Source organism: Hyperolius riggenbachi, chromosome 9, assembly GCF_040937935.1.
Source record: "Hyperolius riggenbachi isolate aHypRig1 chromosome 9, aHypRig1.pri, whole genome shotgun sequence".
NCBI classification, from domain to species: domain Eukaryota; kingdom Metazoa; phylum Chordata; class Amphibia; order Anura; family Hyperoliidae; genus Hyperolius; species Hyperolius riggenbachi.
Window position 1 is genome coordinate 11,528,759 of NC_090654.1, and position 144,179 is coordinate 11,672,937.

At 46.6% G+C, this 144,179-nt stretch overlaps 2 protein-coding genes across 2 annotated transcripts; both read left to right on the forward strand.

The window, feature by feature from the left end:
• The first annotated feature begins 1,298 nt into the window (after positions 1-1,298).
• On the forward strand, positions 1,299-14,403 carry LOC137532426 (E3 ubiquitin/ISG15 ligase TRIM25-like). The gene is made up of 2 exons (XM_068252906.1): positions 1,299-2,621; positions 14,368-14,403. The coding sequence occupies exons 1-2, from the start codon at positions 1,299-1,301 to the stop codon at positions 14,401-14,403; spliced, it is 1,359 nt and encodes a 452-aa protein (XP_068109007.1).
• A 12,478-nt stretch (positions 14,404-26,881) lies between these two features.
• On the forward strand, positions 26,882-120,503 carry LOC137532430 (E3 ubiquitin/ISG15 ligase TRIM25-like). Its single transcript, XM_068252912.1, has 4 exons — positions 26,882-27,653; positions 97,550-98,407; positions 98,648-99,078; positions 120,273-120,503. The coding sequence occupies exons 1-4, from the start codon at positions 26,882-26,884 to the stop codon at positions 120,501-120,503; spliced, it is 2,292 nt and encodes a 763-aa protein (XP_068109013.1).
• Positions 120,504-144,179: the final 23,676 nt, after the last annotated feature.

A 144,179-nucleotide genomic window follows, 5' to 3' on the forward strand; every position in this document is an offset into this window, starting at 1 on the left:
ATAAAATCACACACTAACAGTAGAAAAGAATTAACTGAACGGGTAGTAGTAGTACGCAGGTAACTAATAAATCCCTAGTGTACTACAATAACTAAGTCGTGCGGCAGACAGTTGGTGACAATTAAAGTCGGTCACACACGGTCAGACGCAATCAATCAATAGGGTCGGGCTGATGACTGTCACAAATCACAACAGATGTTTGCTGGCCTGTACACAGTCAGTAACTAACTGACCCAGTACTGAAGCTAATAAACTAACAGACTACAGCAGTACTAAATAATTAACTAAACTAGTACTAGTACACAACTAACTAGAATCCCTAACCTACTTAAGCTAGTAGTAGGCTAAGGCTGCCCTAGGCTAGCAGGCCTAGCCTGCACACAGACTAACACTAGCCTAGCACAGTATACACTATACACTAGCTGACTACAAACAATCAAATTACTAGCTATCTAATAAAGAATACAATCAATGTGTTTAGGAGGTGTTTAGGAAGCAAAACGATAGGTTTGGCAATGAGAATGCACTTGCTCAGACGCAGCACAGCACTGGAGAATCTCTCAGTACCAGCACAGTCACACAAGTACGTGGCTCCGCAACATGGCCGCCGCCTTATATAGAGGAGGGGAGGACCAGGCTCCCCTCCTCTGATTGGTTGCTAGCGTTGCCAGGTCCTCGGCTGTAAGGACTTCTGATTAGCCCAATGACGTCATCCCCGAATCCCGAAGCCGAACACCGAACCTACCGTGTCATCCAGCCGAATTCGAGTGCGCACATTCGGAACCTTCAAATCCGTATTCGGCCTGATTTTAACCATTCGGGTTCGGCTTCAACTTCGGCAAACCTGAAAAAACAACCGAATTTTCGGGTAAAAGTCGCATTCGGGGGACCCGGAGAGCACCCCTGGTCATGTGACCGAGGAAGATTTTTCTGAATAAAACAGCTAGTTAAGTAAACAGAAAGAAATTGAATGGTAAAGATATTATTTGTTATTTTATTTTATTTTTTCCTTATTTAATATGAAGTTATACTTAACAGGCTACTTGTTAAGTTGGTAATGCATGTAGGTCTTTCTGCAATGTTATTGTGATGATGACATTGAAGTTAATATTATCATTATCTGCACTCTGCACCTGCTGCTGATAACTCCTGAAACTGCATTGCTGGTATATCAACTTACATGTCTTTTTCATACAGTGTGAAAGTTAATCATTGAAAACCATGTAGCAGGCAGCACCTTGCTTGTCCTATGACCAGGAAATTACTGTATCATTATTCTTATAATTCAAGGTGTGACAATGGCGTCTGCTGATGTGACTGCTGAGCTCCGCTGCTCCATCTGTATGGAGATCTATAGAGATCCTGTGACCTTGCCGTGTGGCCACAACTTCTGCCGGGGCTGCATCACACAAGCCTGGGACCATCAGAAGCATCTACAGGAATATAAATGTCCTGAATGTCAGAAGATCTACAGTAAGAGGCCTGAGCTGGTGAGGAACACAACATTACATAATATCTGTGAGGCTTTTCAGGCTACAGAGACAGATCAGGAGCAGACCGGGATCTTCTGTAATTACTGTGACTTTCCTGTTCCTGCTACTAGATCCTGTCTGCAGTGTGAGACCTCCTTGTGTGATCATCACCTGAGGAAACATGACAGGTCAGGGGAACACACTTTACTGCCTCCCACCACTGACCTGGGGAAGAGGAAATGCTCCGTCCATAAGAAGATCCTGGAGTATTACTGCACTGAGGATGCTGTCTGTGTCTGTGCATCCTGTTCTGCAATTGGGGGACATGTAGGACATAAAATGTTGTCATTAGATGAGGCCTCTGAGGAGAAGAAGAAGAGCCTGAGAAATGATCTGCAGACACTGATGGCAGAGACAGAGGAGGCTGAGAAAAGAGACCAGAGTCTGAAGGAGCGCAAGAAAAAATCGCAGTTTAGTGACAAACATTCCTATGATGACAGCATCAGGCAGCTGGAGATAAAGAAGGAGGAGCTGTCCAGAAATACGCGTCACATTGAGGAGCTGTGTCACATGACTGATCCACTGACTGTCTTACAGGAATCACACAAAGGTGACTTGTGTGACACGGAGGACAGACATGATGGGGTAACTGGGGGGCTCTCTGGACAGCCTGCAGACATATTACTGGATGTAAACACAGCTAGTAATGATCTACATATATCAGATGACAGGAAAACTGCATCTGAGTCACCAGAGCAGAACCGCCCAGAAACACCAGAGAGATTTCAGTGTGCTCAGGTATTGAGCATCCAGAGTTTCTCCTCAGGGCCAAATTACTGGGAAGTGGATATTGGGCAATTTAATTTATGGATAGTCAGGATGTGTTACCCCAGTATAGCCAGGGGAGGACTGCAGTCAGGGATTGGATATAATAACAAGTCCTGGTGTTTGTGCAGGAAGAATGATCAGTACTCAGTGATGCATGACTGGGAAGAGATCTGGTTACCTGATGGGATTCCCAGTGATAGAGTCAGGATATATCTGGATTATGAGGCCGGGCAGATCTCCTTTTATGCCCTGTGTGACCCCATCAGACACCTCCACACCTTCACTGCCACCTTCACTGAGCCCCTCCATGCTTGTTTATACGTAGGGAGAGGGTGTATAAAAATATCTGGCAGGGATCAGACAAAAATGGCGCACAGGGCCAATGTATAAAAATGGCGCCGCATTGAATTGCGGTGTAAAACATTATTTAGCATTTTAAATGTTATATTATGGAGGATGGACTCATTCACCATCATTTAAAGTGCAATAATGACACACAGTGCTACAAATGCTAATTAAGTGTTTACAGTATTAATGTAAATTAACCCACATTGATTGTTTTAAGTTCCTTGCTGATCTTTTATGCTTTTGTAGACACGTAATTACAGTAATTACCACCTGTAACAACACTCCTTTGAGTCGCCGCCGGATATTAATGATTTTATTGCTGCTTACGAGAACGCTAATTTACTTTTAAAACAATACCAGCAGTTGAATTTATGGCGCATGTTCCCTAAAAAAGTTAGTGAAGTTCTCAACATTATAGTGAGCTGCTTGATGTAATTATTAGTATAATTAATCTCTGCAGAAAATCTTTACATTTAAATCATCATTTTTAATTTATCTTAAAGTATAACAAAAGAAATAACTTTGAACCTGGAACAGCATGTACCATTTATACGCACTACACTAAATTTTCATTGTCTTGAATTTGTGCTTCTAATGCATAAAGCGGTATAAAACCCTGACAAAATATTCAATAAAAACATGTTTTCCTACTTATTATATGCCATACGGTTATCGTATTTGCTTTTGTGCATAAGTATTATTATTCATTTAGAAATTATACGTTCCCAAAGTACACTTTTTTTTTTACTTTGAGAGTTTACTTTGCATTTTGATTCATAACTGCTTTATTCATCGTCTAACTTAAACATAAATGCTTTCTGATGCTTTCTGATTGTCTCACTGTCTTTAGGAGACCCGGCAGTGTCAGAGAAGGCTTTGTTTACATTCCTCACTTGATACAATTAAACACAAGATAACATTATCTACAACTTCGGATGCGCCCAGCTTTGCTGGCAGGGAAGCTTCTAAGGCCTGTGTTAACCCTTTGAATGCTGTTCTAGTAAAAAAAAAAATATGCTGGTTGTATATAATATGCTGTAAATAATCTATTAGAGCAAAGTAGAAATGCTGGGTTTTATTCCACTTTAAGTCCTCTGTAAGGCAGTAACGTTAATAGCACCATCTAGTGGTTAGAACACTTGCTCTCTATTTACTGGCTTAATATGAAGTGACAAAACGATACATAGTGTTTTGAGACAACTTGAAAGGTTTGATATGGAATAACTTAAAAACGATAAATAGCGTTTTGCATGGAATATCGGTCGCACCGTGCGCCATTTTTCACTTTTCAATAATATGATCAAATTGTACTTCTGTAGAAGGAATAAGTGCTATAGATTGATTATGAATGATCATATTATTAATTATTGGCTGAACTGTTTCAGCTACAAATTATATAAAAAAATATTAATATGAATGATTTATATAGCGCCATCATCTTCAGTGTCGCTGTACAACAGGAGAAACACACAGGGGTACATAATATTCAGACATCGGTACACATGGTAATACAGACAGTGCTACATAATATAGAAGTGGCAGACAATATAATACGTTACAGTGACAATTTAATTATCAAATCATACAGTTTTTTGCCCTTGTGAGCTCACGCAATCTATTTGATGTGACCACTGGTGTAATGAACACCTTAAAGGTCAACTGTAGTTAGAGGAATATGGACGCTGCCATATTCATTTCCTTTTAAACATTACCAGTTGCCTGGCAGCCCTGCTGATCTCTCTGGCTGCAGTAGTGTCTGAATCACACCAGAAACAAGCATGCAGCTAATCTTGTCAGATCTGGCAATAATGTCAGCGACACCTGATCTGCTGCATGCTTGTTCCGGGTCTATATAGTTACATAGTTATTTTGGCTGAAAAAAGACATACGTCCATCGAGTTCAACCAGTACAAAGTACAACACCAGCCTGCTCCCTCACATACCCCTGTTGATCCAGAGGAAGGCGAAAAAACCCTTACAAGGCATGGTCCAATTAGCCCCAAATGGGAAAAATTCCTTCCTGACTCCAGATGGCAATCAGATAAAATCCCTGGATCAACATCATTAGGCATTACCTAGTAATTGTAGCCATGGATGTCTTTCAACGCAAGGAAAGCATCTAAGCCCCCTTTAAATGCAGGTGTAGAGTTTGCCATAACGACTTCCTGTGGCAATGCATTCCACATCTTAATCACTCTTACTGTAAAGAACCCTTTCCTAAATAAATGGCTAAAACGTTTTTCCTCCATGCGCAGCTCATGTCCTCTAGTCCTTTGAGAAGGCCTAGGGACAAAAAGCTCATCCGCCAAGCTATTATATTGCCCTCTGATGTATTTATACATGTTAATTAGATCCCCTCTAAGGCGTCTTTTCTCTAGACTAAATAAACCCAGTTTATCTAACCTTTCTTGATAAGTGAGACCTTCCATCCCACGTATCAATTTTGTAGCTCGTCTCTGCACCTGCTCTAAAACTGCAATATCTTTTTTGTAATGTGGTGCCCAGAACTGAATTCCATATTCCAGATGTGGCCTTACTAGAGAGTTAAACAGGGGCAATATTATGCTAGCATCTCGAGTTTTTATTTCCCTTTTAATGCATCCCAAAATTTTGTTCGCTTTAGCTGCAGCGGCTTGGCATTGAGTACGATTATTTAACTTGTTGTCGATGAGTACTCCTAAGTCCTTCTCCAAGTTTGATGTTCCCAACTGTATCCCATTTATTTTGTATGGTGCTAGACCATTGGTACGACCAAAATGCATGACTTTACATTTGTCAACATTGAATTTCATCTGCCATGTATGTGCCCATATAGCCATCCTATCCAGATCCTGTTGCAATATGACACTATCTTCCTGAGAGTTGATGATTCTGCACAATTTTGTATCATCTGCAAAAATAGCAACATTGCTCACTACTGCATCTACTAGGTCATTAATAAATAAATTGAAGAGCACTGGACCCAGTACAGACCCCTGTGGGACCCCACTGCTAACAGTCTCCCATTTTGAGTACGATCCATTGACCACAACTCTTTGTTTTCTGTCCATTAGCCAGTTCCCTATCCATGCACACAAACTCTTCCCCAGTCCCTGCATCCTCAACTTTTGCACCAGACTTCTGTGGGGAACAGTGTCGAAGGCCTTTGCAAAGTCCAAGTATATCACATCTACAGCATTCCCAATATCCATATTAGCATTCACTACCTCATAAAAGCTGAGCATGTTAGTCAAACAGGACCTGTCTTTAGTAAACCCATGTCGATGCTGAGAAATAAGATTATTTTCTACTATGAAGTCATGTATAGTATCTCTTAGTAACCCCTCAAATAGTTTGCATACAACTGATGTTAAGCTTACAGGTCTATAATTTCCTGGATCAGATTTTTTGCCCTTCTTAAATAATGGGAAAACGTGGGCTGTACGCCAATCCACTGGGACTCTGCTAGTTGCAAGAGAGTCACAAAAGATAAGATAAAGGGGCTTAGCTATAACTGAACTTAATTCTCTTAGGACCCGAGGATGCATGCCATCCGGGCCAGGTGCCTTGTCTATTTTTAATTTATTTAGTCTTGCCTTTACTTCTTCCTGCGTTAAGTATTTAATATTACAGTTAGAAGATTGAGACTCTTCTGCCTCTGTAATTTGCAACAGTGCTGTTTCCTTTGTGAAGACAGAAGCAAAGAAAGCATTTAATAACTCTGCCTTACCTTGGTCGTCCACCATTGAGTTCCCACCCTCATCCTTTAGGATTCCTTTACAGTCAACCTTTCTTTTTTTAGAGTTGATGTACTTGTAAAACTTTTTTGGGTTAGATTTGATATCCCTAGCGATTTGATTTTCAGCTTCGATCTTTGCCAGCCTAATTTCTTTTTTACAATTTTTATTGCACTCCTTATAATTGCTTAGTGCAGCCTCAGTCCCCTCCTGTTTTAGGACCTTATAGGCATTTTTTTTCCTCTTCATTTTATCCCTAACCTTTCTATTCATCCATAGAGGCCTTTTTTTATTCCTAGACATTTTGTTTCCATATGGGATATACATACTACAATATTGATTGAGAATACGTTTAAAAGCTTGCCATTTCCCTTCAGTGTCGTCCCCTTGTAGTACATTATCCCAGTTCACCAAACTTAGTGCCTGCCTAATTTGATTGAACTTTGCTTTTCTCAAATTCATAGTTTTAGTGGTCCCGCTGCCCCGTGGCCTATCAGTCACCAGATCAAACGTTATCATGTTGTGATCACTATTTCCCAAATGTTCTTGAACCTGCACATTTGATACATTATCTGGTCTATTAGAAATGATCAGATCCAGTAACGCATTCCCCCTAGTTGGTTCCGTTACCATTTGAGTCAAGTAATTGTCCTGTAGTGCTGCCAGAAATCTGCTGCTTTTACCAGAATGGGTAGCCTCAATACCCCAGTCAATGTCTGGAAAGTTGATGTCGCCCATAATTATGACCTCGTTTTTACTTGCAGCTTTTTCAATCTGCTGTAGTAATCGCAGTTCTGCAGCTTCATTAATAAGAGGTGGTCTGTAGCATACCCCAATAAGCAATTGGCAACTTTTATTTCCACCATGAATATTTACCCAAACGGACTCCACATCTTCGCAATCTTCCTCCATCTCATCGTTGAGGACAGCTGTAAAAGAATTCTTAACAAAGAGACAAACCCCTATGGTTAAAAGTATTAGAGGCAGAGGATTAGCAGGACAGCCAGGCAACTGGTATTGCTTAAAAGGAAATAAATATGGCAGCCTCCATATCTCTTGTGCTTCAGTTGTACTTTAACCTTCTGCCGCCCGCGTCACGCCAGTAGGCGTGGCCGCGGCGGCAGCCCCAGGACCGCCTAACGCCAATTGGCGTAAAGTCCTGGGGCTCTGTTTAGCATGAGATCGCGCGCATGGTGCGCGCGCATCTCCTGCTTGGAGGGCGGAGCTCCGCCCCGCCTTCAGTCTCCGAGCGGCTATTGCCGCTCGGGAGACTGTTAGACGGCGATCACGCCATCTATTTACTTGGTGCAGCGATGCGATGAGCAGCAGCGCTGCACTGGGGACAGCCGTGTGACACGGCTGTCCCCATGGGGGACAAGAGAGCGATCGGCTCTCATAGGCAGAAGCCTACGACAGCCGATCGCTGTAATTGGCTGGCTGTGGGGAGAGAGGGAAGAAATTTAAAGAAACAGGGGTTTTTAAAGAAAAAAAAAAACAATAATATTTATTTAAAAAAAAATAAACATGGGGGAGCGATCAGACCCCACCAACAGAGAGCTCTGTTGGTGGGGAGAAAAGGAGGGGGGATCACTCGTGTGCTGAGTTGTGCGGCCCTGCAGCTTGGCCTTAAAGCTGCAGTGGCCAATTTTGCTAAAAATGGCCTGGTCACTAGGGGGGTTTAGCCCTGCAGTCCTCAAGTGGTTAAACTCCAATGAAAAAAACAGGTTGATTTACAGACATTTCAAAATGTTCTACTGTTTAGTGGGAACATTTCTGAATCTCCTCTTCCTCCTCCTTTGTATTATACAGACACTATTGAGGTTACTAAAAGGATAATAAAGGCACAAGAGTCTGATCACAGCCCCGTGCACACAGTCACTCTAAGGACTTCCATTAATATTGGCTGATTTGGACTGATTAAAAAATAAGGTCTGTCAGCAATATTACAGCAACTAGCTCACTAATCTTTCAATGGCCCCACTATGTCCTGATATATCCCAGGCAAGGGCTACAAATGTTTGTCGCTAAGTTGCAGATGAATGTTGAAAAGCTCAGGATTGCCGGATCACGTCTGTTGCCTAAGGCTGGTACACACAATGCAATTTCCCATCAGATGGATCGGTCAAATCACTAATTTCCAGCATGTCTGCTCCCGATCAAGAATAGGATCAGTTTTCAGATCAGTGCTGCACACATTCAATCCTGTTCTCGATGGAGAGCAAATCAGTCATGCCGGAAATTATCTGTCAATCTGATGGGATATTGCATTGTGTGTAGCAGCCTTTAGTGTTCCCCACTGTTTCCTGGCTTGTCATGAATACTGACGTTATTCTGCTAATGATCATATCATAGCCATTAGAAGAAAAGAGAAGAAATGCTGTACCTGTGAGATTCCCCATTCACACACAAAGCATATCATCATCATTTCTTATATAGAGGATTAAAGATAGCCAATGAGATGATAATAATTCCAACTTGCATGTAAATATAATGCAAATTGTATGCAGCTCAGAGTTAGGACAATTAAATCACATCAATTTTTATTGGCTCAATTCTTTGCTGGATCTAATTTGCATGAAAACTGGAATTCTTAGCATCTCATTGACCACCTGTATAAAAGGAGTGGGTGGAGTTATGGACAGAGCTCTCTTCACGCAAACTCATCTACAATGGAGCAACTTGGCCCAAGTGCTGACCCCATGGCTGTACCAAATGTTTGCAAATTCAACTCTTCTGAAAGTGGAACTCATTTTAAAATGTGATACCTTATAAATATCTGCTGTGTTGCTTAATACTGCTTTGCTAAATAAAAATGTTTGTTTGCTGTAATGTACCTGTGAGATGTCCGTATTTCTGTTACTGCATACTAGTGGACTGGGTAGCCATATGTTGGCAAGTTTACAGTGACATCCAGCTCTTTCCTCCTTCCTCCAGCCCCTCCCTCATCCAATCACTGTGCAATATGCATATTAGCTTGGGGGAGTGTACAGTTACAGTTACACTGATGTTACCTGTGTATGTAACGTCTGCCTGTATTTACCAGCCTATCATTTTCTGTTCTGTATTTATCGATCCTCTGCTGTCATTCCTCTGCTGTCAGCTCTATCTTCTGCTGTCATTCCTCTACTGTCATTCCACTGCTGTCAGCTCTATCTCCTGCTGCCATTCCTCTGCTGTCATTCCTCTGCTGTCAGCTCTATCTTCTGCTGTCATCTCTATCCTCTGCTGTCATTCCTCTGCTGTCAGCTCTATCTCCTGCTGTCATTCCTCTGCTGTCATTCCTCTGCTGTGAGCTCTATCTCCTGCTGTCATTCCTCTGTTGTCAGCTCAATCCTCTGCTGCCATTCCTCTGCTGTCAGCTCTACATTCTGCTGTGATACCCCTGCTGTCAGCTCTATCTTCTGCTGTCATTCCTCTGCTGTCAGCTCTATCTCCTGCTGTCATTCCTCTGCTGTCAGGTCTATCTCCTGCTGTCATTCCTCTGCTGTCAGCTCTATCTCCTGCTGTCATTCCTCTGCGGTCAGCTCTATCTCCTGCTGTCATTCCTCTGCTGTCAGCTCTATCTTCTGCTGTCATTCCTCTGCTGTCAGCTCTAACCTCTGCTGTCATTCCTCTGCTGTCAGCTCTATCTCCTGCTGTCATTCCTCTGCTGTCAGCTCTATATTCTGCTGTCATTCCTCTGCTGTCAGCTCTATCTTCTGCTGTCATTCCTCTGCTGTCAGCTCTATCTTCTACTGTCATTTCTCTGCTGTCACCTCTATTCTTATGATCTCCTATCATTATGTGCATAAAGCACGACTGTGTGCAGAATCAGTTCCTTCCACTAAAACTTCTCCATCACCATGGGCAAGAACAAAGAGCTGCTGAAGGACATATGTGACAAGGTTGTAAACCAGCACAAATGCTGGGATGGGCTTTGAAGAGAGTTTTTACAGCAAAAAGCATACCATTCTATTCATTATGTTCTCCTGGGCCCCTCTGTGCTGTTTCTGCCACTCTCTGCTGCAAACCTGGCTTGTAATTGCCAGTTTTAGGCAGTGTTTACAAACAAACTAACCAGCTTGTGATAGGCTCACATAAGCAGAGTGTGTGAGTCATACAGAGCCTGCAGGGGGCCTGGAGGGGGTGTGTATAGCTTCTACCAATCACAAGCAGCCCTGCACATTCCACACATTCCAGCCTTAGCCTGACTGAGCCGACAGAAGAAAACCGATTAGATCATATAACAGAGATAACACAGCCACTGTGCAACTAGAAAAGGCTGCAGTAAGCCAGAGCACATTAGAACAGGCAAAGGAACTTATAGGATAGAAGAACTAAGGCGGAACATTTTGTTACAGTCTCTTTAAGGTCATTAGAAAGAAGCTTAGTTAGAAAGTGATAATTGTTGGTGCAGCTATTCAGACATAGAAGAAACATAAAATGAACATCATTCGCCTTTGGTCTGGACTTCATGTAAGATTGTGCCTCATGTGGTGTGGATGATCAGGAGAAAGGTGAGGGATCAGCCCACAACTACATGGGCGGAGCTTGTTAATGATCTAAATGCAGTTGGAGTCACCAAGAACACCATTAGCAACACACTGCACTATAATGGATTGAAATCTTGCAGCACCCAGAAAGTCCCCCTACTCATGAAAGCACATGCAATGCCTGCCTTAAGTGTGCCAGTAGACTGAGAGAAAGTGCTGTGGTCACATGATACCAAAACATATCTCTTTGGCTCTGACTTAGACAGCTGTGTTTGGAGGTAGAAAAATACTGAGTATAACTCAAAGAACACCAACCCCACAGCCTAGCATGGAATTGGAAACATTTTGCTTTGTCACTATTTTTCTTGCAAGGGTGCAGGAGGACAACTGCGTGACATCGCATTGAGGGGCTAATGAACCTTAAAGTTATGGAGAAGAACCCCATTCTCCCAGGCAGAAGACTGAAGATGGATCCTGGATGGGTCTTCCAACATGACAATGACCCAAAACATACAATACCTCCAAGGGAACCAGGGGCGTTGTTAGGCCCAAACATCAGTGGCACGTGCCACCGATCTATTCTGGGGTGCCCCGGATATCCCCCAGGCAGTGGTAGGCAGCAGGCAGAGCCAGGCAGCAGGTGGCAGTACTCACCTCTGGCCACTGTAGTGCCTCAATGGGAGGCATTCTGGGTGCTGTGGTGCCTTTATCAGGACATGCAGGGAGCTGTGGTTCTTCTATGGGGGCATGCTGGGAGTTGTGGTGCCCCAATGGGATGCCCGTAGGAGCAAGGGAGGGAGACCACTAGAAGATCAAGGAATGCTATGGGGGACTTCCAGACAGCCTGGAATCAGTTTATGCTGCTTAGTTAGTATTATTGGAGAGGGGGGCTTCATCCAACATTTTGCTGGGCAGGCCGCCTTTAAGATCATGTAAATTTGGCTCCACCCATGCCCACACCCACTTTCTGGCCTGTGACCACACCCATTTATTGGCTGGAGTGCCCAAAAGAGCCCCTGATCTCTCAGGATCCTAGCAACGCCCCTGAAGGGAACTAAGGCGTGGCTAAAGAAGAAGCACATTGAGGTGCCTAGCCAGTCTCCCAATTCTCAGCTCTGTAGAAAATCTGTGGAGGGAGCTGACGCTTCACATTGCCAAACAGCAGCCAAGAAACCTGAAGGATTATTAGAGAGTTTCTGTAAAGAGGTCAGACTACCTCCTGTGCAAACCTGGTGACCAACTACATCACAGTTCCCCAACCCTGTCCTCAAGGCCCACCAACAGTGCATGTTTTGCAGAAAACCACAAACATTCACAGGTGAGGCAATTAGTGTCTCAGCAGAGCTAATTAACTACCTGTGTGGATTTCCACAAAACATGCACCATTGGTGGGCCTTGAGGACAGGGTTGGGGAACACTGAACTACATGACACATATTACAGCTGGACCGGCCAACAAAGGCTCCTTCATCAAGCAGCACTCATGGGGATCGAACTCTTATTTTACTCATCACATAAAAGTTATACATTGATTTATATTTCATTGTGTTTTTTCTGCGTTTTTTGTTGAAATTCTGTCTGTCTCCATTGCAATGAAATTACCACAAAAATTACAAATTGTTCATTTCTTCGTAAGTGAGACAACTTAAAGTGAACCTCCAGACTAAAAATTGACTCAGCAGCACTGAAAAGGCCTGGTGTTTCTTTAACAGTTTCACAGCATCATAACTTTGTTTCTCTTATACAAGCCTCATTTTTAGCTGCACAGAAAAAAACTGCCCGGGCATTTTTCCCCTGATGCTGTGCAAAGCATGATGGGATTTCTGATGTTGTCGTTCTCGTTCTGCTGTTTTGGTGCAAATTTATTTTACATTTTGAATTTGACATTTGAAGCCTAGCGTGTGCAGCTGGGAGCGGTGATCAGGACACAGGACAGTTGGAACTGTGTCTCCTGCTCCCTGTCACCTCCTTTCAACCAAAAAGATGGCTGCCCCCATGACAAAGATGGCAGCCCCCATGAATCACAAACATTTGCCTGTTCTTTTAAAACGGGGTGGGTAAGAGATTATATTACCTATCTATTCTAATTAACATAACTAATGTAACTTAAAGCGGAATATAACCCTGCATTTCAACTTTGCTCTAAAACATTATTTACAGCATATTATATGCAACCAGCATTTTTTTTTTAACTAGACCAGCATTGGAAGGGTTAAACACAGAGGTTTAAAGTTCCGTGGAGAGATATGCAGAAGTTCAGATAGATACATTTAACTAAATAGAATGTAGCAAGTGATAAATGTTACACACTCTTTGGCTGTCCTCCAGCTCCTTCTCAGTCAGAGAGAGTGAGTCCCATTCAACACCTAGATACATTTATGCAAACAAAATGTATCTATGTAAGCTTCGGATGCGTCTGCAGTTCTCTCCAGGAACTTTAAAGCTCTGTGTAACCCTTCCAATGCTGGTCTAGTAAAAAAAAAAATGCTGGTTGCATATAATATACTGTAAATACTGTTTTAGAGCAAAGTTGAAATGCAGGGTTATATTCCGCTTTAATGACAGTATGTTTATTTAGGCTGAAGTTCCCCTTTAAACATTTTGAAGAGGATCAAATCATTATTTCACCCACTGTGCAGATAGTCTGTGTCATGTGATACATCATGATTGCCACATGTTGGGTTAAAAAAAAACTTTACAAAAATAAATACATTTTGCATGTACACTCATTGCAGAGGGTGGGCAGACCATGCTGATCTGTGGGTGAGCTGGGGATGTGAACGTGCCATCAGTAAGCACTCCCACTTCAGTAGCAGCTGACAGCTGTGCTAGGAATCTATTGCAGTGACCACATGCAGAGCTCCAGAGCAGTCATGTGACTGAAACAGACATGTATGAATAATACAGCTCGTTACAAAAAATATTCTTTTTTTCAATTTTAATGTCACGATGACTCTGAAGTTAATATTATAATTTCTAGTGTTAGTCAAATAGCTCTGGGCTTGATTTGCTGGCCATTCAATCGAACAGGCCAATCTTGTTCGGGTTGCTGAATGTGAATTGCACTAAATTCAATGGATTTTGTGGGTAATAAGAATGCCCCCCCCCCCCCCCCCCCTCATGCTAGAATGAACAGATAGGGGGGCTTTCCTATTACCTACAAAATCCATTCTCTAATATTTGCAGTTTACACTCTACACTCAGCATTCTAAATGACTTTTATAGAGCAGGCCAGTGAACTTTTGAACTGTTCTCTGCAGAGGAAAAAAACAATACAGTGACTGACAGTTGAGATAACAAGCTTTATAATACAGAGCTCTCATAGACTTCGAAAGTTGTGCAGCTCAATGGCTCTTTTGCATAGATAACAACTGGAGTTTCTTAACTCTTCCTGTACTTGAATATTAGATTTAGGTCTCTGCTCCTAATGCTTTGTTTCTTAGCTGTACTACACATACAAATCCTTAAATCATATATTTTTTTTCGCTTCATTGTCTCTGTAAAGTTTTGTATGTTTCTGTTTTTCTTTTAGAGCAGAGAGGAAGTTCTGTGTTCAGGTCCGCTGTAAGGAGAACAGGTCAAAAAGTAGTTTTCAAGAAAATCAATGTTAACGTTTTGATAAGAGACAAGTTTTTTTTTTATATGCAGCTATTGGTAGTAACAATTTACATGCGTTCTTAGAAACTGCAATGGATTAATAAGGAACCCCAGATCCCCCCACCCCGGGAGAAATGAATACTCCTTACCTATTTCCACAAAAATGAAATAACCCCTGAAACTGGTTTACTGCAATATGATCTGTGTGTTTCTAAATTCTTTTCGTATTGTCAAAGTTTATCACTGAAACCTGTTCAACAGGCTACACCTTACTGATATGTGACAGGGAAATACTTCACCCATGTTTCCAGGCGTGACAATGGCGTCTGCTGATGTGACTGCTGAGCTCCGCTGCTCCATCTGTATGGAGATCTATAGAGATCCTGTGACCTTGCCGTGTGGCCACAACTTCTGCCGGGGCTGCATAACACAAGCCTGGGACCATCAGGAGGATCTACAGGAATATAAATGTCCTGAATGTCAGAAGATATACAGGAAGAGGCCTGAGCTGGTGAGGAACACAACTTTACATAATATCTGTGAGACTTTTCAGGCTACAGAGACAGATCAGGAGCAGACTGGCATCTTCTGTAATTATTGTGACTTTCCTGTTCCTGCTACTAAATCCTGTCTGCAGTGTGAGGCCTCCTTGTGTGATCATCACCTGAGGAAACATGGCAGGTCCGGGGGACACACTTTACTGCCTCCCACCACTGACCTGGGGAAGAGGAAATGCTCCGTCCATAAGAAGATCCTGGAGTATTACTGCACTGAGGATGCGGCCTGTGTCTGTGCATCTTGTTCTGCAATTGGGGGACATGTAGGACATAAGATGATGTCATTGGATTTGGCCTCTGAGGAAAAAAAGAAGAGCCTGAGAAATGATCTGCAGACACTGCTGAAAAGAGTCCAGAGTCTGGAGGAACGCAGGAGAAAAGCACAACAAAAAGCAGATGATGGAAAAAAGAGAGAAACTGCCATATTTAGAGACCTCAAGAGATGGCAGGAAAAATCCTATGATGACATCATCAGACAGCTGGAGATAAAGAAGGAGGAGCTGTCCAGGAAGATGCGTCACATTGAGGAGCTGTGTCACATGACTGATCCACTGACTGTCTTACAGGAATCAGACACAGGTGACTTGTGTGACACGGAGGACAGACATGATAAGCAGCTCCATGATGGAGGGGATCTGGATGTGGCCGGCATCTCACACACATTACACACAGGACTAGCTGATATCATGTCTGGGGTAACTGGGAGGGTCTCTGGACAGCCTGCAGACATATTACTGGATGTAAACACAGCTTATTGTTGGGCACATATATCAGATGACAGGAAAACTGTATCCTGGTCAGATATATGGCAGAACCGCCCAGATATACCAGAGAGATTTCAGGGTTATCCTCAGGTGTTGAGCAGTCAGAGTTTCTCCTCAGGGCGACATTACTGGGAAGTGGATGTTGGGGGATCAGAGGGCTGGAGAGTCGGGATGTGTTACCCCAGTATAGCCAGGGGAGGATGGGAATCATGGATTGGAGAGAATAACAAGTCCTGGGGTTTGTGCAGGTGGGGTATTCAGTACTTAGTGACACATAACAATAAAGATATCCAGTTACCTGATGGGATCCCCAGTGATAGAGTCAGGATATCTCTGGATTATGAGGCCGGGCAGATCTCCTTTTATGCCCTGTGTGACCCCATCAGACACCTCCACACCTTCACTGCCACCTTCACTGAGCCCCTCCATGCTGGGTTATATGTATATAGAGGTTCTATAATGATAACAGGGGGGAATTCCACATCTACTGTCACATTATAATAAATGTATTTTTATATCTTTAATCCTGAAAATATTCTATTTATGTTGAAGCCTGTAAATGGGAAAACAACAACATTTTTTCTATTCCACCCTTGTAACGAACGGTAAAGCACAGAGAGGATCTGATTACCGGTGATCTGCAGTATCACTGGGAATACAGATATATACCAGATTATAGATGATCTGCAGTATCACCGATAATCCGTTATATTAGCTAACCTCTGGACACCTGAGTAGAGTGTAGTGTTTGGTGTAACTGTAACACTAAGAGGCCTAGGCCTCAAGGCAGTAAGGAGAACTGCACGGATTCCTTCCGAAGGCCTGAACTCTCCTAGGAGGGAGGAGTCAGGCTAAGATAGGAAGGACTCTCCGATAGTGACACTCAGGAGGAGGTGTCACTAACAGGACTGGGAACCGCCTCTAACAGTAAGGTCGGTTCTCGAGGTCGGGCAAGCCAGGTCGTAAACACACAGACAGATAAAGTACAGATTCAGAAGACAGATGCGGAGTCTTAATAAACAGGCAGGGTTCTGCAACAGGGTATCAGAATTATCGAGGTACAGAATCAGGAGGCAGATGCAGAGTCTTAGGGCGAGCCGGGGTTCGGCAACAGAGTATCAGAAATATCGAGGTACAGGATCAGAGTTCAAGGCAAGCCAAAAGGTCATAACAGATAATCACAATCAAACTAGCTATCAACAGAATCTAGCTAAGTGTAGGATTACAGCTCCAGCTGGTCCCTGCACACTTTAGGATCTGACTAAGGTCTGAGTGCTACCACGTTGTGTTCGCAACTCCAGACAACCAGCAACTGAACAGCCGGCAGAATATATACACAGGCATCTCTCCAGCACCTCCCTAAGTGCTGGACCAATGAGAAGTGGCCTAGTCGTCAGACGACCGAGCAGGTCACCTGACCTTTTTCTGGCTGCCATATATGCTCTGCCTCTCCGCGCGCACGCGCGTCACTCTGAATCTAGAGGGACTATGAGTCCCATCCACACCAGCACCGCTCTGCGGTGTCTCAGGGCCATGTCTGCGTCAGACGCGGCGGTTTCTCCGCACTCCGCCATGCCCTTGAGGGAAGCAGCCGCCTCAGGCTGAGTAGAGGCGGCTGCTTTCCCGCGATGCCTCACAACCCTCAATTTTTCTTTATAAAAAAATATAAAGCTGAAAACAGGATTCATTGCTTATGAATGTGTTAACAGTGTTGCTTGCGAATTTTCGCCAAAGTCATTTTCGCATCGAAAATCCAGTTTTTGCTTTCGCTGAATTTTTGCAAAATTAGCTTAAAAACTTTCGCGTTTTCGCCCAATAGTGAATTTTAAAGAGAAAGTGCCATATTTTCGCCCAAATACTAATTTTAGAAAATAACTGCTATATTCAACATGTGCTTAGCATGAAAATTTTACAATTGATAGGAAGTAATGTCTTCTCTCCCCATATCAGGTCTCCCATGATTCTTAGCTGCAGAATTGACCCAGGAACCATATAACTACAACCAATCAGACAACAGACAGCCCCGAGTATAAGGCTAGCTCTCTGACACACCAGCTTCTGTTGGGAAGAGTTAGTGGATGCGATAGGAGTAGAGAGAACTTAGCTAGCTACCAGGCGCGTAGCAATAGGGGGTGCAGAGGTAGCCACCGCATCAGGGCCCCTGGGCTAGAGGGCCCACCCTCAACCACAGTATTAGCTCTTTATTGGTCCTGTGCTGATAATATTCACTTCTATAGCTGATTAGAATAGCAGTGATCATTAACACCCTGTTTCCCATCCCTATTTTGCACCTCTGACACTGTGGTTGTCCTTGATTGGTTTTGGTGCGCCGTATCAATTGTTATGTATAGAGAGCTTGGGGGGGGGGGGGAGGGGGGGGGGCAATGCAAAACTTGCACTGGGGCCCACAGGTTCACAACTAGCTACTGCTCATCTATTTGCAGTCTACTGTGTGTTTGTGGTTTGAAAATCTCCACAAATACAAGCTACAGCAGGCTGGATTGTAGTTGTATTCTAAAACAAAAGTCTATTTTAAAGGAGAACTGTAGTGAGAGGTATATGGAGGCTGCCATATATATTTCCATTTAAGCAATACCAGTTGCTTAATAAACAGTAATGTAAACAATGTTCACAGGTGTTGCGCTCCTCCTATTAGGTAAGTCCTCAAAGCTCCAAATACCGGTTCGCAACATTATAATATAATTGCTCAACAAAAGTTCAAAAAAGTGTCGGCGCTCATACGGTGTCCTGGGGAGATATCGCACACACCTCCTTCATATAAGTCAATCCAACCAGTCCTGATTGTCTCTGTGTGGGCAGCCCTCAGGGGAGATATAGAATGGAAAATAATCAAGCTTAGTGCTGTTTGTAACTGAGCAGCCACCCCATCTGGTGAGCGCAATAGTGTCCCTCAGTGTGCTACATTAGTTTGAGGGTGAGGTGCACGGGTGCTGTGTTTGCACAAAGGAGACGGTGGAGGTGTGGAAAGTTATAGAAATACTGCACTATGTTGTGTGTTTTTTTCCCATGCATATGAGGTAAAGGCCAATCCAGGATCAGAAGCTACTGCAGCCAAGGAAGAACGAGATTGTTCGTGTGACTATATCAAAACAGGCGCATATTGCTGTTTGTAATCGAGCAGCCACCCCATCTGGTGAGCGCAATATTTGTCTTTTTTAGTGAGCTGCGCTAGGTGGAGGATTCAGAAGGTCCTTTACAATATTACACTATATATATATTTTCTGTTTCTTTTCCATTCTATATCTCCCCTGAGGGCTGCTCACACAGAGACAATCAGGACTGGTTGGATTGACTTACATGAAGGAAGTGTGTGCGATATCTCCCCAGGACACCGTATGAGCGCAGACACTTTTTTGAACTTTTGAATACCAGTTGCTTGGCTGTCCTGCAGATGAATGTGGCGGCAGTAGTGTCTGAATCACACCAGAAACATGCATGCAGCTAATCTTGTCAGATCTAAAAATAATGTCAGAAACACCTGATCTGCTCCATGCTTGTTCCGGGTCTATGGCTAAAAGTGAGGCGCTTGATTTGCGATAGCCCGACTCGCTGGAATTTAACGCTCCTGATGTTTGACCACCTGCTACAACAGGAGAAAGCTGTCAGCGAGTATCTGTACAGCTACGGTGCTAGGTCAGGCTCTGGGGAGCTGGGCATTTTCTTGCCGAGGTACTGGACACTCATGTGTTATGCCTGCAGGCTCATGCGTCCATTTGAGGAGGTGGCCAACCTGGTGAGTCGCAGTGAAGGCACCATCAGTGACTTGATCCCATATGCTTTCTTCCTGGAGCGTGCCATGCGTAGAGTGGTGGATCAAGCTGTGGAGGAGCGTGAACAGGAAGAGGAGGAAGAGTTGTGTCAACCACCATCACAACCAGAACAAGATTTGTCATCAACACCTGCGGCAACAAAGAGGAGGGGGAGGAGGAGGAAGAGTCATCTGGGGAAGAGGAGTCAGGTGAGGACGTTTTTTTTCTTTGAGGAGGAGGCGGAAGAACAACCGCAGCAGGCGTCGCAGCTTGTGCTGCTAATCTTTCCCGGGGTATTGTTCGTGGCTGGGAGGAGGAGGAGAACTTACCTGGCATCACTGAGGAAGAGCAAGAGATGGATAGTAGGTTGACATCCAACTTTGTGCAAATGGGGGCTTTCATGCTGTCCAGCCTGTTGAGGGACCCCCGTATAAAAAAACTCAAGGGGAATGACCTGTACTGGGTGGAAATGCTACTAGACCCTCGGTATAGGCACAAAGTGGCGGAGATGTTACCAAATACCCAGAAGGCAGAAAGGATGCAGCACTTGCAAAACAAGCTGGCAACAATGCTTTACAGTGTGTTTAAGGGTGATGTCACAGCACAACGGTATAAAGGTGCCACTGCCAGTAATCTTCCTCCTCCTACCGTGTCCACGCAGGCAAGGACAGGACGCTCTAGCGATCTCATGGTGATGTCGGACATGCGGACATTCTTTAGTCCAACGCCTTGCCTTAGCCCTTCTGGATCCACCCTCCACCAACGCCTAGACCGGCAAGTAGCCGACTACCTGGCCTTAACTGCGGATGTAGACAACAACGATGAACACCTGGACTACTGGGTGCACAGGCTTGACCTGTGGCCAGAGCTGTCAGAATTTGCCATTCAACTTCTGTCTTGCCCTGCCTCAAGCGTCCTATCAGAAAGGACCTTCAGCGCAGCTAGAGGCATTGTTAGTTAGAGAAGGTCGCCTAGGTCAAAAAAGTGTTCAGTACCTCACCTTTATCAAAATGAATGAGGCATGGATCCTGGAGGGCTACTGCCTGCCCAAAGACTAAGCCAGTCCCCACACACAGCATCTCTGCCTGCAGGCCGCTTGACTGCCTTCTCCGCCACTACCAACAGGGTCCAGGACTCCAGGTGGATTCCTGAATTTTTAAGGCTGCTGCTAGCAGCAGCCGCTAACAAAAACAATAATAATTTTTCTGGTGCGTGTACATACCTGCCTAATATTTCTGGCTGCACTGCGGCTGCAACAACAACACAAAAGATATGTACATGTATCAATTCCCTTTCGTGATCATTACCTTGCCGCGGTGAAGGGGCTTATCACAATGAAGCAATGACCACCAACTATATGAATGTGTTGGGGGGCACACCCAAGATAATAAGGTCATTGCTTCATTGTGGACAGACCAAGTTCAATCCGCTGGACAGTCACTGTTGTTCTATCGTTGAGCTACCACAGCCCGGCGACCATATGGGCTTGAAAACCGCCACGGCCTACACTCTGGCCATGGTGCGCACCAGTCCAGCACGGCCGTCACTACGCAAACAGCTGTTTGGGGTGCGTTACACAGTTAGTTTGGTCTGTCAGTGTGAAGCAGTACACTAATTACATTACCTGATTGATGTATACACACGCAAGATATTTTAAAGCACTTTATGCCTCCAATTTAGCATTGCAATGTGATTTCTGCCCTTAAAACCCTGCTCTGCGTTAAATCCGTAATTTTCCCCGGGACTTTTGGTGTGTATCCCACATCGCCATGCCCCGCCCCCCCCCTTCCAGGTGTTAGACCCCTTGAAACATCTTTTCCATCACTTTTGTGGCCAGAATTAGTGTTTGAAGTTTTGAAAGCTCGCCTGCCCATTGAAGTCTATTGCAAAGCTTCTACATATTGCAGTTCACAAAGTTCACAGGTTCGCAAACTTTTGCAGAAGTTCGCGTTTGAGGTTCGCAAACCGAAAATCGGAGGTTCGAGCCATCACTGCTGAGGTTCAAATTCAGAAAAGGGGGTGGAGCCACAAACAGCCAATCAGATCTTTTTTTATTGATGCCAAGGATCCAAAAGCTCATAAACTTGGTCATTGAGTGAAGTGTCAAGGTTACAAAAAGTGGCCGGAGCCAAAAACATGTTTTCACTGGGAAAATATAAACTGCAGGCCACTGTTAGTGGCAGAGTTCTCAAACTCTGCCCAGATGGTCACTGGGTGACTGAGATTAATATTCAGGTAAGTAGGTGAAGCCTATAACAGCCAATCAAAAATCACCTGTTGATTTTCAAGGAGGAATATTTAAATTGTTGCAATTTTAACACTGTTAATTGCAGATGCCTAAAACCTGCTACAGTTGGTCATTGAGTGACTGGGGTTCAAATGCTGGAGAGGGGCGGAGCCACAAACAGCCTATCTGGTTTATTTAATTTCTATGGGAATATACAAATTATTGATACCAAAGACCCCAAAGCTCACCAACTTGGTCATTGAGTGTTTGTGCGTTAGGGTTAGAAAAAGTGGGGGGAGCCGACACCAGCCAAATACATACCCGGGCAACGCCGGGGGCAATCAGCTAGTTTAGCTAAAAGGATCAGCTGTCTCATAATAGTATAGCTATGCAGGATAACCTGTGTTGAGGGACCCACTGTGTTGCAATATTGTTATGGCACCAGTGTGACAGTACAGAGCGTGCCCCCTTTAAGAAAGTTCTGCATTGCTTTGCATGGTATAAGACAGGAATTCCAAACTGATGATGGAGGTATATCCTGATAATTTAGCACTTGGCAAGCAGAAGATGAGTTTCATACGGAAGCATAGCATTTTATCATCCAATAGGGAAATAAATCAGATGGATCTCACACCAGTGTATGTCTAGCATGTTTCCTCTCCTCTCCTATTGCGATGTCACGAGCTGCAGCTGATTGGAATAAGTTCCGCCAGTGGGGCCTTGCATAGAGCAGTGAATGACACCCTCTGGTTTGCACATCATGGGCGCAGTGACTCCCCACTTTTCACCCGGACACAGCCGCTGCCACGTTAGCCCGACAGTCCATGGAGGGATGGATCAGCGGGGATTACCAGGACACTGAAGCCCAGCCCACACGGCTCCACAGACATGCTGCTTAACTCCGCCCACCTACCTTTCGCTTCACCATTGGACGCTTCCTCAGGGTGTCAGGGGGAGATGCACAAACCCCTATGTATCTGACAGAATTGTGGCTACCACAGACTTATGTCATGCCCATGTGGCACACAGATTGCAGTAATCAATTACACATCCTCTTGATTTCATATCATTATGTGCATAAAGCACAACTCTGTACAGAATCAGTTCCTTCCATTAAAACTTCTCAATCACCATGGGCAAGCACATATGATGTCTCCCACAATGCATCACTGCTGTCAAGGTTAGAAATAGTGGGCGGAGCCAAAAACAACAAACTTTTTACATGGGAAAATGTAAACTGCAGCCCTTCTTACACTGTTAACGGCAGGGTTCTCAAACTTGACACAGTTGGTCACTGGGTGACTGGGATTAATATTCCAGAAAGTGGGTAGAGCCTACAACAGCCAATCAAAATTCACCTATTGATATTCAAGGGGAATATTCACATTGCTGCCATTCTTACACTGTTAATGGCAGAGGCCTCAAACCTGCTACAAGCGGTCATTAAGTGACTGGGGTTCAAATTCACTAAAGGGGAGGAGCCACAAACAGCCAGATTTCTTTGCTGGATAAACTGCTTCCATTCACACCATTTTGATGCCAGGAGGAACCTGAAAGCTCAAAACTTGGTCATTGTGTGTTAAGATTACAAAAAGTGGGTGGAGTAAAAAACAGATTTCCCTGGGAAAATGTAAACTACAGCCCTTCTTCACTGTTAATGGCAGGGTTCTCAAACTTTGCACAGTTGGTTACTGGGTGACTGGGATTAATACTCAGAAAAATGGGTGGAGCCTAAAATAGCCAATCAAAATTCACCTGTTGTTTTTCAAGGGGAATATTTAAATAGCTGCCATTCTTGCACTGTTAAGCAGGCCATACACTGGCTCGATTCACGGCGGTTTCGACAGCAGATCCGATCCTGGGATCAGATCTGCTGCCAATCGCTTGCGCTAAATGCACCCGCCGATCCGATTTCCTCCCGAAATCGGATCGGTCCGTCGATCGCGCCGTGCGGGAAATTACCCTCGATCGCCGGCGGTAGGAGCGCGTCGCTTGCGGCGTACGGTTCGGGCCCGATCCGAGCATGTATACATTACCTGAAGCTGGCTCCGGGGTCCTCTTCTCCTCGCTGCACCGCATTTCCGCATGTCCCAGTGTACGCTTATACTTCCTGTGTCACTCCGGTGACCAGGAAGTTGAAATAGAGGGCGCTCTATTTGAACTTCCTGGTCACGGAGTAACACAGGAAGTGCCGGGATGGAGCAAGAACAGCGGTGCGGTGCAGTGCGGAGAAGACGCCCGGGAGCCAGCCTCAGGTAATGTATACGGGGGGGGGGGGGGGACAGGCGGCAGGAGCAGCTGAACAGATTGTGATCGGTTTCAGGCTGAAATCGATTCACAATCGGTTTGCAGTAAAGGCAGCCATACGATCCCTATCTGATCAGATTCGATCAGATAGGGATCTGTCAGCTCGTCGATCTAATGGCACATCGACCAGTGTATGGCCACCTTAAATGGCACAAGCCTCAAACCTGGTACAGTTGGTCATTGGGTCACAGGGCTCAAATTCAGAAAAGGGGCGGAGCCACAGCCAGATTTGTTTCATTTCACAGGGAAAATACAAATTATTGATGCCAAAGACCCCAAAGCTCACACACTTGGTCATTCAGTGACTGTGTGTCAAGGTTACAAAAAAGTGGGCAGAGCCAAAAAACAAATTTTACTAGGAAAATATAAACTGCAGCCATTCTTACGCTGTTAATGGCAGGGTTCTCAAACGTTGCCCAGATGATCACTGGGTGACTGATTAATATTCAGGGAAGTGGGTGGAGCCTATAACAGCCAATCAAAATGCATTTGTTGATTTTGAAGGGAGATATTTAAATTGCTGCCATTTTTACACTGTTAATAGCAGATGACTCAAACCTGCTACAGTTGGTCAGTGGTTGACTGGGGTTCAAATGCTGGAGAGGGGCAGAGCCACAAACAGCCTCTCTGATTTGTTTGATTTCTATGGGAATAAATACATTTTAGATGGCAAAGACCCCAAAGCTCACAAACTTGGTCATTGAGTGTTTGTGTGTTAGGGTTAGAAAAAGTGGGCGGAGCCAACACCAGCCAAATACATACCCGATCAATGCTGGGTCATCAGCTAGTTCATTATATCAATTTTTTTCACTTCATGGTCTCTTTAAGGCCTTGTTCACATTATAGGCGTTTTTGTTAAATTTTATGCATGGGCGATTTTTCCATTTTCCTGAAAGCGCTTGTGCAATGATACTCTATGAAAGAGTTTCTATCAGAGCGGTTTGTTTGCGATCTACTTTGAAAAGCGGTGCTTGGGCCATTTTTGAGGTGATTTGCTTCAATGAAAGGTATAGGAAAACACAAAATGCTCACAAAATCGCTTTGGCAAGCGATTGCGTGAGCGTTTTTTTTTTAAACGTATTTATTGTTTCTGATATTTTTCCAGGACAAAAGACGGAAGTGCTCTGCAAAAGCGCTTACAAAAATGCCTACAAAAAAACGTGCAGGAAATCGCCGGGAAACGCTCTAAAAAACGCGTAAAAAAAAGCATACCACGGACGGACATGCGAGCCGAACGCAATGTGAACAAGGCCTAAAGGTTGGCATGTTTTTGCTTTTCTTTTAGAGCAGAGAGGAAGTTTTGTTTTCTGGTTCCCTTTAAGAAGAACAGGTCAAAAAGTAGTTGTCATGAAAATCAATGTTGAAAATCAATTATTTTTTTTAATGCAGTTATTGGTAGTAACAATGGTAACAATTTACATGTGTTCTTAGATACAGCAGTACATTAATAAGGGGACCCCCAGATCCCCCCAAGCCGGGAGAAATGAATACTTCTTACCTATTTCCACAAAGTGTTAAAGAGACACTGAAGCGAGACTAAATCTCGCTTCAGCTCTCATATATAAAACGCTGCTATCCCGCGGCTTAACGGGGGTCCCTTCACCCCCAACCCCCCAAAGATGGTCGCTAGGTTGGTCGTAGAATTTCCCTTCCTGGAGGCAAGGGCTAACTGCTGCAGCTCTGCCTCCAGTCGCGTCTATCAGACGCGCATCGCCGCCTCTCCCCCGCCCCTCTCAGTGAAGGAAGACTGAGAGGGGCGGGGGAGAGGCGGAGATACGCGTCTGACAGACGCGCGTGGGGCAGGGCTGAGGCGGCTAGCCCTGCCCCAATGCGGAAGCGCTCCCCCGCATTACAGAGGGGATTTGGGGGGACAGGGACCCCCGTTAAGCCGCGCGATAGCGGCGGTTTAGCAGGGGCACAAGTGCCCCTGCTATATATGAGGTCTGAAGCGAGATCTATTCTCGCTTCAGACTCTCTTTAAATATGAAATAACTCCTGAAACTGTTTTACAGCAATATGCTCTGTGCCAGAGCAGGGACAAGGTCCTCCAGCACCCAAGGCTGAGACACCAAAGTGTGCCCCTCCATCCCTCCCACTTCAGCTGTCACACACTGATTGCTATTAGACTAAGAGGTGCCACAGGGCCCACAACCTCCCCAACACCTTAATATCTAGTTATATGGCTTGCAGTCACTGCTATGTATCCCATTTTCTTATTTCTTTCTGCTTCATACACGATTAGGAATGACAGCTGAATGAATTGTGCGCCCCCTCCTACACTGCGCCCTGAGGCTGGAGCCTCTCCAGCCTATGCCTCGGCCCGGCCCTGCTCTGTACGCCTCTAAATGCTTTTCATTGGCCTCAATTCACTAAACTTATCTCCTGTCTTTAATAACTCTTCTAGAGTTGTTACCATGGTGATAAGGCATGTAGTATTCAGGAAACATTTTACCTCAGGCAAGCCTAAAGTTAACTCTTCTGTCTTTAAATTAACTCTCCAATCCTTAAAATAACTCCAGAGTTAAAGACAGGCTGTTAATTAACTGCGTGTGAAAATAACTAAAGAGGAGGTAAATTAACTACAGAGGAGGTAAATTAACTACAGAGGAGGTAAATTAACTACAGGAGAGGAAACTTAAGGAATGAAGAGGTAAGATAACTCTCTCACGTGTGGAGGTAAGTTTTCTCTTGCCTTATTATCTCTAGCATGATCTTAGTGAATTGAGGCCATTGTGTCAATGTTTATCACCGAAACCTGTTCAACAGGCTTTACCTTACTGATACGTGACAGGGAAATACTTCCCCCAGGTTTCCAGGTGTGACAATGGCGTCTGCTGGTGTGACTGCTGAGCTCCGCTGCTCCATCTGTATGGAGATCTATAGAGAGCCTGTGACCTTGCCGTGTGGCCACAACTTCTGCCGGGGCTGCATCACACAAGCCTGGGACCATCAGGAGGATCTACAGGAATATAAATGTCCTGAATGTCAGAAGATATACCTGAACAGGCCTAAGCTGGTGAGGAACACAACATTACATAATATCTGTGAGACTTTTCATGCTACAGAGACAGATCAGGAGCAGACCGGGGTCTTCTGTAATTATTGTGTCTTTCCTGTTCCTGCTACTAAATCCTGTCTGCAGTGTGAGACCTCCTTGTGTGATCATCACCTGAGGACACATGATATGTCAGGGGGACACACTTTACTGCCTTCCACCACTGACCTGGGGAAGAGGAAATGCTCCGTCCATAAGAAGATCCTGGAGTATTACTGCACTAAGGATGCCGTCTGTGTCTGTGCATCTTGTTCTGCAATTGGGGGACATGTAGGACATAAAATGTTGTCATTGGATGTGGCCTCTGAGGAGAAGAAGAAGAGCCTGAGAAATGATCTACAGACACTGATGAAAAGAGTCCAGAGTCTGGAGGAACGCAGGAAAAAAGCACAACAAAAAGCAGATGGTGGAAATAAGAGAGAAACTGCCCTGTTTAAAGACCTCAGGAGATGGTGGGTACAATCCTATGATGATGACATCAGACGGTTGGAGATAAAGAAGGAGGAGCTGTCCAGGAAGATGCGTCACATTGAGGAGCTGTGTAACATGACTGATCCACTGACTGTCTTACAGGAATCACACACAGGTGACTTGTGTGACACGGAGGACAGACATGATGAGCAGCTCCATGATGGAGGGGATCTGGATGTGGCCGGCATCTCACACACATTACACACAGGACTGGCTGATATCATGTCTGGGGTAACTGGGGGGATCCCTGGACAGCCTGCAGACATATTACTGGATGTAAACAAAGCTGGTAATTGGCTACATATATTAGATGACATGCAAACTGCATCCTACTCACCATGGCAGAACCGCCCAGCAACACCAGAGAGATTTCTGTATTATCCTCAGGGGTTGAGCAGCCAGAGTTTCTCCTCAGGGCGACATTACTGGGAAGTGGATGTTGGGAGATCAGATATATGGATAGTCGGGATGTGTTACCCCAGTATAGCCAGGAGAGGAGAGCAGTCAGGGATTGGATATAATAACAAGTCCTGGGGTTTGTGCATGCATGGTAATTATTGCGGAGTGATACATGACAGGAAAGAGATCCGGTTACCTGATGGGATCTGCAGTAATAGAGTCAGGATATATCTGGATTATGAGGCCGGGCAGATCTCCTTTTATGCCCTGTGTGACCCCATCAGACACCTCCACACCTTCACTGACACCTTCACTGAGCCCCTCCATGCTGGGTTATGTGTATATACAGGTTGTATAAAGATATCTGGGGGGAATTCTACACCTACTGTCACATTATAATAAATGTATTTGTATATCTTTTTTTTTAGAATCTTTATTTATAACAAATTTTTTTTTACAAAAACTGTCACTAATACATATGTAACGATCGGTGTCAGCACACAGAGAGAATCTGATTATTGGTGATCTGCAGTATCACCAAGAATACAGATATATACCTGATTATTGATGTTCTGCAGAATCACCGATAATCCAAGTATAACTAGCCTCTGGACACCTGTATATATCGTGAGTGTTTGGTGCAACAGTAATGACTTTGAGTAAAGCCACCCGAGGAGCAGGTGGTCCTTGGCAGTATGGGCAATACTGCTCTATGAGAAGCACAAGAGCCCTCCAATCTCCCGGAAAGAATTCCCATTCTATGGAATGTCTCCTGTCAGCCTGCTTCTTCTGGTTCTGAAACTGTTCCAGGGACTGATTGACTCTTTCGGTCTGGCCATTGGTCTGTGGGTGGTAGCCTGATGAAAAAGAAAGCTCCATGTCTAACTGATGGCAGAATGCCCTCCAAAACTTAGATACAAATTGGACTCCCTGATCTGACACTATATTTTTCGGAATGCCATGCAGCCGGAAAATGTGCTGGATGAAGAGATCAGCCAATTCCTGGGCCGAGGGGAGTCCTTTCAGGGGGACAAAATGAGCCATCTTACTGAATCGATCGACTACCACCCAAATGACTGTCATGCCCTCAGACCTGGGGAGTTCGCCCACAAAATCCATGGACAGATGGGTCCAAGGTTCACTCGGAACTGGTAAAGGCTGCAATGTTCCAACAGGTGCCTGACGGGAAGGTTTGCTCCTAGCACACACTGCACACTCTCTTACATACTCCTTACAGTCTGTTGCCAATGACGGCCACCAGGCACATCTAGCAATTAGATCCTGAGTTCTGGTGGCCCCAGGATGCCCAGCATTCTTGTGGGAATGAAACAGCTGCAACAGTTGTAGGCGAAAAGGCAATGGTACAAACATGACCCCCTCAGGCTTCCCCTCTGGAACATCCTGGTGAAACGGACTCAGAGTGACAGTCCAGTCTTTCCAGGTCTAAGTGGCTGCCAGGACCACTTTCTGAGGGATAATGGTCTCAGGGTCTGAGGGCTGTGCTGTCTCGGGCTTAAAACACCTGGATAAGGCATCAGCCTTGATGTTCTTACTACCAGGGGTATACGTGATTACAAATCTGAATCTTGAGAAAAATAATGACCACCGGGCCTGTCGGGGGCTAAGTCTCTTAGCGCCCTCAATGTGCTCCAAAGTTTTGTACTCAGTGTAAACAGTAATGGTGTGTTCTGCCCCTTCTAGCCAATGTCGCCATTCCTCAAAGGTCAATTTGATGGCTAGAAGTTCCCTATTGCCTATATCGTAGTTTTTCTCTGCGGGTGAAAATCTACGCGAAAAATAGGCACAAGGATGCAGTTTTCCCTGTAAACCAGAATGCTGAGACAGCACAGCCCCTACCCCTACCTCTGAGGCATCTACCTCCACGATAAAGGGAAAGGTGATGTCTACATGTCTCAGTATGGGTGCAGAACAGAATATTTCTTCAGAATAGAGAAAGAAGCATGGGCCTCTGGGGACCAGTGATGAGTATCTGCCCCTTTCTTGGTGAGACTGGTAAGAGGCGAAATCACCGTAGAGTACCCCTTTATGAACCTCCTGTAGTAGTTGGCGAACCCCAGAAATCTCAGGAGAGCTTTCAGTCCTACAGGTTGGGGCCATTCTAAGACAGCTGAGACCTTTCCAGGATCCATAGAGAGGCCAGAGGTCGAGATTATGTACCCCAGAAAGGCGACAGAGGTCACTTCAAAAAATGCACTTTTCCAACTTAGCATACAGCATATTCTGTCTTAACTTCCATAACACAAACCCAACATGTTTTCTGTGTTCTGAGAGGGTGGATGAGAAAATTAGTATAGCGTCTAAGTATACTAAGATGAATTTGCCCAACACCTCTCTGAAGACCTCGTTAATCAGCTCTTGGAAGACGGCCGGGGCGTTACACAACCTGAAGGGCATCACTAGGTACTCGTAATGCCCGTTGGGTGTGTTAAAGGCCGTCTTCCATTCATCACCGTTCCTGATACGCACAAGGTTGTGTGCACCCCTCAAATCCAGTTTCGAGAAAATCTTAGCGTTGGTGACCTGGGAAAATAAATCGTCAATTAAAGGCAGAGGATAACAATGTTTTACTGTAATCTTATTTAAGCCCCGATAATCAATGCATGGACGGAGTACTCCATCCTTCTTTTTCACAAAAAAGAATCCTGCCTCTGCTGGTGAAGAAGAGAGGGACGAATAAAGCCTTTAAAGAGTAACTGTCAGGCTGCAGAAGCTAATTTAAACCTCTATTCTCCTGTGTTAAACAGTTTAGAAAGAAGCCCAAAAGCCATTAGTGAAGATAAAAATCTCAGTTACCTTTGATGTGTGCTTATCAGCAAGGCTGTTATTCTTAAGAAGACGCAAGCCGCATACCATACTGCAAAGCATTCTGGGGCTCTCCCCTCGGCTGCTAATGAGACGTTACAGCAGCTTGTAATCAGTCCAGCGCGTAGCACTGATAAATCTCCGGGCAGAGTACACTGCAGGAGTCAGCTATTGTTCCTAGCCACATGGCTCATTAATATTCACTGCACACTGTGTTATTCAGTACGAGCTTTTCTGTGATCAGGAAGCAGGCAGGACATGACGACACATTTGACAGAAAAACATGGAGCCTGCCATGAGCTGTCAGGAGCATCTATCTCTGCATATACTATATACAAATTCTGTGAAATCCAAACGTGGACAGTGAAATGCATATGTAATGTAAGTACAGCCAATCTTTAGCTACTGATATATGTGTTTATTTTCTCTGAGACCTTATACCTAACAGCTCCTCTTTAACTAAGTTTTCTCAAATGTATTCTTGCATAGCTAATTTCTCTGGCCCAGATAAATTATAGAGATGACCTCTAGGGGGCATACAACCCGACCTGAGATCAATGGGACAATCAAAAGTACGGTGCGGAGGAAGTTTATCTGCTGACTTGGGACTAAACAAGTCCGCAAATTCTGAATACTGGTCTGGCAAGCCTTCCATATGAATCTTGGTGTTACCCAAGGTTACCTTCGCTAAACAATGATGATAACAATGGGTAGACCAGCTCGTTAGCTGACCTGAAGCCCAATTGATCTGAGGAGAGTGAAGTTGTAACCATGGCATGCCAAGAATGATTGTAGAAGTTGTCATCCGCAAGACCAGAAACTGTAAAATCTCTTTATGTAACACCCCCACCGTAACCCTTAACTCTGGGGTCTGAGACAGAGGGTAATTACTCTGCAGAGGAGAGTCGTCCACTGCAGTAACCAGAATCCGTTGATTCAACGGGGAAATAGGAATCTCCAATTTCTTAGCAAATTCGTAATCCATAAAATTGGCCGCTGAGCCAGAGTCAATGAAGGCCTCAGTGGTCTCTGTTTGATCCTTCCAAGATATAGTACAAGGGAGGAGCAGACGTTTATCATCTAGAGGTAAAGACTGCGCGCCTAGGGTATTACCTCCGACTACACCTAGGCAGCAGAATTTCCCGACTTCTTGAGACAATTCTGTACTCTATGACCCTCCTCTGCACAGTATTGACAGAGTTGCTCTGTCTTTCTGCGACTCTGCCCCACCCGAGGCAATCTTGATCGACCAATCTGCATTGGTTCTGGCGGAGGTGAAACGGGTGGAGATGAAACAGGTTGAGGCGCGGCGTAGGAAACATATCTCATTATTCCTACTCCGAGTCTGTCTTTGGTATCTGTAAAGAAACGCGGAAAAGCCGCCGCTTCTACTCAGAGCAAGGCGGCTTTTTCCGCGGATGGCATGGCGGAACGCGGAAAAACCGCCGCGTCTGACGCGGAGGTTAGCACGCATGGACCTGGCACTGACAGTTTGTCCCAGCGCGGGGAGACCGCCGCCGCCTATGCGGGTAGCGGTGCGGCCAACCCTGCGCATGGTTCTGCAGGGACATTGCAAGACTCGACAGGTGTGGCTGGGACCAGTAGTCCACCTAGATTCAGAATGACACGCGTGCGCGCGGAGAGGCAGAGCTTATATGGCAGCCAGAAAAGGGTCAGCTGACCAAGCCGGTCAGCTGACAACTCTGCTTCTTTTCATTGGTCCAGCACTTAGGGAGGTGCTGGTGTATATATGCTGGGTGCTGGTCATTCTCTGGTTGTCTGGCGTTGCGATCACAATGTGGTAGCACTCAGGCCTTGTTTGTATCTGTGTTCTAGCATAGTTTCCAAAGGTGTTGACGATCATGAACCTCACACCTTAGCGTTAGGAATTTGAACTGTATTATTTGTTATGACCTTTTGCCTGCCTGACTATCCTCCTGAATTCTGATTCTGTACCTTGCTATTTTCTGATACCCTGTTGCCAAACTCTGCTAGTACCTGAACTCTGTATTCGCCTTCTGACTCTGTACCTCGTTACCTCCGATACCCGTTGCCGAACCCTGTCTGTCTATTGGATTACGAATCTTTCTCCTGAATCTGTACCTTATCTGTCTGTGTGTTAACAACCTGGATTGTCCGACCCCGAGAACTGGCCTTACTGTTAGAGGCAGTTCCCAGATCTGTTAGTGACACCCCCTCATTGGTGTCACTCACGCTCTGTCTTTCCTACTCTTAGCCTGGCTCCTCCCCCAGGAGAGTCTAGGCCATAGGAAGGAACTTACTGCTCCTGCACCTCCTCCTGAGGTGCCGTTCTTGAAGTATATTGTTACACCAAACACTCTTACTACTCAGGTGTCCAGAGGTTAGTAGATATATCTGATTATCGGTGATACTGCAGATCATCTATAATCGGGTATATTCTGCATTCTCGGTGATACTGCAGATCACCGGTAATCAGACCCTCTCTGTGTTACACCGATCGTTACAGTATCGTAGGCGACGATCAACCCTGACTGCTAATGAAATGGCCTCATCAATAGATTTCGGTTCAGGGTGACCCAACATTAGATCAGAGACCGCGTCTGACAACCCTGACAAAAAACAGTCCAGAAGTGCGAATGAGTCCCATCTAGCTGAAACTGCCCATTTCCTGAACTCAGCTGCATAGTCTTCCACCGGACCCTTGCCCTGCCGTAGAGTCTTGAGCTTCTGCTCAGCGGTAGAGGCAATGTCCGGATCATCATAAATTATAGCCATGGCTTTAAAAAATTCCTCAACCGAGGCTACAGCCTCATTCCCTGGCTGAAGATTATATGCCCAGGTCTGGGAATCCCCTGACAACAGAGTCTTAATGAACATAATTCTCTGTGCCACGGTTCCCGAAGAATTAGGTCTCAACTCAAAGTACGATAACACTCGATTTCTAAAGTTCTGGAAGTCAGATCTGTGACCAGAAAACCTTCCGGGTACAGGCATGCGTATGTCTGTGCTAGGAGGAGATTGCACTGTATTCACAACCGTCTGAAAGACTTGTACAGACCCAGACAAAGCGTTGATCTGGGTCTGATGACTGTCCATCACTCGGGTGTAATTCTCTACCGAAGTGGTGAGTGCATCAAGACGGCTGTTGAGTGCGTCCATTTGGTTTTGGTCTGCCGTTCTGTAACGATCGGTGTCAGCACACAGAGAGAATCTGATTATTGGTGATCTGCAGTATCACCAAGAATACAGATATATACCTGATTATTGATGATCTGCAGAATCACCGATAATCCAAGTATAACTAACCTCTGGACACCTGTATATATCATGAGTGTTTGGTGCAACAGTAATGACTTTGAGTAAAGCCACCCGAGGAGCAGGTGGCCCTTGGCAGTATGGGCAATACTGCTCTATGAGAAGCACAAGAGCCCTCCAGCAGCCTGAGACCTCCCAAGGGGTGGAGTCCCAGGCTGAAGGTAGGACGGACCTGTAAGTGAGTGACACCTGAAGGTGGATGTCACTAGCAGATCTGGAGACTACCTCTTAAAGGAGAGAGATAACTCTCGAGGTCGGGCAAGCCAGGTCGGCAACACACGGGCAGATAAAGTACAGATACAGAAGGCTGATTCAGTATCCAAGTCAGGCAGAGTTGGCAACGGGTAATCAGATAGGCCTAGTTACTGAATCAGAGAGCAGAGGGATAGTCAGGAGAGCAATAGGTCATAACAGATATCAAACAATGCCTAGTCTTGGGTGTGAGGTCCGTGGTCTCTACACTCTGGAACTAGTCTGAAGTAATATATGATGGTATACAGTATTCCTAGTCTTGGGTGTGAGGTCCGTGGTCTCGAAACCCTGGAACTAGTCTGAATAATAACACAAAGCTGACACAAGTTCCCTAATCTTGGGTGTGAGGTCCGTGGTCTCGACACCCTGGAACTAGTCTGAGTAATAACACAAAGCTGACACAAGTTCCCTAATCTTGAGTGTGAGGTCCGTGGTCTCGACACCCTGGAACTAATCTGTATAATAACACAATGATAAACAGAAGTAATCTTGAATTCCCAGGTCCTCCTGGTTCAAACACACTGTAGGATCTGACTAAGGTCTGAGTGCTTCCACGTAGTGTAGCAACGGCAGACAACTTGAGACTGACCAGCAGTAACTATATATAGAGCAGCGCCATCCATCAGTGATTGACCAATAGTCACTTGCTCTGAGGTCAGCTGGCCAGCCTGGTCAGCTGATCCCTCCTTGGCTGTCATAAAAGTTCTGCCTCCTATTCCTGAATCTGTGTGAACTAACAGACCCAGCCACACCAGATGCACGCTGCTGCGTGCAAACCGCCGCGCTGGACGCGGAATCAGCCGCCTTGCTGTCAGTACACGCGGCGGCTTTTCCGCGTTTCCTTACAACATATCAATACATATCGTATATCTTGGTATCCACCAGTTACATCGTTCTGGTCCCCTTTTCATAGGGTCCAATTCCGCCGAAAATTGGTACTTCTAGTGGGCACCTTGTCAATAGGGAGGAGTTAGCATTAAGTCACCTTATTGTGTTGCTAATTCACCTTCATTCCTATCGCTAAGAATCCATCATACTCAGGGCCGGATTTCTGACTAGGCCACATAGGCCATGGCCTAGGGCGGCAGAAATTTACCCCTCTTTGGGGCGACTGAGGGCAATAAGGCAGCCAGCAGGGAAGACAGTGACAAATGACTGACCGGCGCCATGTGTATCTCTTTTAATCATGCATCCCGACTCCCGCACGGCCGCCAGCTGCAGACAGCTTGTTGTAGTCCCTCCCCCCAGCTCTCTCTGCTCGGCTTTGACTTTACCCACCACACACAGTCAGTGGCAAGCAAGACCCGTTCCGTCCGCGGCCAGCCTCCCGCCCTGCATATGAGATTGCATTGGCTGGACGGATGGGCAGGGCGGGTCTCTCAGTCACCTGGATGATGGATCATTCATGATTCATCTGATCTCCCCCAAATACCGGCACGATCGGCACCGCAACAAGTCCGCAATAATACATGAGCTTGCTTGGCTCAATTGGCTGGATTGTTTACAACGTAGCCAGCGCTCTTAGACTGACAGGGTCAGGTGATTGGGCGTCCAATAGCGCTGCTCGGGGGGAGTGGCTTGGCCAGTGCTGAAAACTGATTGGCTGCCGCTGGGTATGTGATTTGTGGCGGCAGTGTGTGGGCGATTTAAGATGTTTCCCGGCGGCGAGACACTTTGAACTGGCGGCGATCATGGTGGGGTAAGCGTCGAGAAGCTGCAGCCACAGCCAGGCAACTTACTCACATGTTGATCACATCAAGTTGCCTGGCTGCAATTCAGCTGTCCCACAATGTCCGACTCCGCCCCTGGCTGTGCTGTGTCTGTGTGAGTGATGAATGAATGTGTAAACAACACGTGGTTCTGTATTAGAAAGAAACATCCCCACCAGGGCGCATGAGCACGGCACGGAGATGGATCACAGAGAGAAATGAAAGTGCCTGCCTGGTGATGGAATGTTGAGGGGCTTTTTGCAGAAGAAGAGGAAACCGGACAGAGGAAATTTGATGCATAAGGTATGCAAAATGCATTATGTGCTGCAATGCTTAAGGGGATTATGTTTGCACACTGTACTGTTTACAATCTGATCCCTGCCTCTATGATGTCACTATGTCAGTAGCTGCAGGTGCTCAGGGGAATTTACAATCTAATCCCTGCCTTTATGTTGGTAACTGTCTGTACTCAAATGAGCTTACAATCTAATTTCTAATGTGCATAACTGTCTGTACTCAGTGGAGCTTACAATCTAATCCCTAGCCTTTATGTTGGTGAATGTCTGTACCAGGGCCGGCCTTAGGTTTCACAGCGCCCTGAGCGTAACCAGATTTTGGTGCCCCCCCCCCAATTCATCCTCTCCGGGCCGCCCTCCGTGCTCACCCCTCAGATGTACACTGCAGCAGAGCCAGAGAGAACAACTCACCTCCCTGGCTGGTTCCGATCGCCGGCGCCTTGCACTTCCCACTGGTCGCCTCTTCTACATTAGTTACTGATGCACACTAAACTTCCTGCTTAACAGGAAGTTTAGTGTGTATCAGTAACTAATGTAGAAGAGGCGACCAGCGGGAAGTGAGAGGCGCCGGCGATCGGAACCAGGGAGGTGAGTTGTTCTGTCTGGCTCTGCTGCAGTGTACATCGGAGGGGTGAGCAGGGAGAGTGCCCGGAGAGGATGGGAGGGAGAGGCCGGGCTGCCCTCCCCGCGGCTCCCCCTCCATCACGGTGGCTGGCTGCACGGGCATCATGTTTGCGCCTTATCACGGCACCAGGGGGTGGAGCTTCCATGCGGCAGGAGCGCCCCCTGGAAGCCGGCGCCCTGAGCGATCGCACCGGTCACTCAGGTCAAAGGCCGGCCCTGGTCTGTACTGTACTGTATGATGTCACTACCTACACAGAGGAGTTTACAATCTAATTCCTGCCCACGATGTCAGTAGCTGTACTCAGGGGAGTTTACAATCTAATCCTTGCCGCCATGATATCACTAACTGTACTCAGGGGAGTTTACAATCTAATTCCTGCCCGCCATGTTAGTAGCTGTACTCAGGAGAGTTTACAATCTAATCCCTGCCGCCATGATGTCACTAACTGTACTCAGGGGAGTTTACAATCTAATTCCTGCCCGCCATGTTAGTAGCTGTACTCAGGAGAGTTTACAATCTAATCCCTGCCGCCATGATGTCACTAACTGTACTCAGGGGAGTTTACAATCTAATTCCTGCACGCCATGTTAGTAGCTGTACTCATGGGAGTTTACAATCTAATTCCTGTCCGCCATGTCAATACCTGTAGTCGGAATCTTACAATCTAATCCCCGCCGCTATGATGTCGCTGTGATGTCACTAACTACTCAGAGGAGTTTACAATCTAATCCCTGCCGCCATGATGTCATTAACTGTACTCAGGGGAGTTTACAATCTAATTCCTACCGCCATGATGTCACTAACTATATTTAGAGGAGTTTACAATCTAATCCCTGCTGCAATGTCAGTAGCTGTACTCAGAGAAGTTTACAATGTAATCACTTCCGCCATGTTGTCACTAACTGTACTCAGAGGAATTTACAATCTAATCCCTGCCACTATGATGTCACTAACTCTACTCAGAGGAGCTTACAATCTATTCCCTGCTGCCATGTCAGCAGCTGTACTTAGGGAAGTTTGCAATCGAATCCCTGCCGCCAAGTCAGTAGCTGTCCTCACAAGAGCACTATATGCCGGTTGGAAGACAGTGGAACAAAGACAAAACAACTATGCGCAGAGAGAAGACAGAGAGCTATGGACCATGAGACAGCTAAAGAGTACACGCAGCAAGCAGACCCAGGAAAATGAGAGAAGTAGATTGGGCAGAAGAAGAGAAGGCATCAAATTGGCAAGTATTAACACACCCCACCCCCCTTTCCTTTTCCACCAATTAATTCTGGAGGGGTCTTTGTTGCCCTGGAGGGGTCATTATTATGTATTTATACATAATATTTATACATATATTGGGCAGCACGGTGGCGTAGTGGTTAGCTCTCTCGCCTTGCAGCGCTGGGTCCCTGGTTCGAATCCCAGCCAGGGCACTATCTGCAAAGAGTTTGTATGTTCTCTCCGTGTCTGCGTGGGTTTCCTCCGGGCACTCCGGTTTCCTCCCACATTCCAAAAACATACAGATAAGTTAATTGGCTCCCCCTAAAAAAAATTGGCCCTAGACTACAGTACTTACACTACATAATATAGACATATGGTAATGGTAGGGATTAGATTGTGAGCTCCTTTGAGGGACAGTTAGTGACAAGATATATATATATATATACACTGTACAGCGCTGCGTAATATGTCGGCGCTATATAAATACTAAAAATAATAATAATAATAATAATAATATATTGCCCTGGAGGGGTCATTATTATGTATTTATATAGCACTGGCATCTTCTGCAGCACATTACAGAGTACATAGTCATGTCACTGACTGTCCTCGGAGGAGCTCACAATCTAATACTACCATAGTCATAGTCTAATGTCCTACCATATTATTATTATGTATTTATATAGCACTGACATCTCCTGCAGCACATTACAGAGTACATAGTCATGTCACTGACTGTCTTCAGAGGAGCTCACACTCTAATCCTACCATAGTCATAGTCTAATGTCCTACCATATTATTATGTATTTATATAGCACTGACATCTTCTGCAGCACATTACAGAGTACATAGTCATGTCACTGACTGTCCTCAGAGGAACTCACACTCTAATCCTACCATAGTCATAGTGTAATGTCCTACCATATTATGTATTTATATAGCACTGACATCTTCTGCAGCACATTACAGAGTACATAGTCATGTCACTGACTGTCCTCAGAGGAGCTCACACTCTAATCCTACTATAGTCATAGTCTAATGTCCTACCATATTATTATTATGTATTTATATAGCACTGACATCTCCTGCAGCACATTACAGAGTACATAGTCATGTCACTGACTGTCCTCAGAGGAGCTCACAATCTAATCCTACCATAGTTATAGTCTAATGTCCAACCATATTATTATTATGTATTTATATAGCACTGACATCTCCTGCAGCACATTACAGAGTACATAGTCATGTCACTGACTGTCCTCAGAGGAGCTCACAATCTAATCCTACCATAGTTATAGTCTAATGTCCAACCATATTATTATTATGTATTTATATAGCACTGACATCTTCTGCAGCACATTACAGAGTACATAGTCATGTCACTGACTGCCCTCAGAGGAGCTCACAATCTAATCCTACCATAGTCATAGTCTAATGTCCTACCATATTATTATTATGTATTTATATAGCACTGACATCTTCTGCAGCACATTACAGAATACATAGCCATGTCACTGACTGTCCTCAGAGGAGCTCACAATCTAATCCTACCATAGTCATATCATAATGTCCTACCATATTATTATTATGTATTTATATAGCACTGACAATTTCTGCAGCACATTACAGAGTACATAGTCATGTCACTGACTGTCCTCAGAGGAGCTCACAATCTAATCCTACCATAGTCATAGTGTAATGTCCTACCATATTATTATTATGTATTTATATAGCACTGACATCTTCTGCAGCACTTTACAGAGTACATAGTCATGTCACTGGCTGCCCTCAGAGGAGCTCACAATCTAATCCTACCATAGTCATAGTCTAATGTCCTACCATATTATTATTATGTATTTATATAGCACTGACAATTTCTGCTGCACATTACAGAGTACATAGTCATGTCACTGACTGTCCTCAGAGGAGCTCACAATCTAATCCTACCATAGTCATAGTGTAATGTCCTACCATATTATGTATTTATATAGCACTGACATCTTCTGCAGCACATTACAGAGTACATAGTCATGTCACTGACTGTCCTCAGAGGAGCTCACAATCTAATCCTACCATAGTCCTAGTCTAATGTCCTACCATATTATTATGTATTTATATAGCACTGACATCTCCTGCAGCACATTACAGAGTACATAGTCATGTCACTGACTGTCCTCAGAGGAGCTCACAATCTAATCCTACCATAGTCATAGTCTAATGTCCTACCATATTATTATTATGTATTTATATAGCACTGACATCTTCTGCAGCACATTACAGAGTACATAGTCATGTCACTGACTGTCCTCAGAGGAGCTCACACTCTAATCCTACCATAGTCATAGTGTAATGTCCTCCCGTATTATTATTATGTATTTATATAGCACTGACATCTTCTGCAGCACATTACAGAGTACATAGTCATGTCACTGACTGTCCTCAGAGGAGCTCACAATCTAATCCTACCATAGTCACAGTCTAATGTCCTACCATATTATTATTATGTATTTATATAGCACTGACAATTTCTGCAGCACATTACAAACATGTCACTGACTGTCCCTCAGCAGAGCTCACTTTCGGTGACATAATATTGTGTGTGGTGGGGGGCGGCTTGTTGACTGCTGGCCTAGGGCGGTAAAAAGTACAAATCCGGCCCTGATCATACTTTCTACCAACCACTCACATTCCACCAATCCTTCACTCCCACAGATGTCACAACCGTTCAGTCTATCAACTCCCAACAAGAGACACCAACAAGGAGACAGGAGGGGGGGGGGAGGAACCCCCAAAACTGCAGAGAGCCAAAACATTCCTCTCCCCCCCCCCCCCCCCCTAATAAATGCCCATCTCTTATTTCTCTCACTCCCTACTCATCAGAGATGCATATTCCTCAGTGTCCACAAATACGTTCCATCTTTCCCAAATCCTCTCTGTTAGTTGTTCTCCTTCCCTATTTTCCTGTACCAATTTCTCCATCTGGGAGATATAAGTTACCTCCCTCAACCATTCCCCTACTGATGGAATATCCACCGATTTCCAATATCTAGCTATGAGTATTCTTGCTGCATTTATTAGGTGTTTTACAAGGTCACTGAAGGATGCAGTGGGCACAGCAGTGGGCACTGGATATACAACTAGGTCACTGAAGGATGCAGTGGGCACAGTACAAGGTCACTGAAGGATGCAGTGGGCACAGCAGTGGGCACTGGATATACAACTAGGTCACTGAAGGATGCAGTGGGCACAGTACAAGGTCACTGAAGGATGCAGTGGGCACAGTACAAGGTCACTGAAGGATGCAGTGGGCAAAGCAGTGGGCACTGGATATACAACTAGGTCACTGAAGGATGCAGTGGGCACAGTACAAGGTTACTGAAGGATGCAGTGGGCACAGCAGTGGGCACTGGATATACAACTAGGTCACTGAAGGATGCAGTGGGCACAGTACAAGGTCACTGAAGGATGCAGTGGGCACAGCAGTGGGCACTGGATATACAACTAGGTCACTGAAGGATGCAGTGGGCACAGTACAAGGTCACTGAAGGATGCAGTGGGCATAGCAGTGGGCACTGGATATACAACTAGGTCACTGAAGGATGCAGTGGGCACAGTACAAGGTCACTGAAGGATGCAGTGGGCACAGCAGTGGGCACTGGATATACAACTAGGTCACTGAAGGATGCAGTGGGCACAGTACAAGGTCACTGAAGGATGCAGTGGGCACAGCAGTGGGCACTGGATATACAACTAGGTCACTGAAGGATGCAGTAGGCACAGTACAAGGTCACTGAAGGATGCAGTGGGCACAGCAGTGGGCACTGGATATACAACTAGGTCACTGAAGGATGCAGTGGGCACAGTACAAGGTCACTGAAGGATGCAGTGGGCACTGGATATACAACTAGGTCACTGAAGGATGCAGTGGGCACAGTACAAGGTCACTGAAGGATGCAGTGGGCACAGCAGTGGGCACTGGATATACAACTAGGTCACTGAAGGATGCATTGGGCACAGTACAAGGTCACTGAAGGATGCAGTGGGCACAGCAGTGGGCACTGGATATACAACTAGGTCACTGAAGGATGCAGTGGGCACAGTACAAGGTCACTGAAGGATGCAGTGCGCACAGCAGTGGGCACTGGATATACAACTAGGTCACTGAAGGATGCAGTGGGCACACAAGGATGTCACACTGTGTAATGAGATGCTTATATGCCAGCGAGCGAGCAGTGGGCACTGGGCACGGCACAAGGTCACTGACAGAATGAATGAACAGCGCTGGCAGAGAGTGGCGGCGCCGGCGGTGTGACTGGCTGCCTGCAAATAGTACAAGTGTATAACTGTCACTGGAATATACAAGTGAACACTGCAGCTGCACTAACCTGCCTGCCTGCACTACACACAGATAATCCCCACTCCCACTACACTGACTACACTGCAGCACTGAACCTGCCTGCACTACACACAGTTAAATAATCACTAGACTCCCACACTCCCACTACACTACACTGACTACAACTAACTACAGCAATCACTCACTGACTAGCTAAATGTGTACAGTATAAGAGCAGTGTTAGCAAAAAAAAAACGCTTTGTTTTTAACACAATAAATGCACTTGCTCAAACAACAATGGCCTGGAGATAATCCTCTCAGCACCACAGTCTAGCAAGGACAGAGCTTTTCCATCATGGCCGCCGCTTTATATTCAGGAGGGGAGGGCATAGCTCCATTTGCTGTGATTGGTTGCTAGGGCCTGGCTGGGGCCCTCTGATTGGCCTGCAATGTGTCACTTCCGCATAGTTTGACGCATTTTCGCTAACTACGACTTCAGTGCCGGGTTTCACGAGCGTGAATGCGGATTTCTGTCCGCATTCACGCGAAGCCGAAGCAGATTTTCGTGGTTGAAAATCTATTCACGGCTTAGCGTGTCCGAGGCGGAATGCGTCAAAATGGTCGTGAATCCACACGTAAGCGTGATCATGACCTGGCGGTGAGCACCACTGTTCAAAAGATTATAAATTTCTGAGATGGAACCTCTATTTTGTCCCACCCCAATGCACATCTTTTCAAAGGGCTTCCAGTCTCTAGAAAATTCCGCTCTTGTACCCTGAGATCTTAAGAATGACCTAATTTGAATCAGGGACCATTCCTCCAATCCCGGCTTCTGTAATGTCTCCTTAAGCACGGAGATTGGAACCCAATCTCTTCCTTTGACCAACTTAAACGCTCTAATTTGTTCAGGGTCTCCCCACTTTAAAAATGCTTTGTTGTTGCGCCCTGGACCAAAATCTCGGTTATCTATTATCGGGAGAAGGTGCGAAGGTTGATTAATCAATTGAGTTCTGCGGGAGTACAGAAATAACAATTCCAAGGAACACCCAAGGAAGCATCCTGCAGGATGTACAATTAGGATTTTCCTCTTTAACCATGGGCTTGTTAAAGGTGTCTGTATAAAGTTTTGTTCCAATTTCACCCATATTTTATCTTCCCCGTTTCTATGCCAATCTATTATCCTCTTTAGGGCTGCTGCTGCTGGATATATTTGCTGATTAGGAACCGCCAAGCCCCCCGTCTCTTTGGGCTGTGTCATGAGTTTATAGTTAATACGTGGTGGTCTAGAATGCCAGATGAATCTCAGAAAATCCTTTCTCAATGTATCAAAGAAGGATCTAGGTAATCTGATCGGTAGAGATTGGAACACATGCAGTAATCTCGGCATAACATTCATTTTTATAATATTAATTTGTCCGAACCATGAAAATTCTGGTCTGTTCCAATGAGTTAAATCCTTTCTTATTTCTTGTGCTATTACTTTATAATTGCTTTTGTATAGTCTCTGGATATTCGGGGAAACATTTATTCCTAGATATTTTAGTGTGGGCATCGCCCAGCTAAGTGGGAAATTTCCTCTTAGTTGGTCCTTCTCCCCAGTGGTGCTTAAATACCCCTTTTCAAAATTCGAGTTAGGTCGAATTCGAATAGTAAATTATTCGAGATCAGTCGAATATTCGAGTCGAATAATTTTTACTATTCGATTCGACCTCGGAATTCGAGCTCACTATTCGAGTCGGTATTCGAGCTCATTATTCGAGCTGACTATTCGAAATGGCCTTAAATAGCTTCCAACACTTGTTTTGAGGGTAAATGATGCAAGAAACCTCTTTTTTTTCAAGTAACAACAGCAAGTGATTATGTGGGGATGTTCCTTTAAAAAAAAAAAAGTTGAAAAGAGAAGTTGTGTCCAGAAATTTGTTCAGTACTGTATATACTTCTTCTTCTTTATCTTCTATATCTTCTTCTTCTTCTTCTTCTATATCTTCTTCTTCTATATCTTCTTCTTCTATATCTTCTTCTATATCTTCTTCTTCTTTTATATTGTCTTCTTCTTCTTCTTCTTCATCTTCTTCATCATCATCTTCTTCTTCTTCATCTTCTTTTTCTTCATCTTCTTCATCTTCTTCTTCATCTTCTTCTTCATCTTCTTCATCTTCTTCTTCATCTTCTTCATCTTCTTCTTCTTCTTCATCTTCTTCATCTTCATCTTCTTCATCTTCTTCTTCTTCTTCTTCATCTTCTTCATCTGCTTCATCTTCTTCTTCATCTTCTTCTTCTTCTTCATCATCTTCTTCTTCTTCATCTTCTTCATCTTCTTCATCTTCATCTTCTTCATCTTCTTCATCTTCTTCTTCTTCATCATCTTCCTCTTCTTCTTCATCTTCTTCTTCTTCATCATCTTCATCTTCTTCTTCTTCATCTTCTTCATCTTCTTCATCTTCTTCATCTTCTTCTTCTTCTTCATCTTCTTCATCTTCTTCTTCATCTTCTTCTTCTTCTTCTTCTTCTTCTTCTTCATCATCTTCTTCTTCTTCATCTTCTTCATCTTCTTCATCTTCATCTTCTTCATCTTCTTCATCTTCTTCTTCTTCATCATCTTCATCTTCTTCTTCATCTTCTTCTTCTTCATCATCTTCATCTTCTTCTTCTTCATCTTCTTCTTCTTCATCTTCTTCATCTTCATCTTCTTCATCTTCTTCATCTTCTTCTTCTTCATCTTCTTCTTCTTCATCTTCATCTTCTTCTCCTTCTTCTTCTTCTTCTTCATCTTCTTCTTCTTCATCTTCTTCTTCTTCATCTTCTTCATCTTCTTCTATATCGTCTTCTTCTTCACTTATTTCTCTTTTCAAATTTTTTTTTTAAAGAAATGCAGCTATTTTTGAGCGTAACAAATAGCTGGTGGCGCACGCATGTTGGAAGCGCCATTGTATGTGCTCCCTGGCAGTGGAAACACACAGACAGCAGGAGGTAAATTGAGCAGCAGGAGGAGGAGGATGAGTGTGTGGCAGCAGGCAGTCAATGAGGCAGGCAGCGTGACATAATAGCCCTGGTACCTAGCGGTGATACCCAGGGCCGGTTCTAGACAGGCACATATGAGGGGGCAGACAGAAATGTGCAGGGGGCATACAAAAACCCAGCGCCGCGCGTAGCGCGGCGCGCCAAAAAATGGGCGTGGTCATGCAGCAGACTGTGGGCGTGGTCATGGGTGGGGCCAAATAAACATGTCATGACCTTACAGTGGTGTTAAAGGACTTCCGAGGCCAAAAACAAGAAAATGACACTATACCTTTTTAATATCTGAATCCACGGAGGACGTCCAGCGCGTCCTCCGCACCGTTCCGCCGTCATTGCAGCCCTTTTCGGTGCGGAGGACGCGCTGGACGTCCTCCATGGATTCTGATAATAAAAAGGTATAGTGTCATTTTCTTCTTTTTGGCCTCGGAAGTCCTTTAAAGGTCTGCCAGGGAAGTTTGAGCTCTGCTCTTTTTAGCACAAATACAGCTCTGCGCACTGCAGATTATCGAAAAAAATTTTCTCAGGTGTAACACAGAAATATTTTTCGTCAAATGCTAATATGCTGATATTGCGTGTTTTTTTCTACCACAAATACAGTTCTGCGCACTGCAGATTATCAAAAAAATGTTCTCAGGTGTAACACAGAAATAATTTTCTTCAAATGCTAACAAATTAATCACGAATAACCACGGTGGATACTCGTGATTCAAGTTAGCTCTAATTGCCACAGCTGAGCGGCTAGATGCAGTGGGGTTAATTACCCAGAACGCCGCTCTCTGCCCAGCATTTCAACGAGGTGCAAGTGTCCGAATGGACGCGTTGCAAGCCTCGATATCGAGCACTTCCTCCTTCAAGCCGGAAGGAGGAAGTGCTCCATCATTTTTTTAGAACCTCCCAGTTTTATTTTCTGTTTAAAAAAGCTAAAAAAGTAGGCTTAATGCTATTGTCTCATATGGTAATGATTCAGCTTTTCCCATAGTCTCGCAGTTAGCAATCATGTGACCCCCAACAAGACAAATTCAGCAATCATGAGGCCCCCAACAAACCATGAGGCCCCCAACAAGACAAATTCAGCAATCATGAGGCCCCCAACAAGACAAACTCAGCAATCATGAGGCCCCCAACAAGACAAATTCAGCAATCATGAGGCCCCCAACAAACCATGAGGCCTCCAACAAATCATGAGGCCCCCAACAAGACAAATTCAGCAGTCATGAGGCACATAAATAGACAGCATTTCACATAAATAGGCAGAATGACCCCTTATTATGGTAGACACCTCTCACCTGGATTCTGACAGGGACCCCCAGGTTAGGTAGTGAGTGACATGGAGCCCTTTTAGGTAGTGAGTGAGTGACAGGGAGCCCCTTTAGGTAGTGAGTGAGTGACAGGGAGTCCCTTTAGGGAGTGAGTGAGTGACAGGGAGCCCCTTTAGGGAGTGAGTGAGTGACAGGGAGCCCCTTTAGCTAGTGAGTGACAGGGAGGCCCTTTAGCTAGTGAGTGACAGGGAGGCCCTTTAGCTAGTGAGTGACAGGGAGGCCCTTTAGCTAGTGAGTGACAGGGAGGCCCTTTAGGGAGTGAGTGAGTGAGTGAGTGACAGGGAGCCCCTTTAGCTAGTGAGTGAGTGACAGGGAGGCCCTTTAGGGAGTGAGTGAGTGACAGGGAGCCCCTTTAGCTAGTGAGTGAGTGACAGGGAGCCCCTATAGCTAGTGAGTGAGTGACAGGGAGCCCCTTTAGCTAGTGAGTGACAGGGAGCCCCTTTAGCTAGTGAGTGAGTGACAGGGAGCCCCTTTAGCTAGTGAGTGAGTGACAGGGAGCCCCTTTAGCTAGTGAGTGAGTGACAGGGAGGCCCTTTAGGGAGTGAGTGAGTGACAGGGAGCCCCTTTAGCTAGTGAGTGAGTGACAGGGAGGCCCTTTAGGGAGTGAGTGAGTGACAGGGAGCCCCTTTAGCTAGTGAGTGAGTGACAGGGAGCCCCTATAGCTAGTGAGTGAGTGACAGGGAGCCCCTTTAGCTAGTGAGTGAGTGACAGGGAGCCCCTTTAGCTAGTGAGTGAGTGACAGGGAGGCCCCCCCCCCCAGCCGCCGCCGCTGCTTCCCCTACCTTGCCAGCAGCGTCAGACCTCAAGATCAGCGGCGACCCGACCCCGGCCAGGGGGGGTTGAGCGGCGGCCGGGCGACACCCGCCAGGGCCGCGGCGGGGATGTCCCCCCCTGATGGCGGGCCTGGAGAGAATCGACTCCTCCTCTATGCGGGGTGGCTCTTACGGTCGCCACTGCCTGCGTCACAGCAGAGAGCCAGAGACTCGTCTCGGAGAGCCGTCCGAGGGAGAAGCGGTCATGTGACTGATCACATGACCGCTCTGCGCTCCACACCACGGACCAGGAAGCAGCCAGCGGCATAGCGAGAGCGGCTCTGATTTGAGGGGGCAGTGAGTCTGTTTGAGGGGGCTCTGCCCCCTCTCGCCCCCCCCTAAAGCCGGCCCTGGTGATACCAGGGCTGTAAATAAACACAGCAGGCAGGAGGTCCCAGACAGCAGTCGTGCAGCCCACATTGTGTCCAATACACAACTGGGACAACACAGTTTTCAACCCGGGCACCTCAGAAAAATTAAACCTTTTTTTTTTTTATGGTTTTGTAGTTTTGTTTTTACAACAAATTACACAGACAGATATAGCTATTTTTTGACGTAATAGCTGGTGGCAGAGTGGCAGCAGAAGGTAAATCTGTGTACCCTTGCGTTGGGAAACACAGACAGACAGACAGCAGCAGCAGCAGCAGGAGGAATGGAGGAGTAATGTGAGCAGCTATTGTTTGACGTAATAGCTGGTGGCAGAGTGGCAGCAGAAGCTAATTCTGTGTACCCTGGCAGTGGGAAACACAGACAGACAGCAGCATCAGCAGGAGGAATGGAGGAGTAGTGTGAGTGTGGCAGCAGGCAGGCAGCGTGACATAATAGCCCTGGTACCTAGCGGTGATACCAGGGCTGTAAATAAACACAGCAGGCAGGAGGTCCCAGACAGCGGTCGTGTAGCCCACATTGTGTCCAATACACAACTGGGACAACACAGTTTTCAACCCGGGCACCTCAGAAAAATTAAACCTTTTTTTTTTTTTTTATGGTTTTGTAGTTTTGGTTTTACAACCAATTACACAGATATAGCTATTTTTTGACGTAATAGCTGGTGGCAGAGTGGCAGCAGAAGGTAAATCTGTGTACCCTGGCGTTGGGAAACACAGACAGACAGCAGCATCAGCAGGAGGAATGGAGGAGTAGTGTGAGTGTGGCAGCAGGCAGGCAGCGTGACATAATAGCCCTGGTACCTAGCGGTGATACCAGGGCTGTAAATAAACACAGCAGGCAGGAGGTCCCAGACAGCGGTCGTGTAGCCCACATTGTGTCCAATACACAACTGGGACAACACAGTTTTCAACCCGGGCACCTCAGAAAAATTAAACCTTTTTTTTTTTTTTTTATGGTTTTGTAGTTTTGGTTTTACAACCAATTACACAGATATAGCTATTTTTTGACGTAATAGCTGGTGGCAGAGTGGCAGCAGAAGGTAAATCTGTGTACCCTGGCGTTGGGAAACACAGACAGACAGCAGCATCAGCAGGAGGAATGGAGGAGTAGTGTGAGTGTGGCAGCAGGCAGGCAGCGTGACATAATAGCCCTGGTACCTAGCGGTGATACCAGGCCGTAAATGAACACAACAGGAGGTCCCAGACAGCGGTCGTGCAGCCCACATCGTGTCCAATACACAACTGGGATAACACAGTTTTCAACCCAGGCACCTCAGAAAAATTAAACCTTTTTTTTTTTTTTTATGGTTTTTTGGTTTTGTTTGTAAAACAAATTACACAGATATATAGCTATTGTTTGACGTAATAGCTGGTGGCAGAGTGGCAGCAGAAGGTAAATCTGTGTACCCTGGCAGTGGGAAACACAGACAGACAGCAGCATCAGCAGGAGGAATGGAGGAGTAGTGTGAGTGTGGCAGCAGGCAGGCAGCGTGACATAATAGCCCTGGTACCTAGCGGTGATACCAGGCCGTAAATGAACTCAACAGGAGGTCCCAGACAGCGGTCGTGCAGCCCACATCGTGTCCAATACACAACTGGGACAACACAGTTTTCAACCCGGGCACCTCAGAAAAATTAAACCTTTTTTTTTTTTTTTATGGTTTTTTGGTTTTGTCTGTAAAACAAATTACACAGATATATAGCTATTGTTTGACGTAATAGCTGGTGGCAGAGTGGCAGCAGAAGGTAAATCTGTGTACCCTGGCAGTGGGAAACACAGACAGACAGCAGAAGGGCAGTACACAGCAGCCCACTCTAGGTGTAAAATGTGTGGCTGCAGGCGACGTAATAGTCAAAGTGAACCAGGCTGGCTTAGTGAGCAGGAGCCAGGAGGTGGTAAAGGGTGGTAAGGCACATTAACGATGGTTCTTAGCCAGTTCATGTCCCCCTCTCGCCGACAACAGGGGCCAGGAACTCGCCTTCCACCCACGCCTGGTTCATCTTGAGAAACGTCAGTCTGTCCACAGACTTGTGAGACAGACGTGAGCGTTTCTCGGTGACCACACCACCAGCTGCACTGAAGCAGCGCTCGGACAGCACGCTGGAAGGGGGGCAGGACAGCACTTCCAGGGCATACTGCGCCAGCTCGCTCCAGATCTCCAGGCGCTTGACCCAATACTCCATGGGATCAACAGGGGCATCGCTGTCAAGCCCGCTGTAGGACCCCATGTAGTCAGCCACCATGCGGGTCAGGCGCTGGCTGTGACCGGTGGAGGATGCTGCTGCATGCACCTCCTCTCTAGTCACTGCTGCCGGAGCCTCTACAGTCCTGTAGAGCTCGTGGCTGAGAGACAGCAGGTCTGTGGGGCGCTTGCTGCTGGATGCAGGCACCTGCTGCTGCCTCTGTGCTGGCTGCTGGACAGTGGGGGTGGAAGGCTGGGGGAAGGCTTCCTCCAAGCGCTCAACAAGGGCCTGCTGCAAGCTCCTTATTTGTTGCGCTGGGTCTCCTCCTGCAGGCGGCAGGAACTGGCTCAACTTCCCCTTGAGGCGTGGGTCCAACATCATGCTGATCCAGATGTCCTCCCTCTGCTTCATCTGGATCACCCTGGGGTCTCTGCGCAGGCACGTCAGCATGTGCGCTGCCATTGGGAAGAGGCGGGCCACGTCTGCTGGCACATCGACGGCAGTGCTGCTGTCCTCATCCTCCTCCTTTGCCTCGTCAGCCTCATCCTCTCTCCACCCCCGCACCAACTCAGCTGCACTGTGCTGCTCCCCCTCATCAGCAGCAAGGTCAGGGACCTCCACCAAGTCCTCCTCCTCCTCCCCCTCAGAGGTGGACTGTGCAGCTGCTTGCCGCTCCTGCTGGTCCAAGGCTGCCGCTCCCTGTTCCAGCAAAGCATCGAGGGCCCTGTTCAGCAGACAAACCAGGGGCACCCACTCGCAGACCATAGCATGGTCCCTGCTCACCATGTTAGTGGCCTGCAGAAAGGGAGCCAGCACTAAGCACACCTGCTGCATGTGCCTCCAGTCATCATCGGGGACGATGGACGGGATGTTGCTGGTCTTGTCCCTTCTCTGAGCGGCGGAAACAGTGGCCAGGGCAAGGTACTGGTTGACAGCGTGCTTCTGTTCAACCAGACGCTCCAACATCGCCAGGGTGGAGTTCCAGCGAGTCGGAACGTCAAGGATCAGCCGATGGCGTGGCAGATCCAGCTCCTTTTGCACGTCTTCCAGGCTCGCACAGGCTGCAGCCGAGCGCCGGAAGTGACGCACAACGTTCCTTGCCGTTTCCAGCAGTTCGCCCATCCCCTGGTAGGTGCGCAAGAACTTCTGCACTACCAGGTTCAGCACGTGGGCAAGACAGGGGATGTGGGTCAGGTTTCCCCTGTCTATTGCGGCAACCAGATTGGCCCCATTGTCGGCCACCACCTCTCCGACTCTGAGGCCTCTGGGGGTCAGCCAAATCCTCTCCTGCTCCTGGAGTTTGGCCAACACATGGGTTGCCGTCAGCTTGGTCTTCCCAAGGCTGACCAAGTGCAGCAGCGCTTGGCAGTGGCGGGCCTTCACGCTGCTGCTGAGGCGGGGGGTTTGGCCAGGTGTGCCGGAGGATGGCAGAGGATCGGAGGAACCTGCTGCAGTTCCCTTGACCCTGCGGGGTGGCACCACCCACTGTGTTGCTGCTGCTGCTGTGCCCGCTGCTGCTCTCCCATCCTCACCCCCTTCCACCAAGCTGACCCAGTGGACAGTGAAGGACAGGTAGCGGCCTGTCCCGAAGCGGCTGCTCCAGGAGTCCATGGTGACGTGGACCCTTTCACCAACCGCGTGCTCCAGCCCTCGCTCCACATTGGCCATCACAAAGCGGTGCAGTGCAGGAATGGCCTTGCGGGAGAAAAAGTGTCTGCTGGGGAGCTGCCAGTCTGGGGCTGCGCAAGCAAGCAGCGCACGAATGTCGCTCCCCTCCTGCACGAGCGTGTACGGCAGGAGTTGGGAGCACATGGCCTGTGCCAGCAAGCCGTTCAGCTGCCGCACGCGACGGCTGCTGGGAGGCAGAGCCCTAACCACCCCCTGGAAGGACTCGCTCAAAAGGCTCTGGCGTGGCCTTTTGCTGGCACGGGAATCAGCAGACACAGCGGAGGAGGCCACTGAGGACTGGCTGCCAGAACAGGCCTCAGTGTCGGCGGCAGGAGTTGCAGAGGGGGGAGGAGCAGTGCGTTTCCGCACTCCTGCTGGTGCTGCTGGAGGAGCAGGAGGGCGGGTGGCTGCTGTTGCTGCTGCTGCTGAAGGCTGTGCAGTGATGGGTGTGGTGCCACTGCCAGCACCAGATGCCTTCAGCCTCTGGAACTCCTCATGCTGGTGGAAATGTTTCGCAGCAAGGTGGTTGATGAGCGAGCTGGTGCTGAACTTTAAGGGGTCTGCACCTCTGCTCAACTTCCGCTGACAGTGGTTGCAAGTGGCGTACTTGCTGTACACAGTGGGCATGGTGAAATATCGCCAGATTGGTGACAGAAACAACCCCCTACGGCATGGAAGCGCTGCTGCCTGTCTCCCTGTGGTGGTTGGGGGGGGGCTTGGGGGGCTTGGGTGCGGCTGGTGGTGGTACTGGCAGATGCTGCTGCTGCTGCTGCTGCTGAGCCTGAGACACCAGCAGGCTGTGGGACCTGCCTACTGCTGCTGCCAATGCTTGCAATGATGCGCCTCCTTGCAAGGCCCACAAGAGCATCCTCCTCCTCCTCCTCAGAGCTGCTGAGGACGACATCCCCTGGAGGTGGTGGCACCCAGTCTCTGTCTGTCACCGGGTCATCATCATCCTCCCCCTCCTGAAACATGTCCTGCTGGGATGAGGACCCCCCAAACTCCTCTCCTGATGCATGGATGGGCTGCTTGACTGTCGCCACAGTCTTGCTGTCCAATCCCTCATCCCCCAAAGTGCCCATCAGCATCTCCTCCTCAAAATCGCCAACAACAGCAGACAATTGACTCATGATGCCTGGGGTCAAAAGACTGCTGAATGACAGGTCGCCAACTGACGGTGAACTGGCCTACTCCCCAGGCCCTGCTGGGCGGCTGCTGCGAACAGGGGTGGTGGTGAGGGTGGAGGCCTCGGATGCAGAGCTGATGGCGGGCTGCTCATCCTCCGTCATGAGTTGCACCACAGTGTCTGCATGCTTTTCCTCAATGGGACGTTTCCGACCCGGCTGGAGGAAAATCGGAGCAGGTGCTACACGCTGCTGCTGCTGTGTCTCTGCAGCGTGAGTTGCAGATGCTCCTGCTGGGCGGCGCCCAAGGCGTCCACGGCCAGTGGCTATGGGAGGAATGTTAGCCACTGACGCTGCTGCTGCTGCTGCTGCGGAACTGTGCATGGTGGCGTGGCCGCGGCCTGCCACAATGCTGCTCCCTCTCCTCCTGATTCCCTTGCTGCCCTTCCCCTTGCCCAAACCGCGCTGGCTGCCACTTCCAGACATCTTCGATGTTTTGGGCGTATAGACAAAAGTTTTTTAAAAGGGCGGGTGAAAAGTGGGGTACTTTAATGGAGTGGGTTGGTGGGTGAGGTGACTGAGTGAGTGTCCCTAGTACAGTAAGTAAGTAGTAACAGTCAGGAAGTACAACTAGCAGTTACAATAATCAGTAGTAATCACAAGTAAATTTAGTGTGTGTACACTACAGACAGTGAGTGCACGCACGCGCAAACACGCGCAGGAGCTAGCCTATGAACAGTGACTGAGTGAGTGTCCCTAGTACAGTAAGTAAGTAAGTAGTAACAGTCAGTAAGTACAACTAACTAATTACAATAATCAATCAGTTATCAGAAGGAAATAGAGTGTGTGTAGTGTGTGTACACAGACAGTGAGTGCACACACGCAGGAGCTAGTAGCCTATGAACAGTGACTGAGTGTCCTAGACTCCTAGTACAGTAAGAGTAAGTAGTAACAGTAAGTACAACTAACTAATTACAATAAGCAATCAGTTATCAGAAGGAAATAGAGTGTGTGTAGTGTGTGTACACAGACAGTGAGTGCACACACGCAGGAGCTAGTAGCCTATGAACAGTGACTGAGTGTCCTAGACTCCTAGTACAGTAAGAGTAAGTAGTATCAGTAAGTACAACTAACTAATTACAATAAGCAATTAGTTATCAGAAGGAAATAGAGTGTGTGTAGTGTGTGTACACAGACAGTGAGTGCACACACGCAGGAGCTAGTAGACTATGAACAGTGACTGAGTGTCCTAGACTCCTAGTACAGTAAGAGTAAGTAGTAACAGTAGGTACAACTAACTAATTACAATAATCAATCAGTTATCAGAAGGAAATAGAGTGTGTGTAGTGTGTGTACACAGACAGTGAGTGCACACACGCAGGAGCTAGTAGCCTATGAACAGTGACTGAGTGTCCTAGACTCCTAGTACAGTAAGAGTAAGTAGTAACAGTAAGTACAACTAACTAATTACAATAAGCAATCAGTTATCAGAAGGAAATAGAGTGTGTGTAGTGTGTGTACACAGACAGTGAGTGCACACACGCAGGAGCTAGTAGCCTATGAACAGTGACTGAGTGTCCTAGACTCCTAGTACAGTAAGAGTAAGTAGTAACAGTAAGTGTACAACTAACTAATTACAATAGGCAATCAGTTATCAGAAGGAAATAGAGTGTGTGTAGTGTGTGTACACAGACAGTGAGTGCACACACGCAGGAGCTAGTAGCCTATGAACAGTGACTGAGTGTCCTAGACTCCTAGTACAGTAAGAGTAAGTAGTAACAGTAATTACAACTAACTAATTACAATAATCAATCAGTTATCAGAAGGAAATAGAGTGTGTGTAGTGTGTGTACACAGACAGTGAGTGCACACACGCAGGAGCTAGTAGACTATGAACAGTGACTGAGTGTCCTAGACTCCTAGTACAGTAAGAGTAAGTAGTAACAGTAAGTACAACTAACTAATTACAATAAGCAATCAGTTATCAGAAGGAAATAGAGTGTGTGTAGTGTGTGTACACAGACAGTGAGTGCACACACGCAGGAGCTAGTAGCCTATGAACAGTGACTGAGTGTCCTAGAGACTCCTAGTACAGTAAGAGTAAGTAGTAACAGTAAGTAAAACTAACTAATTACAATAAGCAATCAGTTATCAGAAGGAAATAGAGTGTGTGTAGTGTGTGTACACAGACAGTGAGTGCACACACGCAGGAGCTAGTAGCCTATGAACAGTGACTGAGTGTCCTAGACTCCTAGTACAGTAAGAGTAAGTAGTAACAGTAAGTGTACAACTAACTAATTACAATAAGCAATCAGTTATCAGAAGGAAATAGAGTGTGTGTAGTGTGTGTACACAGACAGTGAGTGCACACACGCAGGAGCTAGTAGCCTATGAACAGTGACTGAGTGTCCTAGACTCCTAGTACAGTAAGAGTAAGTAGTAACAGTAATTACAACTAACTAATTACAATAATCAATCAGTTATCAGAAGGAAATAGAGTGTGTGTAGTGTGTGTACACAGACAGTGAGTGCACACACGCAGGAGCTAGTAGACTATGAACAGTGACTGAGTGTCCTAGACTCCTAGTACAGTAAGAGTAAGTAGTAACAGTAAATACAACTAACTAATTACAATAAGCAATCAGTTATCAGAAGGAAATAGAGTGTGTGTAGTGTGTGTACACAGACAGTGAGTGCACACACGCAGGAGCTAGTAGCCTATGAACAGTGACTGAGTGTCCTAGAGACTCCTAGTACAGTAAGAGTAAGTAGTAACAGTAAGTACAACTAACTAATTACAATAAGCAATCAGTTATCAGAAGGAAATAGAGTGTGTGTAGTGTGTGTACACAGACAGTGAGTGCACACACGCAGGAGCTAGTAGACTATGAACAGTGACTGAGTGTCCTAGACTCCTAGTACAGTAAGAGTAAGTAGTAACAGTAAGTACAACTAACTAATTACAATAAGCAATCAGTTATCAGAAGGAAATAGAGTGTGTGTAGTGTGTGTACACAGACAGTGAGTGCACACACGCAGGAGCTAGTAGCCTATGAACAGTGACTGAGTGTCCTAGACTCCTAGTACAGTAAGTAGTAACAGTAAGTACAACTAACTAATTACAATAATCAATCAGTTATCAGAAGGAAATAGAGTGTGTGTAGTGTGTACACAGACAGTGAGTGCACACACGCAGGAGCTAGTAGCCTATGAACAGTGACTGAGTGTCCTAGACTCCTAGTACAGTAAGTAGTAACAGTAAGTACAACTAACTAATTACAATATTCAATTACAATAATCAATCAGTTATCAGAAGGAAATAGAGTGTGTGTAGTGTGTACACAGACAGTGAGTGCACACACGCAGGAGCTAGTAGCCTATGAACAGTGACAGTGAGTGTCCTAGTACAGTTACAGTATATATATAACTACAATACTAATACAATCAGTAGTAAAGGACAGCAGAAATACTGGTATAGAATAGAGAGAAATAAACAGAGGACAGGAGGACAGCTGCCCACACAGGCAAGGCCCTGAGGCCTAAAGCTGTAAGCCTGCAGCAGCTGGCCTGTCTCTATGTAACACAAAAGCTACTAACTAAAATACAATGTCTAACTAACTAACAACAATATAGGTGTGTATAGGAGGTGTATGTGAGCAAAAACGCTAGGTAAATGACCACAATAAAGCTCTTGCTAAGCCAAAGCACAAAGGAGCAACTCTCTCTCTATGCAAGTCTCAGGCAAGGACGGAGAAACGTAACATGGCGGCCGCTATTTATAGGGTAGGGGCTGGCCAGGGTCCCCCTCTGTGATTGGCTGCCGTCAGAGGGCCTGGGAGCCCTCTGATTGGCTCTAAGGACATCAATCTGGGCTATGACGCTATTCGAGCTCGGTACCGAGCTCGAATAGCGCCGTTTGCTCGAATAGCTCGAATAGTGAATGGGCTATTCGAGTGTACGCGAATAGCCCATTCGAATAGCTACAGCTATTCGGAGCTCGAATACCGAGCTCGAATAGCTGGAAAAGAGCTCGAATATTCGAGCTACTCGAATATTCAAGCTCTGCTGAGCACCACTGCTTCTCCCCTTGTTCCATAGCTACCCCCATGGCTTGACATTTAGACCAGTTGATATTAAACTTAGACATATGTCCATATCGTTTAAACTCTGCCATCAAACAAGGCAGGGATACCCTTGCCCCTGTAAGAAAAAATAAAAGGTTGTCCGCATAAGCAGCAACCTTATGCGTACCAGTTCCTACCTCCAGGCCTTTTATGTCCAAATTTGCTCTAACCTTTCTCAGAAAGGGTTCTAGTGTTAGCACGAATATCAACGGAGAAAGGGGACAACCCTGCTGGGTCCTATTAAAAATCTGTATGGGTTCTGAAGGTACCCCATTAACCCTAATTCTCACCGAAGGGGAGGTATATAGTGCCAAAATTCTATGCAGCATACTCTCTCCTAGGCCCACATGTCTAAGGGTAACTTTTATGAATTCCCAGTCCACCCTGTCAAATGCCTTTTCGGCATCAGTCGACAGGCACAGGACAGGGGTCCCGGATGCTTCAGCTGATTGCATAAGCATCACTGCCCTCATAACATTATCTCTGGTCTCTCTTCTCAATACAAACCCAGCCTGATCTGGGTGGATCAGGACTGGCAACATAGGTGCTAATCGTGTCGCCAAAATATACATTGAGCAGCGCAATTGGTCTGTAACTAGTGCACTGTGTTGGATCCTTACCCTTTTTCGGTATAACCAAGACCAAAGATTGCATGGAATCCCTACCAAAGGCTGTTTGTTTGTCCCCTCTCTCCGTCAATGAGTTCATTGCCTCCACCAGATATGGTGCCAGGGCATTCCTATAGCATTTATAATACTCTGCGCTAAACCCATCCAGGCCTGGGGCCTTACCTAATTTACAATGGGCTATGGCCCTCTCCACCTCATCCAATGCAATAGGTTGTTCCAGACTTCTTATATCATCCTCGTTTAATTTAGGCATCTCGGATTCCTGCATGTATTCCAGCACCTCTCTTCGTCTTTTAATTCTACTTTCCTCTGATTCCCCATTCCCTATCCCATACAGATCCGCATAGAATTCTTTAAAAACTCTATCGATTCATTCCTATAATGCTTCTTGGAGTTTCGATCGGTAACAAAGGGTACGTAGTTAGCCAGTTGCTGCTGTTTGAGCGCTTTGGCCAGTAATCTTCCTCCCTTGTTACCATGCTCATAGAAAGTTTCCTGACATCTCTGAAAAGCATATCTGGCTCGCGTAAACATTTAAGAGAACCCGAGGTGTGTTTAAAGAATGTTATCTGCATACAGAGGCTGGATCTGCCTATACAGCCCAGCCTCTGTTGCTATCCCAAACCCCACTAAGGTCCCCCTGCACTCTGCAATCCCCCATAAATCACAGCCGTGCTGTGAGGCTGTGTTTACATCTGTAGTGTCAGCCTCGGCTGCTCCCCCGCCTCCTGCATAGCTCCGGTCCCTGCCCCCATCCCTTCCCTCCAATCAGCAGAGAGGGAAGGGATGCAGGTGGGGACTGGAGTTCCGCAGGAGGTGGGGAGAGCAGCAGACTGACACTATAGAGATAAACACAGCAAGCTCTGACAAGCTGTTTGTCAGCAGCGTGGCTGTGATTTATGAGGGATTCAGAGTGCAGGGGGACATTAGGGGGGTTTGGGATAGCAACAGAGGCTGGGCTGTATAGGCAGATCCAGCCTCTGTATGCAGATAACATTCTTCAAACCCACCTCGAGTTCTCTTTAAGGCTTTATATTTTTCCCTTTCTGCTGTTAGTTCTCTAAGTATGGGATCAGTGAATAATGGCGCACAGCGCCTATGCATAAAAATGGCGCCGCATTAAAAAGATACGCTTATCGCTATTTATCGTTAGTACTTCATAGTAATGGCGCACAGGGAAAAATAAAGAAAAACGGCACACACTAACGTTATTTATCAATAGTGGCACACACTAACGTTATTTATCAATAGTGGCACACACTAACGTTATTTATCAATAGTGGCACACACTAACGTTATTTATCAATAGTGGCACACACTAACGTTATTTATCAATAGTGGCACACACTAACGTTATTTATCAGTAGCGCCCTACATAAGCCAAACTGCAGACGTTATTTAACTGCAAAACGGGGAATGGATTTAATGTAACACTGTCAAGGTTAGGGTTAGGCACCACTGGGGGGGTCTTAAGGTTAGGCACCACCAGGGGGGTCTTAGGGTTAGGCACCACTAGGGGGGTCTTAGGGTTAGGCACCACCAGGGGGTCTTAGGGTTAGGCACCACTAGGGGGGTCTTAGGGTTAGGCACCACCAGGGGGTCTTAGGGTTAGGCACCACCAGGGGGGTCTTAGGGTTAGGCAACACCAGGGGGGTCTTAGGGTTAGGCACCACCAGGGGGGGGTCTTAGGGTTAGGCACCACCAGGGGGGTCTTAGGGTTAGACAACACCAGGGGGTCTTAGGGTTAGGCACCACCAGGGGGTGGTTAGGGTTAGGCACCACCAGGGGGTGGTTAGGGTTAGGCACCACCAGGGGGGTTTAGGGGTTAGGGATAGGTACAGAGAGGGTTCTGTGTGTTAACGGTAAATAACAATAAGGCTTTAACGTTAAATAACAATAAGGCTTTAACGTTAAATAACAATAAGGCTTTAACGTTAAATAGCGATAAGCGGCAAACGGATTCGCGGCAACACAGTGCGCCATTATTCGCAGGCGCCATTTTCAGATGGATGCCTAAGTATATCCTCTGTCCTAGCTCCTTTGTGTTGTCTTTCGTGCCTCTCTATGTTTAATAAAAGTTCTCTTCTATGCTTCTCGCCCTCCTTCTTTAGTCGCCTTCCCTCCTGGATTAAATTGCCTCTGATCACACTCTTATGTGCCTCCCATAAAATCATGGGGGAAACTTCTTCAGACCTATTCATCTCAAAGTACATATCTATATTTTTTAGTACTCTGTCTCTGATTTCTTCTTTTTGCAACACATAGGGATTTAACCTCCTGAGCGGTAGCTCGTCCATCACCGCCGGAGGCTGCCGCTCAGGCCCTGCTGGGCCGATTTGCTTCAAATAAAAAGCAGCACACGCAGCCGGCACTTTGCCAGCCGCGTGTGCTGCCTGATCGCCACCGCTCTGCGGCGATCCGCCGCTCTGCGGCGATCCGCCGCGAGCAGCAGCGAAAGAGGGTCCCCCCAGCCGCCCGAGCCCTGCGCAGCCGGACCAATCAGTTCCGGCCAGCGCTAAGGGCTGGATCGGAGGCGGCTGACGTCAGGACGTCGGCTGACGTCCATGACGTCACTCCGCTCGTCGCCATGGCGACGAGGAAAGCCAAACAAGGAAGGCTGCTCATTGCGGCCTTCCTTGTTTGTTCTGGGCGCCGGAGGCGATCGGAAGAACGCCTCCGGAGCGCCCTCTAGTGGGCTTTCATGCAGCCAACTTTCAGTTGGCTGCATGAAATAGTTTTTTTTTAATTAAAAAAAAACCCTCCCGCAGCCTCCCTGGCGATCTCAATAGAACGCCGGGGAGGTTAATCTCCATTGTGTCTGACCATGTTGTCTTTTTTCTAAATCTATTTTTAAGAAGGCGGGGGAGTGATCTGATAAGGTAGCACAGCCAATAGAGGATTCCGAGCGGTATGAGAGCAAATTTTGTGATATAAAGATATAGTCAATACGTGAATGCATAATATGGGGTGGAGAAAAATATGTATAATCTTTTAGTGCAGGGTGCTGGAGACGCCATATATCGCAGAGTTGCCTATCCTGCAAGGACTTCCTCCCTCTCTTAATACTTTTATATGTAAGAAAGGATTTACCTGAAGATGAATCTATTGGCAGTTCCAGGGTAAAATTCAGATCTCCCCCAATTATTAAATTCCCTTCCGAAAACTCATCCACAGCCCTCAAAAAGCTCTCCATGAAATCCAGCTGTTTACTGTTTACATGATAACGTTTGAGCTGGTGACTGATAGGCCACGGGGCAGCGGGACCACTAAAACTATGAACTTTAGAAAAGCAAAGTTCACTCAAATTAGGCAGGCACTAAGTTTGGTGAACTGGGATAATGTACTACAAGGGGAAGACACTGAAGGGAAATGGCAAGCTTTTAAACTTATACTCAATCAATACTGTAGTATGTATATCCGATATGGAAACAAAATGTCTAGGAATAAAAAAAGGCCTCTATGGTAGAGTTGGGCCGAACGGTTCGCCGGCGAACGTGGTTCGCGCGAACTTAGGTGGTTCGCGTGCGGGTACCGCACGCGAACGTTTTGCGGAAGAAGTTCGGTTCGCCCCATAATGCACCTGAGGGTCAACTTTGACCCTCTACATCACAGTCAGCAGGCCCAGTGTAGCCAATTAGGCTACACTAGCCCCTGGAGCCCCACCCCCCTTATATAAGGCAGGTAGCGACGGCCATTACGGCCACTCGTGTGCCTGCATTAGTGAGAGTAGGGCGAGCTGCTGCAGTCTCTCATATAGGGAAAGATTAGTTAGGCTTAACTTCTTCCTGGCTGCATACCTGTTCTGTTCAGTGAGCCCTCAGCCCACTGCATACCTGTACTGTGATCCTGCCACTGCATACCTGTTCAGTGATCCTGCCACTGCATACCTGTTCTGTGAACCCGCCCACCACCACTGCATACCTGTTCAGTGATCCTGCCACTGCATACCTGTTCTGTGAACCCACCCACCACTGCATACCTGTTCAGTGATCCTGCTGCCACTGCATACCTGTTCTGTGAACCCACCCACCACTGCATACCTGTTCAGTGATCCTGCCACTGCATACCTGTTCTGTGAACCCACCCACCACTGCATATCTGTTCAGTGATCCTGCTGCCACTGCATACCTGTTCTGTGAACCCACCACTGCATACCTGTTCTGTGAACCCACCACTGCATACCTGTATACACATGCAAGATGTTTTAAAGCACTTTAGGCCTGTCATTTAGCATTCAATGTGATTTCTGCCCTTAAAACGCTGCTTTTCGTCAAATCCAGATTTTTCCCGGGGACTTTTGGCGTGTATCCCACTCCGCCATGCCCCCCTCCAGGTGTTAGACCCCTTGAAACATCTTTTCCATCACTTTTGTGGCCAGCATAATTATTTTTTTTTTCAAAGTTCGCATCCCCATTGAAGTCTATTGCGGTTCGCGAACTTTAACGCGAACCGAACCTTCCGCGGAAGTTCGCGAACCCGGTTCGCGAACCTAAAATCGGAGGTTCGGCCCAACTCTACTCTATGGATGAATAGAAAGGTTAAAGATAAAAAGAAGAGGAAAAATAATGCCTATAAGGTCTTAAAACAGGAGGGGACAGAGGCTGCACTAAGCAATTATAAGGAGTGCAATAAAAATTGTAAAAAAGAAATTACGCAGGCAAAGATTGAAGCTGAAAAACAAATTGCTAAGGATATCAAATCTAACCCAAAAAAGTTTTACAAGTACATTAACTCTAAAAAAAGAAAGGTTGACTGTATAGGACTCCTAAAGGATGAGGATGGGAACTCAATGGTGGATGACCAAGGTAAGGCAGAGTTATTAAATGCTTTCTTTGCTTCTGTCTTCACAAAAGAAACAGCACTGTTGCAAACTACAGAGGCGGAAGAGTCTCAATCTTCTAACTGTAATATTAAATACTTAACGCAGGAAGAAGTGAAGGCAAGACTAAATAAATTAAAAATAGACAAGGCACCTGGCCCGGATGGCATGCATCCTAGGGTCCTAAGGGAATTAAGTTCAGTTATAGATAAACCCCTTTATCTTATCTTTTGTGACTCTCTTGCAACTGGCAGAGTCCCAGTGGATTGGCGTATAGCCCACGTTTTCCCATTATTTAAGAAGGGCAAAAAATCTGATCCAGGAAATTATAGACCTGTAAGTTTAACATCAGTTGTATGCAAACTATTTGAGGGGTTACTAAGAGATACTATACATGACTTCATAGTAGAAAATAATCTTATTTCTCAGCATCAACATGGGTTTACTAAAGACAGGTCCTGTTTGACTAACATGCTCAGCTTTTATGAGGTAGTGAATGCTAATATGGATATTGGGAATGCTGTAGATGTGATATACTTGGACTTTGCAAAGGCCTTCGACACTGTTCCCCACAAAAGTCTGGTGCAAAAGTTGAGGATGCAAGGACTGGGGAAGAGTCTGTGTTCATGGATAGGGAACTGGCTAATGGACAGAAAACAAAGAGTTTTGGTCAATGGATCGTACTCAAAATGGGAGACTGTTAGCAGTGGGGTCCTACAGGGGTCTGTTCTGGGTCCAGTGCTCTTCAATTTATTTATTAATGACCTAGTAGATGCAGTAGTGAGCAATGTTGCTATTTTTGCAGATGATACAAAATTGTGCAGAATCATTAACTCTCAGGAAGATAGTGTCATATTGCAACAGGATCTGGATAGGATGGCTATATGGGCACATACATGGCAGATGAAATTCAATGTTGACAAATGTAAGGTCATGCATTTTGGACGTACTAATGGTCTAGCACCATACAAAATAAATGGGATACAGTTGGGGACATCAAACTTGGAGAAGGACTTAGGAGTACTCATTGACAACAAGTTAAATAATCGTACTCAATGCCAAGCAGCTGCAGCTAAAGCTAACAAAATTTTGGGATGCATTAAAAGGGAAATAAAAACTCGAGATGCTAGCATAATATTGCCCCTGTTTAACTCTCTAGTAAGGCCACATCTGGAATATGGAATTCAGTTCTGGGCACCACATTACAAAAAAGATATTGCAGTTTTAGAGCAGGTGCAGAGATGAGCAACAAAATTGATGCGTGGGATGGAAGGTCTCACTTATCGAGAAAGGTTAGATAAACTGGGTTTATTTAGTCTAGAGAAAAGACGCCTTAGAGGGGATCTAATTAACATGTATAAATACATCAGAGGGCAATATAATACCTTGGCGGATGAGCTTTTTGTCCCTAGGCCTTCTCAAAGGACTAGAGGACATGATCTGCGCATGGAGGAAAAATGTTTTAGCCATTTATTTAGGAAAGGGTTCTTTACAGTAAGAGTGATTAAGATGTGGAATGCATTGCCACAGGAAGTCGTTATGGCAAACTCTATACCTGCATTTAAAGGGGGCTTAGATGCTTTCCTTGCGTTGAAAGACATCCATGGCTACAATTACTAGGTAATGCCTAATGATGTTGATCCAGGGATTTTATCTGATTGCCATCTGGAGTCGGGAAGGAATTTTTCCCTTTAGGGGCTAATTGGACCATGCCTTGTAAGGGTTTTTTCGCCTTCCTCTGGATCAACAGGGATATGTGAGGGAGCAGGCTGGTGTTGTACTTTATACTGGTTGAACTCGATGGACGTATGTCTTTTTTCAACCAAAATAACTATGTAACTATGTAACTATGTAACTGTTAGGGGCATAGAATGTACCTAAAGTTAATTTACATGTCTTATATTTTCCTTTTATTAATATGTAGGTAGAAAAAAACAAAGTCTTGTAAAAGTAATACCTTTTAATGGCTAACTGATAAAGTTAAATAATGCAAGCTTTCTGGGATCTAGTCCCCTTCTTCAGGCATATTTCTAGATGTTAGCTGTAGTAAAACACTGATGCAGGGAAGCTGCATGAAGATGGCAGTTGTACTGGTTGCTGTTTAGCAGTTAGATGTCAGGTGATTAGCAGGCTGGAGCCAGTGAGCTAATGCAAGCAAATATGAAATCTAGCAGGTTTAATTTTTCTTAATAGAAATCTACCTTCCGAGTCTCTGTATATTTCTTCCTCTTCTAGGAGAAATTCCCTCGCCATTATTATAGCTACTCCCCTTTTCTTCACGCCCTCAGCACTGCTATATATAGCTTTGGGGTATCTCCTATTAGTTAGTTTTGGGTGTCCAGGGTTTTTTAAATGAGTTTCCTGTAGGAATATCACCTCAACTCCCAATTTATAACTCTCCTGGAGCAGGGAAGACCGTTTCTCCGGTTTATTTAGGCCTCGGGCATTCAGGGTCATAAATTTGAGAGTCATCTTTTTTGCATCCATCAATGATCTCCCCGCTTTCTCAAGGGCCCCCCTCAACCCCCCCCCCTCCGTCCCCCGTCTCCACCATTCTCACCACTCTCATCCCACTCACCCATACTCCCTTGAAATGCATACCTAAATATCGAACTATCTTTAAAGAGGACCAAGTCCACCTGTGCCTTCTCCAAGAAGGCTTCTGAGCTTCGTGCTCTCATTCTGTAGGGTGGTCTATTTAACCTCTTCCCTACTCCCTTCTGGGGTTCCTCCCCCCTAGGGGGCAAAATACTACAGATGACCCCTGTGGATCAGTCCCCCCCGTCCCCAACTCCTCCTTTAACACCGGGGGGTGGGCAGGAGAGGGAAAGAAGGAGGAAAGAAACAAGAAAAGGGGAAGAGAAGAGGGAAAGAGAGAGAAAAAGAAAAAAGAAAAAAAGGGGGGGGGGGAGGGGGGAGGGGGAACACCCACCTATCTGACATTGGTGAATCTCTTCCATATTTCACTTCTTTTCCTAACAAACAAGATGCGTTCAGAACCCCCATATCAATTTATATGTGTAACCCCTATATTGCAAACATAGCAATTATTTTCCCCCTAGCAACAATCGTGCTATCTATGATTTCCCCGCTGTAATAGATTGCGGAAAAGCCGCAGCGAGGCGGCTGGCTCCGCATTCAGCTCAGCGGTTTACATGCGGCGGCATGCGTCTGATGTGGCTGGGCCTTCTAGTGCACACAGATTGAGGAATACGCGCGCTGAGAGGCAGAACCTTTATGACGAAAGAAGAGGGATCAGCTGACCAGGTTGGTCAGCTGATCTCAGAGCGGGCGGCTATTGGTTTATCAGCGATGGGTGGCGTCGGGGAGCGCCGCTCTATATTTAGTTATTGCTGGTCAGTCTCAAGTTGTCTGCCGTTGCGAACACTTACGTGAAAGCACTCAGACCATAGTCAGATCCCACAGTGTGTTAGAACCAGGAGGACCTGGGAATTCACACTGAGCCAGATTACTACTGTGTTACTTTTGTGTTATACTTCAGACTAGTTCCAGGGTGTTGAGACCACAGACCTCACACCCAAGACTAGGGATACTGTGTTACTATTGTGTTATACTTCAGACTAGTTCCAGGGTGTTGAGACCACGGACCTCACACCCAAGACTAGGGATACTGTGTTACTATTGTGTTATACTTCAGACTAGTTCTAGGGTGTTGAGACCACGGACCTCACACCCAAGACTAGGGATACTGTGTTACTATTGTGTTATACTTCAGACTAGTTCTAGGGTGTTGAGACCACGGACCTCACACCCAAGACTAGGGATACTTTGTTACTATTGTGTTATACTTCAGACTAGTTCCAGGGTGTTGAGACCACGGACCTCACACCCGAGACTAGGGATACTGTGTTACTATCGTGTTATTCTTCAGACTAGTTCCAGGGTGTTGCGACCACGGACCTCACACCCAAGACTAGGCCTTGTTTGATATCTGTTATGACCTATCGCTTTCCTGACTCTCCTTCTGCTTTCTGATTCAGTACTTTCGCATATCTGATTACCTGTTGCCAACCCTGCCTGTCCCTGGTTACCGAATCAGCTTTCTGTCTCTGTACTTTATCTGCCCGTGTGTTGCCGACCTAGTCTGCCCGACCTTGCGAGCTATCACTCTCCATTGAGGGATTAGTTCAGTGCTGCTTGTGACGCCCACCTTCTAGGTGTCACTTAGCCACAGGGCCTTCCTGCTATTCAGCCTGGGGCTCCACCCCCTTGGAAGTCTCAGGCTGCTGGAAGGTTTTCACACTTCCCAGAAGGAGGTATTTCTCATACTGCCCAAAACCACCTGCTCCTCCAGTGGTCCTACTCAAAGTCATTACTGTTGCACCAAACACTCACACTATATAGGTATCCAGAGGTTAGTCATACTCAGATTATTGGTGATTCTGCAGATCATCCATAATCGGGTGTATATCTGTATTGCTGGTGATACTGCAGATCACCAACAATCAGATTCTCTCTGGGTGTTGACACCGATCATTACAGAACGGCAGACCATAAAAACAAAATGGACGCACTTAACAGCCGTCTTGATGCACTCACCACCTCGGTGGAAAATTACACACGAGTGCTGGACACAGTCATCAGACCCAGATCAACGCTTTGTCTGGGTCCTTACAAGTCCTTCAGACGGCTGTGAATACAGTGCGATCTCCTCCAGGTACAAACTTACATATGCCTGTGCCCGAAAGGTTTTCTGGTCACAGATCTGACTTTCAGAATTTTAAAAATCGAGTGTTGTCATACTTTGAGTTAAGGCCTAATTCATCAGGAACCGAGACACAGAGAATTACTTTTATTAAAACTCTGTTGTCGGGGGATTCCCAGACCTGGGCATATAGTGTCCAGACAGGGCATGAGGCCCTAGCTTCAGTTGAGGATTTTTTTAAAGCTATGGCTATAATTTATGATGATCCAGACATTGCTTCCACCGCTGAGCGGAAGCTAAAGACTTTGCGGCAAGGCAAGGATCCGGTTGAAATTTACGCAGCTGAGTTCAGGAAATGGGCAGTATCAGCCAGATGGGGGTCATTTGCACTTCTGGACTGTTTTTTGTCAGGGTTGTCAGACGCAGTCTCTGATCTAATGTTGGGACATCCTGAGCCGAAGTCTATTGATGAGGCCATTTCATTAGCAGTCAGGGTTGATCGTCGTCTACGCTACCAGAAGCAGACTCGGAGTAGGAACAATGTGAGATATGTCTCCTACACCTCTCCTCCACCCGCTTTAACTCCGCCTGAGCCAATGCAGATTGGTCGGTCAAAATTGTCCCAGGTGGAGCAGAATCACAGAAAAACAGAACAGCTCTGTCTCTACTGTGCAGAGGAGGGTCACAGAGTGCAGAATTGTCCCAAGAAGTCGGGAAACGCTGCTGCCTGGGTGTAGTCAGCGGTAATACCCTAGGCGCGCAGTCTTTACCTCTAAACGATGAACGTTTGCTCCTTCCTTGTTCTTTTTCATGGGAGGATCAAACAGTTGCTACTGAAGCCTTCTTAGACTCTGGCTCAGCAGCCAACTTTATGGATTACGAATTTGCGAAAAAGTTTTTCACATTTTTTCACATTCACATTTTTCCCTTGAATCAACAGATTCTAGTCACTGCAGTAGACGACTCTCCTCTGCAGAGTAAATACCCTCTGTCTCAGACCCCAGAGTTAAGGGTCATGGTGGGGGTGTTACATAGTGTTGGGCGAACAGTGTTCGCCACTGTTCGGGTTCTGCAGAACATCACCCTGTTCGGGTGATGTTCGAGTTCGGCCGAACACCTGACGGTGCTCGGCCAAACCGTTCGGCCATATGGCCGAACTAAGAGCGCATGGCCGAACGTTCCCCGAACGTTCGGCTAGCGCTGTGATTGGCCGAACGGGTCACGTGGTTCGGACCCGAACGCGCTCTGATTGGCCGAACGGTCACGTGGTTCGGGTAAATAAATACCCGAACCACGTCATATCTCCGCCATTTGTCTGTGGGTTTAGCTTTGGGTAGGCAGGCAGGGTAGTTCGGGCTCCAGCCACGCTAGCCAGGGTCCCCCCTGTCATTGTGTCACTGCTGGGAACAGTAGTACACCGCTTGCTCAGCCACACTATATAGCATTCTGTTTACTGCCACTCTGTGTACCTCGCTCAGCCACACTATATAGCATTCTGTTTACTGCCACTCTGTGTCTGCTGGGAATAGTAGTACACCGCTTGCTCAGCCACACTATATAGCATTCTGTTTACTGCCACTCTGTGTACCTCGCTCAGCCACACTATATAGCATTCTGTTTACTGCCACTCTGTGTCTGCTGGGAATAGTGGTACACCGCTCGCTCAGCCACACTATATAGCATTCTGTTCACTGTTCTGTGTCTGCTTGGAATAGTGGTACACCGCTCGCTCAGCCACACTATATAGCATTCTGTTTACTGTTCTGTGTCTGCTGGGAATAGTGGTACACCGCTCGCTCAGCCACACTATATAGCATTCTGTTTACTGTTCTGTGTCTGCTGGGAATAGTGGTACACCGCTCGCTCAGCCACACTATATAGCATTCTGTGCACTGTTCTGTGTCTGCTGGGAATAGTGGTACACCGCTCGCTCAGCCACACTATATAGCATTCTGTTCACTGTTCTGTGTCTGCTGGGAATAGTGGTACACCGCTCGCTCAGCCACACTATATAGCATTCTGTTTACTGTTCTGTGTCTGCTGGGAATAGTGGTACACCGCTCGCTCATCCACACTATATAGCATTCTGTTCACTGTTCTGTGTCTGCTGGGAATAGTGGTACACCGCCCGCTCAGCCACACTATATAGCATTCTGTTCACTGTTCTGTGTCTGCTGGGAATAGTGGTACACCGCTCGCTCAGCCACACTATATAGCATTCTGTTCACTGTTCTGTGTCTGCTGGGAACAGTAGTACACCGCTCGCTCAGCCAGAGTATATAGCATTGTGTTTACTGCCACTCTGTGTACACCGCTCAGCCAGACTATATACCATTGTTTACTGACACTCTGTGAACACCGCTCAGCCAGACTATATACCATTGTTTACTGCCACTCTGATTCTGCTGGGAACAGTAGTACACCGCTCGCTCAGCCAGACTATATAGCATTGTGTTTACTGCCACTCTGTGTACACCGCTCAGCCAGACTATATACCATTGTTTACTGACACTCTGTGTACACCGCTCAGCCAGACTATATACCATTGTTTACTGAAACTCTGTGTACACCGCTCAGCCAGACTATATACCATTGTTTACTGCCACTCTGATTCTGCTGGGAACAGTAGTACACCGCTCGCTCAGCCAGACTATATACCATTGTTTACTGACACTATATAGCAGACTATATAGCATTGTGTGTACACCGCTCAGCCAGACTATATACCATTGTTTACTGACACTCTGTGTACACCGCTCAGCCAGACTATATACCATTGTTTACTGCCACTCTGATTCTGCTGGGAACAGTAGTACACCGCTCGCTCAGCCAGACTATATACCATTGTTTACTGACACTCTGTGTACACCGCTCAGCCAGACTATATACCATTGTTTACTGCCACTCTGATTCTGCTGGGAACAGTAGTACACCGCTCGCTCAGCCAGACTATATACCATTGTTTACTGACACTATATAGCAGACTATATAGCATTGTGTGTACACCGCTCAGCCAGACTATATACCATTGTTTACTGACACTCTGTGTACACCGCTCAGCCAGACTATATACCATTGTTTACTGCCACTCTGATTCTGCTGGGAACAGTAGTACACCGCTCGCTCAGCCAGACTATATACCATTGTTTACTGACACTCTGTGTACACCGCTCAGCCAGACTATATACCATTGTTTACTGCCACTCTGATTCTGCTGGGAACAGTAGTACACCGCTCGCTCAGCCAGACTATATAGCATTGTGTTTACTGCCACTCTGTGTACACCGCTCAGCCACACTATATAGCATTGCGTACTCTGCCAGTCAGTGTGTATATTGCTGGGATCAGTAATACTCCACTCACCGTCAACCACTATATGAGCTCAACATGAGTTCCCCAGAGACCTCCGCTGTGAGCAGCACTCCCAACAACAGCAACAGCCAACGCCCCACGCAAGCTATAACATCCACCCCAGCAGCCAGTGGTCAGCAGCAGCCCTCCCCGGAGGAGAACGTTGTGTCCATCAGTCCGTCGCCAGAGCGATTAATGAGGGCTGCCATTGAGGAGATGATGGGGCCTGATGTGGAGGAGGAGGTCTGGCTCAGGCCAGCATCCCAAGTTAATGTTGAGGACGATGAGGGGTCTGTGTCTGGGGATGTTGGGGTGGCAGAGGTGGTGGGTGGGTCAGACTCAGGAGAAGAGTTGTATGATGAGGATGATGATCGGGACCATCTGTATGTGCCTCAGAGTCCGACCCCGGAAAACATGTTGTATCGTGTGTTTAGGTACTAAAATCTGCGTTCCCTCCCAGTAGTGTTGGGCGAACAGTGTTTGCCACTGTTCGGGTTCTGCAGAACATCACCCTGTTCGGGGTGACTATATAGCAGACTATATAGCATTGTGTTTAATGCCACTCTGTGTACACGGCTCAGCCACACTATATAGCATTGTGTTTACTTCCACTCTGTGTCTGCTGGGAACAGTAGAACACCGCTCACCCGCCACTGTATAGCATTGTGCTCTGTGTCACTGCTGACAATAGTGGTACACCGCTCACCCACCACTGTATAGCATTTCTGTACTGCCACTGTACTGCTGCCAGTCAGCGTGTACTTTAAGGATAAGTGAAATGAGGAAGAAATCCGGTGAAAGAGGGAGGGGCAAGGGAAGAGGTGTTTCCCCTGACGGTTCACGTACAGGCCACAGGGGAGCACCCAAGAAAACCCACTCAATACTGCCCATGTTGTCCAGGACAACAACCCTCACAGATCCAAAAGAACAGGACCAGATAATTACTTGGATGACCTCTCAAGCGTCCAGCAGTGGGTTAAGCAGCACCAGCACATCACGCACGAGGTCCGAGTCCTCAGCCAGTTAAAGTCTGGGCTTTCTTTGAAGACTGCACTGAGGATGTTACCATGGCGATTTGCAAGGTGTGCAAGACCCGCCTGAGCAGGGGGAAAAGTATTAACAACCTCTCCACCACCAGCATGAGCCGCCACATTCTATCCAAACATCCCACTCTGTGGGCAAACGCGGCAGGACAGGGTACCACCAGCAACACTGCCTCCCTTGGGTTCACCAGACTCACCACCAGACCCGCCTCAGCAGCAGCAGTAGCCCAGCCATTGCGTGGTTCACAACATTCACAAACATCAGACGATGCTGACACTGTCACTTTCCGGACTAGTGCTCTTGAGGTCTCCCAGTGTTCATCAAACACAACAACCAACAGCCCTTCGGTGTGCAGCGCTACGGTTGAGTTGTCTGTCTCTGAGATGTTTGAGCACAAGAGGAAATTGCCAGCAAATGACCCCCGGGCCGTGGCAGTAACAGCCAGCCAGCATAGCCAAGCTTCTGGCCTGCGAAATGCTGCCATATCGAGTGGTGGAGACAAACAGCTTCAAGGGCATGATGTCAGTGGCCATCCCACGTTACGTTGTTCCCAGCCGCTACCACTTTGCGCGCTCTGCAGTGCCTGAGTTGCATGAGCACGTGGTCAGCTAAATAACCCGAAGCTTGAAGAATGCCGTTGCCTGCAAGGTTCACCTCACCACTGACACCTGGACGAGTGCGTTCGGCCAGGGTCGATACATCTCCCTTACCGCGCACTGGGTGAACCTTGTGGAGCCTGGCAGCGATTCCTCACCTGCTACGGCGCGGGTGTTGCCCACGCCGCAAACAGCTGGATAACAACAGCAGCACCTACCTCTCTGACTCCTTCTCCTCCAACGCATCTCAAAGCTGTACCTCATCCGGAAATGCTAACTCAGCACCAGCAGCAGTAGGATCGTGGAAGCAGTGCAGCACAGCTGTTGGCATGCGTCAGCAAGCGTTGCTGAAGCTGATCTGCCTTGGGGATAAGCAGCACACAGGGGAGGAAATTTGGAGGGGAATAAAGGAACAGACGGATTTGTGGCTGGCACCGCTGGACCTGAAACCGGGCATGAAGCTAGACACCTGGCACGAACTGGCAATGTACGCAATAGAGGTGCTGGCTTGCCCGGCAGCCAGCGTTATGTCGGAACGCTGTTTCAGTGCTGCCGGAGGCATCATCACAGATCGGCGTATCCGCCTCTCCACAGAAAATGCAGACCGTCTGACTCAAATTAAAATGAATCAATCCTGGATTGGAAACGACTACGCAACACTCCTGGACCCCAACCAAGTAACATGACCGATGAACATCTGGGATGGTTTAGCGTTTCCGGTCCCTGTTTATTGAACCTCTCATCTGTATTACATTTATGACTGCATGGCGGCAAAAAGCATTGCTGCTATATCCGCACGCTTTTTGTCCTCATGCAAGGCCTGGGTTGTTGTGTCTCACAAAGCGTGGCCTTCTCCTCCTGCGCCTCCTCCTGTTCCATCACGTGTGCTGCTGCTGCTGCTGCTGCTGCTGGGTTACCGTTGCCGGTCCCTGTTTATGGAACCTCTTATCTTTATTACATTTATGACTACATGGCGGTACAAAGCATGCTATCCGCACGCTTTTTGTCCTCATGCAAGGCCTGGGTTGTTGTGTCTCACAAAGCGTGGCCTTCTCCTCCTGCGCCTCCTCCTGTTCCATCACGTGTGCTGCTGCTGCTGCTGCTGCTGGGTTAGCGTTGCCGCGTGGTCCCTGTTTATTGAACCTCTTATCTTTATTACATTTATGACTACATGGCGGTACAAAGCATGCTATCCGCACGCTTTTTGTCCTCATGCAAGGCCTGGGTTGTTGTGTCTCACAAAGCGTGGCCTTCTCCTCCTGCGCCTCCTCCTGTTCCATCACGTGTGCTGCTGCTGGGTTAGCGTTGCCGCGTGGTCCCTGTTTATTGAACCACTTATCTTTATTACATTTATGACTGCATGGTGGTACAAAGCATGCTATCCGCACGCTTCTTGTCCTCATGCAAGGCCTGGGTTGTTGTGTCTCAAAGCGTGGCCTTCTCCTCCTGCGCCACCCTCCTCCTGTTCCATCACGTGTGCTGCTGCTGGGTTAGCATTACCGGTCCCTTTTCCTGGAACCTCTTATATGTATTACATTTATGACTGCATGCCGACAAAAAGCATGTTACCTGTGCAAAGAAAACAGACATTTCCCGCATTTAAAAGACAGTTTTCCCTTTGAAACTTTAAAATCGATTTTCTCAAAAACTATAAGCTCTTTTTGCTAATTTTTTTTTTCCTCTTGTACCCACTCCCAAGGTGCACATACCCTGTAAATTTGGGGTATGTAGCATGTAAGGAGGCTTTACAAACCACAAAAGTTCGGGTCCCCATTGACTTCCATTATGTTCGGAGTTCGGGTCGAACACCCGAACATCGCGGCCATGTTCGGCCTGTTCGGCCCGAACCCGAACATCTAGATGTTCGCCCAACACTAGTGTTACATAGAGAGAGTCTACAATTTCTGGTTTTGCGGATGACAACTTACAAGATCATTCTTGGCATGCCATGGTTACAACTTCACTCCCCTCAGATCAATTGGGCTTCAGGTCAGCTAACGAGCTGGTCTACCCATTGCCATCATCATTGTTTAGCGAAGGTAACCTTGGGTAACACCAAGATTAAGGTGGAAGGTTTGACAAGCCAGTACTCAGAATTTGCTGACGTGTTTTGAACCAAATCAGCGGATAAACTTCCTCCCCACCGTCCCTTTGATTGTCCCATCGATCTCAGGTCTGGTTGGATGCCCCCTAGAGGTTATCTCTATAATTTGCCTGGGCCAGAATAATTGGCTATACAGGAGTACATCAGAGAAAATTTGGCTAAAGGTTTTATTCGTCCCTCTTGGTCACCAGCAGGGGCAGAATTCTTTTTCGTGAAAAAGAAGGATGGAAGCCTCCGTCCCTGCATTGTTTATCGGGGCTTAAATAAGATTACAGTGAAAAATCGCTGTCCTTTGCCTTTAATTGACGATTTGTTCACTCAGGTCACCAACGCAAAAATTTTCTCGAAACTGGATTTGAGGGGTGCATACAACCTTGTACGTATCAGGGACGGTGATGAATGGAAGACGGCCTTTAACACACCCGACGGGCATTACGAGTACCTGGTGATGCCCTTCGGGTTGTGTAACGTCCCGGCCGTCTTCCAGGAGCTGATTAATGAGGTGTTCAGGGAGGTGTTGGGCAAATTCGTCTTAGTGTATCTAGACGATATACTGATTTTTTCATCCAACCTCTCTGAGCATAGGAAACATGTTAAGTTTGTGTTGCGGAAATTGAGACAAAATCTGCTGTATGCTAAATTGGAAAAATGCATTTTCGAAGTGACCTCTGTCGCCTTTTTGGGGTACAATATCTTGACCTCTGGCCTCTCTATGGACCCTGGAAAGGTTTCTGTTGTTTTGGAGTGCCCTCAGCCTGTGGGACTGAAGGCACTCCAAAGATTTCTGGGCTTCGCCAACTATTACAGGAGGTTCATAAAGGGGTATTCTACGGTGGTCTCGCCTCTCACCAGTCTCACCAAGAAAGGGGCAGATACTCACCACTGGTCCGCAGAAGCCCATCCTGCTTTCTCCACTCTAAAAAAACTGTTCTGTTCTGCACCCATATTGAGACATGTAGATGTCACCTTCCCCTTTATCGTGGAGGTTGATGCCTCAGAGGTGGGGGTGGGGGCTGTATTGTCTCAGCGTTCTGGTTTGCAGGGAAAGCTCCACCCATGTGCCTATTTCTCTCGTAGGTTTTCACCCGCAGAGAAAAACTACGATATCGGCAACCGGGAACTTCTAGCCATCAAGTTGGCCTTTGAGATATGGCGACATTGGCAAGAGGGGGCAGAACATACCATCACAGTTTACACGGACCACAAAAATTTAGAGTATATATAGGGCACCAAGAGACTTAGCCCCCGACAGGCCCGGTGGTCGTTGTTCTTTTCAAGATTCAGATTTGTAATTATGTATACCCCAGGTAGTAAGAACATCAAGGCCGATGCCTTATCCAGGTGTTTCGAGCCCGAGACAGCACAGCCCTCAGCCCCTGAGACCATTATCCCTCAGAAGGTGGTCTTGGCAGCCACGAGACCTGGAAAGACTGGACTGTCACTCTGAGCCCATACCAACAGGATGTTCCAGAAGGGAAGCCTGAAAGGGTTCTGTTTGTGCCATTGCCTTTTCGCCTACAACTGTTGCAGCTGTTTCATTCCCACAAAAACGCTGGTCATCCTGTGGCCACCAGAACTCAGGACCTGCTTGCTAGATGCGCTTGGTGGCCGTCATTGGCAACGGACTGTAAGGAGTTTGTGAGAGAGTGTGCAGTGTGTGCTAGGAGCAAACCTTCCCGTCAGGCACCTGTTGGAACATTGCAGCCTTTACCAGTTCAGAGTGAACCTTGGACCCATTTGTCTATGGATTTTGTGGGGGAACTCCACAGGTCTGAGGGTATGACGGTCATTTGGGTGGTAGTAGATAGATTCAGTAAGATGGCTCATTTTGTCCCCCTGAAAGGACTCCCCTCGGCCCAGGAATTGGCTGATCTCTTCATCCAGCACATTTTCCGGCTGCATGGCATTCCTGAAAATGTAGTGTCAGATCGGGGAGTCCAATTCGCATCTAAGTTTTGGAGGGCATTCTGCCGTCAGTTGGACATGGATCTTTATTTTTCATCAGGCTACCACCCACAGACCAATGGCCAGACCGAAAGAGTCAACCAGTCCCTAGAACAGTTTCTTAGATGTTATGTTGCAGATGCACAAACCGACTGGGTAAAGTTTTTGCCGTTTGCAGAATTTGCACACAACAATCTGAAAAGTTCCTCTTCAGGATTTTCCCCATTTCAGGTGGTGTCGGGAAGGTCACCCAAGTTTGCCCCATTGCCAGTAGCGTCCACTCCATTTCCAGCCCTGGAGGATTGGCAGAGGGCCTTGAAACAAATTTGGGGAATGGTTAAGAGAAATTTGGGGAAGGCTTTTCAGAACCAGAAGAAACAGGCTGACAAGAGACGATCAATAGAATGGGAATTCTGTCCAGGGGATTTGGTCTGGGTGTCCACACGACATTTGGCTCTGAAACAACTGTCACCCAAATTGGGCCCTAGATTCATAGGTCCTTTTCCAGTGACCAGAAAAATTAATAATGTCACTTATGCTATTGATCTCCCTACCAGCATGCGAGGTGTAAGATCATTCCATGTGTCTTTGCTCAAGCCGGCAGTGCACGTGGATTCCGCCCCCCCCCCCCCTGTGTTGATTGATGACCAACCTGAGTATGAAATAGAAAAGATTCAGGACTCCCGGCTAGTGCCGAACTCCGTGCAGTACCTGGTTCACTGGAAGGGATATGGCATAGAGGAGAGAACTTGGGTGCCAGATTGTCGCATGCACGCAGAGGAATAAAAGAAGGAATTTCATAACTCACATCCTGGGAAGCCTGGTGGGAAGTGTCCGGAGTCCACTCCTCAGGGGGGGGGGGGGGGGGTACTGTAATAGATTGCGGAAAAGCCGCCGCGCGGACTGGCAGCGAGGTGGCTGGTTCCGCATTCAGCTAAGCGGTTTACACGCGGCGGCATGCGTCTGATGTGGCTGCACCTTCTAGTGCACACAGATTGAGGAATACGCGCGCGTGCTGAGAGGCAGAACCTTTATGACAAACGAAGAGGGATCAGCTGACCAGGTTGGTCAGCTGATCTCAGAGCGGGCGGCTATTGGTTGATCAGCGATGGGTGGTGTCGGGGAGCGCTGTCCTATATATAGTTATTGCTGGTCAGTCTCAAGTTGTCTGCCATTGCGAATACTTACGTGAATGCACTCAGACCATAGTCAGATCCCACAGTGTGTTAGAACCAGGAACAGTGGTGCTCAGCAGAGCTTGAATATTCAAGTAGCTCGAATATTCGAGCTCTCTTTCAGCTATTCGAGCTCGAATACCGAGCTCGAATAGCTGCAGCTATTCGAATGGGCTATTCGAGTGAACTCGAATAGCCCATTCACTATTCGAGCTATTCGAGCAAAACAGCGCTATTCGAGCTCGAATACCGAGCTCGAATAGCGTCATAGCCCAGATTGATGTCCTTAGAGCCAATCAGAGGCCTCCCAGGCCCTCTGACGGCAGCCAATCACAGAGGGGGACCCTGGCCAGCCCCTACCCTATAAATAGCGGCCGCCATGTTCCGTTTTTCCGTCCTTGCCTGACTTTGTACAGAGAGAGATCTGCTCCTTTGTGCTTTGGCTTAGCAAGAGCTCTATTGTGGTCAATTACCTAGCGTTTTTGCTCACATACACCTCCTATACACACCTATATTGTTGTTAGTTAGATAGACATTGTATTTTAGTTAGTAGCTTGTGTGTTACATAGAGACAGGCAGCTGCTGCAGGCAAGCTTACAGCTTTAGGCCTCAGGGCCTTGCCTGTGTAGGCAGCTGTCCTCCTGTCCTCTGTTAGTTTATTATACCAGTGTTTCTGCTGTCCTTTACTACTGAGTGATTGTATTTTGTAGTAACTGTACTAGGACACTCACTGTCACTGTTTGTTCATAGCTCCTGCACACACACTCTATTTCCTTCTGATTACTACTGATTATTGTAATTTCTAGTTGTACTTACTAACTACTTACTACTAGGGACACTCAGTCACTGTTCATAGGCTAGCTCCTGCGTGTGTGTGTGCGTGCACTGTCTGTACAGTACGCACACTCTATTTCCTTTTGATTATTACTGATTATTGTAATTTCCTAGTTGTACTTACTTACTACTTACTACTAGGGACACTCAGTCACTGTTCATAGGCTAGCTCCTGCGTGTGTGTGTGCGTGCACTGTCTGTACAGTACACACACTCTATTTACTTTTGATTACTACTGATTATTGTAATTTCTAGTTGTACACTTACTTACTACTTACTACTAGGGAGGGACACTCAGTCACTGTTCATAGGCTAGTTCCTGCGTGTGTGTGTGCGGGCACTGTCTGTACAGTAGTACACACACTCTATTTCCTTCTGATTACTACTGATTATTGTAATTTCCTAGTTGTACTTACTTACTACTTACTACTAGGGACACTCAGTCACTGTTCATAGGCTAGCTCCTGCGTGTGTGTGTGTGTGCGTGCACTGTCTGCACAGTACACACACTCTGTTTCCTTTTGATTACTACTGATTATTGTAATTTCTAGTTGTACACTTACTTACTACTTACTACTAGGAAGGGACACTCAGTCACTGTTCATAGGCTAGCTCCTGCGTGTGTGTGTGCGTGCACTGTCTGTACAGTAGTACACACACTCTATTTCCTTCTGATTACTTATTGTAATTTCTAGTTGTACTACTTACTGTTACTAGTACTTACTGTACTAGGGACACTCAGTCACTGTTCATAGGCTAGCTCCTGCGTGTGTGTGTGCGTGCACTCAGTACACACACTCTATTTCCTTCTACTTAATCTGATTACTACTGATTATTGTATTTTCTATTTAGTGTACTAGGGGACACACTCACTGTTCACTGTTCACACTTACTGATTACTGAATTATTGTATTTTGTATTAGTACTGTACTAGTAATCACTTAGTGATCTAATCACTTAGTGATTAGTGTCACCTCACCCACCAACCCACTCCATTAAAATACCCCACTTTTTCACCCGCCCTTTTAAAAAACTTTTTTGTTTACGCCCAAAACATCTAAGATGTCTGGAAGTGGCAGCCAGCGCGGTTTGGGCAAGAGAAAGGGCAGCAAGGGAATCAAGAGGAGAGGGAGCAGCATTGTGGCAAGCCGCGGCCGCGCCACCATGCACAGTTTCGCAGCAGCAGCAGCTGCGTCAGTGGCTAACATTCCTCCTATAGCCACTGGCCGTGGACGCCTTGGGCGCCGCCCAGCAGGAGCAACTCACGCTGCAGAGACACAGCAGCAGCGGCGTGTAGTACCTGCTCCTATTTTCCTCCAGCCGGGTCGGAAACGTCCCATTGAGGAAAAGGATGCAGCCACTGTGGTGCAACTGATGACGTAGGATGAGCAGCCCGCCATCAGCTCTGCATCCGAGGCCTCCACCCTCACCACCACCACCACCACCCCTGTTCGCAGCAGCTGCCCAGCAGGGCCTGGGGAGGAGGCCAGTTCACCGTCACAAGTTGGCGACCTGTCACTCAGCAGTATTTTTACCCCAGGCACCATCAGGGTATTGTCTGCTGTTGTTGGCGATTTGGAGGAGGAGATGCTGATGGGCACTTTGGGGGATGAGGGATTGGACAGCAAGACTGTGGCGACAGTCAAGCAGCCCATCCATGCATCAGGAGAGGAGTTTGGGGGGTCATCATCCCAGCAGGACATGTTTCAGGAGGGGGAGGATGATGATGATGATGACGTGGTGACAGACAAAGACTGGGTGCCACCACCACCAGCACCTGGGGATGTCATCATCAGCAGCTCTGAGGAGGAGGAGGAGGATGCGCTTGTGGGCCTTGCAAGGAGGCGCATCATTGCAAGCATTGGCAGCAGTAGGCAGGTCCCACAGCCTGCTGGTGTCTCAGGCTCAGCAGCTGCAGCATTAGCATCTGCCAGTACCATCACCAGCCGCACCCAAGCCCCCCCCCCCCCAACCACCACAGGGAGACAGGCAGCAGCGGCTCCAGGCCGTAGGGGGTTGTTTGATTTTTTACAATGCCCACAGTTTTCAGCAAGTACGCCACTTGCAACCACTGTCAGCGGAAGTTGAGCAGAGGTGCAGACCCCTTAAAGTTCAGCACCAGCTCACTCATCAACCACCTTGCTGCTAAACATTTCCACCAGCATGAGGAGTTCCAGAGGCTGAAGGCATCTGGTGCTGGCAGTGGCACCACACCCATCACTGCACAGCCTTCAGCAGCAGCAGCAGCAGCAACAGCAGCCACCCGCCCTCCTGCTCCTCCAGCAGCACCAGCAGGAGTGCGGAAACGCACTGCTCCTCCCCCCTCTGCAACTCCTGCCACCAACACTGAGGCCTGTTCTGGCAGCCAGTCCTCAGTGGCCTCCTCTGCTGTGTCCGCTAATTCCCGTGCTAGCAAAAGGCCACGCCAGAGCCTTTTGAGCGAGTCCTTCCAGGGGGTGGTTAGGGCTCTGCCTCCTAGCAGCCGTCGCGTTCGTCAGCTGAACGGCTTGCTGGCACGGGCCATGTGCTCCCAACTCCTGCCGTACACGCTCGTGCAGGAGGGGAGCGACATGCGTGCGCTGCTTGCTTGTGTAGCCCCAGACTGGCAGCTCCCCAGCAGACACTACTTTGCCCGCAAGGCCATTCCTGCACTGCACCGCTTTGTGATGGCCAATGTGGAGCGAGGGCTGGAGCACGCGGTTGGTGAAAGGGTCCATGTCACCATGGACTCCTGGAGCAGCCGCTTCGGGACAGGCTGCTACCTGTCCTTCACTGTCCACTGGGTCAGCTTGGTGGAAGGGGGTGAGGATGGGAGAGCAGCAGCGGGCACAGCAGCAGCAGCAACACAGTGGGTGGTGCCACCCCGCAGGGTCAGGGGAACTGCAGCAGGTTCCTCCGATCCTCTGCCATCCTCCGGCACACCTGGCCAAACCCCCCGCCTCAGCAGCAGCGTGAAGGCCCGCCACTGCCAAGCGCTGCTGCAGTTGGTCAGCCTTGGGAAGACCAAACTGACGGCAACCCATGTGTTGGCCAAACTCCAGGAGCAGGAGAGGATTTGGCTGACCTCCAGAGGCCTCAGAGTCGGAGAGGTGGTGGCCGACAATGGGGCCAATCTGGTTGCCACAATCGACAGGGGAAACCTAACCCACATCCCCTGTCTTGCCCACGTGCTGAACCTGGTGGTGCAGAAGTTCTTGCGCACCTACCAGGGGATGGGCGAACTGCTGGAAACGGCAAGGAATGTTGTGGGTCACTTCCGGCGCTCGGCTGCAGCCTGTGCGAGCCTGGACGACGTGCAAAAGGAGCTGGAGCTGCCACGCCATCGGCTGATCCTTGACGTTCCAACTCGCTGGAACTCCACCCTGGCGATGTTGGAGCGTCTGGTTGAACAGAAGCACGCTGTCAACCAGTACCTTGCCCTGGCCACTGTTTCCACCGCTCAGAAAAGGGACAAGACCAGCAACATCCCATCCATCATCCCCGATGATGACTGGAGGCACATGCAGCAGGTGTGCTTAGTGCTGGCTCCCTTTCTGCAGGCCACTAACATGGTGAGCAGGGACCATGCTATGGTCTGCGAGTGGGTGCCCCTGGTTTGTCTGCTGAACAGGGCCCTCGATGCTTTGCTGGAACAGGGAGCGGCAGCCTTGGCCAAGCAGGAGCAGCATGCAGCTGCACAGTCCACCTCTGAGGGGGAGGAGGAGGAGGACTTGGTGGAGGTCCCTGACCTTGCTGCTGATGAGGGGGATCAGCACAGCGCAGCTGAGTTGGTGCGGGGGTGGAGAGAGGATGAGGCTGAGGAGGCAGAGGAGGAGGATGAGGACAGCACTGCCATCGATGTGCCAGCACACGTGGCCCGCCTCTTCCCAATGGCAGCGCACATGCTGACGTGCCTGTGCAAGGACCCCAAGGTGATCCAGATGAAGCAGAGGGAGGACATCTGGATCAGCATGATGTTGGACCCGCGCCTCAAGGGGAAGTTGAGCCAGTTCCTGCCGCCTGCAGGAGGAGAGCCAGCACAACAAATAAGGAGCTTGCAGCAGGCCCTTGTTGAGCGCTTGGAGGAAGCCTTTCCCCAGCCTTCCACCCCCACTGTCCAGCCAGCACAGAGGCAGCAGCAGGTGCCTGCATCCAGCAGCAAGCGCCCCACAGACCTGCTGTCTCTCAGCAACGAGCTCTACAGGACTGTAGAGGCTCCGGCAGCAGTGACTAGAGAGGAGGTGCATGCAGCAGCATCCTCCTCCGGTCACAGCCAGCGCCTGACCCGCATGGTGGCTGACTACATGGGGTCCTACAGCGGGCTTGACAGTGATGCCCCTGTTGATCCCATGGAGTATTGGGTCAAGCGCCTGGAGATCTGGAGCGAGCTGGCGCAGTATGCCCTGGAAGTGCTGTCCTGCCCCCCTTCCAGCGTGCTGTCCGAGCGCTGCTTCAGTGCAGCTGGTGGCGTGGTCACCGAGAAACGCTCACGTCTGTCTCACAAGTCTGTGGACAGACTGACGTTTCTCAAGATGAACCAGGCGTGGGTGGAAGGCGAGTTCCTGGCCCCTGTTGTCGGCGAGAGGGGGACATGAACTGGCTGCCGGAAGAACCATTGTTAATGTGCCTTACCACCCTTTACCACCTCCTGGCTCCTGCTCACTAAGCCAGCCTGGTTCACTTTGACTATTACGTCGCCTGCAGCCACACATTTTACATCTACAGTGGGCTGCTGTGTACTGCCCTTCTGCTGTCTGTCTGTCTGTGTTTCCCACTGCCAGGGTACACAGATTTACCTTCTGCTGCCGCTCTGCCACCAGCTATTATGTCCAACAATAGCTAGCTATATCTGTGTAATTTGCTGTAAAAAAAAAAAAAACGTAAACCATTAAAAAACAACAACAATTTTTAATTTTTTTGAGGTGCCCGGGTTGAAAACTGTGTTGTCCCAGTTGTGTATTGGACACGATGTGGGCTGCACGACCGCTGTCTGGGACCTCCTGTTGTGTTTATTTACAGCCCTGGTATCACCGCTAGGTACCAGGGCTATTATGTCACGCTGCCTACCTGCTGCCACACTCACACTGCTCCTCCATACCTCCTCCTGCTGCTGCTGCTGCTGTCTGTCTGTGTTTCCCACTGCCAGGGTACACAGATGATTTACCTTCTGCTGCCACTCTGCCACCAGCTATTACGTCAAACAATAGCTGCTCGCCTACTCCTCCATTCCTCCTCCTCCTGCTGCTGCTGTCTGTCTGTGTTTCCCACTGCCAGGGTACACAGATGATTTACCTTCTGCTGCCACTCTGCCACCAGCTATTACGTCAAACAATAGCTGCTCGCCTACTCCTCCATTCCTCCTCCTGCTGCTGCTGTCTGTCTGTGTTTCGCACTGCCAGGGTACACAGATTTTACCTTCTGCTGCCACTCTGCCACCGGCTATTACGTCAAACAATAGCTATATCTGTGTAATTTGCTATAAAAACAAAACAAAAAAAACATTAAAAAAAAAAGGTTTAATTTTTCTGAGGTGCCCGGGTTGAAAACTGTGTTGTCCCAGTTGTGTATTGGACACGATGTGGGCTGCACGACCGCTGTCTGGGACCTCCTGTTGTGTTTATTTACAGCCCTGGTATCAACGCTAGGTACCAGGGCTATTATGTCACGCTGCCTACCTACCTGCTGCCACACTCACACTACTCCTCCATTCCTCCTGCTGCTGCTGCTGTCTGTCTGTGTTTCCCACTGCCAGGGTACACAGATTTTACCTTCTGCTGCCACTCTGCTACCAGCTATTACGTCAAACAATAGCTAGCTATATCTGTGTAATTTGCTGTAAAAAAAAAAAAGTAAACCATTAAAAAAAAAAAAAATTTTTAATTTTTTTGAGGTGCCCGGGTTGAAAACTGTGTTGTCCCAGTTGTGTATTGGACACGATGTGGGCTGCACGACCGCTGTCTGGGACCTCCTGTTGTGTTTATTTACGCCCTGGTATCACCGCTAGGTACCAGGGCTATTATGTCACGCTGCCTGCCTCATTGACTGCCTGCTGCCACACACTCATCCTCCTCCTCCTGCTGCTGTATTTACCTCCTGCTGTCTGTGTGTTTCCACTGCCAGGGAGCACATACAATGGCGCTTCCAACATGCGCCACCAGCTATTTGTTACGCTCAAAAATAGCTGCATTTCTTTAAAAGAAAAAAAAATAAAAGAGAAATAAGTGAAGAAGAAGAAGACGATATAGAAGAAGAAGAAGATATAGAAAAAGAAGAAAAAGAAGGAGAAGAAGAAGAAGAAGGAGAAGAAGATATAGAAAAAGAAGAAGACGAAATAGAAAAATAATAATAAGAAGAAGATATAGAAAAAGAAGATATAGAAAAAGACATAGAAGATGAAGAAGAAGAAGATGAAGAAGAAGAAGATGATGAAGAAGAAGATGAAGAAGAAGAAGATGAAGAAGAAGAAGATGATGAAGAAGAAGATGATGAAGAAGAAGAAGAAGAAGAAGAAGAAGAAGAAGAAGAAGAAGAAGAAGAAGAAGAAGATGAAGAAGATGAAGAAGATGAAGAAGATGAAGAAGAAGAAGAAGAAGAAGAAGAAGAAGAAGAAGAAGAAGAAGAAGAAGAAGAAGAAGAAGAAGAAGAAGAAGAAGAAGATATAGAAGAAGAAGATATAGAATAAGAAGAAGAAGAAGAAAAAGATATAGAATAAGAAGAAGAAGAAGAAGACGATATAGAAGAAGAAGAAGATATAGAAGAAGAAGATATAGAAGAAGAAGAAGATATAGAAGAAGAAGAAGAAGAAGAAGAAGATATAAAAGATACAAAAGAAGAAAAAGAAGTATATACACTACTGAACAGAATTTGACACAACTTCTCTTTCCACCTTTTTTTTTTTTTAAAGGAACATCCCCACATAATCACTTGCTGTTGTTACTTGGAAAAAAAGATGTTTTTTGCATCATTCACCCTCAAAACAAGTGTTGGAAGCTATTTAAGGCCAATTCGAATAGTCAGCTCGAATAATGAGCTCGAATACCGAAGTCGAATAGTGAGCTCGAAGTCCGAGGTCGAATCGAATAGTAAAAAATATTCGACTCCAATATTCGACCGAACTCGAATAATTTACTATTCGAATTCGACCAAACTCGAATAAAAAAAAGGGGTATCCGAGCACCACTGGCCATGGCACGCTTTGCGGACATTCAGCGGAAAAACAACTTGCCGGTGAGACGCTTGATATGCGATAGCCCGACTCGCTGGAATTCCACCCTGCTCATGTTCTCTCGCCTGCTAGACCAGGAGAAAGCCGTCACCCAGTACCTGTACAACTACAGTAGAAGGACACAATCTGGGAAGATGGGGATGTTGTGGCCCAACAGCTGGACACTGATGCGAAATGCATGCAGGACCATGCGGCCGTTTGAGGAGGTGACCAACCTGGTGAGTCGCGCTGAAGGCACCATCAGCGACTTGATCCCCTACGCTTACTTCCTGGAGCGTGCCGTGCGTAGAGTGGTGGATGAAGCTGTGGAAGAGCGGGAACAGGAACAGCTACGGCAGGAGGAGTCGTGGGACCAATTTTCAGCCGAACCACAGGTTTCCTCAACACCTGCGGCACCACAGAGGGGGGAGGAGGAGGAAGAAGAGGAGTCGTGTGGGGAAGGAGAGGAGTCAGACACGAATGATTATGAGAAAGGTGTTTCTGTGGAGGAGGAAGAGGTGGCAGCTGCAGAAGAACAACCGCAGCAGCCATCACAGGGGGCTTCTGCTGCTCCACATTCCCGTGGTTTTGTTCGTGGCTGGGGGAGGAAGAGGAGTTGCGTGACAACACTGTGGAAGAGCAAGAGGAGATGGAGAGTACATCTGGATCCGACTTTGTGCAGATGGCCTCTTTCATGTTGTCCAGCCTGTTAAGGGACCCCCGTATCAAAAAACTCAAGGGGAATGACCTGTACTGGGTGGCCACGCTACTAGACCCTCGGTACAGGCACAAAGTGGCAGACCTGTTACCAACTCAACACAAGGCAGAAAGGATGCAGCACTTGCAGAACAAGCTGTCAGTGAGGCTTTATAATGCATTTAAGGGTGATGTGACAGTACAACGCAATAAAGGTACCACTGGCAGTATTCCTCCTCCTCCTCACCAGTGCACACATGCAAGGACAGGACGCTCCAGCGATCTCGGGGTGATGTCGGACATGCGGACATTCTTTAGCCCAACGCCTCGCATTAGCCCTTCGGGATCCACCCTCCACCAACGCCTGGACCAGCAGGTAGCCGACTACCTGGCCTTAAGTGTGGATGTACACACTGTGACTGCGAGCAGCGACGATGAACCCTTGCTCTACTGGTTACACATGCTTGACCTGTGGCCAGAGCTGTCCCAATTTGCCATACAACTTCTCTCTTGCCCTGCCGCAAGCGTCCTGTCAGAAAGGACCTTCAGTGCAGCTGGAGGCATTGTCACTGAGAAGAGAAGTCGCCTAAGTCATGACAGTGTTCAGTACCTGACCTTTATCAAAATGAAGGAGGCATGGATCCCTGAGGGCTATTGCATGACCGAAGACTAAATCAGTCCCCACACACAGCATCTTTGCCTGCAGGTCGCTTGACTGCCTTCTCCGCCACCACCACCAGGGTCCAGGACTCTAGGCGGATTCCAGAATTTTTAAGGCCGCTGCTAGCAGCGGCCGCTATACTAATTTTTCTGGGGCGTGCACATGCCTGCCTAATTTTTCTGGCTGAACTGCAGGCGGCTGCAACAAAAAAACAAAAGACATGTACACGTGCCCATCCCCCTTCGTGATCATTACCTTGCCGCGGTGAAGGGGCTTGCGTATCACAATGAAGCAATGACCGCCGGCTATATGAGTGTCTCGGGTGGGGGTGGCACACCAAAGATAATAAGGTCGTTGTTTCATTGTGGTCAGACCAAATTTGATCAGCTGGACAGTCACTGTTCTGTCATTCAGCTACATCAGCCGGGCGACCATATGGGCTGAAAAGCCACCATCACCTGCACTCTCGTCATGGTGCGCACCAGTCCAGCACGCCCGTCACTACACAAATGGCTGTTTGCAGTCACTGCATACCTTTCACTGCATCTGTGACTGCACATTATACCTGGGAGTCAGTGCATAACTTGCACTTGAATGGATACAGTTTTAAACAATTAAAAAATACAACCATCTACAGTTTCAAACAATTTAAAAATACAACCATCTACATTTTAAAACAATTTAAAAATACAACTATCTACATTTTAAAACAATTTAAAAATACAACCATCTACATTTTCAAACAATTTAAAAATACAACCATCTACAGTTTCAAACAATTGAAAAAAAAAAAGGCAAAAAACTTGCCCTCCGTAAAACATTCTTGGCAAATGCTTTCGACTTGGTTTGTCTTCCGCTGGGTCAAGGGTCCATCTGATCACAGATGCCTGGTCGGCAAAGCACGGTCAGGGCAGCTACAGCATGGGTCTCAGCAGGCTCCCACTTCGGGCCGGAATCCAACCTTCATTCCCCGCCCATTACCCGTGGTGACAATGTCAGACTTGCCCGCCTCCATATGATTCTCGTGAAAGGAATGTGGTGTCATCTTTGCCCACCATAACTGGTTCTCGTTAAAGGATTTAAAATACATTCATTTCAAATACAGCAAGCCCTCGATAGTCCTCCTGTATTGTTATTTTTGGTCACTACCTCGGGGCGGGCATGCCTGCCTGCTGCCCTCCTTGCCTGGATGTGTGGTGGGAGCCGTTTGTTAGGCTACAACTCCGGACCGGAATCACACCAGGAAGTGTTCCCCCGCCATTAGCCATGGTCAGTGGTCACGATGGCAGACTTGACCTCCATAACAGATTCTCGCCGGAGAGCAAACTGGTCAATCGCAGTGAAGGCACCATCAGACTTGCCCTCCATAACGGATTCCCGTTAAAGGATTTAAAGTTGATTCATTACAATTAGGGCCTCAAAAGGTCCTCCTGAGTCCTGGATTGTGATTTTTGGTCACTACCTCGGGGCGGGCGTGCATGCCTGCCTGCTGCCCTCCTTGCCTGGATGTGTGGTGGTAGCCGTTTCTCAGGCTCCAACTCCGGAAAGCAATACAACCATCTACATTTTCAAACAATTTAAAAATACAACCATCTACATTTTCAAACAATTAAAAAATACAACCATCTACATTTTAAAACAATTTAAAAATACAACCATCTACATTTTAAAACAATTTAAAAATACAACCATCTACATTTTCAAACAATTTAAAAATACAACCATCTACAGCAGGGGTCTCAAACTTGCAGCCCGCGGGCCATTTGCGGCCCTCGATACAATATTTTGTGGCCCTCGACGGAAAAAGCTTCCTTATAGTTCGCTTCAGTGCTCCCAAGTAATCTGCCGCATCCCCGCTGCTAAACAAGGGCTGCAGAGCCCCCAAATCGCCCGGGGGACAATCCGCCGGCATTTCCTGGAAGGGGCAGAGCTTTCAGCTTCAGCTCTGCCCCTCCTGACGTCAATCGCCGCACGGATCGCCGCCTCTCCCCGCCCCTCTCTGTGAACGAAGAGTGAGAGGGGTGGGCAGAGGCGGCGATGTGCCACGATTGTGAAATTCCTTATGCGGCCCAGCCTCATCCTGACTTTGCCTCCTGCGGTCCCCCAGGTACATTGAGTTTGAGACCCCTGATCTACAGTTTCAAACAATTGAAAAAAAAAGGCAAAAAACTTGCCCTCCATAAAACATTCTTGGCAAATGCTTTCGACTTGGTTTGTCTTCCGCTGGGTCAAGGATCCATCTGACCACAGATGCCTGGTCTGCAAAGCACGGTCAGGGCATCTACAGCATGGGTCTCAGCAGGCTCCCACTTCGGGACGGAATCCAACCTTCATTCCCCGCCCATTACCCGTGGTGACAAACAATGGCAGACTTGCCCTCCATAACGGATTCCCGTTAAAGGATTTAAAGTTGATTCATTACAATTAGGGCCTCAAAAGTCCTCCTGAGTCCTGTATTGTTATTTTTGGTCACTACCTCTGGGCAGGCGTGCATGATGCCTGCCTGCTGCCCTCCTTGGGTGTGTAGTGGTAGCCGTTGCTCAGGCTCCACACCGGATTCCATCCCTCATTCCCCGGCCATTACCCGGGGTCACAAATGGCAGACTTGCCCGCCTCCATATGATTCTCGTGAAAGGAATGTGGTGTCATCTTTGCCCGCCATAACTGGTTCTCGTTAAAGGATTTAAAGAGACTCTGTAACCTCAAAAACATCCCCTGGGGGGTACTCACCTCGGGTGGGGGAAGCCTCCGGATCCTAATGAGGCTTCCCACGCCGTCCTCTGTCCCACGGGGGTCTCGCTGCAGCCCTCCGAACAGCCGGCAACAGACCCGACTGTAAATGCAATATTTACCTTTGCTGGCTCCAGCGGGGGCGCTGTGGCTGCTTTCGGCTCCGAACTACATGGAAATACCCGATCTCAGTCGGGTCCGCTCTACTGCGCAGGCACCGGAAACTTGCGCCTGCGCAGTAGAGCAGACCCGACGGCGATCGGGTATTTCTGCCTACTTCGGAGCCGACAGCCGTCAGAGCGCCTGTGCAGGAGGCGGGAAGGTAAATATTGACGTCATCTTTCACGGAGGGCTGCAGCGAGACCCCTGAGGGACGGAGGACGGCGTGGGAAGCCTCATTAGGATCCGGAGGTTTCCCCCACCCGAGGTGAGTACCCCCAGGGGACGTTTTGACGTTACAGATCCTCTTTAAAGTTAATTCATTTCAAATACACAGCAGGGCCTCGAAAGTCCGCCTACTGTATTGTTATTTTTGGTCGCATGCCTGCCTGCTGCCCTCCTTGGATGTGTGGTGGTAGCCGTTTCTCAGGCTCCACACCGAATTCCATCCCTCATTCCCCGGCCATTACCCGGGGTCACAAATGACAGACTTGCCCGCCTCCATATGATTCTCGTAAAAGGAATGTGGTGTCATCTTTGCCCGCCATAACTGGTTCTCGTTAAAGGATTTAAAGTACATTCATTTTAAATACACAGCAGAGCCTCGAAAGTCCTCCTCCTGTATTGTTATTTTTGGTCACTACCGCGGGGCGGGCGGGCGTGCATGCCTGCCCGCTGCCCTCCTTGGATGTGTAGTGGTAGCCGTTGCTCAAGCTCCACACCGGATTCAAACCCCTCATTCCCCGGCCGTTAGCTGGGGTCAAAATGGCTGACTTGCCCGCCTCCACAGGATTCTCGGTACTGAACAAGTACACAGCAAGTAGAAAATGTAATTTAAAAACAAAACGTAAGCTTTTTAACAATGCCATGGAAAGTTGAGAAGGAAGTCACACATTACCTGACATCACTGAGTGAGGAAGAGCAATCTCGCCATGTTGCGCAGTAGTCCAGCATGGCCGTCACTACACAAACAGCTCTTTGCGGTGCGTTACACAGTGAGTTTGGTGTGTCAGTGTGAAGCAGTACTCTAATTACACTCCCTGATTGATGTATACCCATGCAAGATGTTTTAAAGCACGTTAGGCCTGCAATTTAGCATTCAATGTGATTTCTGCCCTTAAAACGCTATTTTGCTTCACATCCAGATCTTTCTCCGGGACTTTTGGCGTGTATCCCACTCCGCCATGCCCCCCTCCAGGTGTTAGACCCCTTGAAACATCTTTTCCATCACTTTTGGGGCCAGCATAATTTTTTCTATTTTTCAAAGTTCGCCTCCCCATTGAAGTCTATTGCGGTTCGCAAACTTTTCCGCGAACCGAACCTTCCGCGGAAGTTCGCGAACCCGGTTCGCGAACCTAAAATCGGAGGTTCGGCCCATCACTAGTACCTAGGCGTCCCAGTTAGTTTATACCCTGTTTAAAGGGGACCTGTTTTTGTGGGCTTATGATGTTTTGGATCACAGCCACCTTAAAGAAAGACCTTTGGAATTTCTAGCCTTTATAATTCATTACTGGCTACACATAACTCCTTTGTCATTTCCTCTTAATGAACTCCTGATTGCTAGTCAATCAAATGTTCCTTCAGCAGCATTTAAAAGCAATCCGTATGCAGCAAAGTCTAAAGCCTTGCATAAAACTATGCATCAGACTCAGTCATCAGCAGATAATGAAATGAAATTGTCTTTCAGGGGAGTCAAATGGACCTATGAAACTACCAATGAACTGTCCTTGCTAGCCAGGGAGGATAAAGATTTTTGCTTAAAAGAATTGTCTGAATATTCTTATGAGGAAGTATTACAGAGTATTGAACAAAGCAAATTGTTTGTACAGCAAGGAAAATTTACATATTCTGCAGTTCAACACTTGTTACAAGTCCTGGAAATTCTTAAGAATAGGAAATATTCTAGTAATCCAGTCAATCGAGTTAATTCTCTGTCAGGGGTAAACCAAGCGGGTACGTTAAAAAGGGGCGCTGGGAAAAAAGGGCGCTGGGTTTTAAACGATAAACATGGATAACGTTTAAAAATATAATGTACTATATTTCGTTTAAATATTCGTTTTTATAAAGTTATAAATCATTAAATAATGTGCATGAAATCGGCAATTGTGAAAACGTTAATCTTCTGTTTAAAAAGTGAAATGTATAATAACGTTTAAAAAAAAAATAGTAAGTAACCCTCCCTGTATCTACCCCTAACCCCTAGACCCCCGTATTGGTGCCTAAACCTAAGACCCCCCTGGTGGTGCCTAAACCTAAGAACCCCCTGGTGGTGCCTAAACCTAAGACCCCCCTGGTGGTGCATAAACCTAAGACTCCCCTGATGGTGCCTAAACCTAAGACCCCCCTGGTGGTGCCTAAACCTAAGACCCTCCTTAGTGATCACTGTATTGTGTGTAGAATAATGTTTTAGAAACAGTAAGGGATAAAATATATTACAATTTACGTTACGAACTGATCGCTTTATTTTGTGAATAATAATGTTTTACAAACAGTAAGGGATAACATTTAAAATAATGTTTTATTGAAATAGGAAACGTAAATCATCACAAGCAGTTATAAAACATTAAAAATCTTCGGGCGCCCTTGGAAAACGTTATTATTCTCGGGCGCCCTTTTTTCCCGTTCGGCGCCCAGTAAACGATATTTATTATGGGAGTGAATGGCGGCGCCCGATTTGTCCACTAGCCGCCTGCGCCCTTTTTTACTGTTACCGAACCAAGCCAGTCCCACTCCAGCTAGCTTCCTGCAGACTGGTTTGGCTGTAAAAGATGCTCAGAGTGGTTGTTTAGTTCCTGACAAGAGTGAATGGGATCCTCCGTTTGAAAAATGGGAAATTGAAGCTTTGATTTATGAATTGGAGGTAGATCGAGAGTATTTCTATGAATTTTACACTGCTAAGAGCGACATGATTTTGTATGCATGCATTGAGTCTGCTTTCTCTTTGATTAGAATGAATCTGTGTGTGCATGACTTTGTGATTCTGCTAATGGATACATGGAATGAGATCTTGAATGATCGCTATGGGAGCCAGTATGAGCAACACTCAGTAACCAATGCCAATTCGGCATCGCCGTTGCCCATGGCAACCAATCAATTATACAACTGATTAATGTGGTATGCGCGCTCCTCTCTGACCTCACCTCCTTCCAATACTCACACAGTGTACTTTAACAGTGCACCAATACACAAATTTACTTGTAATTTAATTGATTGCTGACATGTGGATCGCTGCACAACTGGGTGGGTATGACCACCCTGTAATCTAGTAAGAAAAATGAGCGCAGCACTCTGCACCTGTCAGCACTGCAATAACTAGACACAGATCTAGAAGGTATTACAGATCCCAACTTAACACATTAAACACCACAGTCCATGCACCAATGTCCCAATGTTGCAAACTATATACACAAGTCCATGTACTATTATCCTAACACAAGGGGATCCAATTTTCTTGGACAAATCTAGTTTACTGCATCAAATCCGGCTCACAGACAGCCCATAAGTAAGTATCACTCTCACCAGATAGGTTGGCTGATTGATTATAGTCAGCATATAACACATTGGATAGTACTTGGCCTCACGCTCCCGTGCTCTTCCTCCCATGTATTACTCAGAGACATAAAAAGGTATATATAGCGTAATACTGTTATAGGTCACAGATAGTACATCCTCCACCACAGTAAAAGCACCAGGGTGTGATAAACGTGAGCCACACCACCACTCTGTGTATCCACAAACAGAAGAACTCAAAGCTCACCAAATGTAATGGCTGACCATGACAGTTCAGCTATAAGCGTTTGAATCAGGCTTCCTTATTTCTTAAAGAGAATCTGTATTGTTAAAAGCACACAAAAGTAAACATACCAGTGCGTTAGGGGACATCTCCTATTACCCTCTGACACAATTTCGCCGCTCCCCGCCGCATTAAAAGTGGTTAAAAACAGTTTTAAAAAGTTTGCAACATTGGGACATTGGTGCATGGACTGTGGTGTTTAATGTGTTAAGTTGGGATCTGTAATACCTTCTAGATCTGTGTCTAGTTATTGCAGTGCTGACAGGTGCAGAGCGCTGCGCTCATTCTTCTAACCAATCAATTATGTAGTCACACTAGCTTAAAGTGAACCTCCGGACTAAAAATCTACTCAGCAGAACTAAAAAGGCTTGGTGTTTCTTTAACAGTTTCACAGCATCAGAACTTTGTTTTTCTTACCCAAGCATCATTTTTAGCTACATTTTTACCTAAGCTCCACTCATCAAAGAAAAAAAGGCCAGGCTTTTTTCCCCTGATGCTGTGCAGAGCATGATGGGATTTCCTATGTTGTTATTCACGTTGCCTAGCAACTGGGAGAGTTGCTCAGGACACAGGACAGTTGGAACTGTGTCTCATGCTCCCTGTCACCTCCTTTCAACCAAAAAGATGGCTGCCATCATGAAATCAAACATTTGCCTGTTCTTTTAAAACAGGGTGGGTAAGAGATTATATTACCTATCTATTTTAATTAACATAACTAATGTAACTTAATGACAGTATGTTTGTTTAGGCTGGAGTTCCTCTTTAAGACATTCCATTGTTAATCCTGGGATGCTGAGAACTCCTAAGCAATTACCTTCTGTAAAGAAAAAGCTAATTCTGTTTCATCTCTAGCAACGACATCACCTGCTAGCTTTGTTTCCCTACAACCAGGAGGAGATGCACACCTTGCTTCTCCAACTCGTTATAATGGAGGCAACAAGTCTTTTCCGACTTTCTTGCAGAATTGCAAAATTTTAAATTTATGTTATTTTTTCAGATCAGCTACAGCATTCCAGCAGTCCAGGTTTATTGTCTTATACCTGCTTGATAGCAAGATGAGAACTTGGGCTGAGGGAGTTGCTGATGAAAATGAGGAGGTTTTTGATAACCCTCTGAAATTTGTGAAATTGATCGCAAAACGTTTTGCGAGAAAATACAAAGAAATTCCTACTGATATGTTTTCTGCATCCTGTAAACCATATGATCCAGCAGGCACCAATAGACACACCACATCAGTTCCTGAGTCTCAGCAATCATGTCTAGTAACCTCAGAACCCCAGCATCTGAATTTTCCAATTTTACAGTTGAATGCTGGTTCAGATGCGCAAACATTGTGTCCTGATCTTCCTGTCAGTGGTGCTCATCTGAGCTAGGATATGCGAGACACTCAGATATCCTAGCTCTTTTTTCACTATTCGAGCTCGAATACCGAACTCGAATAGTATTAGCTATCCGGGCTGTGCTATCCGAGCGCACTCGGATAGCAAGCAGCTATCCGGAGATATCCTAGCTATCCGAGCTCGGATAGCGTCACGAGCTCGGATAGCGTCATGTCAGACGTTACCTGGAGTCCTCACAAGCGAATCAGAGGGCTCCCAGCCCTCTGACTGCAGCCAATCACTGAGGGGGAGCCTGGCCAAGCCCCCCTCTATAAATAGCGGGCGCCATCTTGCCTCACTCGTCCTTGCTTGTGACTTACTGTACTGAGAGACTGCTCCAGTGCTTTTTGTCTGTGCAAGTGCATTTATTGCTCAAAACACCAATCGTTTTTACACTCCAACACTTGATATTCACCTGTATTGCTTTGTATTGTAGATAGATTGTATTTTAGGCAGTTTAGTTTGTGTGATTAGGGACTAGGGAGGGAGACTGTCACTGGTGCTGCTGCAGCTGCAGCCAGCAGCTAGGCCCTGTGCCTAGGCAAGGCAGCCGGCCCTGCTCTGTGCTCTAGTCTCTACTAGTTACCTTACCTGTGCTCTCACCTGTCCTACTCCTGTACTACTACTACTTCTGTGTTAGATAGATTTGTACTATTTTGTAGTTAGCAAGGCCCAGCTTTACTGCTATACCTGTCCTGTATCTGCTCTCTGTAATCTAGTCACACCTGTTCTATTGTTTAGATAGATTCTTCCATTGTTTAGTTAGTACTGTAGTGTACTCTAGTCTGTGTATAGGGACCGTCCGTCACCGCGTTACCTAGGGTCTTTGTGTGCGCAGTGCACGTCTGCGCTGTCCGCACCCTCTCGTTAGTGCTACACACGTCCTATTGTTTATATTACTTGTATTGTGTATTCGCTGAATTGTACTACTGTAGTCTGTGTATAGGGACATCGTCAGTCAGCGTCAGCTAGGGTCTTTGTGTGCGCACTGCGCACTCTCTCATTAGCGCTACACCGATCTCTGCTGTAGAGTACACCTGTCCGTCACCTCACACACCCACCACCACCACCAGTCCCACCCAATTAAAGTACCCCACTTGTCCCACTCGCCTATACATAACTTTTTTTTCATTTGTATAATATTAAAAATATACGATGTCTGGCACTGGCAGCCGCGGTTTGGGCAGGGGCAGCAAGGGCATCGGCAAGAGAGGAGGTCGTGGGCGTGGCAGCTGCGCCACCACCACCACCATGCGCAGTTCTGCGTCTGCACCAGTGGCTATTCCGCCATTAGCCACTGGCTGTGGACGCCTTGGCCGCCCAACAGCTGGGAGTCACGCTGCAGAGACACAGCAGCAGCGTGTGGCGCAGATGTTCCTCCCACCACCAGGTCGTAGCCGTCCTATTGAGGGGAAGGACGCAGACTCTGTGGTGGAACTGATGGTGGATGAGCAGGCCACCATTAGCTCTGGAACCGAGTCCTCCACCCCCGCCACCACTCCTGTTCGCAAGAGCAGCAGCAGCCGCCCAGCACTGCCTGGGGAGGAGGAGGAAGAGTGCAGCTCTCCAGCCCCAGCGGGCAACACCAGCACCCTGTCACTCAGCACCTTCTTATCCCCAAGCACAGCGGGGCTATGGAGTGCTGTTGCGGCAGAATTGGCAATGGAGGAAGAAGAAATGCTGATGGGCACTTTGGGGGATGATGCTTTGGACAGTCAGACAGTGGTGACTGTCCCGCAGCCCATGCATGCAGAAGGGGAGTTTGTGGGGTCATCCCAGCAGGACATGTTTGTAGAGGGGGAGGATGATGATGACAGGGTGAAGGACATAGACTGGGTGGCAGATCCTGGGGATGTCATCAGCTCTGAGGAGGAGGATGCATCTGTGGGCCTTGCTAGAAGGATCAGCATCGCAGGCATAGGCAGGATCAGAAGTGGGCGTGGTATGAAGGCCACAAAGGGTGCTGATCCAGAGGCGGAGAGTTCTGCCAGTGCCACCAGCCGCACCAAGAACCCCCCCCCCCCCCCCCCCCCAACCACCACAGGGAGAGCAGCGGCAGCAGCACCTTCCAGCCGAAGGGGCAACTTCACCCCCCCAATTTGGAGTTTTTTCACCCTGCCATATGTGGAGTGCAAGTATGCCACCTGCAACCAGTGCCGCCAGCAGCTCAGCAGAGGGTAGGAGCCCTCTGCGTATGGCACCACCTCTCTGGTCAACCATCTGGCAGGGAAAGACTTCCATGAGCATGAGGAGTTCCTGAAGTTGAAAGAAGCTGGCAGTGGCACTGCGAAGCCGTCGGCAGGTGCCACCCGCCCTCCTCCACCTCCTCCAGCAGCACCAGCAGGAGTGTGTCAGAAACGCACTGCTCCTCCTCCCTCTGCAACTCCTGCCGCCGACACTGAGGCCTGTTCTGGCAGCCAGTCCTCAGTGGCCTCCTCTGCTCCCTCCACTGATGCCAGCAAAAGGCGTCGCCAGACCCTGCTCAGCGACACCTTCCAGGGGGTGGTCAGGGTTCTGCCTCCCAGCAGCCGTCGCGTGCGGCAGGCATCCCCAGCTAATAACCCCTGAAACTACATTACTGCTATATGATCAATGTGTCTCTAAATGCTTTTCATACAGTGTCAAAGTTTATCACTGAATCCTGTTCAACAGGATATACCTTACTGGTATGTGACATGGAAATACCCATATTTCTAGCTGTGACAATGGCGTCTGCTGATGTGACTGCTGAGCTCCGCTGCTCCATCTGTATGGAGATCTATAGAGATCCTGTGACCTTGCCGTGTGGCCACAACTTCTGCCGGGGCTGCATCACACAAGCCTGGGACCACCAGAAGGATCTACAAGAATATAAATGTCCTGAATGTCAGAAGATATACAGAAGGAGGCCTGAGCTGGTGAGGAACACAACATTACATAATATCTGTGAGGCTTTTCAGGCTACAGAGACAGATCAGGAGCAGACCAGGGTCTTCTGTAATTACTGTGACTTTCCTGTTCCTGCTACTAAATCCTGTCTGCAGTGTGAGACCTCCTTGTGTGATCATCACCTGAGGAGACATGGCAGGTCAGGGGGACACACTTTACTGCCTCCCACCACTGACCTGGAGAGGAGGAAATGCTCCGTCCATAAGAAGATCCTGGAGTATTACTGCACTGAGGATAGTGTATGTGTCTGTGCATCCTGTTCTGCAATTGGGGGACATGTAGGACATAAAATGTTGTCATTGGATGAGGCCTCTGAGGAGAAGAAGAAAAAGCTAAGAAATGATCTGCAGACTCTGATGAAAAGAGTCCAGAGTCTGGAGGAACACAGAAGAGAAGCACAACAAAAAGCAGATGGTGGAAATAAGAGAGAAACTGCCCTGTTTGGAGACCTCAGAAGATGGCGGGTACAATCCTATGATGATGACATCAGACGGCTGGAGATAAAGAAGGAGGAGCTGTCCAGGAAGATGCGTCACATTGAGGAGCTGTGTAACATGACTGATCCACTGACTGTCTTACAGGAATCAGACACAAGTGACTTGTGTGACACGGAGGACAGACATGATGAGCAGCTCCATGATGGAGGGGATCTGGATGTGGCCAGCATCTCACACACATTACACACAGGACTGGCTGATATCATGTCTGGAGTAACTGGGGAGATCTCTGGACAGCCTGCAGACATATTACTGGATGTAACCACAGCTTGTAATTATCTGCATATATCAGATGACAGGAAAACTGCATCCAACTCATGCAGAAGCCAGGATCGCCCAGAAACACCAGAGAGATTTCAGGATTGGTCTCAGGTGTTGAGCAGCCGGAGTTTCTCTTCAGGGCGACATTACTGGGAAGTGGATGTTGGGGGATCAGATAGCTGGATAGTCGGGATGTGTTACCCCAGTATGGCCAGGAGAGGAGGTCAGTCACTGATTGGATATAGTAACATGTCCTGGGGTTTGTACAGGATTGAAAATCAATATTTAGCGATACATGACAGGAAAGAGATCCGGTTACCTGATGGGATCCCCAGTGATAGAGTCAGGATATATCTGGATTATGAGGCCGGGCAGATCTCCTTTTATGCCCTGTGTGACCCCATCAGACACCTCCACACCTTCACTGCCACCTTCACTGAGCCCCTCTATGCTGCATTATGGGTAGGTGAAGGTTGTTTAAAGATGTCTGGGGGGAATCAGAGAATGTGAGAGATATGCCTGCTAGGCATGAGCTCTGTTGATCTCTGCAGTTTGGATTACGCATTTCGAATAAAACAAAGCCTTTACATGTGCGGCCAAGGCAAAAGGGTTAACTCACATTTGTTACCACCTATAGCCATTGCATTCCACGCCGTGCTCAATCACGTTCCACATCACTCCTCTACTTACGCCTTCTCTACTTGAAGAACATGATGCAATGCAATGTGGAGTGCATCCGCTATAGGTGGCGACAAGGGTGCACTAAACCCACCTGCCACAGCTGCAAGTTTAATGTCTCCATTTCATTTGGAATGCAGAATCCGAGCTGTGGAACTCATGCCTAACGCCAACTGTTGACATCACCGGAAAGAATTGTATTGAATTCAGCTGTAATTTGCTGTGCTGCTGCCCTTCTGTTGCTTTGGACTATGCATGCTAATTGCCTCTCACCTCTCTCGTTCACCAGCCATTTTCGACCAGAATAGTCGTCATCACTTGAATGTTTTTTTTAATTCTCTTATCTAGAAGCACCCAGCCTAATTTCTCCCACCCAGAAGCACCCAGCCTAATTTCTCCCACCCAACTTGCTCTTAAATGTTCTCAACTTCCTATCCACTAGCATCATCTGGTCCACTAGCAGAACCTAGTTTGATTTCTTTCATCCTTCCACAAATGAATCCCTACCATAGCAATCTAATGTGTACATATACACTAAGTAGACAAAAGACCCATCGAGCAGGGTGGCAAGGGTCCACAACAGGAGTGTTTTCCTTTTTTTTCTGTGATACCAAACGCACTCTTGGTGTCTCCTGCTGCTAATGCCCATCCTTCTGCAAAGTCCGTCTTGTTGTGTGTGTTGGGATATGCTGTGTGATGCACCTGCATTGAATTCAGCAGTAATTTGTTGTGTTCCTGAACTTCTTTTGCTGTGGACTATGCGTGCTACTCGCTTTTAACCTCTCGTTCACCAGCCAGAATAATCTTTACGACTTAAAGTTTCTTTTTGATTATCTGCCACACTCTAAACACCCGAGATGATCCAGCCATCCAATGATTTCTAGCTGTCTATGATTTCCAGGGACAATCTCTGATTTCTGTCCTGAACAAATACACATTTACTGTCACATTATAATATTTGTCTTTCTATATCTTTAGCTAGTAAAATAAATACATAACATACTGTCTTTCATTCTTCCATTGGTGAGCAGCCTGTCAAAGGAGAACCTGAACTTATTACATTCTTCTCTGATAAAGCAGTAAACAGAAATCATAACTCATGATGAATATGTTATTTACTAAATGTATGGAGTAAATAGAGTTTCAGACGTCCCATCAGGTTTATAGAACCTTGTTTATCAGTTGTAGTTCTGCAATGGGAGTACACTGCACAGCAGGCTGATTTACACAGGAGGGACACAACCCCCACCCTCTCCCACAATGTGCAGGACTTTAGCCTCCTTTAGTCAGTGTTAGGGAGGGTGCCTTGTGGCATGCAGACAGTGCTGGACTTTATTATTAGAGAACCCTCCTGCTCTGCACACTGACCAATAAGAAGATGGCCGCGCCCCCTGATCAGAGTGTAACATGTCTCCTCCAGGAGGGACACACACAGAAGCGTCCTTCCATAGATAACTCCTCAGTCTTCCCATCTGGATGTTAGCATGGATTAGGGAGATAGATCTCCTCATACAACAGACCAGAGAAGAGATACTTGTAATACATTTGAGTTTCCTGTAATAAGCACAATTTCAGATATACTTTCTTTGCCTTAATGTTTTCCCTCCAATAGTTATTGATATTCAATTTATCCTTTGTATGTTTCTCAGCCTGATCATCATCATCATCATCGTTAAAATCAGTAGGGAAAAGCAAGCTTGTATTTATAGGATTAACTCCTATAAAATATATAAAAAAAAAATCTTTAAAGGAAATAAAAAGTTACTTTATTTGAACACTTTTTAAAAAATGACATGTTTTGCGGGCCCTTGCCTGCTTTTCAGATCAAATTGCCAGTCAGAAAAAAGGGAAAAACAATATACAGATGCTCACAGTAGGATAAAAAGGTAGACAAAATCAAAGTGATGTATTTTTTTCCAGACGCTGACTTATTTCACCTGAAGAAGTGGGAAGGGACCTGCTAAATTATAAATATAATAATGTATTTATACTTTAAAAGTTTTTTTTTTTTTTCTGTTTTTGTATTGTATTATTTGAATGATTTTGAAAGATTAGTAGCACCCTTTTCATTGGGGCACCTTCTCCACTCTCAATTTTTCCCAAACGACCCAGTTCCCCGATTCGAGTTCCCTTTGCAATTCTGGACCTACTTTTTCTGGAGAGTGACTCATCTACCAGCCTACAGAGGACCTAAAGACCTGAGTGAGGACAAGTTCTCCTCATTTGCCTGAATACTGTGGGGGCTGGTCTTGCAACCCCCACTTGGGAGTACTTTTCTACTAGTGATGATTGAATCTGCTCATTCTGAATATGCAAAATGTTGCATACATTTCCACAATTATGGCAATACTCAATTACGATTTGCACGTTCAACTTATTTCCTGTAATCCACTCGTAATTTCACTAAATGTTTATGTAAGTTTTGCGTAATTTTGTGCAGAACTTAATAGCAAGGCCCCCATATATGTTATCGTCACCCAAATTACTACGTATGTTAAAGAGGAACTCCAGCCTAAACAAACATATTGTCATTAGGTTACATTAGTTATGTTAATTAGAATAGATAGGTTATATAATCTCTTCCCCACCCTGTTTTAAAAGAACAGGCAAATGTTTGATTTCATGTGGGCAGCCATCTTTTTGGTTGAAAGGAGGTGATAGGGAGCATGAGACACAGTTCTAACTGTCCTGTGTGCTGATCACCCCTCCCAGTTGCTAGGCAACGTGAATAACAACATAGGAAATCCCATCATGCTTTGCACAGCATCAGGGAAAAAAAGCCCGGGCAGTTTTCTTTGATGGGGCTGAGCATAGCTTTTGTAAAGCTAAAAATAATTGTAAGAAAAACACAGTTCTGATGCCGTGAAACTGGTAAAGAAACACCAGGCCTTTTCAGTGCTGCTGAGTAGATTTTTAGTCTGGAGGTTCACTTTAAGGAGAAGGATAGGAACAAGACAAAAAAAGGAGAAAAAAATTAAACTCAGAAAAAAATGACAGTTTAGAAAAAAATGTTTTTTCCTTTGCAGTTTTAAAATATACAGTATATATTTTTTTTTCAAAAACTAAAAGGTCTTAGTTTTTGGTTTGTTCCCACTGTAGCAATTTTGGTGATGATACCATGTATGGGAGCTTAACTATTAACCGCTAAGTTTGGCACAAAATTACGCAAAATTATGAAATTACGGTTCCGTACTACATTTGCAGATGAAATGAATCACGATTTTACCTGAAATTTAGCATTAGGATTTTACATTGTACCGTATACACTCGAATACAAGTCAACCTTGTGTATAAATCGGGATCAGTGAATAATGGCGCACAGTGCCTATGCATAGAAATGGCGCCGCATTAAAAAGATACGCTTATCGCTATTTATCGTTAGTACTGCATAATAATGGTGCACAGGGAAAAAAAGAAGAAAAACGGCACACAGTAACGTTATTTATCAATAGTGGCACACACTAACGTTATTTATCAATAGTGGCACACACTAACGTTATTTATCAATAGTGGCACACACTAACGTTATTTATCAATAGTGCCCTACATAAGCAAAACTGCAGAAGTTATTTAACTGCAAAACGATGAATGGATTTAATGTAACACTGTCAAGGTTAGGGTTAGGCACCACCAGGGAGGTGGTTAGGGTTAGGCACCACCAGGGAGGTGGTTAGGGTTACGCACCACCAGGGGGTTGGTTAGGGTTAGGCACCACCAGGGGGTGATTAGGGTTAGGCACCATCAGGGGGGTCTTAGGGTTAGGCACCACCAGGGGGGTGGTTAGGGTTAGGCACCACCAGGGGGGTGGTTAGGGTTAGGCACCACCAGGGGGGTGGTTAGGGTTAGGCACCACCGGGGGGTTTAGGGGTTAGGGATAGGTACAGAGAGGGTTCTGTGTGTTAACGCTAAATAACAATAAGGCTTTAACGCTAAATAACAATACGGCTTTAACGCTAAATAACAATAAGGCTTTAACGTTAAATAGCGATAAGCGGCAAACGGATTAGCGGCAACACTGTGCGCCATTATTCACAGGCGCCATTTTCAGATGGAAGCGTATAAATCAACTCCAATATTCAACCCTCTTGAATATTGTACCAGAGCTGAAATAAATAAAAAGTTTTATACATACCTGGGGCTTACTCCATCCCCATCCGCTCGCTCCCACGGAGAAAGCCCCAGGTATGTATAAAACGTTTTATTTATTTCAGCTCTGAGTCCCTTTAAGCAGGACTTTTTATTGACTTGTGTATTAGTCTACCCAGCAAAGTTAATAGCTGCACTTGGGGACCAGGAGCGGTTAATGACTGTACTGCGTACAGTATTGCAGCCATTAACCCCTCCTGTCCCTTAAGCGCAGCCAATACCTCCTCCAGGCCCCCAAGTGCTGCAATTATTCACTCCCTTTTATGCAGCCCAGAATCTTCCCACCCCCCACTGCCCCTTTCCTTGGTAATTGCTGTGGCCAGGGCTTTCACACCTGTGTTTTCTTGGCATTTCCTTTCCTCAAAGTGTCACTTACCACTGGGTACATTGCTGCAAATGGGAATGTCACTATTAGTACACACATTACTCAGTGTGCTCAGTGTGGCCTGTGACTCGTGTATAAGACGACCCCTATACTTTTATTTAGTGAGTCAGACCTAACTTTGGATTTGGACAACGGATTTGAATGAAATTTGGCACACACATAGTACATTACCTGGAATAAAGTATAGGATACTTTTTATTCCCATAACCAAAAAGTGGGTGGAGACAAATACAAATTTCACTGGGAAAATGTAAACTGCAGCCATTCTTACACTGCTAATTGCAGGGTTCTCAAACTTTGCACAATTGCTTACTGGGTGACTGGGGTTAATATCCAGGAAAAATGGGTGGAGCCTACAGCAGCCAATCAAAATTCACCTATTGATTTTCATGGGGAATGTATAATTGCTGCCATTCTTACACTGTTAATGGCACAGGCCTAAAACCTGGTACAGTTGGTCATTGGGTGACTGGGGTTCAAATTCAGAAAAGGGGTGGGGCCACAAACAGCCAATCAGATTTGTTTGGTCATTGAGTAATTGAGTGTTTGTGTGTTAGGATTAGAAAAAGTGGGCAGAGCCAACACCAAATACATACCCGGGCAATGCCAGGCCATCAGCTGGTATACAATAATTGCAAATTACTATGTAAAATTATGATTATGCGAAATTTGTGCTCATCACTATTCTCTACTTCATCTATATACATACAGTGCATCTGGTGTAGTTATCTAATCCAGTATACAGGGCTCCTGTGTTCTCTTTCTGAAAGGGCCTTCAGATCACCCTAGATATCCCCCTAACTATGTCCGGATATGTCCCAGGAGAGAGAACCACAAACAATGGCCACTAAATAGCAACAGATGTTAAAATAACTCATCCAAGGTTTGCCAAATCACTTCTGTTTCTTAGGCCTGACCGCCTGGGGCCCACGGGGGATCGCTTGGAACCATGCAAGTGTGTTGTGCAGCTATCCTATGTGCATTTTCAGGCCACTTTGGAAACGCTGTACAATTGACTGCTGATGATTCGGGAGTTTCCCATTTGCTTTTTCTTTTTTAACCTGTAAATAAAAAAAAAAAGTTTTCACTACATAGTTACTGGTTCTCCCAAGGCTCATTTCCACCAGCTTCTGGCATGTAGCTCCAACCCCTAGCACAAGAGGTCGTAGGTGCTTCTCTATCTTCAAACAGAAAAGCGCTGATGACATATTGTGCTGGGGGGACAGAGCCACACACCGGACACCAGACTTCAGGAAACCTGGCAGGGAGGTACCGTATTTTTCGAACCATAAGACGCTCCGGACCATAAGACGCACCTAGGTTTAGAGGACAAAAACCAGGAAAAAAATATATATATACTAAACCTAGGTACGTCCATGGTGCAAGGCATCTTGTGGAGCTTCTATCCCCAAACTACAGTAATACCTCCATAGTTACAGTAATACCCACCATTTTCAGTACTACCCCCAACTTGCGCAATTCCTTTTCCTTCTCAGTTACAGTAAGATCTTCTCCCCAGTTATAGTAACACCCCCCTAGTTATAGTAATACCTCCTTTGTCAGTTATACCCCCCAGTTACCGTAATATCCCCTCCTTACAGTAATATAATCCAAATACAATAATCCCCTGGCCCCAACCCCAGATACAGTGATACCCCCAGTGATACAGTGGTATTAAATCAATCTGCAACCTCAGTTTTACTGTAACCTCAGTTACAGTAATACACATTAATAGCCCCCCCCCCCACAGTTACATCAATCTGCAGCCACCCCCCACCCCATTCACGTAGTCGCTTTCTTAATCTCGCAGGATGGTCATCATGGTGGATCTGAAAGGTGGAGGCAGCCATGTAGCAGAGGTGGTGTAGACCATCGCCCTCCCATGGTGCTACAGCAGTATGGCTCTGGTGAATAGGCAGAGCTCCGGGCTGCTCCGGGCTTCCAACAGTCTCTCTATGTGCAGGAGGGGATAGCGGCACTGCAGTCCGGGGCCAAACAGCTCCTCCGTGCACGCTATTTGCACCAGCCGCCTCTTCCTTCCTGGCTCTTCCAAACAAGCCCGTCCAGTGTTACTAGCACCGCCGCGTCCCACGTACGGGAAGGAGGAAGCCGCATGACAGCCCGGGACTCGGCAGCTCCTCCCATTAGCAGCTTCGGGGAGAACACTTCACGCCCCGCCTCCTCCGCCAGCTGAAGAAGGCACAGCGCTACTGGGATCGCCGCTGCCACCCCCATGATGAGAAGAGACTCCTGTCTCGGTAGAGTAGGTGGTAGCGGCACGAAATCCCGGGACCCGACAGCGCTTCCCATCAGCCGCTTCGAGGAGGACACTTCCCGCACCGCCTCCTCCGCCAACAGAACAAGCCTGGGTAGGCAGCGGCAGGACCACCGTGACCAGCAGCCCCTCCATTCAGTCATGAAGATTTGGGAAAAGTCCTCCCAGAACACGCAACGTCAGCAATCCCCGCAATCCGCACCATGACAGGAGAGATACCGGACGGCTCCCGGCAGCAAGTAGACAGCGGGCAGGAAGGTAAAACCTGCTTAATGGGGCCGCAGACAGAACTCAGTGACTTACATCACAATACTTAGCCTCTGCCCATACTGTTAAAGTTGTGGGTAGGACGAGGAAGTCAGTGGGGATGGGCCAAATATCTAGTATTCGGACCATAAGGCGCACTGACTTTTCCCTCCCACTTTTGGGGAAGAAAAAGTGCGTCTTATAGTCCGAAAAATACGGTACTTAGTAACATAGTTTAGTTGAACACAGGCATCTGTTCTTCAAGTTTAACCAGGAAAAAAATCACTGTCCTGAACCTCATCCTAGTTGATTCAGAGGAAGATGGATAACCTTACAAGGTCTGGGACAATTAGCCTTAAAGAGACTCTGTAACAAAAATGTAATCCTGTTTTCTACCATCCTACAAGTTCCTAAACCTATTCTAATGTGCTCTGGCTTACTGCAGCACTTTCTACTATCACCGTCTCTGTAATAAATCAGCGTATCTTTCCCCTGTCTGACTTGTCGCCCTGTGTCTGGAAGGCTGCCAAGTTCTTCAGTGTTGTGGTTCTGTGATGCATCTCCCCCCTCCAGGCCCCCCTCTATGCACACTGCCTATGTGTTATTTAGATTAGGGCAGCTTCTCTCTGCTCTCTTATCTTTTACAGGCTGGATAAATCGTCCTCTGAGCTGGCTGGGCTTTCACATATTGAGGAATTACAGACAGAGGCAGAGCTGTCTGCAGGAAGAAACAATCAGCCTCACAGCCTGTAACTCTTCAGTGGGTAAAAGCTGCAGGGGGACAGAAACACACAAATGATCTCTTGAGATTCAAAAGGAAGGCTGTATACAGCCTGCTTGTGTATGGATGTATTTTCTATGTACATCAACCTACTTCCTGTTTTGGTGGCAATTTTGTTTGTTTATAAACAAACTTTTTAAAACTGTTTTTGACTACTTTTAATGCGGCGGGGAGCGGCGATATTGTGACAGAGGGTAATAGGAGATGTCCCCTAATGCAGTGGTATGTTTACTTTTGTGCGATTTTAACAATACAGATTCTCTTTAAAGGATACCAGAGCCCAAAATAATATGACAAACGGGGGGAGCAGGCATATATGGTGAGCTGTCCTGAGGCTCATCGCTCCCCCCATTCTCCAATCTGCCCCTTCGCTGTCATCGTGATGTCATGCGGCCATGGTTGCACGATATAGGACATGTGCATCCAGGCCAAGGCAGGCGCAGTGATGCCTGACCCAGAAGAGGGTGCCAGAGGGCAATTAGAGGCAGCAGAGGGCCAGAAAGGAGAACGGGGGGAGCGGTGAGCATCAGGACAGCTCACCATGCATGCCAGCTGCCCCTGATTTTCATATTAATTTGGGCTCCTTTAAAAAAGAAACATTCCTTCCTGACTCCAGATGGCAGTCAGATAAATCCCTGGATCAACACCAGAGGGCATTACCTAGTAATTGTAGCCGTTGATGCCCGTCAATGCAAGGAAAGCATCTAAACCCCTTTACATGCAGATATAGAGTTTGCCATAACTACTCCCTGAGGTAAGATGGTCCACATTTTCACCACTCTTAGGGCTCAAACCCACTTGCAGCGATTTCTAGTCGCTAGTCATTTGAAAAAGCTCTTGCTAATTCAATGCTATGAGGGATTTTTATAAAATGACATCCTTCTAGTGGGATCACACCCATAGCATTACATTAGCAAGAGCTTTTCACATCACAATGGCTTGAATGGCTTAGTTATGTACTGCTAGTGGGTTCCAGGACTTACTGTGAAGGACCTCTTCCTAAATGGCAAAAACTTTTTTCCTCCATACGCAGATCATGACCCCTTGTACCTTTTACAACCCTAGGGACAAATGTTAATCTGCCAAGCTTTTGTATTGCCCTCTAATGTACTGTATTTATACACGGTAATCAGGTCACCTCTCAGTCGCCGTTTTTCCAAGCTAAATAAGCCCCGTTTGTCTAACCTTTCTTGGTAAGTGAGTCCCAGTGTAATGCACCCCCTATGCAATGTTCGCAGTGCGGCGGGTACGTTGCGGTAAAACGGGTTGCGGTATGGTAACACACTGCATGCAGTGCATTACTGCTAAACCCGCATGCTAACAGGTACAGTGAAGCATACTTTTCATTGACTGTATGCTTCACAGTTCACAATACGCGCATAAAATACGGTATGACTTGTTTTCCTTTCCATTGCATTCCTGTTACACAAGAAACACAGTAGTAGCAGTAGGGTATTGTACCGTGTTAGCCATCAGTAAAAGCAAGAAGTTTTAAATCAGGATGATACCATTTATTGGCTAACTACAAATGAATAAGAATAAACAAGCTTTCGGCCTTGCAGCCTTCGTCAGGTTTATATCCTGTTAGTTTGCAAGCTGGTGGTACAGACAGCTTATATACATGCAACATCAAAAGGAAAAACAGATATTTTTTTCAAGCATAAATACATCATTAAGATGCCTTAATACAAACAGACCATCTAAATGGGGTAAGATAAGGATCCTTGTTTACTTTATTGCTCACAGACCTGGTATTAGGATTGACCCAGAGGTATCGTAAATTCTTAGTTCACAAGTTCAGCTAGGGTGGCTGAGACAGTTCATATATCATCAATCTCATACCAATATAGAAAGTTGTTGTCCTTATTCAGACCCTTCTGCACAGCTTTGAAACAATTTATAAATTTTGTTTCTGCTATTAATCGGTCATTTGACGTTTTGAAGCCGCCCTTCAGGGCAGTGACACGAAGATCATCCATGCTGTGTCCGTTGGACCGAAAGTGTGTAGCAACTGGGAGTCCAGATTTGGTATCATTAATAGTGTGCCTGTGTCCATTCATACGTTTGCGCAGTGTTTGTCCAGTTTCTTCCACGTACATAACATTGGGGCATTTAGCACACATGATCAGATATACCAGATTGGTGGACCCACAAGAAAATTTACCTTGTATTCTGTACTCCTGTTGTGAACCTGGTATTGTTAACCTGTCAGTGGAGTAAATGTGTCTGCAGGTCCCACATATTTTTTGTCGGCAGGGTGATGTTCCGTTTTGTTGAGGCCTATTCAAAGAGCTCCTGACAATCATCTGTTTTAGATTGTGTGGTTGCCGATATGACAAGAGTGGAGGTTTAGGGAATATCGTTCTCAGTCTGTGATCCTTGTGTAAAATGGGATGAAGTTCCTTAGCAATCCTCCTTAAAGTGAACCAGAGACGAAGCACCCTCATGTATTTTACCATAGAAATCAGTGGGAACATTAGAGAAAACACCTACCCTGCTCTCTGTTCCATCCTCACTGCTAAAAGTGTCTGTTATCTAGCTGAGATAAGAATCCGGGACTGAGCATTGAGTTTGGCTTTGCTATAATGACTCAGCTATAATGATTTCTGAGCAAAGCCAGCAGGGGGCAGGCTTGGACTTGAAAAGACACAAAAGAACACAGTCTCAGCTATAATCTTTCTGTAGCAAAGCCAGACCGACTGCTTAGTCGGGATTCTTATCTTAGAGGTGATAACAGGCAAATTAAACAGAGAACAATGTAACAAAGAGCAGATTAGGTGTTTACTGTCATGTTCCCACTGATTTATAAGGTAAAATACATGAGGGTGCTTCATCTCTGGTTCTCTTTAAGATTTCCAGGTGTGGGTTGTAGGTGACAACCAAAGGGACACGTTCCTCTTTCTGGTTTTGCTTATATTTCAGGAGTTCAGTCCTGGGGATGTTGCTGGCTTTCCTGATTTGGGCCTCAGCCATGGGAGGACTGTAACCTTGTTTAATGAAAGTGTTCTTAAGGTGATCCAGGTGCTTGTCTCTGTCCATCCTGTCAGAACAAATCCGGTTGTACCTTATAGCTTGGCTGTAAATTATAGAGTTCTTAATGTGCTTGGGATGAAAACTGTCATATCTTAGGTATGTGGGACGGTCTGTAGGTTTGCGATACACAGAGGTTTGTATGTTGTTACCCCTGATGTATATGGTGGTGTCCAGAAAGTTAATCTCTGTGTGAGAGTAGGTAAGTTTCAATTTGATTGTAGGATGGAAGGCATTGAAGTTTCTGTGGAACTAGAGAAGATCATCCTCACTTGCGGACCAGATGATTAAAATATCATCAATGAAGCGGAAGTAGGCCAAGGGTTTTATGCCACATGCATTGAGGTATTCCTCTTCGATTTTGGCCATGAATAGATTTGCATACTGTGGAGCGAATCGCGAACCCATTGCCACGCCTATCTGCTGTAAATAGAGGTCCTGTCCAAAAGTGAAATAATTATGAGTGAGAATGAATTTGATCAGTCCAGTAATAGGCTTTACAGGTATGCCCTGACCCTGAAGATATTTACGGCAGGCCGCAATACCATCATCATGGGGAATGTTCGTGTACAGGGACTCCACGTCCATCGTGGCCAGTATGGTTCCCTCAGGTACTGGGCCGATGGCTGACAGTTTGTTCAGGAGGTGGGTGGTATCCTGTAAGTAGCTGGGTCTTTTACAGACAAGAGGTTTCAAAATGTTTTCCAGCCACCCTGAGATGTTCTCTGTAAGAGTTCCGCTCCCTGAGATTATGGGCCTGCCTGGGTTTCCCTCTTTGTGGATCTTGGGAAGCATGTAAAAGCAGGCTGTTCTAGGCTCTTCAGGGATAAGGGTCCTTACATGTAGTCTGATGTTTGCAGGCAATCTGTTAACCATCCTATTAAGTGCCATCCTGTAGCCTTTTGTGGGGTCCCCCTGTAATTTGGTATTAGGATTGACCTCTGGGTCAATCCTAATACCAGGTCTGTGAGCAATAAAGTAAACAAGGATCCTTATCTTACCCCATTTAGATGGTCTGTTTGTATTAAGGCATCTTAATGATGTATTTATGCTTGAAAAAAATATCTGTTTTTCCTTTTGATGTTGCATGTATATAAGCTGTCTGTACCACCAGCTTGCAAACTAACAGGATATAAACCTGACGAAGGCTGCAAGGCCGAAAGCTTGTTTATTCTTATTCATTTGTAGTTAGCCAATAAATGGTATCATCCTGATTTAAAACTTCTTACAAAAAACACGATGCCACATGTGCACTGTGAACATGGACTGAGTGTAAACCTAGTAGTAGTAGCATTAAAGGAAAAGTGAAATGAATGCTATACCAGTGATATTTACCAATCACACGCAAAGCTTATCATCATCATATCTTAAAGTGGACCTGAACTCTTGCACAGGAAAGAAGGAAAACTTATTATTATGTATTATTTATTAGTATGTTGAATTATGGAAATGAATACCTATCTTTCAAGGCCAGTATTCCATAACTAATTCTGGTTTGTATACATTGCTTTTGTGTAAAGTGGACCTAAACTCTTGCACCGGACACAAAGAAAACATAACATAAATGTACCCTGTATGTATTTAGAGAGTTTAGCCTGTCTAATACCCCCTCATCTGTGTATAATAATCACAAGTTGTAATTTGATCTCTCACCTGTGTGACATGACTACGATAAGCTCATTTGAAAGCACAGGCTTTTAACCCTATGTCTGTTTCCATGAAAGCAGGAAGTAGACACACTTCATATTTATTGCAGGATTTGTATCAGCTGTGACAAAGAAATGTTTTACTTTGAAGGATATTATGCTATTTCTTTTAGAGCAGAGAGGAAATTCTGAGTTCAGTTCCGCTGTAATAAAGGATCAGAGATAGCCAATAAGATGGTAATAATTCCATATTGCGTGCAAATATCATGCAAATTGTATGCTACTTGGAATTGGGCCACAGTTTCAATGTGATTAGTCGCATTACAGATTCGCACTTAGTAGAAACGGGCCCTAAGAAAGAATGGTAAAGAAGTGCATCTGGTTGACCTGAATCAAGCAGCATACACTTTGCATTCATTTTGCACACAAGCCGGAATTATCTGAGCGCTTCTTGTCACATGACTTCAACTTTAGAAAAAAATCGCACTTTACTTTGAGTTTTGTTTTTGTTTGTTTCTAGTAGAGATCTGGCAGCAAGGCTGGGGGTGTAGAGATTTAATTTGGCTTCAGTAACTCTGTTTTGTTCAGACGGAGGGTAAACGTTTAGTTTTGATTGGAGAAAACATTTAGCATCTGAAGCAGCTGCATATTCTGAGCCGGAGGATGAGAAGCTCAGCGATGACAGGTGCTCGATACTCACCATAGTCACAGGGCGCTGCATTAACGTGATAAATATTTCCCAAGACTCACTTCCCTCGCCAGCAGGTCGGTAATTGGTGGATAAAGCCAGCGGCACCCGTATCTAATAACTGCTAATCATTTTAATTGCAGAATGGGTATTGATTAATCTCAGATGATTAAAGTTACCGGAGCCAAAATGTAACCTTATAAACAGAGGACACAGCAGGACGGATCAACGGAACTGCGGCAACCGGCAGCAACATTTCTGTGTGTGGCTGGAGTACGGTCTCTCTTCCACATTCACCACCTGTCCGCTGCTCCTGTGCATCGGCAGTGGACAGCCCCCCTCCCGGAATGGAATCTGAGAACAGTGGTTACCATCCTCAGATGTGAGATGGGACAGTTTTTGTCGCTGGGTAAGGCACCCATGTGACAAATCTGACCAATGCGGTGTTTTACGAAATAGCGCTTGTGGCCAGCAGCTCTACAAAAAGGCAGTTCAGCTGCGCTTTTTAAAGAGGCCCAATGCCCCTGCTGAGTCATTATCAGGTGAACAAGGCCACAGTCCTTACAAGCTGGGGCGTGCGCATGTTACAATGAAAAAAAAATTATCTAGATTAAAAAAAAAAAAAAAAAACAATATTCCTGTTTTTTTCTCCCCATGTAAAGATCTGATCAAATGTGCTGGAAAAAATCAGGTTGATTGCTTTGAAAATGTAATGGGGTATGGTAGGCTTAAAGTGAACCAGAGACGAAGCACCCTTGTGTATTTTACCATAGAAATCAGTGGGAACATTAGAGAAAACATTTACCATGCTCTCTGTTCCATCCAGTGGCGGACACAGCCAGCAGTGGGCCCCTGTGCAAAATTGTAATTGTGGGCCCCCTATGACCGCGCCAAAATATGGGCGTGGCTACAACCTTAGTGGATAGAACCTGCGGCGCGTAGCGCCGCGGCAAAAAAAATGGGCGTGGCAATGACCGGATGAGGGCGGAGCTAACTGTAACTTAAAGCGAACCCGGGGTGAGGGTTTATTTCCTTTTAAACAATACTAGTTGCCTGGCGGCCCTGCTGATCTATTTGGCTGCAGTAATAAACTGAATTACACCAGCAACAAGCATGCAGCTAATCTTCTCAGTTCTGACAATATTGTCAGAAACCCCTGACCTGCTGCATGCTTGTTCAGGGTCTATGGTTGAAAGAATAAGAGGCAGAGGACCAGCACGGCAGCCAGGCAACTGGTATTGCTTAAAAGGAGAGAAATATGGCAGCCTCAATATTATTCTCACCTCAGGTTCCCTTGAAAAGTGCAACGCAAAGACAGTGGGCCCAAGTTTTGGTGACCCTTTCCCCAGAAAATTCACATAATTGTGCAGGTTTTCTCAAGAAAATACACATATATGCCCAGAAAATACGTGCAATCATGTCGGCAGATATGCCCAGAAAATACGTGCAATCATGTCGGCAGATATGCCCAGAAAATATGTGCAATCAAGTCGGCAGATATGCCCAGAAAATACGTGCAATCAAGTCGGCAGATATGCCCAGAAAATACGTGCAATCAAGTCGGCAGATATGCCCAGAAAATACGTGCAAACAAGTCGGCAGATATGCCCAGAAAATACATGCAATCAAGTCGGCAGATATGCCCAGAAAATACGTGCAAACAAGTCGGCAGATATGCCCAGAAAATACGTGCAATCATGTCGGCAGATATGCCCAGAAAATACATGCAATCATGTCGGCAGATTTGCGAAGAAAATACGTGCAATCATGTGGCAGACCTGCCCAGAACATACACCTGCTAATATAAATAAAACAAAAACATTTACTCACCTGCAGCAGCAGACCTCCTGTCCCAGCCTCCATCCGGCGCGCAGCTCCCATGGGTGGTTGGGTGGATAGGTAGCCTAGTGGGTGGGTGAGTGGGTGGGTGGGTTGGTAGCCTGGTGGGTGGGTGGGTGAGTGGGTGGGTTGGTAGCCTGGTGGGTGGGTGGGTAGGTAGCCTGGTGGGTGGGTGGGTAGGTAGCCGGGTGGGTAGGTAGCCTGGTGGGTGGGTGGGTAACTAGCCCGGTAGGTAGGTAGCCCGGTGGGTGGGTAGGTAGGTAGCCTGGTGGGTGCGTGGGTAGCCGGGTGGGTGGGTAGGTAGCCTGGTGGGTGGGTTGGTAACTAGCCCGGTAGGTAGCCGGGTGGGTGGTTAGGTAGGTAGCCGGGTGGGTGGTTAGGTAGGAAGCCTGGTGGGTGGGTAGCCGGGTGGGTGGGTAGGTAGGTAGCCGGGTGGGTGGTTAGGTAGGTAGCCGGGTGGGTAGGTAGGAAGCCTGGTGGGTGGGTAGGTAGCCGGGTGGGTAGGTAGGTAGCCGGGTGGGTAGGTAGGAAGCCTGGTGGGTGGGTAGGTAGCCTGGTGGGTGGGTAGGTAGGTAGCCTGGTGGGTGGGTAGGTAGCCTGGTGGGTAGGTAGGTAGCCGGGTGGGTAGGTAGGAAGCCTGGTGGGTGGGTAGGTAGCCTGGTGGGTGGGTAGGTAGGTAGCCTGGTGGGTGGGTAGGTAGCCTGGTGGGTGGGTTGGTAACTAGCCCGGTAGGTAGCCAGGTGGGTGGTTAGGTAGGTAGCCAGGTGGGTGGTTAGGTAGGTAGCCGGGTGGGTGGTTAGGTAGGTAGCCGGGTAGCCGGGTGGGTGGGTAGCCCCCAGCCTGGTGGGTGGGTTGGTAACTAGCCCGGTAGGTAGCCGGGTGGGTGGTTAGGTAGGTAGCCGGGTGGGTGGTTAGGTAGGTAGCCGGGTGGGTGGTTAGGTAGGTAGCCGGGTAGGTAGGTAGGTAGCCGGGTGGGTAGGTAGCCGGGTGGGTAGGTAGCCGGGTGGGTGGTTAGGTAGTTGGGTGGGTGGTTAGGTAGGAAGCCTGGTGGGTGGGTAGGTAGCCGGGTGGGTAGGTAGCCGGGTGGGTGGTTAGGTAGTTGGGTGGGTGGTTAGGTAGGAAGCCTGGTGGGTGGGTAGGTAGCCGGGTGGGTAGGTAGGTAGGAAGCCTGGTGGGTGGTTAGGTAGTCGGGTGGGTAGGTAGGAAGCCTGGTGGGTGGGTAGGTAGGTAGCCGGGTGGGTAGGTGGTTAGGTAGCCGGGTGGGTAGCTATCCGGGTGGGGGGCCCGACTCCTATCCTCCCTCCCTCCCTTCCTTCCTTCCTCACCTCGGGGGGCCCCCTCCCGATATGCGCGGCGGGAGAGCGAGCGGCAAATGCAGGAAGGGCTCTCCAGGCATCCGCTAGAGGCCCAGCCGCTGAGTCTCCAATATGTCTCCAACTGGAGACATATTGGAGACCAAGCGGCTGGGCCTCTAGCGGATGCCTGGAGAGCCCTTCCTGCATTTGCCGCTCGCTCGCTCTCCCGCCGCGTATATCGGGAGGGGGCCCCCCGAGGTGAGGAAGGGAGGGAGTATAGGAGTCGGGGGGCCCCCCGGGAATAAAATAATAAAAAAAAAAAAATATAAAAAAAAAAAAAAAATACTTAATGGGCCCCTGAAGAAAACGGAACTTCAGGGGCCCTCGTGCGGCGGCACGGCCTGCACGGCCGTATGTCCGCCCCTGGTTCCATCCTCACTGCTAAAAGTGTCTGTTATCTAGCTGAGATAAGAATCCCGGACTGAGCATTGAGTCTGACTTTGCTATAATGACTCAGCTATAATGATTCCTGAGCACAGCCAGCAGGGGGCAGGCTTGGACTTGAAGACAGCAAAGAACACAGTCTCAGCTATAATTATTCTGTAGCAAAGCCAGACCGACTGCTTAGTCGGGATTCTTATCTTAGAGGTGATAACAGGCAAATTAAACAGAGAACAATGTAACAAAGAGCAGATTAGGTGTTTACTGTCATGTTCCCACTGATTTATAAGGTAAAATACATGAGGTTGCTTCATCTCTGGTTCTCTTTAATGAAATAATCTATTAGATATACTGTACATTTAACACAATGGTTCAAATAAATGTAACTTTGTTTATAGATAAAAAAAGAACATAGTGAAAACTCAATCCAACAAAAGATTCTGTAGTTTGAGGCTACTTACACACTAAGACGTTGCGTTAGGTGCTACGTTAAGGTCGCATAACGTGCACCTAACGCAACACATAGTGTGGTTGTAGCTGGACATTACATTGAGCCGCGTTGAGCGGCGCTTCACACGTCCTGTGATGCCGTGATGCGTACTCTTGGACGCATGCGGCATCACGTGGTCCCGCCGGCGCTCCAGGAATTAAACACTGCACGTCACACCGTGCAGTGAATATTAATTAGCCATGTGCCTGGCCGAGGAGGGGAAGTCCTCCTCCTCCAATACTACTGAGCATGTGCAAACAGTCTAACGCGGCTTAGCCACGTATAACGCACAGCATGCAGCACTTTAAAATAACGTGAAGCGTTACACTCCAACGCAATGTGTGCATTGTGAACAGCCCATTGATTTTTCATTAGGCTGGGTCCACACTAGACCCGGTTGCAGGACGGACCCTGCAGTCCGGATCAGGGGAAGTACCCACCGTACTGCAAACTGATGAAAGTGCATCAGTTTTGCATCAGTTTTGTATCAGTTTCCGTTCAGGTTTTTCCCTGACAGAAAACGTCTCTATCATTAGGAAGGAGTGGGAGGATTTTTTGGGCCAATCATAAAGCTCAGGCTATCCGTTTTCACATCCGTTTTTTGCCTGTGGAGCTGGAGATGCGTTTTCTCATTGCTTTCACTACCCCTGCGTGTATCCGTGGTCCTGATCCGTTGCGTGAAAATGCAGCAGATCCGGACCTTCCGTTCAGGTTTTCAAAACGGGTCCCCGCAAACGCAGACGGATCCGTTTTTTACTTGGGTGAGGCTGGCTGCTATTTTAAACATTAGTATCCGGGACTCCGTTTTTCATCAGGTTTGAAAAACGCAGCCACGGATACGTTTCCGGACCTAGTGTGGACCAGCTCTTACTGTGGGGTGGGCTGCGTTACTGTCTGCTCTAACGTGCGCCTGTAACGTCTTACTGTGAAAGCAGCCTAAAGGTCCAAAGAATGAAAATATGTTTATAGAAAACATAGTTGTATAAGTCACAGGAAATAAAAAAAAAGCACCTTAACCTTCCCACCCCCCATCTCCCCAACAATAAATAAATAAATAAATAAATAAATAAATAAATAAAACAAAACAAAACAAAAACAATTTAATTATTATCATCTGGTGTGTCATCTCTAAACCTGGGATTAAATATTTAAATAAAAGGAATTTTGCTAAATGTTGCTAGAACCCCAAAATCCCCTGAATGTTGCCGCGTATAAGATAAGTAACGCGCAATGCGTGCGATTTACGCTGCGCAGAATACGCCTCACTGGGGCGCCAGGATGAGATGCGGGGACCACATAAACGTACCCCGGATTAGATTTATGCTGGTGAGTCACTGCGCGGTAACTAAACACTCATTTTCTAATTATGTCCACAAAATCTGCCTTGACTGCGTTCTGCCAGGTGGGCGACTTCTCCCCGCAAATGCCGCTCACAATACAATAATTGAAATCGCAGCGTCAGGTATCATTTTCTCCATAATATATTCATAGTACACCTAATTATTTTTTCAAAATATGTTTACTTGGCCACCCTCACCCTCAATTTACCTTATTTCCTGCGTTTATAATAATCCTGCCCAGGCAGAATGTCACGGATCATCTTCCCATTTCTTTATCTGCCTTCTGTCTTATTTGTGTTATTGCTGTGAATATACTTTGCAATTAAGTAACTACGCATGCTTATAGCTTAAAATATAGTCAGGCATTTGTACCGAATTATGGGGTCAGCAATAGGGCTGAGTGTAATCACTGCTGATGTGCTTGCAAGATTTTCACTGAACCTCTGACCCTTTCGCAAAATCTTGACAAATCAGATTCACAAAATTGCATTGAATTTAGTGGCTCTAAACCTATAACATCTGTGGTTAATAGCAAAGCCCAGGGCCGGATTTACCATAAGGCACTGTAGGCATGTGTCTACAGGCGCCTGATGATGGAAAGGCGGCTCATTCCCCTACCCTTTTTTAGTAGGAGGGCTTTTTGGTTCCTTTCATCCCCCTATACATTCTTAGTAGTTTGGGTCACCCTGAGCTGCTTGGTTACTCTGTCATTCCCCTACCTGAGCGCTTCCCTCCCTCGTTCATTCGGGGTCACCACTATCTACTTTAATACTGAGGGTACTTCTAGATACATAATACTAAGGGGCATCTGTAGCTACCTAGGCTAGGCAAGGAATGTAAGGGAGAAGTGACAGCTAAGCCAGCACACTTGGGGTGCGGTTTGGCGGGGGGTTGTAGGTTGTAGGTTCATGGAGGGCGGAGTCTAGGGTGCCAGAACATCTGTGCCTATAAACTCCATTGAGATAAATCCGGGCGATACATGTTATCCCCAACAATTTGCTAGGTATCTTAGGGAGAATAGAAGGGCTGGATTTGTACTTTGCTGCCACCAACAGCATTCTGTCCATGCACCCATGCATATTGAAATGCTGCTTTTATTAGCATGCCTGCTTAAGACTCAACTTCTTACTGATTCTTTTACTGATGACTACCAAGGTACAATACACTACTGCAGGACTGTCACATTAAAATGAGCCAGCAAGGTATTAAGCTTTAGCATAGAGGCTGCTGCTGGATGTTTCTCTGGCAGGGAATGTATCTCTTTCCATTTAAGATTTATGAGTCTGTTGGGGAGAGAAGGAATGGAAGGGGCTCAGGTCATTAACAGCAGCTTGCCAGCTTTAGTGTTTGACAGCTGTAGCTTTAAGGTGGAGCTGATATTCCAGTGGATGTGTGCTGTGCAGGAAAACTTCTTACCGGATCAGATGTTCTGCTTTCTGCAACTTTGGCACTAAACACTTAAGCTTGTATGTTCCCGGATCATCAGGACACAGCAGATGCAGCAGAACAAGCTGTGACTGTATCACTGTACACCATGAAATAAGAAAAACTCACAGATCTCTGAAATTCAGGCTGTGAGCACAGCAAAGCAGGACCAGGAGAGATGATTTACTTTGATATGTGGCCTCTTATCTCTCCCAAGTTCTGCCACTCTTCTGTTTTTTTTCAGCACCCAAGGCCATGACCTTTGCGGCCTTTCCAGAATTCTGACTTTAGAGTATAGTGGGAACAAGTAAAAAAAAATAATTTTTAATTTATGATAGGATTTTTTTTATGTGTTTAAATAATGTATTATGTATACTTACCTAATGACAGCTGAACATAGATTATTATTTTTTATTTATATAGTGCCAAAATCTTCCATAGTGCTGTACCTAGTATAAAAAAAATAGCTTGGAGCATCGATACATGAGAAGTTCGAAACTCAGTACAATCTTCAAATCTCGGTACAATCAGGACATCCAGCAATACAAATACAAAAACAGACATAGCTGATAAGTGGTTCGAGGCATCACCAATACTGGTATAGGTTCATGTGATAGATTACAGCAGAATAAGAAATGCTTGGAAGAGGTTCCTGTTCTTGTAAGCTTAAAATCTAGAGATCTCTGGCAAAAGTAGTGAATTTGCTGCCGGGGAGGAACAGAAAACACCTGGCTAAACTTCACTGCTTTTGCGGGAGATCACTATAATATTACTGTATAGGGATCCCAGGCAAATTTACATTTCTATGGCCTAATTATAAAAAAAATATCATCTAGAACCCTCCCCCCTTCTCCTGATCTGTACGTGTCTGCATAGTCCTCAACATGGGGCTCTGGAAAAGAGAGACGATAAAACCCGACCTTCTACCTCTAAGCCCTTGTCCATGTCTAGGACAAGGGGCTCTTCCCCACCTCTGGTGCCAAGGAGGAGGTGGAGGTTTCTACCCCTATGCCTGTGGGTGTAAGCACTGTGGGAAGCAAGGGGAGGCTTATGGTGCAATATGGGGGCCTGCAGCATGAGCGCATCGACAGCCTATGTCTGTATATGGGCAGTGACATCACCAATATAGCCACTGGACACCCTCTGATCACGGGCAGCTGCGCTGGAGCTAAGATGAGGTAACCGAGCATTTTTAAGATGAAGGGTCTAAGGGACCAGGGCATTCATGACCGCGCTCAGATGTGACTCCACACTGGGGACACATTCAGCCTCCTGTGTAAAAGATAGTTAATTTTTCACCTCAACTATAATGAGAGATAATCCCTGGGATAAAACAGAACGTAAAATAATTCATGCGTCAAGATAGATAGGTGTTGTGTTCATTAGTCACAGAGGCAGGATACCTGAAACCACGTTTATTTACAGGATTTACCAGGTCTGTACATAAACAGTGTCTCCAGTTCGTGTTCCTAGCTAGAGCAAAACAGGAACCAACAACCCACAACAGTCTAGAGACAAAAACTTGTCTTATGGATTATCTGTCCTTATCTGTCGTAACTTACGATTTATCTGTCATTGAGCCTGATTCACTAAACTATAGTAAAATTTGCATGTGCACACAGTATATGTAAATTTTACTGCCGTTTATTGAAACAACATTATGGGCATTGCACAAATAGTTCAGCTTTCATTATGTACACATTACCTGTAGAGATGGCCCGGACTGTTCGCCGGCGGACAGCATTCTGCGAACTTCCACCGTTCCTGCTGGCGGCGGGCAGCAAACATTTGGTGTGTTTGACCCGCCCCCTATACAACATCCTTGAGCTAAACTTTGACCCCTTACCTCACAGTCAGCAGACACATGGCAGCCAATCAGCTAGCACCCCCTCCTGGACCCCCACCCCCTATTAAAAAGCAGTTGCGGTGGCCATATTGGATTCATTCTCTGGCTGCAGTGATAGTGAGAGAAGGGTCAGACTTGCTGCAGATAGGTAGGGAAAGCATTAGCTAGGCCTGCGCGCTTATTCCTCACTGACTACTCGCTGAAAGCACCCCAAATAGCCCTTTTGAGGGCTAGTACATTGGTCTCCTGTGTTTTGTTTTTGTGTGTGAAACTCCACAGCCCACTGACACCTAGAGTTGTGTGCACACTACTGCTATTTGTTGCGACATTAACCACTTCCCCTCCCCCGGGACGAGTAACTATGTCCCTGCAAAATGCCATATCTCTATGCATATCCCCCCCGCCACGTGTTCCCACCCCCCCCCACGCTTGTTACCACCGCTCGTTACCACCAATCTGTGGCTGCTAGATCAATGAATGGGAACACAGTTCCTATTCATTGATCTAAGTCCCTGTGTGAATAACCACAGCCGTCTAATAACCACAGCTCCGCTATTCACTAAACCCCGTCCACGCATCACTTCCTCTATGCATGCTAATACTATGCATGAGAAAGTGAGCAACGAGGACATCTTGTGGCCAAAAAGTAAAATTACATCTTCATTTTTTTTTATAATAAAGGACATGTTTTTACCTTATTTTTACATGTAAAATTAACCCCTGACCTCCCACACTCCCCATTAGCTACCAACATTTTTTTATAAAAAAAAAAATATATATATAAAATAATAATAATAATAATGTTACAAATAAAAAAAAATACATAAATAGTTACCTTAGGGACTGAACTTTTTTAATATGCATGTAAAGAGGGTATTTTACTGTTACTTTATAAATTATAGGCTTGTAGATAGGGATGGACGCAAAACTGAAAAAAATGCACTTTTATTTCCAAATAAAATATTGGCGCCATACATTGTACTAGGGAAAAATTGTAAAGTGGTTAAGTTGCAGGCACAGTACCATGCATTATTATTTATCAGCAGGCGTTCGTATCGGCAAGTCGTTCATAAGTTGGCCGTTAGTAAGTCGGGGACTACCTACATCCTAATGTTAGAAGACTTGGTTTAGACCGATTTGAAGTAGCATTCATACTACTGCTAAACTTACATTGGGTCAGAGAAATTTGCATCTCTCAGCAGTACATGGAGGAGATGGGAGGGCTCTCCTCGCACCTCCCTGGCTGCATCATGTGGGTTATAATGGGATAGGAAAGGAGTTTGAACAGCTTTCTATTAAACTTGTATCTTCTCAACAGAAAATTGAGCTACAGAACCCAGCCAGCAAGGTATTTTAAATATATCCATAGCGAAAAATACATATGTACAAAATGAAGTCCATATCTTTTTACTGTAACATCTCTGACATCAGTACCATCCATCAACTACAAGTAAAACTTTCATTTTTACTCATTTTTTATTCAAAATACATCTCCTCTATGTTTGCTCTGTCATTGTTGTCGGTTTTGCCTTTGATCTTCTTTGCTTTTATGTAATTATTTTTTTGTTTTACTTTCCTCCCTCTTATTGTAGTGTTCGGTTCTGCAATGATGGTCAGATTTAGGAACAAGACAAAATGAGTCCAGTCATCAGACCCATCGGTCATAGTCATGAAAGAAAATAAGGTTACATGCAGCAATGCCTATCACTTCATATAATATGTGCAGTAGGGTATTGTACTGTGTTAGCCATCAGTAAAAGCAAGAAGTTTTAAATCAGGATGATACCATTTATTGGCTAACTAAAAATGAATAAAAATAAGCAAGCTTTCGGCCTTGCAGCCTTCATCTGGCTTATATCCTGTTAGTTTGCAAGCTGGTGGTACAGACAGCTTATATACATGCAACATCAAAAGGGAAAACAGATATTTTTTCAAGCATAAATACATGTCATTAAGATGCCTTAATTCACACAGACCATCGACCTGGGGTTAGAGGTTGTAATTGTAAGCTAAGATAAGGATCCTTATTTAACACCTGCTCACAGACCTGGGAGTTGGACTGACACAGAGGTATCGTAAATTCTTAGTTCACAAGTTCAGCTATAATGGCTGAGAAAGTTCAAATATCATCAATCTCATACCAATATAGAAAGTTGTCCTTATTCAAACCCTTCTCCACAGCTTTGAACCAATTTATAAATTTTGTTTCTGCTACTAATCGATCATTTGACGTTTTGAAGCCACCCTTCAGGGCAGTGACACGAAGATCATCCATGCTGTGTCCGTTGGACCGAAACTGTGTAGCAACTGGGAGTCCAGATTTGGTATCATTAATAGTGTGCCTGTGTCCATTCATACATTTGTGCAGAGTTTGTCCAGTTTCTCCCACGTACATAACATTGGGGCATTTAGCACACATGATCAGATATACCAGATTGGTGGACCCACAGGAAAATGCACCTTGTACTCTGTACTCCTGTTGTGAACCTGGGATCGTTACCCTGTCAGTGGAGTAAATGTGTCTGCAGGTCCCACATATTTTTTGTCGGCAGGGTGATGTTCCGTTTTGTTGAGGCCTATTCAAAGAACTCCTGACAATCAACTGTTTTAGATTGTGTGGTTGCCGATATGACAAGAGGGGAGGTTTAGGGAATATCTTTCTCAGTCTGTGATCCTTGTGTAAAATGGGATGTAGTTCCTTAGCAATCCTCCTTAAGATTTCCAGGTGTGGGTTGTAGGTGACAACCAAAGGGACACGTTCCTCTTTCTGGTTTTGCTTATATTTCAGGAGTTCAGTCCTGGGGATGTTGCTAGCTTTCCTGATTTGGGCCTCAGCCATAGGAGGACTGTAACCTTGTTTAATGAAGGCGATCCAGGTGCTTTTCTCTGTCCATCCTGTCAGAACAAATCCGGTTGTACCTTATTGCTTGGCTGTAAATTATAGAGTTCTTAATGTGCTTAGGATTAAAACTGTCATATCTTAGGTATGTGGGACGGTCTGTAGGTTTGCGATACACAGAGGTTTGTATGTTGTTACCCCTGATGTATATGGTGGTGTCCAGAAAGTTAATCTCTGTGTGAGAGTAGGTAAGTTTCAATTTCATTGTAGGATGGAAGGCATTGAAGTTCCTGTGGAACTGGAGAAGATCATCCTCACTTGCGGACCAGATGATTAAAATATCATCAATGAAGCGGAAGTAGGCCATGGGTTTTATGCCACACGCATTGAGGTATTCCTCTTCGATTTTGGCCATGAAGAGATTTGCATACTGTGGTGTTTGGTAGTCCTAGTTACTAATACAGCAGAATGGCCGCAGAATGTGAAAGATCTTCAAGGCTTGGAATGTGAATGACAAAATAAGTATTTGGCATCCTAATAGTGTTGCTATTAATGGGTAATTTTTTTTCTCAATTCTGAAGCTACATTATGAAATTACAAGTCATGGCGAAATTATGCATTATAATTATGGATACATGTCAGCTGGCTGGATTTACATCACAGGAGCCTATAGGCACAGATGTCCTGGCACCTCAGACTCCGCCCTCCATGCATGCAGGCCCGGATTTACCTCACAGGAGCCTATAGGCACAGATGTCCTGGCACCTCAGACTCCGCCCTCCATGCATGCAGGCCCGGATTTACCTCACCGGAGCCTATAGGCACAGATGACCTAACACCCCAGACTCCGCCCTCCATGAACCTACAAACATCCGAATTGCACTGCAAGTGTGTTGGCCCAGCTGTCACGTCTCCCTTACTTACCTTGCCTGTCCTAGCTATGGCATAGCTATAGAGCTGTGAACCCCCAATGCAAGTTTTACATGGGGACCCCCAAGCACTCTACATATAACAACTGATACCTGCCAATGGCAACTACAGTGTCAGAGGAGCAAGAAGGGGGATGGGGAACAGCTTGTTAATGATTCACTATTCAAAGTATCTATAGAAGTGATTATTACCAGCATGGGACCAACAGAGAGCTAATACTGAAGTTGAGGGAGGACCCCTCGGGGCCCCGTTGCGGTTGCAACCTCTGCACTCTCTATTTCTACGCCTCTGTGTCTCTTAGTATTAGGTAGTCAGATGTACCCTCAATATTAACTAGCTAGAGGTGCCGCTAAGTATTAGGTAGCTATTAGGTAACTAGACATGCCCCTTACTGAAGGGAGATCTCATCACTGGAATGCTGAGAGGTGGGGTGAGTAATCTCTTATTTACACTCTCATCAGGACTCTGCATAGGGAAGGAGGGAGGGGCTTTGGGAGGGGAGTGAGCTGCCTTTCCACCATCAGGTGCCTGTAGGCATGTGCCTATACTGCCTTATGGTAAATCTAGTACTGTGGGTGGAATTTATTCAAATGAGGGCACCCAAAGCCTTCTGAGGGTCACTGAAGCAAATACATTGTATCCAGCGCAGGAGATTTAGGCGCAGCCGTTGCCACCATGGAATTACAGCTATAGCGACGCACAGTGAGTAACCTTGGCATCATGAGAAGACGAAGCAGAAGTTACTTTTAAAACACTTTAATTCGTCCGCCAACAATAGCTGGAAGCTGAATTACATAATTCCCCACCATCCACGTGGACCAGGAGAGGGAATGGTAATTACCACCGCCGGGACTTGTGCAGGAGCAGGGTTACCCATACAGTGGCTATATCCTGCACCTAAGTCCCCCGTGTGAGAAAACGCGGAAAAGCCGCCGCCAATACTCAGAGTGAGGCGGCTCATTCCGCGTTTGACATGGCTGTTGGGGCGCAGTCAGAGCGCGGAGAAACCGCCGCATGCTCTAACTACAGGGCGGCGGATTCCGCGTCCAATGCGGCTAGTTGCTCGCATAGGCCTGCCTCTCTCAGAAAGGCGGAATGCGGAGGAAACGCCACATGCTCAGACAGCGTGGCAGCGGATTCCGCATCCAATACAGTAGCAACATTACAACACATGACTGGTGTGGCTGGGACTGATAGTCCACACTGGTTTAGGAGGACGCGCGCGCAGAGAGGCAGGGACTTTATGGCAGTCAGAGGAGGGTCAGCTGACCAGGCCGGTCAGCTGACAATTGCAGCAACTTTCATTGGTCCAGCACTTAGGGGAGGCGCTGGAGAGCGCTGGTGTATATATACTGGGTGCTGGTCATTTCTCTGGCGTCTGGCGTTGCGATCACTACGTGGTAGCACTCAGACCTTGTCAGTATCTGTGTTTATTAGTCAGTTTCCAAAGGTGTTGACGACTACGGATCTCACACCTTAGTCTAGGAATTCTGTACCATCTGTATTATTTGTATGATCTAGTTAGTCCTGGAGTGTGAGAATCTTGGAGCTCACACTCAAGCTTAGACATTGTTGATTATCTGTTATGACTTTCTGCGTTCCTGACCATTCTCCTGATCTCTGATTTTGTACCTTGTATTTCTGATTCTCTGTTGCCGAAACCTGGCTAGTCTCTGGATTCTGTATCTGCCTACTGTCTCTGTACTTTATCTGTCCGTGTGTTTACGACCTGGCTTGTCCGACCTCGAGAACTATCTCCCCTGTTAGGAGATAGTTCACAGATCTGTCAGTGACACTCCTCCACTGGTGTCACTCACGTTCTGTCCTTCCCTCTGTCTCAGCCTGGCTCCGCCCCTTGGGGAGCAGCAGGCTTGTGGAAGGAAGCTAACCCGTCACAGTAGATCCTACTGTCTTGCTCCCATTCCCTGGGTGCTTTCCTCAAAGTATTACTGTTGCAAACACTCTCATCTCAGGTGTCCAGAGGTTAGTAGATATATCTGATTATCGGTGATACTGCAGATCATCAATAATCGGGTATATATCTGTATTCTCGGTGATACTGCAGATCACCGGTAATCAGACCCTCTCTGTGTTACACCGATCGTTACACCCCGGAGGTGATTTCATAGGTAGTCTCCTCAAGGTATATTCAACCAGTTAGTAAAACACATATAATGGGGGTGACAGCGATGGAAGGAGCTGACAGGGAAGGCTCAATAGGGTCCAGAGCCTCCCCTCTCCATAGGTAAGTATCAGACATTTTTGTTTAAACGATTCAGTTTTACTTTAAGTCCACAATTAACTTTGCATTAGTAAAGTAATAGACATTGTGATTTTGCATTCCAACTTCAAATTTGGCTGCAACATTCCTACAATGCGGAATTCCAGTAGGGATGGTCAGATATGCTCGTTTCCGATTTCACAGAAATTCCGATTGCCGAAAATGCCAATATCCGTTTTTCTGATTCTCCATTTTTCTGATTCTCCAAATCCCGTTTTTCGTATTTTACTATTTCCGATTTTTGAAGAGTGTTTTATTAGTTTTTTTGCATCAGAGAAGGCAAAACAATGAAAGAGAAATTGGATAAACGTAAAGACGGAAAATCGGAAATCAGAAAGTCTTGTGATTGGTCTAAAATTACGGCAGTGATCTATTTTTTTCTGAAAAATTCCGCATTTTCTGATTGGTCCAATTCTTCCGAGTTCTGTAACTGGGCTAAAATTACCGAGTTGCGGTAAATCGGATTTCCGTGGAATTCCGATTTCGGTTTTCCAATTTCCTACCAGAAATGCTGATTTACGATCGGAAATGAATACATTTGTGAAATCCAAATGAGCATCCCTAAATTCGACACTCAACAGTACTTTAAAGGAGTCATCAAGCTAATTAACCCAGCCCCCGCTCCACTTACCAGGGGCTTCCTCCAGCCCCTTGCAGCTGCCATGTCCCACGCCGCAGCTCCGCTCACAGCCGCCGGCCCGGGGTCCCCGACAGTGTCTCACCAGGCCGTCCTCTACTGCATGGGACATGTCAGCTGCAAGGGGCTGGAGGAAGCCCCAGGTAAGTAGATTGGGAGGTAGGTTAATTCGCTTGATGACTCCTTTAAATTGGAAAGCACACCTTGTCCTAATATAAAAGGATGGCGCACACGCTCACACTGCACACTCAACAGAGACGAAATGTTGCACCGACGCCCCGGGAATCCCAGTGATTAATGGTTCGGGGACAGAGAAATTGACTCTAGGTGAGGAAATTAGCTGCAGAACCATCAGCCTCCCACCTCCGGAGCTGAGGAATGTTATTTGTGAGGACGGTTAATTGGTTATATTTAGAGAGATAAACGGCTCCGGTGGTTGCAGGAAGTTTGGACGAGTTTTGTTTTGCTTTGTTCATCAGTTCTCCTCTAAGGCGAAGCTGTCCTGAATAACGTATGAAGATTACCGGTGCCGCCGACCATCCAAACAAATGTTAATTACCACCAGACCGTAATGAGGGCTCTCCAGTTATAACACTCTCTAATGGGTGTAAGTGTGGTGATCTGTCATCAGATGGCAGCTTTTCTCTTAACTTTTTAAAATCTAATCAAAAATCTTATCAACTGCAGTTCATCCAGTGTCACCTATTTGCTTAAAGGGACACTTAAGTCAAACAAAAAAAATGAGTTTTACTCACCTAGGGCTTCCAATAGCCCCCTGCAGCTGTCCGGTGCCCTCGCCGTCTTCCTCCGATCCTCCTGGCCCCGCCGGCAGCCACTTCCTGTTTCGGTGACAGGAGCTGCCAGGCTGATTCTTCGCGTTCCTGGCCACAATAGCGCCATCTATGCTGCTATAGCATATATCATATACCATATAGCAGCATAGATGGCGCTATTGTGGCCAGGAACGCGAAGAATCACTCGCGTCCCCAGCCTGTCAGCTCCTGTCACCGAAACAGGAAGTGGCTGCCGGTGGGGCCAGGAGGATCGGAGGGAGACGGCGAGGGCACTGGACAGCTGCAGGGGGCTATTGGAAGCCCCAGGTGAGTAAAACTCATTTTTTTTTGTTTGACTTAAGTGTCCCTTTAAAGAGACTCCGAAGCCTAGCAAAAAACATTTTTTTTTACTTTAAAAACCTCTTTAACATAATTGCCCCTCCTAAAACACTGCATCCCTGCAGCTGAAAACTCAATTAATACTAACTCCCGGGGCAAAAATCCACGACTTTCTTGGTGGTGGATTTTGCTGCCAGGGGAAGCAGAGCTTAGTGCTGTATCTCTGCCTCCATTCGTGTCAATCTGCGCTGGTCGCCACCTCTCCCCGCCCCTCTCAGTGAAAGAAGACTGAGAGGGGTGGGGAGAGGCGGCAATCCGCACAGATGGATGTGTGTAGAGGCAGAGCTACAGCCCAAAGCTCTGCCTCTAAGTGGAAGACGCCCCATGATGTGCCACAGGGAGTTTGGGGTGATTTATGGAGTTTTCAGCCACAGGGATGTGTCATTTTAGATGGGGCCATTATGTTAAACAGGTTTTTAAAGTAAAAACCTGTTTTTTTCTTGGCTTCAGAGTCTCTTTAAAGGATACCAGATGTGAAAGCATCTGGTAAAAACTGAAGCTGTACTGGGTGGGGGGAGTATAATCAAATATTCACCACACCTCCTGTTCCCCTCCATCCTCTGTCGGTCTTCTCCGATCCATCCCATTGTCCTGGTTGACTTAGGCGACTCCAAACCCGGACATACTGTGCCGCGCATGCGCAGTATGTCCGCTCTGCTTCCCTGTGACCAGGTAGTGATGTCACAGGACAGGAGCGCGCTCGCCCCTGCGTCCTGAGATGAGCGTAGATTGGAGATGCGAGGGTTGCGAGCGCACTCCTGTCCTCTGACTTCACTAGGCGGTCACAGGGGAACTGAGCGGACATACTGCGCATGTGCGGCGCAATATGTCAGGGTTTGGAGTAGCCAAAGCCGCCTAAGACAACAGGATGGAGCAGAGGACATCGGCTGGGGACACAGGGGAACGGGAGGTGCGGTGAGTAAATTATGCCCCCCTCACCAGTACAGCTTCTTTTCACATCTAGTAACCTTTTAAAGAGGGATTGTCAGCCACAAAATCAAATTCCATTTACCCACCGCTGTGTGCTCATTATGCAGCCTGGAACCTTACCCTGCACTTCAAGCTCTTCAATCTATCCAGAAATGTTTCTGTTGTAATAAATTTTATCTCACAGTCAGCCTATTCTCACCATCGCCGAAGAAAGGACCTTGTCATCACTCCCCCCCCACATTCCTTCTCCTCACTGATTGGCTGAGGGCACTTCAGTGTGAAGCTGCTGACCAGAAACCTGATGTTGTGCTCACACTTGTTTACAAGTAAACTAGCTATGACACTGACAATTGTAAGAGAAAAAAACAAGACGGCAAACGCCAGGAACAGAATTCTCCACATTTACTATATAAAATTAACTGACATCAAAACGTGGACAGTAAAATACATCTGTTATGTAAGTAGAGGAAGTACTTCCTCTAGGAAGTAGAATATGAAAATGAACCAGGATAGAAAGGACCAGTGTGGTCTGAATTATAAAACAACATATTTTTCTTATGAAATCTTTATGGTATGCATGACTAGGGGTGTGATGGGGACGTGATCAGGGGTGTGGCAGGAGCGTGGCTTAAAGCGGAATATAACCCTGCATTTCAACTTTGCTCTAAAACATTATTTATAGCATATTATATGCAACCAGCATTTTTTTTTTTACTAGACCAGCATTGGAAGGGTTACACACAGAGCTTTAAAGTTCCATGGAGAGAACTGCTGCCGCATCCGAAGTTTAGATAGATACATTTAAGTAAATGTAACAAGTGTGGAATGTGACTCACTCTCTCTGACTGTGCAGGAGCTGGAGGACAGCCAAAGAGTGTGTAACATTCCTCACTTGTTTCATTCTGTGTACTTAAATGTATCTATCTAAACTTCAGCTGCAGGGAGCAGTTCTCTCCACGGAACTTTAAAGCTCTGTGTGTAACCCTTCCAATGCTGGTCTAGTAAAAAAAAAATGCTGGTTGCATATAATATGCTGTAAATAATGCTTTAGAGCAAAGTTGAAATGCAGGGTTATATTCCGCTTTAAGTGTGCCTTTTTCTTATCTTAAAAAGTTGGGAGGTATGCCTTAATACTAAGTGATAGAGAGGAGGAGGGGGCAGAGAGGAGGAGGGGGTAAAGGGGAGGGGGTGAGCAGACAGAGAGGAGGAGGGGGCAGAGAGGAGGAGGGACAGAGAGGAGGAGGGGCAGAGAGGAGCAGGAAGGACAGAGAGGAGGAGGAGGAACCAAGCACCCCCAAAGCACCCCCTGGAGTGAACTGACTTCAGGCGTCTAAAAGACGCCAAGTCAGTTCACACAGCGGCAGCACGGAGCAGCAGGCAGGGCTACGGTAAGATGGCCGCCCGGAGCCCTGTTCTGCAGACTTCGAGTCTGCAGTGCATGGCTTCGGGCGGCCATTTTCCCGTAGCCCTGCTCTCTGCATGCAGGCAGGAAGTCTCGTCGTGACGTCGGGAAGGAAGAGGATCGTGGGCGTGCGGGCGCTGCGCGCCACAATGAGGTCGGGACTCGGGACAGGAGGTCGGGAAAGAAGGTCTTCTGGCTGTAGGTGAGTAAATGGGTTTTTCTTTTCTTTTTCAGGTGATGCTGATTGTGCATATTGGGGTCATATCTGCTACGGATTGTGCATATTGGGGTCATATCTGCTACGGATTGTGCATATTGGGGTCATATCTGCTACGGATTGTGCATATTGGGGTCATATCTGCTACGGATTGTGCATATTGGGGTCATTTCTGCTACCGATTGTGTATATTGGGGTCATTTCTGCTACCGATTGTGCATATTGGGGTCATTTCTGCTACCGATTGTGCATATTGGGGTCATTTCTGCTACCGATTGTGCATATTGGGGTCATTTCTGCTACCGATTGTGCATATTGGGGTCATTTCTGCTACGGATTGTGCATATTGGGGTCATATCTGCTACGGATTGTGCATATTGGGGTCATATCTGCTACCGATTGTGCATATTGGGGTCATATCTGCTACCGATTGTGCATATTGGGGTCATATCTGCTACCGATTGTGCATATTGGGGTCATATCTGCTACCGATTGTGCATATTGGGGTCATATCTGCTACCGATTGTGCATATTGGGGTCATATCTGCTACCGATTGTGCATACTGGGGTCATATCTGCTACCGATTGTGCATATTGGGGCCATATCTGATAACGATTGTGCATATTGGGACCACATCTGCCACCGATTGTGCATATTGGGACCATATCTGCCACCGATTGTGCATATTGGGACCATATCTGCCACCGATTGTGCATATTGGGACCATATCTGCTACCGATTGTGCATATTGGGGCCATATCTGCTACCGATTGTGCATATTGGGGCCATATCTGCTACCGATTGTGCATATTGGGGCCATATCTGCTACCGATTGTGCATATTGGGGCCATATCTGCTACCGATTGTGCATATTGGGGCCATATCTGCTACCGATTGTGCATATTGGGGCCATATCTGCTACCGATTGTGCATATTGGGGCCATATCTGCTACCGATTGTGCATATTGGGGCCATATCTGCTACCGATTGTGCATATTGGGGTCATTGGACGTGTTTTTTGTTAAAATCTGCTCACATTACGTGTATTTTCTTGAGAAAACCTGCACAATTATGTGAATTTTCTGGGAAAAGGGTCACCAAAACTTGGGCCCTCTGTCTTTGCGTTGCACTTTTAAAGAGAACCCGAGGTGAGAATAATATTGAGGCTGCCATATTTATCTCCCTTTAAGCAATACCAGTTGCCTGGCTGCCGTGCTGGTCCTCTGCCTCTTATTCTTTCAACCATAGACCCTGAACAAGCATGCAGCAGGTCAGGGGTTTCTGACAATATTGTCAGAACTGACAAGATTAGCTGCATGCTTGTTTCTGGTGTAATTCAGTTCACTACTACAGCCAAATAGATCAGCAGGGCTGCCAGGCAACTAGTATTGTTTAAAAGGAAATAAATATGGCAGCCACCATATCACTCTCACCCCGGGTTCACTTTAAATTACAGTTAGCCCCGCCCTCATCCGGTCATGACCACGCCCATTTTTTCGCCGCGGCGCGCTTTGCGCGCCGCAGGTTGTAGCCACACCCATTTTTTGCCGCGGCGCAGGTCGTCAGCTCCCCCGGAAATTGGTCCAGCACCTGCATAGCACCCCCTAAAAAATTTTCCTGGAGCCGCCACTGGAGGAGGGACAGAGAGGAGGAAGGGGGGCAGATGGAGGAAGGCGGTGTTAGAGGAGGATGTGGCGCAGTGAGAAGGATGGATGGCACACAGGGGAGGGAGAGAGAGATGCTGGGGGCCTTCAGTGACCTGCAGGGGCACTATCCATTTAAATCCGTCATTAGAGATTGGCTAATGAATCCAGTCATGTATGGTGCTGCTGGCATTTGCTAATGATTCATACAGTCAGTCTTAATGCTAATCCTGATTCCTGACTATCCCTAGTCCTGTAACAAACCTCTGCAATCAGTTGCGTAATTTCCAGCTATTATCTGACCAGGATATTGTATTCCTCTAAATGAGCTAGAAGTGCATATAAATTATACTGTGTATCACCAGCATACATTATTTGCTTTCCTGTGAGGACCTCTTGTGGTGTGTTTTAGTACTACAGGAATACTTCATCAATGATTATATACAGTTTATAGTCTTATGGAATAGAGCCAAACAGGCAAGAATAAAATCCCTGCTTGCTGCAATGGGGCTTTAACACTTTTTTTATTTGTAAGGTTAATTTTCATGCCGGGTTTTCACAATGTTGAGATTTTTTCTGTCTTGAACTTTCTTAAAAGAGACAAGAAACAGAAATGGAGCCCGGACAAATCACAAAGCGTTCAGCAGCGTCGCTCAGCCGCAGTGTTGCTTGTGAATTCTTTCCAAAGCCATTTCGGGAAAATTTTCGAGAAAATAGCTTGGGGTTTTTGTTTTTTTTTTCTTGCATCTTCACTTTTTTTTTTTTGCAAAAAATATTTTTACAGTGAAAGCACGAAAAACAATATTTTTACCATGAAAATTTCCCAAAAAACGCAAAAAAAAAAAAAAAATAACAGAACTTATTTCTGATAGCATTTTCTCTCCAAAATGTAAAATTAACATTATTTTCGTGAAAAATAACGCAAAAAGAAAATTGGCATTTTCGCTCATCACTGCTAAGAGTTTTAGGCTGGTTTCCCAGTGGGACGTTGAAGTCCCAGGTTACAGCAGCCAGTAACGCAGCCTAACTCACAGCACTGTAACATCAATGTGCTGTTCACAGTGCACATGTTAGGTTTCATAGTAACGCAGCACGTTTAAACAAAGTGCTGCATGTTGTACGTTATACTGGGCTAAGCAGCGTTAGACTGTTTGCACATGCTCAGTAATGTTGGAGGAGGAGGTCTCCCCTCTTCCTCCACGGCCAGCCACATGGCTAATTAATATTCACTGCACTGTGGTGACTCATGGTAGGACTGTAGTGTTGTCCGGATCATGAACGAATCGTTCATTTCATCCGGATCTTTTTTGTGAGTCGAATCATCCAGATCATCACAATGAAAGATTCGGTTCACAGTGGATGTCTGTCTGGAAGAAACAGGAACATACAGAATGTACAGTGCAGGGAAAGTCCTGTCCTGCTAGTCATTTCACCCAGCCTGCTTCCCTAGTAAAATGATTCAAATGATTCGGTTCAAAGATCCGGATCTTTTCAATGATCCGATTCAAATGATCCGAATCCTTAAAAAAGATCCGGACTTCCTATCACTAACCTGGAGCGGCTGCTTTGAGAGGCTGCATAACGCAGCTCAATCTGCCGTCCAACTTCAACACCACCATGCGTTGCGTTAGGGGCACGTTATGCGACCATAACGTCCCCTAAATCGCAACGTCTTGGTGGGAAAGTACCCTTAGGGATGATCAATGATATGCAATTTTTTCCCAAGTTGATGCAAATGTATGCCAATCTTTATGAAATCTTTGCAGTTTGAAAATGGACCAATCAATGTAAACCTAGGTTTAAGGGCCCATTTCCACTACAGGCGTGCGATGCGGCTACATAGACACATCGCACCGCGGCCGTACTGAAACCGATGCGCGGCAATGGAACATTGCGTGCTGGTCATGTGGAGCGGTGCGGAGCGATCCGAGAATCTGCAGCAAGTCTTGCGATTGGTCTAAAATTGATCCGATTTTTGTGGAACAATTTTGCATTTCTCTGATTGGTCCAATGCTTCCGAGTTCTGTTATTGGGCTAAAATTTCTGATGTGCGGTAAATTGGATTTCCGCTTTCCGATCAGAAATTACGATTTCTAATCAAAAATGCTTGTTCACATTGCATTCTGCTTGCATTAGCCTTCGCGTTGGGCATTTTTTTTGACGCAATTCTTCTTCCAATTCCCAATGCTTCGGTGGGCGTTGCGTTTTTGTTAAAAGCGCTTTTCTAAGCACTTTTGCACAGCATATTTTTAATTCACTCCCTGATGCAAAACAGGAAGTGAACTGTTTGATGAAAGTCAATGGTAACGCAATGTATTGCGTTTTGTATGCAGCAGGAGAACAGAGGCGCCAACAGAATAAAAGCGGATAAAACCTTTAAAATTTGCTTGGAGGAAGTGGTGGACTTACCTCCATAAAGCAGCCACGAAAGACTGTCTGAAAAGTAGCAATCACATTTATTATATGGTACCCCAAAAGTGGCCGAGCCCGCTTCATCAGGCAATAAACGTGGGGACAAAACAGAATTCCAGCAATAGCAGGTATAGCGCCAAAATGTGTTTTGTATGCGTTTTTCATGCGTTTTTGTATGCTTTTTTAAAGAATAGTTCTGTGATGTATTTCCGCTTCCTGTTGTCTTCCTAGAGATTTGCATAAAACGCAATTGAAAAGCGCATGGAAAACTCATACAGAACGCATATGCGTTTTGTATACGCTAACTGCAAACGCATAAAAACGCACACAAAATACTAGGAAAAAATGCATTTGGGGAGAAAAATTGCAAACGTGCTAAAAACGCCCACATGACCGAAAACTCGCCCTCTCACGCACAGCGTGTGTGCACTCAGCCTAAGACACAATTCTGGGGATTTCTTTTTCTCACACACATAGCAGGTGGCTGGTTCTGGAAACAGTGAACTGGGCATGAGCAGGAGGCTTACAGCGACAGGCGCGTGATAGTGTCTGGTGCGCGGAGGGGCCGCGCAGGCGCAATTGCTCACAACTTCAGCCGAAGCCACCAGCTTAAAGAGGTACTCCAGTGAAAATTATGTAATAAAAAAAGTGCTTCATTTTTACAATAATTATGTATAAATGATTTAGTCAGTGTTGCCCATTGTAAATTCCTTCCTCTCCCTGATTTACATTCTGACATTGATCACATGGTGACATTTTTACTGCTGGAAGGTGATGTCACTGGAAGGAGATGCTTCTTGCTTTTTTAGCAGTTGTAAACAGCTGTTATTTCCCACAATGCAACAAGGCTCCCACAGTGTGATGTCAGCACCATAGTCCTGACATCACACTGTGGGTGGGGTTTCACCACAATCTCAGCCACACAGTGCCCCCTGATGATCCGTTTGAGAAAAGGAAAAGATTTCTCATGGGAAAGGGGGTATCAGCTACTGATTGGGATGAAGTTCAATTCTTGGTCACGGTTTCTCTTTAACGGAGCCACCAGTGGGACCACTGAGGGGACCCAGAGGACGCCGAGGGGCCTCCCAGCCTACGGGGGACTGGAGGAAACCTGGGGTTAGTGCAGATTTTCATGTCTATGCACTGCTCAAGGTCCCTTTAACTACCCTCTATAAGAAATGTGTATGAAGATCTTTTCTGAATGGTACACAATCTGCAAGGTGCAATCCTCCCATGTGACCCAGAGGTGGCAGCAGAGCACTGTATGTATCTTCTGCAGATAATTCCATGAATTCTGAGCATCCCCTCCAGATATAAATATACAGCTGGGGCTGCAAATGAAAGCAGCAGAATCCCGGCACCTCTGCAGTCTGGAGAATCACTGGTCCATTTATTCACCTACAACACAAGTGCATCCATCAGGGATATACCAGTGATGGATGGAGGGTGGGTGGTCGGTGAGGAGGAAATGGGCCATTGATGCTGCAGGCTGCAGTAATGCCGGGATTCTGCTACTTTCATCTGCACCCTATTTATCCTTGTTTGTCTTAGAGGACACCGCTTGGAGTATACCGAGATTCACTCTCACCAACGGCCCCGCCTCTTGTAGTAGTGCCGACTGCCCCTCCTACTAAATGTCACAGTAGGCCTCAACATTGACAATCGTTACTGCCTTCCTGTCTTCCCGTTTTCAGTGATCTGCGGCATACCTAGGGCATTTGTCACCCAGTGCTGGGTATTAAAAGACAACCTTCCCCCGCTCAAAAAAAGGAAAGAGACGAGTGAGGCATGCTAAGTGCACCACGGCAGGTAATACCAGGTATAGGTACACCCAGTATAGGCAATATAGTTACCCCAGTATAGGTAGCATAGTTGCCCCCAGTATAGATAGTATAGTTGCCCCAGTATATGTAATAAAGTTGCCTGTAGTATAGGTAGCTAGTATAGTTGCCCCCAGTATATGTAGTATAGTTGCCCCAGTATAGGTAGCTAGTATAGTTGCCCCCAGTATAGGTAGCTAGTATAGTTGCCCCCAGTATAGGTAGCTAGTATAGTTGCCCCCAGTATAGGTAGCTAGTATAGTTGCCCCCAGTATATGTAGTATAGTTGCCCCAGTATAGGTAGCTAGTATAGTTGCCCCCAGTATAGGTAGCTAGTATAGTTGCCCCCAGTATATGTAGCTAGTATAGTTGCCCCCAGTATATGTAGTATAGTTGCCCCAGTATAGGTAGCTAGTATAGTTGCCTCCAGTATATGTAGTATAGTTGCCCCAGTATAGATAACTAGTATAGCTGCCCCAAGTATAGTTGCGCCCAGTATAAATAGCATAGTTGCCTCAGTGTAGGTAGCTAGTATAGTTGCCCCCAGTATAGCTAGTATAGTTGCCCCAGTATAGATAGTATAATTGCCCCCAGTGTAGGTAGTATAGTTGCCCCAGTATAGATAGTATAGTTGCCCCCAGTATAGGTAGTATAGTTGCCCCCAGTATAGATAGTATAGTTGCCCCAGTATATGTAATAAAGTTGCCTGTAGTATAGGTAGCTAGTATAGTTGCCCCCAGTATATGTAGTATAGTTGCCCCAGTATAGGTAGCTAGTATAGTTGCCCCCAGTATAGGTAGCTAGTATAGTTGCCCCCAGTATATGTAGCTAGTATAGTTGCCCCCAGTATATGTAGTATAGTTGCCCCAGTATAGGTAGCTAGTATAGTTGCCTCCAGTATATGTAGTATAGTTGCCCCAGTATAGGTAACTAGTATAGCTGCCCCAAGTATAGTTGCCCCCAGTATAAATAGCATAGTTGCCTCAGTGTAGGTAGCTAGTATAGTTGCCCCCAGTATAGCTAGTATAGTTGCCCCCAGTATAGCTAGTATAGTTGCCCCAGTATAGATAGTATAGTTGCCCCCAGTGTAGGTAGTATAGTTGCCCCAGTATAGATAGTATAGTTGCCCCAGTATAACTAGTATAGTTGCCCCAGTATAGGTAGCTAGTTTAGTTTTCCCCAGTATAGGTAGATAGTATAGTTGCCCCCAGTATAGCTATTATAGTTGCCCCCAGTAAAGCTAGTATAGTTGCCCCAGTATAGCTAGTATAGTTGTCCACCGGTGTAGGTAGTATAGTTGCCCCAGTATAGATAGTACAGTTGCCCCCAGTATAGGTAGTATAGATGCCCCCAGTATGGGGGCAGCGATGGGGCCACAACCCCCCCTAAAGACCAGGCCATTTTTTCACAAAAATGGCCCCTGCAGCTTTAAGGGCTCTCTGCAGGGCCGCACAATTTCTCCCCACCAACAGAGCTCTGTTGGTGGCGTCTAATCGCACCCCAGGTGTTTTTTTTTTTAAATAAATATTTATGTGTTTATTTTTCTAATATTTTTTCACTATTTTTTTTCTCTCTTCCCCCCTCCCTCCCTCCCCTCGCCAGCCAATCAGAGCGATCGGCTGTGATAGGCTTCAGCCTATCACAGCAGATTGCTTCTGTCCCTCTGGAAGGGACAGCCGAGTAACACGGCTGTCCCCTGTACAGCGCTGCCTTAGATCGCAGTGCTGCACTAGAGATGTCCCGAACCTCCGATTTTTGGTTAGCGAACCCCGTTCACGAACCTTCGCGGAAGGTTCGGTTCGCGGAAAAGTTTGCGAACCGCAATAGACTGCAATGGGGATGCGAACTTTGAAAAATAGAAAAAATTATGCTGGCCACAAAAGTGATGGAAAAGATGTTTCAATGGGATCTAACACCTGGAGGGGGGCATGGCGGAGTGGGATATATGGCCAAAGTCCCGGGGAAAAATCTGGATGTGACGCAAAGCAGCGTTTTAAGGGCAGAAATCACATTGAATGCTAAATTGCAGGCCTAAAGTGCTTTCAAACATCTTGCATGTGTATACATCAATCAGGGAGTGTAATTAGAGTTCTGCTTCACACTGACACACCAAACTCACTGTGTAACGCACCACAAACAGCTGTTTGCGTAGTGACGGCCGTGCTGGACTGGTGCGCACCATGGCCAGAGTGCAGGCCATGGTGGTTTTCCAGCCCATATGGTCGCCGGGCTGTGGTAGCTCAATGATAGAACAACAGTGACTGTCCAGCTGATCAAATTTGGTCTGACCACAATGAAGCAACGACCTTATTATCTTCTTGTATGTAGGTAGGCATAGGTAGGAGTCCCAGTATAGGTTGGTAGGCATAGGTAGGAGTCCCAGTATAGGTAGGTAGGCATAGGTAGGTGCCTCAGTAGTTAGCTAGGCATAGGTAGGAGTCCCAGTATAGGTAGGTAGGCATAGGTAGGTGTCCCATTATAGGTAGGTAGGCATAGGTAGGTGCCTCAGTAGTTAGCTAGACATAGGTAGGAGACCCAGTAGTTAGCTAGGCATAGGTAGGAGACCCAGTATAGGTAAGTAGGCATAGGTAGGTGCCTCAGTAGTTAGCTAGGCATAGGTAGGAGTCCCAGTATAGGTAGGTAGGCATAGTTAGGAGTCCCAGTATAGGTAGGTAGGCATAGGTAGGTGCCTCAGTAGTTAGCTAGGCATAGGTAGGAGTCCCAGTATAGGTAGGTAGGCATAGGTAGGTGCCTCAGTAGTTAGCTAGGCATAGGTAGGAGTCCCAGTATAGGTAGGTAGGCATAGGTAGGAGTCCCAGTATAGGTAGGTAGGCATAGGTAGGTGCCTCAGTAGTTAGCTAGGCATAGGTAGGAATCCCAGTATAGGTAGGTAGGCATAGGTAGGTGCCTCAGTAGTTAGCTAGGCATAGGTAGGAGACCCATTATAGGTAGGTAGGCATAGGTAGGTGTCCCAGTAGTTAGCTAGGCATAGATAGGAGTCCCAGTATAGGTAGGTAGGCATAGGTAGGTCCCCTAGTATAGGTAGGTAGGTAGCTGTCCCCGTATAGGTAAGTAGGTGCCCCAGTAGTTAGGTAGGCATAGGTAGGTGTCCCAGTATAGATAGTTAGGCAGGGGCTGGCTGGCACAGTAATAACAATTACCAAGGTCCAGCTGCACCAGATAGGGCTGTATAATGTCAGTGACAGTGAGCAACACACACACAAAAAAACACATCAGGAAAACATTATCTCCCAAAAGAGCTGTTGAGGGGTGCTATTTTAGCAATAACAATCAGCCAGGAGCAAGCCAAGAGCCTAACTAATCTTTCCCTAGGAGAACAAGTCTGCAGCAGCTGTCCCTTTCCTCTCTCTAGCAGGCACACGAGTGAGAGTCATGGCTGCCGGAGACTGCCTTATATAAGGGGGGGGGGGGGGGGGGCTCCAGGGCTTAGTGTAGCCTGAATGGCTACAATGTGCCTGCTGACTGTGATGCAGAGGGTCAAAGTTGACCCTCATAGTGCATTATGGGGCGAATCGAACTTCCGCAAAAGTTTGCTTGGTCCAGGCGAACGCGAACCCCCAAAGTTCGCCTGGAACCGTTCGCCGGCGAACCGTTCGCTACATCTCTATGCTGCACGTGGTAAATAGATGGCAGTTTTGCCTTTCTAACAGTCTCCGAGCAGTGACTGCAGCCAGGAGACTGAGCGGGGATGAGCGCGCAGATGCGCTTGCGATCCTCTGCAAAGGCCAGCCACAGGACTTTACCCCGATCGGTGTTAGGCTGTCCTGGGGCTGCCACGGCGGCCACGCCCATCGGGATGACGCAGTCCTGAAGAAGTTAAAAGTTCATAATATAAATAACACCAGCATTTAACATCACCCACTTCCTGGTGCGCGAACTTCGGCATGCATCAGAAAACGTTCCCATCCTACGTCCAAAAAAAAAAACGTACATGGAGCTCAACCAGAAAAACTGGTCCTGATACGCGTGGTGAGAAGTCGGTCATACCAGTAGTATTGTGGAACCTGTCACTGTTAATAGTGCTACAGACCCACCAAGTGTCCCGTATCCTGCAGGACTGTCCCGATTTGGGGGGGGGGGAGCTCCCACTATCCCGCGCCATGCCCATTGTGTCTGGGCAGAGAGAAAAGGCAAAAAAAAATTGATCGAGGCTCCAGTCGCGCCAATGCGGGATGTGGGGCCAGCATCACATTCCTCCCTCCCTCTGAATTGGCCTCCCTAACTGCATGTGCCCCCTGCTTGCAGAGTAAGTTTGCGCAGCGGAGCAGGTGGTCATCTTACCATTCATCGACGCGTACCGGCAGCCGTCTCTTCTCTGCTTCCTGTTTCCTATGAGGTCATAGGGAGGAATGTGATGCCGGCCGCGCACATTCCCCACCCACGGGCACATTCCTCCCCACCCACTAGCAACCCCCTCCTTCCCACTGGCACACACCTCTCCAAGCCAGGCAACCCCCTCATACCCACTGGCACACACCTCTCCAAGCCAGGCAACCCCCTCCTACCCACTGGCACACACCTCCCCAAGCCAGGCAACCCCCTCCTACCCACTGGCACCTTCCTACCCACCTACTGGCAACCCCCTCCTACCCACTTGCACCCACCTCCCTACCCACCTACTGGCAACCCCCTCCTACCCACTTGCACCCACCTCCCTACCCACTGGCAACCCCCTCCTACCCACTGGTAGAGATGGCTCAAACCTCAGATTTTGGGTTTACGGACCACGGACGAGAACTTCCGCAAAAGTTCGTGAACTGGCGAACCCCCTCACACCTTACGTCCATAGTGACGCCTAACTCAGACATATGAGGTGGTGTAACATCCTCAATGCCTTTATCTTGTAACAATAATGGTTGTGAATCAGTTAATTCCCCACAAACATGTGTGAATACCTCCTCCGACAGCTCAAGTGGAGCAGCTGTGGTGCTAGTAGTAGCGGTGGTGGCTGCCAGCTGAGTTTTAAGTGGGGTGCCAGAATCAGAGCAGGAGGAGGAAGATATGTCACGGTTCGTCTCTGAAGCCGAGGAAGATGAGGTGTTCTGTGTTAGGAAATAAAGTATGGCCGCAGAATCTTGGGGGTTGAGGGTATGTACCTTCGGAACACTGTACTTTGGTCGAGGGCCACACAAAATCATGTCAGCACGACCTTGAACAGACCTGCCGGGTGGCCTGCCTCTGCCTCTGCCTGTTATATTTTCCATATTGTGTGTGTGTGTGGGGGGGGGGGGGGGGGGGGGGAGGGTGCAGTAGTACTAACAATATTTAATAGTGGTAGACAGTGTGTGTAATCACAAAGAGGCACGCAATCAGTGTAAGATACACAGCAGGTGTGTGTGTGTGGGTGTGTGTGTGTGTGTGTGTGTGTGTGTACGTGTGTGTGTGTGTGCGTACGTGTGTACGTGTGTGTGTGTGTGTGTGTGTGTGTGTGTGTATCACTGGGCTGTGTACTTTAACACACACACAGATATCCTATAGTACTTTGAATCACAAATACTGTTGCAAGCTAAACACTGCTTATGATAGACAGTGTGCTGGCTTGCTTGCAGTAGTTAGACGAGTACTGTATAGTAGAAGGGCCAGCAACTGACTGTGGCCTGTATGCAGTTTGTAACCCACACAGGTATCAATAACAGATACAGTTGGAAGCTAAGCACAGCTTATGATGATAGACAGTGTGCTGGCTTGAAATAGATATAAGAGGATAGGATAGTAAAACTGCAAGGAACAGCAATGACTGTGGCCTGGCCTGTATGCCGGGTCTCAAACTAAAAAAAAATAGAACAATATGAGCCCTCAAAGCTAACTGTCCCTGTCTCTCTGTGGGCTGTATGCAGTGTCTCACCCACAAAAAGAGCTATGCTTTAGTAAGATAAATCACACAGATGCAGTGGAAAGATATGCACTACTCTAATAGAGTGTGCAGTCACACAGATGCAGTGGAAAGATATGCACTGCTCTAATACAGTGTGCAGTCACACAGATGCAGTGGAAAGATATGCACTGCTCTAATACAGTGTGCAGTCACACAGATGTAGTGGAAAGATATGCACTGCTCTAATAGAGTGTGCAGTCACACAGATGCAGTGGAAAGATATGCACTGCTCTAATAGAGTGTGCAGTCACACAGATGTAGTGGAAAGATATGCACTGCTCTAATACAGTGTGCAGTCACACAGATGTAGTGGAAAGATATGCACTGCTCTAATAGAGTGTGCAGTCACACATATGTAGTGGAAAGATATGCACTGCTCTAATAGAGTGTGCAGTCACACAGATGCAGTGGAAAGATATGCATTGCTCTAATAGAGTGTGCAGTCATACAGATGTAGTGGAAAGATATGCACTGCTCTAATACAGTGTGCAGTCACACAGATGTAGTGGAAAGATATGCACTGCTCTAATACAGTGTGCAGTCACACAGATGTAGTGGAAAGATATGCATTGCTCTAATAGAGTGTGCAGTCACACAGATGTAGTGGAAAGATATGCACTGCTCTAATACAGTGTGCAGTCACACAGATGTAGTGGAAAGATATGCACTGCTCTAATAGAGTGTGCAGTCACACATATGTAGTGGAAAGATATGCACTGCTCTAATAGAGTGTGCAGTCACACAGATGCAGTGGAAAGATATGCATTGCTCTAATAGAGTGTGCAGTCATACAGATGTAGTGGAAAGATATGCACTGCTCTAATACAGTGTG

Excerpts from the sequence above, each read along its gene's own strand:
- LOC137532426 (XM_068252906.1), top strand. The coding sequence starts at position 1,299 with ATGGCGTCTGCTGATGTGACTGCTGAGCTCCGCTGCTCCATCTGTATG. Across the intron at positions 2,622-14,367 it reads CCCTCCATGCTTGTTTATAC|AGCAGAGAGGAAGTTCTGTG; the intron begins GTAGGGAGAGGG and ends TTTTTCTTTTAG.
- LOC137532430 (XM_068252912.1), top strand. The coding sequence starts at position 26,882 with ATGGCGTCTGCTGGTGTGACTGCTGAGCTCCGCTGCTCCATCTGTATG. Across the intron at positions 27,654-97,549 it reads GCGTCACATTGAGGAGCTGT|TGTCAAAGTTTATCACTGAA; the intron begins GTAACATGACTG and ends CTTTTCATACAG. Across the intron at positions 99,079-120,272 it reads CCCTCTATGCTGCATTATGG|GACAAGGGGCTCTTCCCCAC; the intron begins GTAGGTGAAGGT and ends GTCCATGTCTAG.